Genomic DNA, 128,227 nt, shown 5'->3' on the forward strand with positions numbered 1-128,227 from the left:
ACTCCAAAACAAAGTAACTCCCCATTAACACCCATGTTAAAATGTCCAACTTCACAGCCAAAGTAAAAAAAAAAACAAACCACGCTACTTTCAACATTCATGACAACTGTACAGAGGATGAATTTTTATATAACTCACCTGTTTACATTTTACTAAGGCTTAAAGTTACACATATTTAAAGACGGGGCCACTTGAGTGACAAGCTGTCTGCCAGGCATCGCTACACTCTGTGAGTCAGATCCACCCTCCCCAGCTCTGTCCTCTCGTCCAAATATGGTCACTTCTGACTCCAAAAAACCAACATGGCGACAGCCGAAATGCTGAATTCAAAACACCAATCTGAAAACCATGGGGTAACATCATGATACCTACGTCCATTTAGGAAGCACAGCATAAGTTCAATCAGGGAAAGACTTTCTCTGTGCTCATTTATTTCCATCCCACTCCCACCACTTCCTCTAATCATCTGACTATGGGTGTTCACTCTTGTAGTTATCCAATCCAATTTCGTCACAATCTCTGTCAGCCAATCAGGATGCTACTGCAAAATTTTAAATCTGCTCTCACCACTGCTGCTGTCAGCCATCAGTTTAGGCAGAATTCTCACGCCCTCCTCCACCCCGTTCACCTCCAGATATTGTATCCAGAGTCCAGGACAAGCTCAACAAAGGCTCATTCCCCTACTCATCTAGATCATCAGCACTTCTCCATCTGCACCACCTCTACCACCACCAGTGTCTAGACCCCTAGACCCCCCTACTCGACCATGGATTCATCACCCTCCTTAAATCATCTCTACAAGGTCTAATCGCCAAAGACTTTCCACATTTTTATTCATATGTTCACATGGTAATATTGTTTTACCATAAACCGAGTCTCTTCTGATTGAATTACATACAGTTTATGGTCTGTTCCAAGAGTCGCATAATATGTCCATGAATTTAAAGTCTTAATGCCACAGCATACAATGATATTTTAGACAATCGTGTTCTTCCAACTTTGAGATAAAAGTTTTCCTGTTTCAGTGTAATAATGCTCTCTTGCACTAACCAGGTCCATAAAGAAATAGTTTTCTTAGTTTGGTGTGGAGGAACTTTACTGGCCTGAACAGAGCTCTGAACTAAACCCCATCCAACACCCTCAGGATGAACTGGAATGCCAACTGTGATTCAGGCCTTACTGGCCAACGTCAGTATTGGACCTCACTATTGCTCTTGTGGCTAAATGGGAGCAGATTCCTGCAGTCAGGTTCCAAAATGGAGTGAAAAGCCTGAAACCAGAAGAGTGGTTTCTGTAGCAGCAGATTAGTTGCAAAATCCTTGGATTCCTACCTAACAGCCACCATGTACAGAGTTGACGGGCCCATATTGCATGGCAACATGGACAATTTGGTAATACATTCATGACCAAATCCAGGCAGGATATGTCTGTCTCTGTGTACTTTGTACTCTCCAGTAAAGCCACACTTCCACACATATACTCTTTAATCATGCATGTGCAGGTTCAGTGAGGACCTCTTTGTTCCAGTAGCTTTCAGCTGCACACATTAGTTTTTTATTTATTTTTTTTATTTTAATTCAGTCCGTGGAGTGCTGCAGTGTGCCTGTAACCTGGTTTGAGTCATTGCTGCAGTTCACTAGGTTAAAGCATATCTGCACGTTTGTCAGTGATTGATGTTAGAAAGTGCAACGTGTCCCCAGGCAACTGACAGCTTTGTTTCGACAACGCATTGTGAGGCAAATCCAATCAATTTCCACGCCTCCCTAAACAACAGGCACAGTGAAAACAGCTGCTGTCTGCTCAACACGTCACATGACCACATGTTGACTTAACTTTCTTTCATCTTTCACACACTGCAATCAAAGAGGTTTCATGGAGTCTAATGAAACACAGATGGCAAACTCTTTTGATAATATAGATGAAAAAGCAACAAAATTAGCTTCTGTCTCACAAGTTATTGATTCTGTATAATTCAAAACAGGGACCATTTGTCATCGGAAAGGGCTTTAATTTCAGCAAATTCTGCACATGTGAGAAACGATCCTGTTGATTCAGGCCGCATATTTCCTGTGAGTTATTACATTAGCCATGCGTAAATAAATTGTGTAAACAGTTTCCTCAGCCGTGCAGACCAGGAAAGTCCATTTGTTTTCTAGAGCAAACCTTCATCTTCGCCATAATGACATTTCCAGTGCATCCTCCTCTTCCTCTCTCACTCATCTTACCTCTGCTATTTCCCTTGCAGTTATCTCGCTCATCATATGTTTACCTCTGCTGCTTGTTATTGCTCTGCAGACTGTGATTTACAGCTCCTTCTTGTCTCCTTTCCCCACAGAGCATCTAAAGGCCATATTCTGTAACACTGCTGCCACATGGAAACTGCATGAAAATGATTTTTTTAAGGAAGTCTGATACAATTTTTATCACTGATTTTTAGAGTCAAAACAATGCATTATGTATCAGGTATTTAAAGATATAGGCAGTGTCATTTCAGCCTTACTGGCCAAAAATTTCTTTATGAAGTGGACTGAAAGAACACTGGACTTCTATACCCTTCCTTGGCTCTGTTTTAAAGCTTTAGAAAATCTCTGTGACAGGAGACTTTGGCCAATCACAGGTCCCGTCAGAGAGAGGATGCTCCTATTGGCTGTTTTACAAATGCAGATGCAAATCCTTTTGGCGGAGAATCCTGCAGAGAAAGTTGCCAGCATTGATGACGACTGCCTAAGCTGCAAAGCAACAAAAACAGGAAGACGGACTTATCAAAATGAGAATCAAAAGATAGTTTGACAATAAACAAAATAAAACATGTCTCTATTGGCCATGCATTTCAAAGATGGAGAGAAAATGTTGCTTATAGTTTATGCCTCTGCTAATAGGCACCAAAGGCTCACGGTTCAAGCTTCGTATTCATTTTTATGTAGCTAACATTAGCTAGAGCCTCAAAGTGTGTCCTCCGCCTCACTCCCCGCTACCACATACCACCTCACCAGTAGCCAGCAGCAGTCCCAGAAATGGACCCCCCAATCAGCAGCTGCAGCAGCCAAATCCAGCCAGCGCAAACTCCTGCTCCAGAGGAATGAATGGCTCCAACGCCTCGCTGGGTCAGCAAACTTTCTGCTGCTGCCATTACACATTAGACTCGGCGAACACCAGCCTGCTGTGATACCCATGACCCATATGATATTGGGGGGTTTGCGATGGCCAAATTTGAGCCACTACAGCCACTGACCAAAAGTTTGTCCCCCAAGCTGCTGTCCGCTCTCCTCAAGGTGAAATAGTCTGTAGAGGTGGGGGCTGAGACGGAGTGACCATGGGGTAGCTGGCTAGCTTATCCTTGATTCATTTATGGTTTGATACACAGAGAGAGAAGGAGCAGAGTTAAGAGGGGTAGAGCTCACTTCTACAATAAAATACGATATAATAAATCAGTATATGGGAATCACTTACTGTATGAAGTATGTGCATATGCCCCTGGTCATCTGGTATGCACATATAAATTCATGGCCAGGTATGCAGTATATTCCAGTCGTTAAAAACGTGTGCACACACATACAGCTACAGTACATTTTAGTCTGCCTACAACACATTTCCAAGTGAACCTAAATCAGCACACAGGTCATATCTTAATCTACAGAGGTACAGAAAATCTTTCATTTTAAGTTCCAATGTGACTAATGAGGCCTTCAGAGGTAATTTGTTGGGAGAGGTCAATGTTAATGTTGCATCCTCTCTGGAACTTTTTATACCTTGCATCTTTATTTACTTATTCAAATTGTAGTTTAATGACATCTCTCGTGACTTCCAAATGTATTGTGAGCTACAGACGCTAATCAGTGTTGATAATAAATTGTAATGTCAACCACTTGATATGCTGATATATTCTTCAAATGCCCTGGGATAATAGATTGAGCCCTTGTGTGTTCTTGCCAAAGATCGCTTGAAAAGTTGCATTAATAACCAGCAGTAAATTTGGCTCATAACTTTGATAATGACCTTGCTCCCTGTCTCATCTCGCTCTCTATCTTACTAATTAAATATATAAAAATAATATTGCACCATCTCAGGTATAACAGGATCAGCATAATGCTAATCACTTCATTAACGCCAGAGTAATATGGTCTAATATGGTGTACCTGAATTATTAAGTCAAAAAAGGTGACGGCCTGGGGCGTTCATAAAAAGCGATCATAGGTTTATGATAAGGCAGAAAATAGAGGATTTGGATGACGGTATTTGTTGAATAAGCAAGTCATGTTGCAATCAGCCAAGTTGACAGCCTGACCTGAGGGTGGCACAAGAGGAAGGTTCATGGATTTTTATAAATGGAGATATTTCATTCTATTGGAAGCATAGATGTACTTAGACTTCATGATAAGCTATCAGTTTAATTTTGGTTTCTCTTGTGTGCAAATATAAATGTTGTGCTGATGTTGGTGACTTGATTCATGGTCATCTGATCTGTACTGTGTCAAGATATATGTTGCTATTAACTTCTGGAATCTGGAATGAGGTTATTTTTTTTTTGCTATTGTAATTCTTTTAAAGTCAGTACTCATGTACCTTGAATTTTTTTCTGACAACACTCTTAGAATTGAAGGCGCAAACTTGAACCTCGTAGGTTCTTTGGCTTGTCCTCATGGGAGGACATTTTTGGCTCCTGGCAGAACCTTTTAGAAAAGTTTCACCTGGAACCCTTTCAGAGGGTTCAACCTAGAACCCAAAATAAAGGGTTATACCTAGAACCATTTGTGAAAGGTTTAACTTAGACTCCTCTAAGAGAGATTCTACAGGGGTCATTCCATGAAACTGGTGGCTTTTTAACATTGAAAACCCAAAATTTAAATCTGATTGAATTGAATGACCACATGAATTTCCCAGGCGGCACGGTGGTGTGGTGGTTAGCACTCTTGCCTCACAGCAAGAGGGTTGCCGGTTCGATCCCGGGCGTGGGAGCCCTTCTGTGCGGAGTTTGCATGTTCCCCCCGTGTCAGCGTGGGTTCTCTCCGGGCACTCCGGCTTCCTCCCACAGTCCAAAGACATGCAGATTGGGGACTAGGTTAATTGGTAACTCTAAATTGTCCATAGGTGTGAATGTGAGCGTGAATGGTTGTTTGTTTCTATGTGTCAGCCCTGCGATAGTCTGGCAACCTGTCCAGGGTGTACCCTGTCAGCTGGGATAGGCTCCAGCCCCCCCCCGTGACTATGGAGTTAGATCAGTCTCATAATTAATAAATGCACACAGAAGGATTCACAAATGTATATTGGGATTTATATATAAATGTCTCTCAACACACAAATATTTTTCAGTGCACACACAAATATTTCTCATTCTATATAAATGTAAAAATAATCCACATATAAATTAATAAAGTTCACAAATGTATTTTTGATGCACACACAAATATAACTTGTTTTAAATATATATCACGGAAATCCACAAATATCTTTATTTAAAAACATTTGCAATTTTCATCAAAATCATATATGTATATTGTGACATTTATTCACGAACTGTCGAATCTGCATTTGCGAACCGCTCGCCATTTGTGAATTTCGCTGCATTTGTGTGTGAATCTTTTTGAGACTCCCCTGCCGTGTCTCGATCCACAACTGCATTTTTTTTAACAGGGAAGTATCTGTAGCCAATCAGATATCGCCCTCTTTTCAGCCACTCACAAGAACGTGCCCCACGTGGGGTGGACGATTTTCAGCCAATCATATGGACGTCGCACAGCACTATAAATGCCTCGCCACAGCCAAGGACAGGCCGTCGTTGAGCATGAACGTGGCGTCCGGCAGTGGTAATGCGGAAAGTGTAAGTGAAACATTATACAGGTTTACTTAGTTTTCCTAAGTTGTGAGGTTTGCTGGCATAGTTAGAAAATTGTACGAAATATATAGTTACGCGGTTTAAGTGTGTATCTAGCTTCATGAGCTAGCGAGCTATCATAGCATCAGCTAGCAGCGTATGCTACGGCTATGCTAGCGCTATGCTAACGTTCCGCATGCTAAAAAGGTTAAGTTAACATCTTGCAATTAAATTGAAGTTGTAGTAAATATAATGACTGTTTGACAGGGTCTGTCGGGCAGCAGCCGGACATTTGTCCAGCTGTTGGCCTGGCCTGGCATGCATGATTAAGTATGTTTTAGTTATGAATACTTGGGACATTATAGATGTGACATCATGGCTAGCTAACAAGTAAGCTATACAATGCTTACAGACAACCAAGGATCATTAACTGCCTAACATCAGCCATTATCTGATCCAAGTAACATTAGACCAGTATTACCCAAATTATTTTCTGGGACCCACCTTTTAAAAATGGCAAATCATTGTGAAGAGTTTCAATAGCCTGTATCTATAAACGATGAGATAGCCAAAATGAATGTTGTTCATCATTTTTACCATGATTCATAAATCATATGTTGGTTTTATGTAAATGGTATTGAAAACATATACACTTGTTAAGTGCTTTATGAGACATACATGATGAGAATACATGAATTTAGGCGAAATAAGACAGACTTGTTATTTTTATTTCATTGCACCAGTAAAACTATACACACAAAATACTCTATAGAGAGGTTAGAGGTTAGCGCTTCAGTAAATGAACATAGCAACTTACCTGGCCAATATACTTATGTCACATTAGTAGCAGAAAACTTAGCATTAATTAGTAATTAAAATTGCCTTCTTAGCTGGCAGCTAACACAAAGTCATTGTGCAATCCTTATTTGCTATGAGTCAGTTATTTATTTATTTTTTCCCCTAGGAATCACTGAAGCATGACATCCTTCAGAGATTGCACGACCGACTGCTACACATCTTGGAGATGCAGCCTCTTGACCTAGAAGGGTTACAGTTTGTTTGCCATCAGAATTTAGTTTTATTGCGTGCTCTGGGTGACATAGTGGATGTAGATATATACTGTCTGCACTTACAGATCTAAATACTGTTATCCAGCAGGAGAGAGAAATGAGCAGACATTTGTAATACTGGATTTCAAAAGGTTCGTGGGCGTCACGATTGACAACATCAGTAGAGACTCTTGCACATCTTATTGAACTTGAGCTGCCATCAAGATGCATAGCCAGACTCTCCAAGAGCAACTCTATTTAGGCGAATGGCTGAAAATAATCTATCAGCGTTTGCTTCATACAGTGGCTGCAGTGATGAATTAGATTTATTAATCACCAGAATTAAGAGCACAATGCCAGATGCTGGGAGCAGAGTGGTCAAAGGTGCTCTACTGGCACAGGGACACAAAGTGCAATGGGACAGAGTGCATGCATCCATGCATCGTGTGGACAGTGTTGGTGTGCTCTTCAGGATGACCCGCCTGGGATGTGTGGTGAGGAGGACATACACAGTTCCTTACCCGAAGTACATGGTGCACATTGACACTAATCACAAGCTCATCAGGTATGTTATGTCTGGTATCTATATTTGAACTGTTAATTTAAATTTTTTTTTATGTCTAGTTGTGTATCTGGTATTTTGTGTATTGTATCACATCAACCAGAATAATAGAATAATAATCACATTGAACTTTATCGATTGTATTGTGAGACCTATGCTATTACAGATTTTATATAGTGTGCTCAGCAGTTACTTCTTATCTTCTAATCTAGGTACAACTTCGTTATCTTTGGGGGGATCGACGGCTATTCAAGGAAGGTAAGACTCTTCCCTGTCAAGGATAAAGAACTGCAAATTGTTACCGAAGATCCCCATTTCAAGCAGGAGGATGTTTTTCTTTTTATATGCTTCAGTTTATTTTTTGTACAAACTGGTGGTGTTCCTTAGATATAAAATGTATTTTTGCTAAATTACATTTTGCTTCTTTTGTTTTCTCTCACTCAGCTGTATAACCTATTCTTATGGTCATTCCATATGAACCCACCTACAACTTGTCAATTAATGAGATTGATATTCATAAAAACATGAATTCACAAAGGTCTATTAAAATAAATGTGACTTTACAAAATCCTGTTGTTCTTCACCAAATAATTGTGTGTGTATGCTAAGTCTCACTAGTTGCTTATTTTTAGATTAGATTCATATGGTTATATGGTTCATATGGAATGACCATAAGAATAGGTTATACAGCTGAGTGAGAGAAAACAAAAGAAGCAAAATGTAATTTAGCAAAAATACATTTTATATCTAAGGAACACCACCAGTTTGTACAAAAAATAAACTGAAGCATATAAAAAGAAAAACATCCTCCTGCTTGAAATGGGGATCTTCGGTAACAATTTGCAGTTCTTTATCCTTGACAGGGAAGAGTCTTACCTTCCTTGAATAGCCGCGATCCCCAAAGATAACGGTTGTTGTACCTAGATTAGAAGATAAGAAGTAACTGCTGAGCACACTATATAAAATCTGTAATAGCATAGGTCTCACAATACAATCGATAAAGTTCAATGTGATTATTATTCTATTATTCTGGTTGATGTGATACAATACACAAAATACCAGATACACAACTAGACATAAAAAAAAATTTAAATTAACAGTTCAAATATAGATACCAGACATAACATACCTGATGAGCTTGTGATTAGTGTCAATGTGCACCATGTACTTCGGGTAAGGAACTGTGTATGTCCTCCTCACCACACATCCCAGGCGGGTCATCCTGAAGAGCACACCAACACTGTCCACACGATGCATGGATGCATGCACTCGGGTCCCATTGCACTTTGTGTCCCTGTGCCAGTAGAGCACCTTTGACCACTCTGCTCCCAGCATCTGGCATTGTGCTCTTAATTCTGGTGATTAATAAATCTAATTCATCATCACTGCAGCCACTGTATGAAGCAAACGCTGATAGATTATTTTCAGCCATTCGCCTAAATAGAGTTGCTCTTGACACACCGAGGAGTCTGGCTATGCATCTTGATGGCAGCTCAAGTTCAATAAGATGTGCAAGAGTCTCTACTGATGTTGTCAATCGTGGACGCCCACGAGAACCCTTTTGGAAATCCAGTATTACAAATGTCTGCTCATTCTCTCTCTCCTGCTGGATAACAGTATTTAGATCTGTAAGTGCAGACAGTATATCGTCTACATCCACTATGTCACCCAGAGCACGCAATAAAACTAAATTCTGATGGCAAACAAACTGTAACCCTTCTAGGTCAAGAGGCTGCATCTCCAAGATGTGTAGCAGTCGGTCGTGCAATCTCTGAAGGATGTCATGCTTCAGTGATTCCTAGGGGAAAAATAAATAAATAACTGACTCATAGCAAATAAGGATTGCACAATGACTTTGTGTTAGCTGCCAGCTAAGAAGGCAATTTTAATTACTAATTAATGCTAAGTTTTCTGCTACTAATGTGACATAAGTATATTGGCCAGGTAAGTTGCTATGTTCATTTACTGAAGCGCTAACCTCTAACCTCTCTATAGAGTATTTTTGTGTGTATAGTTTTACTGGTGCAATGAAATAAAAATAACAAGTCTGTCTTATTTCCGCCTAAATTCATGTATTCTCATCATGTATGTCTCATAAAGCACTTAACAAGTGTATATGTTTTCAATACCATTTACATAAAACCAACATATGATTTATGAATCATGGTAAAAATGATGAACAACATTCATTTTGGCTATCTCATCGCTTTATAGATACAGGCTATTGGGAAACTCTTCACAATGATTTGCCATTTTTAAAAGGTGGGTCCCCAGAAAATAATTTGGGTAATACTGGTCTAATGTTACTTGGATCAGATAATGGCTGATGTTAGGCAGTTAATGATCCTTGGTTGTCTGTAAGCATTGTATAGCTTACTTGTTAGCTAGCCATGATGTCACATCTATAATGTCCCAAGTATTCATAACTAAAACATACTTAATCATGCATGCCAGGCCAGGCCAACAGCTGGACAAATGTCCGGCTGCTGCCCGACAGACCCTGTCAAACAGTCATTATATTTACTACAACTTCAATTTAATTGCAAGATGTTAACTTAACCTTTTTAGCATGCGAACGTTAGCATAGCGCGCTAGCATAGCCCGTAGCATACGCTGCTAGCTGATGCTATGATAGCTCGCTAGCTCATGAAGCTAGATACACACTTAAACCGCGTAACTATATATTTCGTACAATTTTCTAACTATGCCAGCAAACCTCACAAGTTAGGAAAACTAAGTAAACCTGTATACTGTTTCACTTACACTTTCCGCATTACCACTGCCGGACGCCATGTTCATGTTCAACGACGGCCTGTTCTTGGCTGTGGCAGGCATTTATAGTGCTGTGCGAACGCGTCCATATGATTGGCTGAAAAGTACGTCCCACCCCCACGTGGGGCACGTTCTTGTGATTGGCTGAAAAGAGGGCGATATCTGATTGGCTACAGATACTTCCCTGTTAAAAAAAATGCATTTGTGGATCGAGACACGGCAGGGGAGTCTCAAAAAGATTCACACACAAATGCAGCGAAATTCACAAATGGCGAGCGGTTCGCAAATGCAGATTCGACAGTTCGTGAATAAATGTCACAATATACATATATGATTTTGATGAAAATTGCAAATGTTTTTAAATAAAGATATTTGTGGATTTCCGTGATATATATTTAAAACAAGTTATATTTGTGTGTGCATCAAAAATACATTTGTGAACTTTATTAATTTATATGTGGATTATTTTTACATTTATATAGAATGAGAAATATTTGTGTGTGCACTGAAAAATATTTGTGTGTTGAGAGACATTTATATATAAATCCCAATATACATTTGTGAATCCTTCTGTGTGCATTTATTAATTATGAGACTGATCTAACTCCATACGCGACCCTCAAGAGGATGAAGCGGTTAGAAGATGAATGAATGAATGAATGAATTTCCCACTTGTGGGATAATAAAGTTTACCTTGACCTTGACTTTGACCTTGATTAAATTGCTATTCTTTAAGTAGCTAGGGATTAAAGACAGTTTCAAGTTACAAGAAATTGTATTGTGCCACCTCAGGCTGTGGAATTGTTTTTAATGGTTTTAATGTTTTGATAGTTTTATCAAACCTGTTACTGATGAAAGTATTACTGCATCTAATATTCCTAATTATAAATTATATATATTAGATATTTATAATTATAAATGATAAATATTCCTAATCACATATATGAGCAGTATTTATTCCCTCTTTTCATTGAGATTATTTTCAGATGCAGATTTTTTTTTTTCTAATTTGATATTTTTTATTCAGATTATAAAGTTCACCCTATTTTGGCATGATGATCACAAGTCGAAAAGAAAAAAAGATAATTTTTTAGAAGAGAAATATTAAAAAATATAATATAGTCTAAATTATAATGGTAAGAGTTGAAAGTCTATTCTAATGGTAATTTTTTGCGTTTTTATAAAGTTTATGACAACAACAGGATTGATTGTCAGCCCTGTAACAGGGTGTAGTATATCAGAGATGAGAGAAACGTACTTGTCATTGAACTGTTGGGAATGGGGGGGTTCTTCAATGGTTCTGTGTATAACCTCGGCCCTTTTGGAACGCTTATTTGTACGTGTATGTTTATTTGTAAACACAGGCACACCTAAGCAATTTCCTTGTGCATATGTTAAAGCCTAATTGGCAATTAACTGGATTCTGATAATTATTTATTGAGCTTTCTGTTATTCTTTATTCAGGCCAACTTTTCCACAGATTACATATTGTTGTTAAACAGGCAAAATATGGCATATAAATCAACACAAAATTCACATTAAATCCAGGCAGCTCATTTGGATTGTCTATTGCCTGACTGTGTAATAAATCTGCAGCTATCACTCACTACACACGCTGCAACCGGCAGTGAGTAAGAGCTTGGCTTTTAGTGTTTTTATTGTGTTTTTATCGCTAAAACGAGCGGCCTGTTTGTGCTAATGTGTGTCTCTTAAACCACTGTAAAGTGCACGGTGCTGATCACCTAACCCAGAATCCTTATATACCAGGCAGTTACAGAGGATGGCTGGTTCCATCCTGCAAGATGGCTCCCACCCACTACATGGGGAATTTCAGCCCCTCCCATGAGGCGGCAGATACAAACTCCCAGCCTGCAAAACAAAGCGATATAAAGACAGCTTTGTCCCATTAGCCATTAGAGAGAGAAACAAAAACAAAAACTCACTCCACACTAAACTGAATTAATGACAGTACAGTATTTATTTATTTGGTATTGTTTTTAAATTCATATTTTGGGTATTATAATGGTTTTACATGCCCTTTTTGATCCTGCACTTTGATATGACGCACTGATGGCACTTTACCTTTTTACTGTTATTATGTTACTGTGTCTGACCCGTTTGTCTGTTTTGAGTGGATGAAGCCAAATCACTGAAACTGTGAACCAAATCTACCTTCGGATACAAATAAAGTTATCTTACCTTACCTACTGGCTGGCTACTCTGGTCAGGTAGAGTGAAGAACTCAGTGTTAGAAGCAAATGAACAAATATCTTGATTACACTTGCCAGGCTCTGTAGAATGGCCCCAAATTGAGATTTTCTTTTTTCTTTCCCAACCAGACCGAAGCAGCTGAGCCAAAAAGTTAATTCGAACATTGTGTTAAGCTCCCACCAGCACGGTCACACACTCAAGTTTCATCTGAGCTTCTGCTCTGAGGTTTCTATTCATCTGCCTTTGCTGGAGACTGAGGAAATAGGACACGTTCTTGTGTCTTTTCCTCTTGAAGTGATAATGGGCTTTGATACAAACAATAATGTTGACAGTACATGCGACACAATGTCCTCTATGATGGTTTAGCCAGAAACCACACAACTGGGCACCGTAACCGAGGCAACAGAGGATTCATGCTATTGTACCCTCAGGGTTTTGTTGTTCATCCTACATCACACTTTCATCAAAGGAGATTACAGAAATCACCTTTAAGCATGCAGCCATTTAGCCCACAAATAACCTACATGAAGAGATACTTTATTAAAGATATTTCATGTGTCAGCCAGCCATGACATACATTTACAAGCATGACATTCCAGATAAAATATCATGTTGCATAACATACTGAACATGATAATATAGTGTGCATTATGCTATGAGTGGAATACCAAAGTAAGTAGGAGGCATATCTCAACAAGGCCAGATTAATGCCAACAACACAAAAGCGATAAAAAGACAAAATTTTAATAATCACAGTGCTATTTCCTCTGTGAAATCATGTTTATTGTGACATTCAGTGTTCTCCTCCCATGATGGAAATAACAAAAGAATACAGGTGTTGTGTTGTTTACAAAATTAGCTGATTGCCAAGCGCCTCCACAAGAGAACATTAAATCACAGCGGTATCCATCACTAATGCATAGCTGAGCTGGTTGAGATGCCCAGAATCAATCACCTAAATGGGACCATGAAAGCATAGAGTGTGCTATTAAATGAGTTGTATCAGCAGCCAGGCTCACTGCTCACCTCGGAGTGTAATCAGTATCTCTGCCAGAAGGGAGAAAAAACAATTTAACATACATCTGTTCAATCGCTGAACTTTAACTAGTTTTCAAACTACTAGGTGTAGCAATATATCTTGCTTTTTTTATTACACTGGTTATAATGGCTGTATAATGGTAACTTTTCATTCCATTAACAATCTGATTACTCCACTGATAATCATAACAGCAGCCTAATCAAAATAACAGTGCCTCATAACTTGGATTTGGTGTATGTACTATGATCCACTGAAAAGGCCTTCTCCCGCCAAAGTCACTTGTAGGATAAGTCAGACTAACTGGACATTCGTCATTTGGATGGTGCAATTTGGAAACATTTTTCCACTCTCGCAAAATAAGTGCTTTCGTCGTGGATACATTTCAGAGGGCATAATCGTAAAACTCATGTCAGAGCTGTGGGGGGAAAGGTTGTTTTCCAGGGATTTGTTTACCTCAGCATGCTGGTAAACCACAAAGCAGCCGGCAGGTCAGATCAGGCAGGTAATAATTTGATCAGCCGGAGTCTTAAGCAGCTGTTCTACATGATGGCTTCCCCCAACAGCAAGGGAGGGGAGGATTATAGAGGGCACCAATGCACCAGTAGAATGTGTTTGTGCATGGATGTGTGTGTTTATTCTAGCTCTGGTTCCCTTTTTTCTTTCCCTTTTCATATTACAGCATGAGGCATGCATTTTCAGATCTATCCTTCTCTACAGTCCCCAAAGGGCTCAATTTCTTGGGGGGAATACATGGGTTAGAGTAGAGGAAAGGCCCATATTCAGTGATAATAACAGGACTCGTGGGTATGCTACATCAAGAATTTTAATGAAAACTGTGACACGCAGAGACAAATGGTGCATACGCCTGCTATAATTTTAAACTACAGCAGCCTTTACAAAAAAGAGAGACTTTAAACAGGCTCACCGTTTCATCCATTTCCAGTGTTATAATGAGCTAAGCCAAGCTAAGCTAATTGTGTCCACGCTCTAGCTTCATATCTAGAGAGTGGTGTCGACCTTCTCAACTAATTCATGGCAAGAAAGCAAATTAGCATATATTCCAATATGTCAAACGATTACTTTAAGGAAAGTCGCAGTCATCAAGTTAAAATATATTTTTTTCACAGAGCAATTTTGTGTGATTTTTACCCCCGGTGTTTGAAATGAATTATAGGAATTATACACACAACCACATGATTTTTTTTTTTTTTTTACCCTCCTGATCGTGTTCTCTGGGGCAGATGCCTTGGGGTCAGTTTTACCCTTTGGCCCCAGTTATTTCTGATAGTGGCTGCATGTACCACTAACAGTGTGCCAAGGCTAAAGCTTATGCTTGTTAACCCTGTTAAAACATTCAGCAGTTCAAGTCAGTTCGGGTATATATTCTGTTATAATTTGGGAGGAATTCACCGATGTTTACGCCTTTGACTGGCTTCTCCTCCATAACAATGGCAGCAGAGACTCATGGGTGTTGTAGTGTATTTGGTCCTTTATACCAAACTTGTGACAAAACATAATTTGTCAGATGAAGACGATAAACTAATTATAACCAGTGAGTATAACATGAACCTAGAGTAGTAATTTATCCAGGGCATGTGTTTCTATATGGAGGAACACTGAGTATTCCTTTAAAAGAAAACTTCCAAAGGGGAATTTTCCCTTCACAGCACTACAGTTTGATGTTCGCTTGTCATGAATCCAAGTTTTATACAAGACGCTTCACTGCAGCTGGTAATTTACTTTCACTCCTTTCCTCTGCTCTACAGAGGCAGATACTGGTGGTGGCAGTCGTGGGAGGTGACTCTGAGTTACTCACTGTATTCATGGGTCAGTGAGCATTTATGAGCAAAGGGTATACTATGTGTGTGTATGTGTGCGTGTGGTAGGAGATCAATCACAAGCAGTCAAGTAAAACAAAGTGTCCCCCTGTTGCGATGGAGCTGGGGTGATTGAATCTGACATGTTTTATTATCGAGTCACAGCACTTTGCTCTGCACTTCACCACCAATTAGGAGCATTCACCTTTTCAGTCTTGACCTCTACAGGACACATTTTCTCTCTCTGTGCACACTGATGAGATGTGAATCTGACCTGAACTGACCTGAATCCCCATACTGGAGCCTCAGGTCTGACACATCAGATTCCTGATACCAAGTTGTTAGCCCACATTGACCTTGGCCTCCAGACCTTCATTTCTCCAAACTAACGATCTTCTAGCAGCCTACAGCTGTCTACTGTACTGCAGGAGCTGTAGCCTGAACACAAGCCATTATCTTGATTCAGTTACATTATTATTGTCCCAGTGGGAAGTTAAGTAAAATAGGTCACACAAGCTTTATCCCAGGAAAGAACAGGACAACAAACTATGTAGAAAAAAATATTCCTACTCATTGATCAGAAAAAATAGAAGAAATAAATCTATACAGTCACCACAGTTTCAAGATGGGCATCAAAGATAATGTCTTCAATTCAGTATCTGACCAAATGTCTTCTCTCTTCTGTTGCTGAGATGACGCTGAATAATGTGTTTTTGCAGAACAATATTATTGCACAGTAAAGCTGACCTTTGACCCTTTAAATATAAAATGTCATCACTTCTTCATCTTATTCTATGAGACATTTGTTTGAAATTTTGTCGTAATTAACATGAATTCTTGAGTTATTACCAAAAACATGTTTTGAAAGGTCACAGTGACCTTTAACTATTGACCACCAAAATCTTATCAATTCAACCTTGAATCCAAGTGGACATTTGTGCCAAAATGTGAGGAAATTCCCTCAAGGCCTTAATGAGAAACCACATTCACAAGAATAAGACACACGCAAGGTCACAGTGACCTTGACCTTCAATCACCACAATCTAATCAATTCACCATTCAGTTCAGGAGGACATTTGTGCCAAATAAGAAAAAAAAAAAAATCTCCTTTTGGTGTTCTTGAGATATCACGAGAATGAGATGAATGTGAGGTCACAGTGACCTGATGTTTGACCTTTGTCACCATAATCTAATCAGTTCATCATTAAGTCCAGGATGATATTTGTGCAAAATCTGCAGATATCCCCTGAAGACCTTCATGAGATATTGTGTTCACAGGAATGAGCTGGATGTGAGGTCACAGTGACCTTGACATTTTATCTTTGATCATCATAATCTAATCAGTTCATTATTGAGTCCAGGAGCAGGTTTGTGTCACATTTGGAGAAGAAGAAGTTCTTGAGATATTGCAATCACAAGAATAGGACAGAAGTGAGGTCACAGTGACCTTGACATTTTATCTTTGATCATCATAATCTATTCAGTTCATTATTGAGTCCAGGAGCAGGTTTGTGTCACATTTGAAGAAGAAGAAGTTCTTGAGATATTGCGATCACAAGAATAGGACAGAAGTGAGGTCACAGTGACCTTGACATTTTATCTTTGATCATCATAATCTATTCAGTTCATTATTGAGTCCAGGAGCAGGTTTGTGTCACATTTGGAGAAGAAGAAGTTCTTGAGATATTGCGATCACAAGAATAGGACAGAAGTGAGGTCACAGTGACCTTTACATTGGAACTTTGACTATCAAGATCTAACAAAATCATTGCCAAGCCCAAATGGACGTTTGTCCCAAATCAATTCTTTCAAGCCACTCTTGAGATACTGCATTTACAAGAATGGGAGGTACGGATGTATGGATGGATGGACAGACAACCCAAAAAACATAGTGCCTCCAGCCACAGCTGTTGCCGGCGCGGAGGCATAGAAAAATTGCCCTCATGCCTTCTTGAACTTGGGAATGGTGCAGTATCCTGACAGTTACTCCTTCCCAGAGCCTTATCATCTATGCTATCCCACCTCCTTACCACCTTGTTCCATTTAAATATGTCCTGGCATAACATCTGAACATTTCTCTTTCCTACGGCCTTTTATTTTAGACCTTGGTTTTCCTTATTTGTCCACCAATCAACATCTTAAGTTTTCCAGCTCTCTGCACACCTGTCCCTTGTTCCTTCATTTAAGCCCCAGCAGATAAATACGAGCCACCTTTTTCTTTCCAGTTGCCTAATTGTTGCCTGATCTGCCATTGCGGACCAGTGACCTTGACAATTATTTGATAACTGCCTCCTACTTTTTCCTGAACAGATTTGTTTGCATTTTGGTAAAATAGTTTCCTGGTAAGGTAGTTTTTAATTTGCCGGGTTACTTTTCTCTATGTCTAATTGTACCTGAACTGTGACACAACAGTACACAACGTAATTATTCTGTGCGTAGTGACGGACCAAAGTCATGTTCAATTGTAGATTCAAATGTGCTAACTATTTAATTATTTTATGAACACAACAACTATTTACTGAAGCTGTCAACTTGGTTCTGGGAACTTGTGATGGGCAGTTGTTCCTTTTTGTTTGCATTTTATAGACAAAACAAAATACTGAATAATCAGTAAAAAACAATCATTACTTCCAATCCTACTTAAAAGTTAAAAACTAAACTTATTATAGCTGTCAGTTTTGTGCAGTAGTTATCCCTGCTTCACCACCTCCAGTGTTAATCAGTAGCCAGCCTTCAGAGTGCGATACTGCTCTAGGTCCAACTTAACGAGCTCATCGGGTCCAGGTCAAATCCATCTGGCTCTTCAGATAAAGATCGGTTCCAAGGATAATTGTCTTTAGTCGCCAGAAGTCATATCAATGGTTATTTTTACCCACCACCAGGGCCTCTACTCCACTGGGGGCTGAATTCATATGCTGCCTACTGCCTCATTAAGAGAAATTCACAAAGGGATCTAGTTGCCAAAGAATATCTCTGTATTTCTTCACTAATTTCTACCATCTAATCAGTAAAGATACAAAGAATCAAAGTGGCAGAGATGAATAGGTAAGTTGTCAGCCTTTAAATCATGCATATAATGTGAGTAAAGACATTGCTAAATTAATCAATGAAAATAAATCTTTTATTGATCATATAAAAACTGGTTCCATTGGAAACCTATTGCTCAGCCCACCCTGCTCATACATTAAGTTATCAGAGAAACAGAACTGATAGCTAACATCCAGTAGCCCTTCTAAGTACAAGTTATCTCATACCTCAGCCAGCGTAATCTGGATTCAGCACAAATGTAATCACAATGGCCTTTTGTTAAGCGATTGAGATCAAACACAAGTCTGCTTTCATACTGAGAGATTGAGTCTACATCTAGAAAGAAAAAAAAATCTACAACCCACGAGCATAGTCCTTTTGCAGCTCTTGGGGCATCTTCCTCATATTCTGCGCAGTGTCTATATTTGGTTTTATATAAGCTTCCAAGAGACAAAACATAACTCTTTTAAAGGCATAAATGTATAGGGTAGAGAGTAAATTTATTCCAGTAAAATAAATCTCATGGTGTTTGGACTACAGGTTGGCAAGGCAAAAGTTGTTGCCGCTATTATTATTGGACAAGTTTTCCTGGTTCCACAGCTCTGTAGGGAATGAATGGATTAGTGTACTGCTCCATCCTGTCCCTCGACTGTGCATCCAGAACTTCATCTGAAAATTTTCAGAGAAATCTGATTTATCTTTGAATACTTTTACAGCTGCACCTGGTTCTCTTCCTTCCTTGAGTGACATTATGGCTCTGTGGCACATTGCAAACAATGGCATCTGTCACAAGAAACTTCCAGGACTTCCTGTCTGATGTTCAGGAGCTGAGGTGCTTAATGTTTAATTAATGACAAGAGGCCTTTCTGTAAAAAGCAGGGGTTGTCTGCCATACGGCATCTGGAGAAAAACAAAGAGCGAGGGAAAAACCTGCAGCCTTGTCATCTTGATCTCTAGAGTCTCTTTGCCTCTATCTCATGCATCACTCCGCCATCCATCACTGCTCTTAGCACCATGTGTTCTTCTGGCTTTGTTTTCCTCTCCAGTTGATTTGGGCTTTGATGATGAAAACATAACTGTCCTCCTTTTTCAAATGTCATAAAACGTGTGAGCTGATGCATATGATTGTGTTTAGGAGTGGGTGTATTTATTTGTGTTTGTTGTTGAGGAGAGGTGACTGTGTGCATCCACACTTAAGCATAATGTGTGTAAATATGAATTCTTCGAGCTGCATGCACTTCTCGGCGCATATGGCGCTGAAGTAAACAAAAGCTAGCGGGCCATATGTCTTCCTGCAGGTGCTGCTCAGTGCCGAAGTGCCTGAAATCCTCCAGATGTCAGTTTAGTTCAGCTGATATTTATTCTCAACTTTGCATACTATCTCGCTTTGATTGGTTTCGAGTTTAACTCTGGGAGATAAAGTAACAGCATCAAGGGTGGGGTACTGAGATTTAAGGCCAAAACACACACCTGTACTTTAAAGAGTTCGTCAGTAATATCTGCCTTAATGTTGCCCTCTGTTTTTTACCAATCTAGACACATGTTTTTGTATCTCCTCAAGCACACTCCCACACAGGCCAAATGGCTCAGTACAATATATACACAGAGTTTTCTCAAGAGCCACACATGAATGATTCAAAACATGAATAAGCCCACCTGAAGCTCAGAACTACAGGTCGGTCTCGCTGCTACCTTTCCTATCAGAAGTTACTGAGTGTGCAGTTTTTACTCAAGTCTCTGCTTTCTTTGTGCAAAATAATCAACTTGACTGTTTAAAACTGCACATTGCCACAGTGACATCACCCATAGATTTGTGGACGGCCTTTTTTGAAGCCTCGAATTTGGCATTTTGGCAGTTGCCATCTTGGTTTGTTAAAGCCAGAAGTGACCATATTTGAATGAGAGGATGTGGATGTGGATCTGACTGCTAACACAAGGATACCGCTGTGATAGGGACCTGTCAATTACTATGTAGCCAGACCCTAAAACGTTGTTACGTTGTTGTTTATTTTACTGTAAATGGTGCAATAATTTACAAAATTAACGTCATGCTGTATTAAAAAAAGCAAAGAAAAGAGCAATTATGACATAAGTCATGAGGAAAATGTTTACTGAAATAACAAATCAAGTAAGAAGTAGGATCATTTTCTCATAGACTGCATACAATCAGACTTCCTTTTGCAACCAGTGGAATCGCCCCCTGCTGGCCAATAGAAAGAATGCATACCACATTGGTTTCACTTTTCAGATCAGACTTAACCCCTTGGGTCATTCTACAAAAACTGCCATAATGTCACTGCCATAATGTCAGTGAAAGCAACCCTACGGTCAGTCATCAGTCCTCATCTTGCTGGACCTGTTTCCAGCCTTTGATGCAGTTAAACTGCAAATCCTTCTGTTCATCCTTTCCTGACTGGTCATCTCTGATACAGCGCTATTTTGGTTGAAATCCTGCCTCATAGGGTGAGTGAATTGGTGCTTAGACCCCTTCTTTTCTCACTATAAACCTCCTTCAGTGCTATGCTGATGACACCCATCTCTACCTATCTATCATGCTGTATTGCCTTGCCACAAATCTCAATCTGTTTTGCTGATATTCCAAAACTTAATCTTACTGAACTCCTTGGTGGACCCATCAAACCCTTCTGTTCAGCACAACATGGTATGCAGCTGTGCATCTTCTTGCTCTCTTCAACTAAATCTGCAAGCAATCTGTGCATCGTGCCTAATGACAATTTTTTTTTTTTACTTAGCATGTTGCATCTGTCACTCTGTCAACAACATCAAGATAAGGTCTTATCTGACTAAGTATGCCAGTGGTCCTCTATCACCATGACTGCGGTTATACCCTTTGATAGGGCTCCCAGCATGCATAGTAAAACCTCTGCAAATGGTCTGAAACAAACAACCGTTGCATCTCATCTCAAATTAGTCAGGAACGACGACTAGTGCTACCTTCACTGTGAGGGAACTTGTGTGTAACTTGGGTGCTCCCTTGGTGGTGAAGTTACTTAACTCGATTAGCAGAATCCCTCTCTTGTCTTCAAAAGTCACCTGAAGATCTACTTTCCTCTGCTCCCATCACATGATGCAGTAATATAGGACAGAAATGTGTTTTTTGAGGCAGAGTGTGAACTATGAGGTTTAGGAAAATTACATGTAGTGCTGCTCTTTTTCCAGTGATTTCTTATCAAGTCTAAGTAACCCGTGTCTGTATCGGGCTGTCTGTTGGTACCCTTCCAAATCTGGTTACTGCACGTCAGGTATGGGTGGGTTTTCCACAGGACTATTTTGATTCCTCTGGATACATTGTAAAACTCTCTACATGCATATATGATATTGAGTTCTCACAAATACTAAAACTTTCTGTCTTAAAAAAAATCTGAACACCCGGTGGACTCTGTGATACTTCTTTTTTGTTTTGCCATGACTGCAGGTCCCCACTGCAATCAGTGGTACAGTAACTGCTTTGAATAAAAGCTGACTACAGCTGCCATCCATTTTTCAGGCAGGTCTTCAGGCAGTAGGTAGTTAAAGAAGAGGTAGACTTGTCAGAGGGCTGTCAAAGGCAGTTTTGCTCGTTCAAATGTTTGCCATGTCCATGACTGTGGGAAAAAAAGCAATTTGTAACATCAAAAGATTCTGTCCTTGTTCAGAGTGCGGCTTTGTTCATTACTGTCCGAATGCTGTTGAAATTAACACATCTGGTATGAATGTAAAGAGAAAAGCCACATGCTCTGATCAAAGGAAACTTCACACCCTTTGATAAAGTCAGAGCCAAACAATAAGGCAGACCTACACTCCTTTCACCAGTAGCTTAGTGACAGCCTTTTAAAACACACGCTTTGTTGGGGACCTTGATTTATAAAGAGCTACAGTTTACATATTTTGCAATTATGTAAAATCTATGTGGGTCAAAGAACTTCATTACTGCCATTTTTATTAGTGTTGACATCTGAGTGTAAAGGTAAGGGCCCCTGAGGTACCGTTTAATTCCAACATAACAGTGAATGGATCCACTTTCATGAAGAGGCAGGTAATACAAATGGACATGATCTACCAAAGAACAAAGAAAATTGCTCTTCACAGTCTTGTCATTAGTGGATTCCCTTCAGTTTTTTGGCTTCTGATCAATGTGTACAAGTCATGAGCTCTCTTTTTGGAGGGCTCATCCAAATTAAAAAGGAAACAGCATTTTTAACATGGGAAGACAAGTGCACAATATGCAACAAATTGGTTCTTTTTTAACACTATAAATTCACCAGAAAGCAGACAACAAAAGTAATTCACTAGAAATAGACATTAATAAAACAAAAGTCACAATGCTGTACATCATGATTCATGAACCTATCAGACATTTTCTCACAAAGTTTTGAGCACCACATCAGAAGATATTTCAAATGAACTTATACAAACACAACCCAACATGAGGGCACCAACAGCTTAGACTTTGCTCAGATGCACTAAAAGCAGCAACATCACTTATGACCCAATAAGTGTGTAGCTGAGTATTTATCTGCAAAGATCCTGCCTTCTGCCTTATTTTGATGTGTTTAGGACATTACTGGGCACAGAGTGCAGGCGAGGTCAGGACTTTATAAAAACATAGCAACAGGTGCCAGACCATTAGCAGCACGCATCCAAGAGGAAGCTAAGAAAATCGCTAGCCCAAAAAGCACAAATATAACAAATGACTATGAATCTGGGGTTAGCTTTTACTGGTGATATTAACTGATAATTCCTGCATAGTATACCTTTAAGATGAGGAAGAGATTAAGACTATTTGAAATTCCCCAAACCTACCAAGGCACAGGGTGTTCCAACAGAAAGAGAGATAATAGACCAGCAGCAAGAGTCATGCAGTAGGAAAAGTCTGTAAAATAATAAAAAAAAAAACAATGTTTATCATGGGAAAAGGGTCATTTTGCAGAGAATAACAAATAAAGTGGTTATTTTAATTAGATTTTGCACCACAAAAAGACAAAATGTCTTCTACTGTCTTGGGTATGCAAGCCCTTTATTTGAGAAGATGCTCTCTGACATGAGTTGAGCCTGTTATAGGAAGAAGACTAGCTTGGCTTAGTCTGGTGAATCCACAGAGACCAAGGCAAACAACTGCTGCTCTGGTTTTTAATCATGTAAATAATTACTTACTGTCACCACCTATAGCCAGTGCTCATGTGCCTTTGTGAACTCAGCATCAATTCATGAGAAATCATTGCAGGTGAAAACAACAGAATTGTTTTCATTTACCTTGGAGTAAATTACATAAATGCTGCATTCCAGAAGAGCAAAATGTCACTTTGTATGTAGCTTCATTCAGATTTTAAGTCACTTGCATAATATTTGCCTTGGAAATGGCACTCTATTGAAAAGGCCTCAACTGTGATAACTATAGATTTGAGTGTTAACATTCCCTAATCCCTCTGTAGCTTCACCACACACTTCGAAATTCAACACCTGTACTGCTTTTACTATCTGCCTCCAAGCCTTACTCATCTGCATCCTGCTGGGCTGTTTTACAACACAGCATTTCCCATTTTTCTTTCAGCTGAGACAGAAGAGCTTTCACTGAGGGATCACAACTTAGAGACATTTACATTTATATTTACAATCACATTTACATTTACACTGCACACATTTAGATGACGCCCTCACACTGAGTGAGTCATGATAAGTGAGAGATAGTGGACATGTGAATATTACTGAACATAGTTATGCTGCATGTAAACTTTTCGGTAAACTTTTAATTCATTGATATATTTCATGTTTATACTGTACAAATGTAAAACTCTTGCACACTTTGGGTCTCCAGTGACCTATAAACAAGAAAAACATGAGTAAACCAATGCTTTTTATCATCCTAATTAAATTCTGACAACAGAACATTGTTAAAAATAGTTTGCTGAATAGAGTTAATGAAATAAAATAGGCCCAAACCCACAGCAGATTATCCCTGTTACTGTGAGGCAACAGTGCTAGCCACTGTATCACCATGCCACCCTGGCTTGCAACCTGCTAATTAACTTTCCTGGTAATTCAGTTTCAGGATGGTGCGACTGCTTTTTTAGCCGCACTAGTGACGCTGTCGAGTTGAAATGGCAGAGAAGGAAAAAGTGATAAAGCGATAAATGTGACACCTGAACATCACATCAGCATTCAGAGCGCGAGCCTCCCTCGGGCCGCATTCATAAATATGTTATGAGCACGGCCTGCCGTTACTATACAGTCCGGCAGTAATGGATATTCAGGGTGAAGGGGGCTCTTGTGAGAGCAGCATGTAAAGGATGACTGGGCTGGAGTTAGTAACGCACCATTAACTGACTCCTCGGGATGCTCACAGACTGGGAGGGGAAGGAAACCCGGCCAGTCAGGAAATCAATATTGAGCACATCAGTATGTGAGTCAGTGAGAGAGGGGGAGGATGATGTTTGCCATATCAGGATCACTTTAACACAGAGTGCAATAAACACACAGGAATGATCTTGTAGATGCTTGTACTAAACAAGTTTGAGCGTGCATGCTGACAGAGGGTGCATAGAGAACAGAACCTTCCGTACTGCAGTCGAGCAGACCGGCTGTGTACGTGATGCCTGCAGTTCTATCAGTGCGGTTCAAACCTTCTCATATAGTTTTTCTATGACTTAGAGGCTCTGCAGCTGCATTTTAAATCCTGCAGCAGATATTTCTGATAAATAACAAGTACAACACAGTAAAATACAGATACCTGAAAAGGGAAGTAAGAGTGAATGTTTGTTTGGTAATGTTATGTGAAAAATAATAATTCAAATTTGTTCCTAAATTTAGCTAACAGCAATCTGAAGCTGAAGCAGATGTAGATTTAGTTACATTTTCACACAGGAACTGTGTTGACATTATTTCATTACCTTTGTGTTACAGAGTGACAGTGACAGGGATGTGACAGAGCTGCATCCAAGTACATTCTGTGTCACTTCATCTATTACTGAATAAGAAACTGCTGCTGTGCAATGGCAATGTTTACATTCTTTCATTTACATTATGGTAAAGAACGACAATCACCTTGAGGGCAGCATTAAAGATGGCCTTGCCAGAAGTGTGTTACCTGTCTTCACTATCAACAAGCTCCACCAGCATCAGAACCTTGACTGATCACCACTGGCCTCCATGTATCTCTGTAGCTACTGTAGCCACGACCTACACGTCAGTCAGGACCAGTTTCGTCAAAGAAAACTTCATTATCATTTGCAGTATTATATTTAGCAGCATGGCTCTGTTCTGGGGCCTCTTTGCCTTTCCTAGGCCAACGCAGAAAGCCTTTCCCACGCGCCTACGTGGAAAGCCTAAGGTGGAAAGAGCACACCCCTCCACCCATCCAAACGCCTACTTGGAAAACCTTAAAGCAAAGAGAGCACACCTCTCTGCCCTTCCACACGCCTACATGAAAAGCCTTAAGCGAGACAGAGCAGACCTCCTTGTCCTACCATGCGCCTACATGGAGAGGGAAAGAGGGATCTGAGCAGAGCAGCATCAATGACAAACAGAAATGACACTGATAAGTCAGACACATCATGAAAAGGAGGAGCTGGGGTGGAGGCAGGTTGCAAAGTGGCTTGCAGAGAAAGCAACAATAGTAGGCAGGCCAAAGTTGTTTAAACAGGGCGCCCTGAATCAGATTTGCCAATTGGTTGCATAGAAAGAAATCATGTGATCTATCAGCTGTCTCCCCTCCATCAATCAGCTGCTCCATCAGTAGACTGGGCTGTTTAAGATCAGCTGATGTAGCTGGGATGTGAGCTGAGCTTGACATCATGTCCTACCTGAGCTAATGCTCTCTTCAATTTTCAAGGTGTATATCCACTACAGTGTAGGCTCTTAAACTTTGTTGTAACCCTATAAATCCCTCCTAACAATGCAACAAAGACTCTGGTGGTGTTATCATGATAAGCGGACGTAATTTTCTCCTGAGTGCAGTCAGTTTCAGACTACCTTATTCAGGCGGAGTCAGATCATAGACTGTGTGAAAAGACGTTCAATGTGTCTCCACTTACTGCCACTGTATATAAATGGAGCCAAAGTATCCCAGATATGGAAGCTGCCATCTTGCACTGGTGACTTCATTTGAAGCTAGGGTATCAAGTTTGCCCCATGTATCTGTCCGATCAATCACAAGCAGCCCCACGGATCATGAGCACACCAACTGGAGCACATAGCTGTCAATCATGATGTCAAACCCCATTTTTTGGCATCAAATAACTAATTAAAACCAAACTTATAAGACAAATGAACATTTTGAGCACACAGCAGCATAATAAGACCTACCTAAAATGACAGAAAACATCTTTGGGAGAAAATGTATTTGACAAGTACTTTGATCACATAATTTGGCCCTTCCATCGGCTGACATAAAGGGGGCGGGGTTTATGACTCATATTGCAGCCAGCCACCAGGGGGCAATCGAGATGTTTGTGCTTCACTTTTAGAGAGCTGTGGTGTCGTCTATCAAAAAACAGGTGTGGTTTCTTGGTCCAATCCAGAGTTTGTGAAAATGTGTTTGTATTTAAAAACTTTCAGCCAAACAACTCTCAGACTTTGAATAGACTGCCAGTGTGAAGGTGCTCTAAAATGATATGTCACAGCCAAACGAAAAGGGTTATTTTCTGTTACGGTTGTTTCTCAAAGCTCTGAAATCTTCCTGTAATAAAATTGTTGAACTCCTTGAACATTTTTGCTCCCTCACAACATGTACAGTATAAACCAAATCTACCAAAAATTTAGAAATAATCTCAGTTTCATTTTGTATCATGGCAGATTTCTTAAAATTCCTTCAGCAATCACAATGTGGATATGTGTTTTTGATGAAATTGCTGAACTCCACTATCACCAGTCGACAGACCTCCACAGCTTGAGCCCCCTCGTCTCGTCTCTGTATTAGAGAAGCATATTCAGACTCCTAATTGGTTTTACTATCTCAGCAGCTCAGTAGTCTGTTAATGACATCCCAAACCTGTAGTGTGAAGACATCACAGAGCTCCTGGCATATGAGTGTCTTTATGAAGGAAAGTGCTGTTCTTGTGATGCACTGTAGGTGGTGGAGGGCAAAGTAAATGTGTTTGTGTTTGGAGTATGTGTGTGTATGTGTGAATGAGTGCGAGGCTGTCTGCTGTTTACGGCTGGGTTGTTTTGCTTAAGATTTTGTTTACACAAGCTGTTGCTCCCATGTGGCGTTTCTCCTTGTGTAAAAGCGTTCTGAAAACACACAATGTGTTAAAAGTGCTGCCAAATGAGCAAACACACACTGACAGCGTTTGTCTGTGGCGCCATTCAGCTGCAGGACTCAAACGGATAAAACAAAGCAGTTACGGCAGATGAGATGGACGCCTCATCCTCGCTTGGATCCATTTGGGTTTTGAGGGTGTGATATTTCTCATTCAGGGAGTTACTGGAGCTCTGAGGCAGATGAAAACCTTCAGTAAAAATAATGAATAAGAAATCCAAAATGTAATTTGGAGGAAAAATGGACTGATGTTTAAGCAAATGGTTTTGGTCTTTATAATTTGGGTTATTGCCATGTAAATTAATTGCCACTAACAGAGAGGCCTCCCAGGTTTTCAGTACAGTTTGACATGAATAAGATGTTACATAGATTGTCAATGTCATACAAGAGCAGCCACTCAGGGGAGCTTAATGAGAACATCAGAGAAATGAACCCAAGGCTGTGGACTGTGAAGAAATGATGCATTAAAATGGTCAGACGTCTCGTGGGTGCAGAGAGGAAAAGACAACTTTCTTTCAGCTCTCCGAGTAAAACAAGGACACTCTCCTTTAATCTTAAAACCCAGGCCTCACATCCTTCTTATCTGCAGCCATCCTCCCTGCATGAGTCGTCCCATACAGTCCTGCCATGTTGGAAAGAGCACTCAGCTCTTTTATTTTTTCAAAGTTTTCAAATTTTCTTTAGATCAAACTTTAATAGAATTTGGGGTGAGACTTCTGTGTTTCACAGGAGTTGAGGAAGTGTTACTTTTCCTCTTTGCATGTTTTAGTCCATTAATCACCCATGCAGGTATCATACACTGCCAACCATTTTCCAAAGCAAAAGTTTTGATGGTGTTTGATGGGTGATTAAATAATAAACATAGTGTGTTAGTAAGTTGTTGGGCCACTTTGAGCCTTCACAACAGCTTCAGTGCTTCTCGGCAAAGATGTAACAACTAGTTCAAAAAGTATTTCCTCATTTGATGTTGTGATGATGAATAGTGCTGCTCAGTAGTGGCAGAGTAAACAAAAGTGGCACTCAAGTAGGCCTAAAAGTATCACCGCTAGGGATGCGCCGATATGGATTTTTTCGACCGATACCGGTATCCAATAATTACCTGCTTCTCGTGGCTGATAACCGATATGATAACCCGCCCTTTTTTTGTGCAGCTGATCTCTATCATTCCTCATCAGCAAGGGTATAAATGGATGAAGGAGGAGTAGTCCTGGTGCCAGTGGGCCAGAAGGCTATGACAGTTGCGAGTCTCTAAGACGTGGGTAATAAGTAAGAGTTTGGCTAAGTGCAGTGATATTTGTTGGCTGTGTTTAATCTTTTCTTTTTTTGTGTGTCCCTGCTACAGGTGATCTGGTTCCCTTTTGGAGCTCGTTTTTCATTGATGGTCCTTTTTCCCATTTTCATTTTGAATAAACTTCCTTTAAACTGGCGATTTGTTTTAGGCTTGCCTTTTTCTTTTTTTGAAAGTTCCCTCCATTTCACTGTGTTACGCCTTCCTTCCCCTAGACCTCTGGCAGGGACGTAACATTTCACATTTTTGTTTTTCAAAGAGAAAAAGAAGTGTATAACCTGTAGTTTATGTAAATCTGACAGTAAGAAAGGCTAAGATGTAGTGAGAAAATATGATGATTTAATATTCCATAGCCTTGACTTAACCCATTGACAGTCACTATTGCTAACACAGCATGTAGCATCACATGGCGGTTATTAATACGTTTAACAACAGAGTCGAGCCTTTTAAAAGCTTGGTGTTGGATGTAAGCCACTGTTGCTAATTAGCTTGTGCTAACACTCTGGAGACAGTCCTTCAGCGCTGTGTCTAACCTGTTTAACAGCTGCAGGAAGTTTGTTGATCTGGTGGCGTGTTAGGAGGTCAGAGATCAGACCTTTGGCACAATCTTGTTGTCTTCTTCTGCAACTGTGGAAGACGTCCACACTGCGACATGTTTTGCCCGCTAGACAGCGTGCTGCAGTTTATTGGCGGCTCGCTAACCAGGTTTAAAGATACCACCACCCACTGTGTCAGGTGTGTAGATGCTGCCCTTGTTAAGCCAATGAAAGCACTCTGGCTTCGTATTATCGGTGCTATTTGTCGACTGTAATTTTGATTATCAGAATTGTAAAATGTCCCATTATCAGCAGATAATTAATCGGCCTGATGTATATTGTGCATCCCAAATTGCCACTTCACATTGACTCCAGTAGAAGTAATTGTGCTCATAAAAATATCTACCTAAGTAAGAGTAAAAAAAATCTTACTTTGACTACATCAATGTATTATATTCAATTAGGTCCTTAACTTCCAGGGCTGAAAAAATGCCAAAAACTGTAGTTCCTCATTTGAGGCTGTGTCCAAAAGTGAGTCAATCCCCATAAACCTCCATGTTAAAATGCCCAGCTTTACAGCAGAAATGAACATGTACACAGCATGCTATTAAATGGTTTGGGTCTAATTTCCTCATTCATGACAGCTGTACTGGAGGTATATTTTTTCATAACTCACCTGGTTAAATTTGCCCAAATATGGTCATTTTGGGTCCCTCCTGGATCCAGAAATCCAAGATGACGATGGCCAAAATGCCAGACTTAAGAGCCTAAACTGGGAGTTCACAAACTAATGGGAGATGTCAGTGCGACTACATCCATTATTTCCATACGTTCTATGGCAGGAGCGTGTATTGTGTCATCCACAGACACGTGTGCATACATGTGCGTTCTCATCTGCATGCATAAGACAAACAAAACAAACCTAGAGGTTAGAGCCCAGGCAAGAATTTAATCTGCTTAATCATGGCCATATCTTAGCTTAAGTTTAATTACCTTAACTGTGACCTTTACCTTACCTTAACATTTCTGTAGTTGCCATGTGAATATATCCTAGAAAGCAGACATATTGAGGTACATCTTGTGACTTTCAGCTCAAAATTGATGATGTTTACATCCACATCAGAAGAACGCTGCAGAAATGTAGCCCTTTATCATTGATTTTTATACTTCCCATTTTTATGGGACCATAAACTTAATTAATTTGTCATTTAAAATGGTGAATTTTAGATATTTTGCACTCTCACAGACAACAACAGACATTTCCTAACTGTTGCTCTGCCAGGTCGATACTGCTGCCATCCTCACTTCCTGTTTGTCTGGGGTGGGGGGGTTGTCTTCAGTCTGGTCGTCAGCCATGAATGATCAGTTTGATTCGGGTCATGTGACTCATTCAGACAGCCAAGCACATTTCGCGGTTTGGTTCGCTGCTTGCCTTGTCTGTGTGTTCAAGATCATTATCCTGCTGCTTTGGACTACAACTGAGGGACTGTATATAAAAATGCCCACAAGTCAGACACTGTTAATCCAATATGGATGTGAACAACTTAAAGGCAGCACTTTCACCCTGTAGCCATTGTATAATTTTATCCCCAACTTGCTGCAATACGGAGATAAAACAATAAAAAATTTATCACAGTCCTAAAACTTCACTGACTTCACTGTGCTGTAGCTTCCCTAAAGCTTCCTTAAATCTTGGAACAACAGTGTAAATGCAAACAACGGTTTGTATATGTGATGCCAACACACACATTCACACATAGTAAACTTGTTTGCAGTGTGTGATTGAGCACTGGCTTTTGACTTGCCATGACCTTCATATAACAGAATGTTATTGCCATGCAGCTCGTATGGAGCCCATGCTGGATGTTGGCAAGTCCTAAAGTAATGCTCTGCAGCCTGGACGGCCCCTGACAGCTTCTCTTAGACTAATTTATGTAAATAACTAGAGCTAAAATCCTCTATTTGAATATTGGCTTGAATAGTAACTTGCAGTCATTACAGTAATGTCATCCAGTATCTTCCAGTCTTATTTCACAGGAGCACATCCCACCTGTCTGTGAAAAGATGGAGGGAGAAGCTGGACAATAAATATTTCATGAGTTTCATTACTGCATATTTATAGTGTGTCTGCCACTCAGTAAATCTGTCTGAGTCTGTGCCGTGAAACAATCTTTAACCCAACAGCCACAAAGTCGAGCCGTGCAGCGCAGGCGAGGCCGAGTCATCTAATTTAACTGTCCTGCCAAGTGAAGCCAGCAGAGCCGTTACCGCCGGCAAAATGACAACAAGGGCAGAATCTTGTTAGCTGATCTACTGCAGTGTGAAGTTTGTCTTTGAAAGCATCAGGACACGATATGGCCAACAACAACAAAAAAGCAAATGAGGGGAATGAACTTGTAAACTCTGATGAGTTGTGTTTTTATTCATATTGCTGCTTTATGTGTGTAACTGCTCAGCGGGAGGGCGAGAAATGATACGGAAATCTAACAGTGTTGATTCAATATTTGTGGAAAATGCTTTTGTGAGCCCTGACTGGCTGTGCAAATCTGTTTTTTGGAAGGAAAAAATGAAAACCTCCTCTACACTACACAAAAAAATGAATCATCACAAAAGTTGTGTGAGCCAAAGCAATTATTCTATATGAGAAGACATTCAAGACAAGAACTAGATACTAAAAACTTTAGTTTAATTGATATGCAGTGATGGAGCAGATAAAAATGAAAGTCAAAATGTCCAATGAAGGTCATTTCACAACCCAGCAATACAGAAAACATTTCATTTGACTGTTAGTTCTATAGTTCTATATAAATGTAGACGGGGTTTTTCCAGAAACAATATCCTGATAACTGTATCCGCACATCTAATTCTGTTAAGTCTTTACTGGAACCGTTATCTACCAAAGAAATAGCCTCAGCATTGACTTCAAACTTCATATGCCTGGGATTTCATTCTGGTTTTGTCTTTTTGTTAGTTCCAAAATAAACATAAAACACAAGGATGGAAAGCCGACTGAGACTGCTGAAGCCCAATGACAATAAAATCTGAATAATTTAAACAAAAGAATCACTTAAGATGTGAGGAGGTTGGAGGTGAGCAGGCTACAAAGCCTGTACATTTTTAAAATGTAAAAAGAAGCAGTGAGCTCTTGATAACCAGCGCCGTTTGAATATAAAAAAAGGTACACACTTAAAGTTGTTGGGTGGATGAATAACATATGAGAAAATAGCCACATGCCGTGTCCTGTGACTCAGTTGGAACATTTTAAATTGCAAGGCTGGAGCCGAGGCCAGACATCACAGAAATCGTTATGATTGCCTTTGTTGGGCCTTAATTTAGGACACTTAATCATGGTCCTAGTCACTCAAATAATGCAACAAATTATAACCTGCAACCGGCGCTGTTCTTTTGGGACTCAAATTGCTCTCAGTACAAAGAACAAACCTGGACTCCAGTGTGCTGGCAATTTCCTTCTCCAGTTTTGCTAGTTCATACACTTTCTGAAGTTAAAGAAAAGTAGTGTTCTGATCGCAACACCTTCAGGTGTGCTCAGGAAATGAAGCTATCGCTGTCTGTGGAGACGGAATTGAACGGGTTCAAAATGTACTTTTTTGATCCCTAGTGTTTCAAACTGAGTGAGAATTGACCTGAAAGTTTCCTTAACAGAAGTCATGAAAAACATCTGAGAGAATCTGCTTAGAAAAACAGCGCCATCCCTCATGATAATGCCTCCACATTAGATCCACATTGTGAATGTCCCCAACCAACCTCTTCAGCATGCAATGAAGAGGGCTCATTAGTTTTGTTTTTTTCTTAATATTTAAAACACTTAATTAAGATTTTTTTTTTCTCAGGGTAAAAAAAGAAGGAGAAAAGTCTTATTACACCATACGCAGAATCACTCTAATCACTTTGAGGGACTCTGGTGCTTGATCAGTAGCTCATTTGTATTTTCTCTTCACTTTGTATCACATGAAGCATATTCTTAACTCTATTTACTACAAACTGTGAAGATTCAGTTTTCACATGGGAACATAAAAACCTCTTGCTCTTTTTTTACAAAAAAAAGTTTGATATTTTAGTTGGAAAACAGGAAAAATCTGCTCGCTGAATTTTATCATTATGCAGTTGATGCAAGAGTGATGTCTGTGGTTGATATTATTAAAAATGTATTTGCCTCTCTGAATCAGTCAACTCACTGTTATATCATCAAGGTTATTCCCAGCACTGGTAAAGAATTTCCCACTGGATGTTTGTGACTTTACTTTCACTTTATTTTATAGGTCTATAATCTACCAGTCATTTCCAAGACTATGTAATTTGGAAATCAAATGTTCTTAATTGAGACACTGTATTTCTAATACATGCAATGTTGGCATGACTTAATTTTGCTATGACCCACCAGATGTGCATTGGACAGCACTTTGTACCAATGATAGAGAAAATAGAGATTGGTCAGTTGGTACACTTCCAATTCATTAAGTCCAATTAACTGCCAGTGTAATTACTTTCAAGTCTTTTTACAGTTGGCTGTACTTAAAATATGCAAAATTTGTCAAAAGCACTATCCCACAATTCAGAAATACTGGATGGATAACTATTTGGGATTTACATGACGCTTTAATAATAATAACTAGTCCATACCCATTGAGTGCACAGTTGCCCACGTACAGTTTCACATGTACAGGTCATAGGAAATTGCAGATTAAATAGTCAACTGAACCCATTAAGAAGAGCAATGTATTCAGACAGAGTTTTTGTGAATTTGATAGTACGATTACTTTATTGAAAGTACAATAGTAGCATCGCCAATAGTGGGATAGTTAGTGGGCTAAAACTGTACATTAGTAGTTGAGGTAGCACGTTGAAAGGCAGATAGTTAAAGTGTTCATATGTTGTATTAACTTAAAAGTGGGGCGCACTGGTAGTTGACATGGGAAAGGTGTGGCTAGCCCTTGTTGCAGCGGTGGGGGTTGGAATCCAGCCTTCATTCTTTGCTGCATGTTTTCCTTGTTCTCTCTCTCCCATCCTTCCTGTCATGCTTCAGTGTCCTGTCAAATATAGGCAAAAAAAGAGGCATCCTGTTCTACATATCTACCAAGTTTAGTAAAAATCCATATGGCGGTTAGGCCTAGATAAGAAATGAGCTCTCTAGCGCCCCCATTTTGGGGGTCAATAATGGAGGGCTCCCCTCAGATTATGTGTGGTCACATGCCTACAAAGTTGCGTGGTGATGGGTGAAACCCTTGAGATGTTATACACCTTTATGTGATGAGCCACGCCCTCCGCAATATTCATTGCCTTATAGAAGCTCAGTTTTAGGAAGTTTTCCAACTTTTGCCAAGAGGGAACTTTAGATATTGCTCCCTAGATTATGTTCACCCAGTTTCATGCAGATCGCTCAAACTTCCTAGGAAGAGATCCATTTGAAGTGTTTTTCAAAAAATTCAAAATGGCAGAAAATCTATATAACTGGAAGTTATGGGTTCTTGAGGCAAATGTGTTCCTCATGAGGAGAGGCATCTCTGTGCAAAGTTTCATGTCTCTACGACATACGGGGCATGAGATATGCCCATTCAAAGTTTGCAATTTCAATCGGTTGCTATAGCGCCCCCCTTTGGCCAATTGATGTAATATTGCTTCATTGGCATCCTCCCATGACCCTCTACCACTGTGCCAAATTTCACATGGATTGACCAAGTCAGTGAGGAGAAAAACATGGAACAGACAGACACACACACACACACACACACACACACACACACACACACACACACATAGACGGACAGACAGACAGAGTTTTCGTCTTTATATAGTAAGATAATCATAAATAAATACTTCCTACTTGATGACCTAACACAACTATTCGGAAATTACAGTCCCGTAAAATAAAGCTTTACCAAATTATCCTTCACATCTGTCCTTGACCCCATGAACCTGTGATGATTTACATTAAGAAAGAAAAAATGGTTGGAAAATAACTGCCCAGACCTTCCCAGAAGCTTTCAATATGTCCAAAGATGATGATGTTTCTCAGTAAAACAATCTCATAGGTCCAAGGCCCCCCAGGAGACTAACCTACAACTTCTTTCGAAGCCTCACACAATCAACCCTTCTGACTTCCTAGAACTCATCTGGCCGACGTCATTGCTCGCCACCTTCCCTCCAGATGTTTTCTCTCTGTGCAGTATGTAGCTATCTGTGTGACGATGCAAGGCGCTGTCGGAAGATGTGACCCCAATACCTTCACCCCGGTCCCCAGCGAGCCCAGCCTGCCGCTGTGATGCTGCTGCAGCCATTATTTCCCATTAGTGTTTGACAGCGGGCCGTTTGTAGCAGCGAGACCCTGCAGAGAATCGGGTCAGCCACAGTGCCCCCCGTCCCTTTGTTGGCACGTGTGCTGTTCGACCTCGCATGGACCGTTCACAGGTGCAGATCTTTGTTGGAGGTTATCTGAAAATAAGGACAAACAAGCTAGAAACCTACATTTGCTGCAAAGAGGTTGCTTTGACTGAATGCAAAGTACAGAGTGCAGTTGATGCTATAGTAAAACCAAACAAAAGTAAATGTGTAAGCTTTAACACTGTTTTTCACTGGGGATAAAGAAGAGAGAGCGAGAGAAGACAAAAGAGATCAACAATAAATAACAAGACTAAACACACTAGCTGCTCTGTGAGGCTGCACTTATTCCCTCAGTGACAATGCTATGATGCTGATGTGTAGGAGGTATAATGTTTGGCATTGTAGCCATCATAGTTAAGTGCGTCTATTGAATGTGTGCTAATTACCACCAAACCCAAAAGCTTTGTTTCCACCAAGCAGCTTGGTTCAGTTCAGTTCAGTTCGATACACACTAGAAAGGTGATTTTTGTGTTTCTGTCGTCAGAAGTTTCGATTGATACCAATGCAACTGTTACATTCTGCCCCGCTTTTTTTTGGCCACTCATCTTTTGAGCTACAAACACTGCAGTCAAGGAACAATCGACAGTCTTGCTCTTCAAGGACTCAGCGCACAAACCATATATATAACCATAAATATCCCATTGATCAAGACAGAGACTGTAAACACTCCAGCCTCTTCTTTTTTGTTCTGAAAATGTCAGCATACAACACTGTTCTATAGACAATCAGTCAGGGCACAGATGTACCGCCGCATTGCCAAGAGGATATAAAGCGAGTGATGGACAAAGCAGTGATGCAGCTAACAACGCTATCTACATTTAAAAGTACGATCTGCAGTGGAAAAGCTAAACATGTAGGGTTTAGGTACATGTCCGTACTGCTTATATACTGATTCTGAGGATACTATACCGAAAGTGTTTGGTTGAAAGTACCAATGAGCCTCAAGGCTGTGTCATTATTCTCACATGTATTTGGTGATAAGTATTGGACAAATTCAAAGTTAACCTGATGATGGCACTGGATGGAAGATCAGGGGGTCACCAAAGTCGCTAGGATTCATCATCTAGATATTATGAACGTCTCTACCAAATTTGGTGCCAATCCTTAGTGCTACAGCATATAATAATATTTTCAACATGTTCTCATCCTAAGTCGTCACATCGCTGCTCTGTCAGTGGCCATTCACATCTACATATTACACACTAGGTATCCTCCGGGGTCTGCTGTTGATATTCAACAAAAGCACTAGGGCTGTACCCAAATATGTGGATATTTGAATATTCGTTTCTATGGGTACGTATTCGTTATGAAAATTTGGTATTCGATATACGTTTTTTAATTTACTTTCTTTTTTTTTTTTTTTACATATTTTTTTGGTGCTAAATGTAGTCCTTTTGTTGTTGGTAAATGTAGGTTATCAATAAAAATCAAAACTTTTAAACTGCATTGTTAAAAATATGAAAATAGTATAGCCTACCAGCTGAGCTTGTGTGCACGGCACGCTTGAGCGCATCCATCTGAGGCTGTGGATCAATGCCAAGTTTTACCACTTTATCACTATTCCTTCTAACTTGTAGCTGTTTTTTTTTTGTTTTCTTTTGAATTTAATATGAATTACGGAACCGTTTTTGTCAACGTTTGTTTCCCCCGTTTTGTACAATAAATTATTGTTTAAAGTTTCTACAAGTTTCTTTTACAGTGTGTGACACAAGTGTGTTTTGAAAACAACCGCAGACTGTCACCTGCGCAACGCATCAGTACCCTCGGATGCCATGACAGTAATAGATTATAGATTAATAGATTATAATAATAATGTCACAATATCTTTTACAGACCGTTTTAACAGACGATCACTGCTGCCTGACCCACAGGTCGATTTGCGGGTCCCGTGGGTTACGGGTCGACCCGCGCATCATTACTCAGCTCAGTCTATAAGGCTGTACACAACAGTAAGGCTATAGACATTATATTCTATTCAGGCCGGCAGAACCAGCAGCGCATTGCCTCTACAGTGCACGGCACTGCTGATTAACCATTTTATTGCAACACAGAGTGTCTGCCAGCAACCAGTTACTTGCAAAGGCTTCCTACAACTTGTTTCAATGGTTCCGATTTAATCAGAAGACAAATTCAACAGGATGACTAGCCAATGTGAAAATCAAAAGAAAGCATAGAATAATGTACTGAAGGAGACTGTTGTGCCATCACATTTTTTTGTGGTTTGAGAGCAAAGATCCGGTCGCCGCTGTGCAAAACTCCACAATACAATTAGGTCCGAAAACCCCCAGAGGAGTGCTTCGCAAGAAGTCTTTGAAAGGAGCCAAGCATGGTAACAGTCCGAGGTTTGTGGACCCATCACTACCTCTCCCACCCACCCTGTAGAGACCTCCCACCTGCTAATATTATGTCGTTACTGGCAGCGTTTCAACATGACGCCATCTGATGGTATATCATACCACCGCAACTGCTGACCTCCAATAGACGCTGCCCATCCGCACATCATACTGCCACGACAGGTGCTGTCTGGCTGACCGGTGGCGTATCATAACTTTGTGAAAGGTTACGTGCGGTTGCATTACAACCGCCCAGCAGTATATGATACCTCTGTGAAACGTGGCTTTTGGCGTCAGGTGTCTGATTCAGAAATCGCTGAAAAAGTGGTGGTCTCGTGGAAATAGAACATTTGCAGCTGGCATAAATAGTAAGAAATTCATATACATTTTTTAAGCACTTGGAGAGCCAGTCATTACTAAAGCATATGTCATGGTCAGAGTTATCACACTGAAATTTAAGGTGTGCTGATTAATTCAAGACTTCAGCTCATGCATTGAGTAACATGCAAGAAAACGTTTTACCTTAAAAGTTAAAGTTAATGTAGCCTTTGAAAGGTTCAATGAATTAAGTTTTTTCTTATGGCTGCTATCTGCAAACAAGTAAAGACGAAAAGGCAGCAAAACATCCATTCATTTTATAGTTATAGCTGACTAATGTATGTAAACTTGCCACCATAGGAAAACTCGTTACAGTCCGTTGTAGTCTGAGCAAGTGTTTCTAGCTCCACCTTTTAGTTTGGGATCATCGTGCTAGGAACCTCAACAGGGGAGTGATGAAAAAATGGTGTGGAATGACACCAAAGGAAAGACCAAAGAAACAAACAAAAAAAGTGTAGTTCTTGTGTGTAACAAACTGAATGGCCTACAACTTAATGGGCCTGCATGGTGGAAATGACGCTCCTCTAACTTTGTGTCAGCAGTCTGTGTTTGGTCCCTTCCTGTTTTATCATGTCAGTGCCCCCATGCTCTGCTCAATACAAACTCCAAAAAGAGAAGGTTTTACCATTTTGGTGTGGAAAAACTTGACAGGTCTGCACAGAGCTCTGACCTCAACCCCATCCAACACCTTTGGGATGAACTGGAACACTGACAACCAGCCTTGTACCCTGCAGGTGTCCACACACTTTAGGCCATGTAGTGTATCTGGCTGTGAGGTTAGTGTGAACTTCTACTTTTGCCCGGGTGGTAAGAGTAATATTTGGAAGGACAAACCCTCTCCAATGTGCTGTAATTAACATAAAGCAATTCATCTGTTGTCTTTACAGAGGGAAAAAAGGAGTGTTTGTTTGTCCTTCAGTGTACAAGACAATTGAGCTTAAAGCTAAGAGGACAACACTGTGTTTGGGCTCATGCCAATGAATCACACACACTCACACAGCCGGAACAGCAGAGCTAATCATGGTTGTTGCATCTGCACTGAGCCGTCTCATCTAATGAACAGATATGACGAGCACTTCTCTCATCTAATTCATCATCCACTGTCCTTGGCTTTTTTCCTTTCTTGTTGCTTCAGGCTGATTAGAAATAAAATGCAATTAGCAACAATTTTCTCTGACCCGATTTTATGAGCAATTTAAATTCAAGAGGCACACATTTACTGCACGCACAGGCTTCATTCATTTATGTAAGTGTGTATAATCACACACGCACATACACACACGCCAGCATCTGAGAGGCTCTGTCTTACATGTAAACACAATCCGAAAATAAATCTCCCACATTCTTACATATATTTTTCCTCACACACACACACACACACACACACACACACACACACACACTCCCCACATTTACGACTTTACGACCAAACTTGTGTTTCAGCCAACTTGTCATTACAAAGAGAGACAGCACAAAATCAACAGTGAACAACCCAGTAATCTCTCGTGTGGGGATCAAGGTGTGTAAAGAAGAGCTAAAGTAAAAGTGAGTTTATAAAAAAAAAAACAATATACAGTAAACAGTGTTAAGTGGGATTCATTCTCATGCGACAGATCCTACACCGTAGTCTATGCACGTCACCTACACTGTTGTGAGCATTTATACTTGTGCGGTGGTGTGTCTGTGTCACTCTGCAGTTACAACTCCAAAACACTGGTTAGCCTGCTGTAAAGTTTAGTTGATTCAAAACACACATTAAACAAGGCTTGATAGTGAAAATTCCAAACACAAGTTCACAAATTGGCTTCACGATAACTCGCAGCATTCACAGACAGAGCACTTTTCTTTATCTGGACACATTTTCCCCACAAATACAACATGCTAATGTTATTAGCACAAGCCTATGGCATTTTACATTGTATAAATTAGCCTAGCGACTGGCAATCTTCTCCTCTTCTCATATAAAACCAGAGACAACAGCAACATTTAACAAAGATAATGGTACACAGTTTTGCTCCATTACAACTCACAAGGTTCACTGACAAAACAACTGTCTTATATTTAACATGTTTTCCAAGCAAATACAACATGCTAATGTTATTAGCACAAGCCTATGGCATTTTACATTGGATAAAATAGCCTAGAGCGGAGATTTCCTCCACTCATATGAAGCCAGGATAAATCCCTGAAGGATAAATCACACACAAGAGTTAAAATACTATTATTGTGGAGGCTTTATTGTCTTCACAATTTATTGTTTCTTAGCCCCAAAAATAAACGCTTTGTTTCCACTGAGGGAAATCATCTCAGCTTACAAAAATAGACAGTTTTTCAGTTTCTGTGTGAGTGTATGGGTACAACGGTGTGTTTAATATTAAATTCATGGGTGAAAATGTATAGATGTGTATGTGTGTGTGTGTGTGTGTGTGTGTGTGTAGGTGTGTGTGTAGGTGTGGATGGATCTGTGACAGAACAAAGCTCAGCTCGGGTGTCCAACAGGTCATGTTGAGGTAGTACTAACAGGCTGTTGAAAATCACTGTGTCAGTTATCTATATTGCCACAAACATACAGTTTGAGTTGAGTGAGGGGCACATGTGGGACCAAACACTGACACTGTCCAATCACAAGACTGGATCAAGCTTCCCTCACAGTTAAGACTTTATCTTCTGGTGAATGTAAAAGTCATTCATAGCTAGCCCCTAAGGTGAAAAACTGTTCAGAAGCTTAATCGTCTTTCAAGGAGAAAATGGTGAAAAGACAAGAGGAGAAATATTCTCCAAACACTCAATGGCACTGAGTTCATGACTGGAAAAACTGTGCAGCAGTAATGACTTGGGCCTGTCGCAACCTTTCATCAGCAGAGGTCACACAAACAATTACAGCACTTTCACATTCTCATATTGTGAGGCAGTTCTTTTTTTTCCCTCGCCTTGCCAGCTCAACCGATCACACCTTTTAAAAGAATGCATCATGCCCCTTACTTGCTCAAAATTGCTCTGACAATTTTCCTGAATCACTCCTCAGCTAGGACTGCTCTAGTATTCTCAGAATGTTAGTGAATATGGCCTCAGGGCTGCTGCTCTGTGGCTGGCCTTGACCTTTGACCTTGTTGGAGAATAGAGAAGAGAATTCCCCTACGTGAAAGCTTAACATTTTGGCATTTCCTATCATGATGATTTGAAAACAGTTGTCAGATTCTGGACCTTAAACTGTGCACTGTTTGTCTGTAAAAGTCTGTAAAAGTGGTTAAATTCCAGCATCGAGAAAGAGAAAGAAGAAGACAAAATGTAGAAGAATAACAGATACAAACATGTCAGTGCCATGTCGTCAATAACTCAAAGGTCAAATATTAGTTTTACTGATACACACTGTAATTAGCTCCTTAAGAGGAAGGATTGGATTGGACATATTTTCTACATGAATACAGTCTTGGGTACAATACACTGACACAGGTAACGCTTCAAGACTGGAAGTTCTTTGTGCAAAGATGAGCTGAACTTTGACTTTGGTGTGGCTCTTCGAATATCCTGAATTTTGTGGCTCTTGGCCGAGGCTAAAAGATTATAACAGCGTCATAAATGTTTTTCTCTCCCCATTGTTCGTGACACTGACTTCACCCTTCCTGCCTTTTGTCACTGTTACTATCAGGTTGAACTGCGCCTACTTACTGCCACTTACTGAAGGAGGAGAGCTGATAAAGGGCGCAACACATTAACTCGCAAAAAATGTAACTTTTTTCCATTTGCACACTTTAGTAAAAGAGAGGGCAACAAGTGACTTCAATTTTTAATGGGAAAAAACTGCTTATATTTAAGTTACAGTTGCCACTACTGCCATGTCAGTTTTTCCTTTTTACACGGCGCTTCTGCAGTTTGTAATAACAGTGACACATCTACTACTCCAAATTCATGGTGATTTTTGAAACAATGGGATCTTGATATCAGAGGTAGGCAAAAGCAGGCTTCTCTTTTTTAACTATCGATTTTGTCGGCTGAACTAACAACTGCAGCTAACTAGCTAGTCCAGCTAACTCCATGAGCTGGTTGAAAACTCTGTATTCTGCTGACTAACATAACCCTGTTTGTCTGCTTAGCTTACATACGTACTTGGATAAGTGAGACAAAAGGCTCTGTCTTACACCTGGTGCAAAGCAGCACACAGCACAGCGCTTATGTCTCAGACCAACGCAGTTATTTTCTAGCACCCATGTTTTGTAAGTAGCAAATGTACTTACATCCATCTGTGTGTACAGGTCTTAAAATGAGGTGTGGTCCAGTGTATTGTTGGCCAATTGATATTTTGAGGCAGCAGAAAGCAACTGCACCACTGACTAAACAAAAGCCTGATCTAAAGTCAGAATGGCGGAGTATTTTTCTGCTATTGAAAGGGCACATTATTCAGATATATCATTGTGAAATGATTTATATGTATGAAATAAACATGATTTACAATACATTTTGATCTACTTTCATTTTCAAAAAGGCAGAAATGCTGCTTAACCCTCGTGTGACCCCTGGACATTTTTGTCCATTTCCAAAATTCAAAACTCCCTCACAGAGAGATTAAAGGTCACAGGGGGGTGATTTTTTGCATGGGGGTGTCATTCTGGGTGAAATTTCAAATTCTCAACTTTCAGCATGAAAATCCATTATTTGACCCTGTAATGCATTTTTATCCTATCCATGACCCTTCAAGTGGACAAAAATGTCCACTTTCTAGGAAGTGTCCAACAAAAGGTCACAGGGGGGTGATTTTTTGCATGGGGGTGTCATTCTGGGTTAAATTTCAAAATCCCAACTTTCAGCGTGAAAATCCATTATTTGAGCCTGTAACGCATTTTTATCCCGGCAACAATACAAATGGCTAAATGACAGGTGGACATTTTTGTCCACTTGAAGGGTCATGGATGGGATAAAAATGCATTACAGGTTCAAATAATGGATTTTCATGCTGATAGTTGGGATTTTCAAATTTAACCCAAAATTACACCCCCTTGACAAAAATCACCCCCCTTGTGACCTTTTGTTGGACTGTTTCTAGAAAATGGACATTTTTGTCCACTTGAAGGGTCATGGATGGGATAAAAATGCATTACAGGGTCAAATAATGGATTTTCATGCTGAAAGTTGGGATTTTCAGATTTAACCCAAAATGATCCCCCCTTGACAAAAATCACCCCCCTTGTGACCTTTTGTTGGACACTTTCTAGAAAATGGACATTTTTGTCCACTTGAAGGGTCATGGATGGGATAAAAATGCATTACAGGGTCAAATAATGGATTTTCATGCTGAAAGTTGGGATTTTGAAATTTCACCCAGAATGACACCCCCATGCAAAAAATCACCCCCCTGTGACCTTTTCTAGGACACTACAAAAGTTTCTAGAAAGTGGACATTTTTGTCCACTTGAAGGGTCATGGATGTAACTTTTTTGAAGGGGAACACAAGGGTTAAGAACTGGTAAGCTTTCTGTGTTTATCATAAATTCATTGTCTGAACCATAACATGTTAACTCTGCAGCCCTTTCAAATCAAAACTAAATATGAATTATGGTTTTGAAACAAGCACTTTGAATAGCATTAAGAAAAGTCTTTGCAATTCTGAAAAATAAAAATCACGTAGGAAAAAGCAAGCACTCTCAAAATAAATACGCTTGTAAGGTGCATGGCCAAAACAGTGAAAAAGGGAAAAACGCCAGCACTCTCTCTTTGAAACAAGCACTTTGAATAGCATTAAGAAAAGTCTTTGCAACTCTGAAAAATAAAACAGCTACTCATTATGACTGCTGTGAAATTAATGAATACATAACCTTTTGTCAACTCCGTCAGATCTTACCTCTGACATCCATTATGTATGCTATGAAGAAAACAAAACAAGGTTGAAAAGTGACTTTGATTTTGTAAAATATATTTTCCCAGCCTAATTGAAGAGTAAAAATCAAAGCCCCAAACAATAAGGTTCCATCTCAATTCTCTAGATAAAAAATGAACTACAGTTTTCAGTTTTGCTGCTTAAATGTCCCACAATATTTGCTGCAGCTACATTACTGCTCTTACTGCATTACTCTCAGCAGACAACTGCTCACGTCTCAAATTTGCTGAATCCACCAAGTAAATAGCAGTGCCAGCTTTTAGCATTCATCATCATTAACACACATAAAGGCAGGACATTTGAGTGACAGGTCACCCTTTGCTCATCCACAGCTCCATCCTCCTGTGGAAATATGATTACTTATGGCTCTAAATATCCAAGATGGGGACGACTGAAATGCCGAACTTGAGGCTTCAAAACGGCGATCCACAAACTAATGGGTGACATCACAGTAGCTACGTCCATTATTTTATACAGTCTATGGTCTGAATCAGTGACTCTTTTCAAATTTTATTTATATGCTGATTCTGTTGTGTACATATGCATTTAATTTCTATGGAAGGAGATTGAAAGCCTCTACAATTTTATTATTGTTGTTGTTGTTATTGTTGTTTTTACTTGTTGTTTTGCAGCTGATGCATCTTATTTATCCACTTATAGTCCATAAATTGTTTAAATACTGTAGAACTTTACTCAAATCAGCTTTTGTTTCTCAGCTTGTCTAAACATCTTACAGCTTCAGAGAACATTGACAACCTTTCTTTGTCTTTTGTTTTTTTGTAAGCACATCATCTCTTTAAAAAAATAAGATTCAGTGTGTTTTTGTTTGTGTGACGTCTTAAAATGTTTCTAGACAACAACCTCATCTACATTACAATGACCAAGATTCCTGGCACTTAGGACAGGTATACTGAAGAATATATTACTGTTTTCCCCACTCATTCAGAAGTCATGACACAGATATGTAATTATATTTTAAGTATTTATTAACTAACTAATTGTTAGATTAAATTTTGCCGAATTGGATCAAATAGGATTAGATTGAGTGTCAATTTAGAGTCTCCAATTAACCTGCATGTTTTTGGACTGTGGGAGGAAACCGGAGAACCCGGAGAAAACCCACGCTGACACGGGGGAGAGCATGCAAACTCCGCACAGAGAGGAACAGATGTTAGGCGCTCTCTGTGAGGCCACAGTGCTAACCACTGAGCCACCGTGCCACCCTCTACAACTATGAAGGTTTTTTTATGGCACAACTCATGACAGCTGACATTGATTTCCCACAGCTGTGTCAATACAGGGTACCATATCACATGCATACTCTGTACATTTCCTGTGAGAAATCCAGCCAGCAAGGTGTTGTGCTAGAAAACAACCTTCATAGTGTAATTCAGTCATCCTCGTTGGCAGGGATGCAGCAGCAGAAAGTCCTCTTGGTCCAGGCTAGGAACCGCTTGAAGCAGTTCCTCTTCCTCTTCTCCTTCTTCTTCTTCTTGGGCGCTGTGTGGTCTGAAAATCAAAAGGACATTAAATGTCTTGGATATCCTCAGTAAAACCAACAACAATTTCAAAGACCTTAACCATGCAAACTCAAGTGAAGGTGAGCATTATCTACCAGATGCCGTGGCAGCAAGTTCCTGTTCCACATCTTCCGTTGAAAGGGGAGTCGGCTCCACTGGTGGATTTTCAGAGACATTCTCCAGGAAATCCAACGGGCTAAACACATACAAACAGAGTTAATATAGTATTCCCTAATCTGCTCTAATGATGTCCTAACTTCTCCATTCTCTATCTGATGACTGACATGTTGAGAGGAAATCATCTCACCAAGATTCACTCTGCCCGCTGCCCTCGATCCCCCACAGGCGGCATTCAGGTGGTGCAGACTTCACCATTATAACACCTGGGGGTAATGTCTCTGAAGTAGATGCATGAAATCCATCAGGGGCACTCGAGCTGTGGAATAAATACACATGCAGTTAAACACACAGTTGACTAGGAACTCATCCATTATTTATCATTTAAAAAACAGACATGGCTGACATGAGGAATAGTCTTCATTCACCATCATAATTAGTTTAAAAAGCTACAATGAGGAAATTTTCTTACAAAGTTTTGGGCTCCAATTCCTCTTCCCCTTCCAATGTCAGAATATATGTTCTTGATGTAGGCCGGACATGTATAACACCCTGTGTTTCTGCAGGTGTTTCAGGTCTTTCACTTGTACTGATAAATGGAAACAGGTGCAGTTATTAACAGAACAGAAATTGAAAATTAATCTTATTAAATTTAGACCGGTCAAAATTCAAATTTAATCATTTCGAAACATAGCTCAGCAACCGTGACTTCAGAGGATGACTCAATTTTGTTCACCCTTCCAAAATGACAACAAAAAAAAGTGTAAGGAGGGATTTAACACCTGTACCTGTAAAATTAGCATGCCAAGCTAACTAGCTTACTACCTACAGTGGTGACAATGCTAGTTTTACTTGCAGAGTGAAAGAGAAGCATACCATTAGCTCATGAAATGATTTTGCAGAGTTTCAGATTGGAAAAAGTTCCATTCAGGACTGATACATGCACTTTGTTTGAGCCAGTCCAGGACGCTTCTATATGCGCGTTTATAAATCTACACTGATGCTCTACATTAAAATGGAAGAGCAGTTGTTTAGAGAAATAAAACGGTCTATTTCTGTATGAATTATCGAGCAATGAAGTTAAATTACTGTCACTAAACTTCGAGCACACCTCTCTGAGAGTGTGGTGCTCTGAATAACTGAATGGTACAGTGCTCTCAAAACAGATTGCACTTAGGTTACTGTAGATAGTCAGCTAGTTAGCCAGGCATGGAAACCTCATTGGGTTGTGTTACAGCAGATAAACTCTGTTTAAACTATTCTAAAAACTTTCACTTTTTTGTTTTTGAAAGGCAAAAAATACATTTAAAATACTACTAGACTGTACTGTTTGTATGCTGAATATTGTTCTTACTCTGACCATTTGTGGTGCTTTTTATGCTATCTACAAACTGAAATCTGCCTACTTAAAAAGTCCTTTCAGGATATAGCTTATTTGTAACTAGATATCTTAACAGAGGTCATATACATTTCTTATAACTCCAGTTTCAGATATCTAAAAGTGATAATAACATATACATAAATATATTAAATATCCCAAAATATAACATCTTAAAATTTTAAGTGCAATTCTGACAAAACAGAACCACACTGCAGATATCTTGAATATGAGTTTGGGCTTGTCATAATTTAATTGGAGATATCTGTTTAAGGTATCTTTATATAAATTCTCCATACTACTTAATAGTTCATTTGTACCAGTCAGAATTTAATTAGAGAATTCTTAAATTTGAACTAAAATGTAGCTACACATATTTCAAAATAATATTATGACTATGCATAAATGAACTGCAGATAATGTGAACCCTGTTAATGTGCTGATAAATCAGCTTGCCATGTCCCTATACAGTCTGATATCTGTACATAAAGCCGTAAAGTCCACAAAAGCGGACACTTACTCAAAGTTTTTGTGGAGGGTGCCCCTTGTGATAAAGGGGTGGGTGAGGACCTCAATGGGGGTAATCCTCTCATTGGGGTCGATCTGAAGCATTGCCTTCAGCAGGTCAATGCACTCCCTCTTCTCTTCAGCTCCCACCATGTTCAGGTTCTCCTGGGGCAACTAATGTAGGAAAAAAACACAGCAAATCCGAAGTAAAATTTCTGATTCATAAATAAAGAATTTGTTAAAGTCCATCTTTAGCAGCCACAGCACAATCTACATAAACATCTACCTCCTCCAAAATGTCCAGGCTGCTGAAATACAAGGGCTGGTATCGGCTGGGAACTGTGGTACTTTGCCAATACTCCTCAGGTGTCTGAAAAAAGGTTAAGTGTAATCACGGTAACTGATTAAATTGTGGAACATGTTGTAAAGTATAATCTTAACCAGGGAAGAGAATGTTCTGGATGAGATTACTCTTGGTTTGTCGTACCTTAAGTCTCCAGTGGCCGGAGGCGTCTGTTATGAAGTAATGCTGTGACTTGGTCGCAGCATCCAGTAGATGGTCTGGAGGTACACCCAGGAATGCCACTATCCATCGCATCTGGAGACAAAACACAGCGTCACAGATATGTTACAGTGTGGTACTTATCTCTTTATGAGAGGAAGCTTTTCTGTAGTCAAAATAATATGTATTATAAACTCTGTACATTGCATAGCATCTTAAAAGTAGAAATTACATCTGACAGTAATGCTGCTACAACAGCAAGCCAAATGTTGCTCCACGCAATATAGTATTACATAAAAGTTCAGGATTGGTTAGATCTTATGTCCACACCTACTAGGTGATGGACTGTTTTCCAGAGGTAATGGAATACTTAAGTTAAAAAACTGTCAAGCACTAAAAACCTTTAATAAAAAGTGTGAAAAGTTAGTTTCCAGTAGGGTTTAGCAAACATCACTGTGGCACCAAATCTGATGTAGTGTATCTCCACTAGTATAACAGGTTCAGTGTGAAAGATTTATAGGCATGTTGCGGTAAGGATGGCAGAACTAAAACTTTTCCAGTGTGTCAAGTGTGTAGGAAAACTACGGTGGCCGACATGGAAACGTGAAAACACAAACGAGCCAGTGTTTGATTTGTTCGTTCTGGCCTACTGCAGAAACAACATGACTGACTCTGTGGAAAAGGGACCTGCTCCATTTGTAGATATATTGTAAGCTCACAAAAACACAATTTTCTGAGATAAGTGACGCATTCCTGCTGATGGCATCATGCTATTTCATTTATCTACAGCTGGTGGTGGCAACGAGCCCAGAAAGGTCACACATACCCAGCAAAAGGCAGGGACGATGACTGCTTGCTAACAAACATGGATATAAACAATACAGGATTCTAAACATTAAAAAATAAGCTTGAGAAAGTTTTTCTAAAGCAGTAAATAATTCAACATGTTGGCTGAGCTTCAGCACACTGTCACACGTGTAACTGTATTTGGCTGTAAGAAAACTCCACAGGGTACTTTTGAAGATCTAGAGCCAATTATTTTTTAGATAAGAAAGTGAAGAGCACACCAATACAGCAGCATTAGATCTTTTAGGAAGAGAGATAAAAGGAAGCAGTCGGTGACTTACTACATCATAATCATCAATTCCCTGAAGAGCACATTAGCAAGCATCATGATTGACATCACAACACCTGCAGACCACATGTCTATCGCCTCTGAAAACGGAAGTCCGAGAAATATTTCCAGAGCTCTGCATATGAAACAAAGACAGACACAGAATGAGGAACATTTTCATATTTTAGCACAAATCTCCTACAAACTAGTAGAATCATGATTCATTTCTCACCTGAAGTGCTTTGTTTGAAGAGGTGCCCACTTCTCTGGGTCCTGCTCAGCCCACTCGGTTGGCACACCCAGTCCGAAGTCAATGAGCTTTACCCTGAGGGGCTGCTCTTCCCGATCCACCAGCATTATGTTGTCTATTTTTATATCTGTGTGGATCAGTCCAATGGACTTCAGGGTGTTTAATGCGATGGCCAGCTGCAAGAACAAAGATCGGTGAGGACAGTTAGAGAACAGTGCAACACTGACAGCTTTTGACTTGAGTGTTGTGTCTGATGCTAATGTATACACACCTGCTGGACTACACTCCTGATATCACATAACTCCATAGGAGTGAAGTTTCTGTGGTCAACAATGTAGTCCTTTAGAGTCATATCCAGCATCTCAAAAGCCAGAGCAACTCTGTTGTTTGTCAGTCTGAATGAGTCAATGAACTTGACAATGTTGAACTCCTCCAGTTTCATCTCCTTGAAGACGTTCAGTATCGTCATCTGGAGATAACAAAATGCATGAGTTTGATGCGTAGTTGTTGACACAAAGCTGACACATTAACAAGTGATAAAGGCAGGGAAGCCATTTTTGAAATTTAAACAAAAACAAAATAAATGCTAATGAATTAAGGGACCTACTTCACTGTGGTAGTCGCAGCCGTATTTCATTATCTTTACTGCAACGGTCTCATTGGTGTCCTTTTTGAAACACTGCACCACCTGTCCAAAGCCTCCCTCTCCCAGACTTTGCAGCAGTTCATAGTTGCTGGGGAACATGTTGGGGTGGAGGGTGAAATCAGATGGACTGGATATTGCACCCACAGGCCGTTCCATAATGAACTGGTATTCCTAAAGAGAGAGAAGGACAGGTCATCATCTCATGTTAAACAGCTCAGTGTTAAGGCTCATTTATGCTCAATGACAGATACATATACAGACACAGACAGAGCTTTCTCTCTGCTGCTCAACTCTGCTTTAATTTCACCCATATTTGTGCACATTTTTTGAAAGCTTATGGACACAAACAAAACAGAGCAGTACCACTGGAAATCGCGGGTGCAGTGTAGAGTATTTCAAACAAGATACATCCATAGGACACGACAAAGACATTTTAAAAATGGCAGAACTAAAAGAATCAGAACTTCAGTTAAAACCGAATTGTCTTTCCACATGTCACAATGTATTTATGGCCTCACAGACCAAGTCTGTCTACAATGCTGCCTCTGTGAAAAGGTACATTACTACGACTACGAAAAAGAGTTGTGTTTACATTTTCAGAATCGATATGTATCAATGAATCGATATCTTTAACACACTAGTTTGGATTTCATGTAATCTCTGGCAAAGTGAAATCCCAGCTGGCCACCAACATTGTTTGACACGGATATTTGTTTAAATTTGTGTTATGACTTTGGGTGAACAAAATTTAATGTCAGCCAACATCAATTTGACATTTTACTGATGTGATGATGACGTTGATATTGTCTTTATTTTTTAGGTTGTGTTGTTAAGGAACCAAAATCAAATGTCTTCATAGCATCTCATGCCAACACCATTTTGACATAGAATAACAACATTTAGTTGTAAAATATGGAGAACAAACCCAAAACATCTGCAAAATGTCATCATGTCCACACAGTGTGAAAATCTAACATCATTAGACATTAAAAATATTGTTAACCAGATTTTCATCCCAACCAAAATGTAGTCTCTGTCCACCATAAGAGTTAAGTGTCTTTACATGAGGGAGAAACAAACAGTGACTTACCTGTATTGTCAAAGACTTTCTGAGTCCGTCGAATTTGTTGAGTCAGTCGATGACTTGCTATGTCCAGAAGTTGATCTGAGTGAGACTCAACACTCCTGATCTGGTAGAAAGACCATGTACTTACTAACTTTCACATTAGTTCTGAGTTCCATGCTGAGTTCCATGCTCTAGAATTCCTTTGTGTAAAATTCTGGTGTTCCATCATGGTTCCAAATATGCAAATGAGTTACTCTGAACCAAAATAACTCAAACCTTATGAAAAAAGTCATAGTATGAGTGTATATAATATGTATATGTTTATTTTCTTGATTATTTGTTGAATTAATGATGTTAAATTGTTGTACAGAGTCTGCCATATCTTTGACCCCTTTTTAATGTCATCAGAAGGTCATGCTGATCATGTGACCGCCTACAGCTGACTCTGATTACCTATTTAACAATGAACTGAGCTGACCGAACATTTTGCCCTTGCCCTGACAAAGGCCTTTTGGGCTGAAACGCGTTGGCATGTTTTTATTAGATTAGCCATGTATTAATAAAGGCTTTTTAATCATCACCCTCCTGAGTGCCTCAGATCTCTTCGTATAAATGCAAATGAGTTACTCTGAACCAAAATAACTCAAAATTTATAGAAAAAGTTTTATTCTCTTATTCAGTATACTCAAATACATATTGTTTGTCAAAACAGACTTGGTTTAGAGCCATCACAAATCATTTCTGCTTTGTCTCAGTGGTTGCACAATGCACAAATCATAAACACTGGCGTGAGAGCGAGAACAAATCATGTCCTCCCCAAACAACCCCTTAAAATTATAACTTATAAAGACAATAATTCTGTTTCTGGGAAACATTATTTTTACATGATTTATATGAAATAAATATGATTTATAAAATATTTTCTTTCATATTCTTTCATATGTATACTTTGTGTGTGTGTGTGTGTGTGTGTGTGTGTGGTGTTTTTTTTTGTTTTTTTTTCTGAAAGTGTTGGCCCTTTAACGATGTGTCCCAGATTTTTGTCAACTCCATCAGATTTCTAGAAAAACATCATTTAATCGGGCATAAAAAGGACTTTGCTAACTAGTTAGCTATCCTAAGGATTCCTGTATCACTTCCTGGTTTTTAAAAAGGTAGGTATGCTGCCCCAGTACTGGTAAGCTTTCTATTTTTTCTATTTTCATAAAGTCATTAAATAATATTGATATCGGGTGTGTCTCAAACATAACAGGTCACCCCCAGTAGTCCTCTTAAATCAAAACTAAATAAAAATGATGGATTAAAAGGAGTATTTTGATTAGCATTCAGAGAACTCTGAGCAGCTTTGAAAAATAAAATGGCTACTCACTACAACTGCTGTGAACTTGATGTTTCTATAATTTTTTGTCAACTCCGTAAGATGTTAACTCTGTCAGATCTTACCACTCATTATGTATGCCTATGCTATTAAGAAAAATAATCACTGGGAGGTTGGCCCATTACAATGTTTAAAGTCCCCCCTCCGTTGTATTTTGGCATTGTCATGATATTTAATATTTTTCTGAGTCATGTCCTGACAAAGTTGTTTGGCCACACTGTTGCTAAAATGGGACAATTATGTATGACAATAGTGGAATCTGCAAGTCAGCCTCTAAGATAGCGCAGGTGCACTGTTACAAACATCATAATCATCATTGTAAGCTAGCCATTCAGCTCTTCTTGTATTTTCCCATAGTTGTAGCATGATAGGGTTAGTTAAACCTCTTTGTGTAGTTTTGTCATCCATCTTAGTTTAGCATGTTGTTTATTTTCATAATGGCATTTGTAGCCTGTGTGCAGTGAAAGGCTGCAATCAGCACAGTAATTTCCACAAAATCCCACCAGCAGAAATAACACAACACACTGATCGTCTCTCCCACTTGCTCTTTTCTTTACTGTCTCCCACAGGGCACTGCAGGATGAACAGACATGTTATCAAGGTCCACCATCGTCTAGAAATGCAGGACGTGTGGGAAGTTTGCACCATCCACCAGCATCAGCCTCTTACAGGTCCGCACCTTGGGAAGTGCACAATTCTCGGTCAAAGGGTCAAAAAGTCCTGTTACAGGAACAAAAAAATAGAAAGAATCACAGTGCTGCCCAGTGCAGAGTCGCTGCAGCAAGCTGAGGTGAGAGTGGCCGATGCTGGTGGATCGTGAACCTTCAGAATGTCTCTGTTACGCTTATTGTTGTCTCATTTGTGCTCTGACGAACAGTAAATTATTAAAATGAGTTTTCAAAACTACTGTAGCCAAAAAAATTACAGTATATTTTGCACATTTTCACTGTAATTTTTCTATTCAATTTTTATGTTATTGACTTATTGTATGTTTTTTGTGTGCTCCAAACACCAAGGCAAATTCCTTGAGTGAAAACCTACTTGGTAATAAACTGCTACAACCATCAGGCAAGTAACTAGCACTTCCTGCATTAGCTCAATGGTAATGCATAATGGGAATTACTATTTAGGCGCTAACAGAAATGTGCATTGTAATTGTGTTAATATAATCTTAACAAACATCCATTTTACTTGACCTGCTTAACATCAAACAACATGTGTGCTCATACTTATAGGCGAATGTTTTGTATGCTCTGTGAAAATGAGCTAAACGCTGCTGACTTCACAATGCTAACTCAATATTAGTACTGTAATTATTCTTGTCCCATCTGTTCCCATTGACTTTTTTCCCTGTCCCGTCCCAGTCATGTGATGAATGGTGAAACTGACTCCCATCCTGTGGGAATCTCTCTTAAAACCTGTGACCCACAGGATCCCCAAAAAATGTCAGCCTCTACTTCCAACCTGGCACCCATCTCTTTTAGAAGTGATTCCTTTAATTCCTCATGGAGATATTACAAAAGTTCTTCCACTTCTCAATCACTTAACATCACCATGGATCACTCAACATTACTACAGACTTGCCTTTAAGCAGGTACCAGGTGAGAAAACACCCTTTACTCTGAGCTATAATGACTCCACCATTTCAATTTAAACACCTCTTCCTCTCAAATGGTCCCTTTCAATTAAAACTCCTGCTCCTCCGAGCACTGATTCTCTCATGAATTAGTCAGAATTGTATTACTGCGTGTGCTCATGTCAAAGCAGAGTTGGACATGGTTACTAGTTTCCAACATAAAAAAAAAAGATTTTTGATATTTAGAGGTATCACTATTTGTCCCTGACACAAAGAATCAGGGTGAGCCTGGTAACATATTACACAGCAGAGTTTAAATGGTGACTCACTCAGAAGTCACTGAAATCCAGCGCTCAGGCAGTGACACCAACAAAAAAAGTTGTCCTTTAACGTGATATGCGGCTGGTTGCCGGTTAGTTTAACGACACACAGTGGTGTCAGGGAGCAATGCGGCAGAACAAGGACGAATGTTTTGGTGGCAAAAGTAGGATTTGACTGGGTGGGAGGGGTGTTGGATGGGTCTAACAAGCACCGACTTCCACCCAAGAGAGCGGTGGTCGCGTTCTGTAAGATTCTAACCCTAACCCAATTGTAACCCCCCTAACCCCCTAACCCCTAACCCTTGCCTGAACCTAACCACATGCTTTTGTTGTCTTGACCTAACTATGGGCTCTAGTTTCACAGACCGCGCGAGGCAGAGGCGCAGCGCACCTGCGCTTCGCCAACTGGGTGTGGCCAGGTGGATTTTACAAGTTTGGCACACCGTGCGCCTGGCGCAGCTACTCCTCTTTCCCACCTCCGTCCCTCCTACCTGTGCAAATCGGAAAGAGGGAGGAGAGAAGGCGTGGAGTGGGTTTTACACACATCACACCAATCAAATGAGCCCCTCTCCTCGCCCTTAAATGCGCCGCGCGAAGGCGTAATGAGAGTTTACTCAATTTGCCATGACAGAAGAGAGCAGCAGCGTCAGATGGCCAAACTCCTCCCAGGAGGAAACTGATGTTTTGGTCTGGGAGGTCCAAGCTCACAGTGTCCGAATATACAGAACTGCGAGCAGACCTCCATGGGCTGATGATGCAAAGGTAGCCTGGGAGGAGGTCACCACAATTGTAAATCAGTGTTGCGTTTCCCTTGTGCGCACGCGCTCTCTCTTTCTCTCTCACAGTCTCACTCTGTTTCTTTTCTTCTGACTTTTCTAAGATGACAGATGCTGAATATATACTCCCTATCTGATGCTGTGGCTGTTTGTGGTTGGCTGAGAGGGATGTGAACTCATTAGTTTGCAGCTCTGTTAATCAAATCAGGTTGGGTTTCCATTATGCGCAGGGCTGCCCCTGACCAAAATGGGGCCCTAAGTGAAATTTTATTTGGAGGCCCCCATGCCAAATGTATCATAGGTACAAAATGACCGTACAACAACTTGCCATTTAACTTGACAACCTTTATTGGCAATAACAAATGTACTGTAGATACAGTAGTTTGTCTGTATGAGTCAAATAAAATAAAAAATTAAAATAAATAAATATTAAATAAAAATAACTTCAAACTGAAATAAATAAATAAACAAATCCGAGTCACAAATAGCCATCAATTACTCATCAAAAGAAAGTAACTTCCACCACCTCAATCCCCCACCCTTGATTAAACACTGAAAATAAAATAAAAGAGGGAGACATTCTTTTCTATTTTCATCTTATTTAGCTTTATTTAGCTCCTGAGGCTCTTTTGGACGACATGTCGACAACTCTTCACCTGCTGCAGCTCTGCAAGTGCCTGCCAGCGCACCCCTCTTATTGTTCAGATGTCGAGTGCTGTCAATCATTGCAGCGACACATGGGCGGTCAGATCTCTTCTCTCCTTCCTCGAGCTGATTTTACGCACGCCTCACGGTAGCGCATGTGCGCATCCATTGTGCATATGTGCAAATGCATCCCCTCTCACAAAATGTGGCCCCCCATGGAAGATGAGGCCCTACGCACAGCGCGTGTTCTGCGTTTAGGGAGGGGCGGCCCTGATTACGCGTGCCAAACGTGCCAAACGGTGCCAATCCCCTTTGATCTGACATCAGATGTGACGGGACAGTCAATATAGAGACACATTTATGTGCTGATTGCAGATAGTTGCATTGAATAGTGGTTTTTGTGGGTATTTATTGCATCGTTAATGTGCCTGACATTCTGGAAACCTGCCTGTGAGGTTTTGGTGACGTGTGCACACTGTCTGCTCGTCAGCCAAACTTTTAGCGCACCTTCGGCGAAGCCTTTTGCCGCAAAACTGTCACTGCACCAAGCTGGATCTGTCGACACCTCCCCCTGCTGCGCCGCCACACCCATCTCAGCACACCTTGGTCTGCCAAACTACCAAACTGAGCGCGCCTCGGGTTGCGCTGCTCGAAACTAGCTCTGCGCAGGGTTCGCCACCCTGCACCATCCTGCGCCACCCTGCACTGCGCCGGGAAACTAGAGCCCTATGTGTTTTTGTTGCCTAGACCTAACCATGTGCTTTTGTTGCCTAAACCTAACCATGTGTTTTTGTTGCCTAGACCTAACCATGTGCTTTTGTTGCCTAAACCTAACCACATACCGTTGTTGCCTAAATCTAACTACATGTTTTTGTTGCCTAAACCTAACTATGTACTTTTGTTGCCTAAACCTAACCACATACCGTTGTTGCCTAAATCTAACTACATGTTTTTGTTGCCTAAACCTAATCATGTGCTTTTGGTGCCTAAACCTAACTACGTGCGTTTGTTGTTCAAGGAAAAAAAAAGTCAGTTTGCGGTGTTGTACCGACGTAGTGCGTTTATTTTGAAAGAGGCTGAATGTAACATTACATTTCCTGTGAAAACAGAAGTGTATCTTGAAAGTAGAGAACTCGACATGGTGTCACAGAACGTCAACAACCAAGGCACCCAGGGTACCTTGCACGTCGTATGTGGAAAGTTGCATGACCAAACATTAATATGTGACAAGGTTGTAGTGAGAATGTGTTGCACAGGGACAAGTTTTTTTATGAGTTGCAACTCTTTTCATCCAGGTATCACCGGACTGGCTCGAGTCTAGCCAACACCCATCCCCTCCCCTCTGGCATTCCCACTGGCACTTACACACATATCATACACACACACACACACACACACACACACACACACACACACGTCCTTTTTAGCCTGATCAATTTGTTTAGTTTACCTCGATGACACACAGGGCCTGCTAGAAATATCCTATCCTTAAAAATCCCCGCCCCCCCACCCCTCCTTAAACGTCTGCTTTGGCTCAGCATGATGAATGATCGCTCGGACCAATCAATTCTATTTAGATAAGCTTGCCTCCAGAGAGGACAGGAAAGGAAAGAAGGATAGATTTTTTGAGTTATTCAACACAGAAGCCCAAGGTTATTGTTATTTGGGCTGCTCTCCAACCTGATATTTCTCAGGTAGGTCAGACTATAGCACCTTGGAAAATGTATTCCAGGAAATTAAACTCTGGGAAAGTAATGTAAGTATCCAGCAGCGGTGTACAGGATGAGCTTATTGTCAGTGCATCATTTACTCACAAATGTGAAAAATGCGACAACGTTTTTAGTGACTTTTAGTGCGTGAACTAGATAGTTGGTTGTTTTGACGTTAACATGTATGTAAAGGACTCTGGTAGTGTACATGAATAAAGCTAACTCCATGTGACTCTGGAATAGAAGTGGGTTCTTAGTATCAGAATAAATGTTTCTGGTTGAGAAGAAAAACAAGATACATTTTAAAAAGGATGCGATTTAAATGCGATGCTTTAACATGTCTCAGTTTTGTTGACATTGCAGACTCATTCTGGGTGGACAACCACTGTTCAAACCCACAAAACGTTATAGAGTGCTGCAGGAAAGAGTCCTGAGACCCCAAAATTTGTTAGCATTTTTGCACTCCGGGTTCCCTCGTCTCAAAGTCAAGGTATTTTTGAAATTACGTAAATTTGTTAACTCAGGGCAACGTCTCAACCACACCTCTCATTACCTGCCAAGCCCACTTATACCTGGTCAACCCATCCTGCTCTGTTTGTCTCAGATTTCTCGACCCACCCTCCCTTCATCCATCATCCTCCCTACCTCATCCCTACCAACATTCCTTCATCCTCTCTTCCCTTCTCCTCTCATCTCCCCACACTGAGTCTCCCTCTGCCCGATCTCCAGTACATCCTCCCTGACCAACCTAACAGAAGACATCCCTCTGCCACCAGTCACCAGTCCTCAACAACTGTCACCTCCAGAATTAAAATTAAACATTTAAATGACATATTGTTGCATCGTCCTTGCTAGTGAATGAGTTTTTTGTTAGGTGCCTGAAATAAGGTCTAACGTTAACACAAGATATTGTCACGTTTTGTTCTACGACAAAACACATGCCAGTAAATATCTCAGTCGTGAATTTTAAAGCTTGTACATCATGTGTGTTAAAGAAGCTGGTTGCTAACAAGTGGCTAAATAAGACGACAGAAAGTCATGTACTGCACTGTGGTGCAGTTATTTATAGCCCAACATTAGCTTTTTACTTCTGGCGATTGCATTTCCACTTCAGAAATCATTAAAGTGGTGTGTATTTGTGAAGTGTATTTTGCTCAACAAAATCTGATGGGAAAATCCCAGTGGATTTTGTCAAGGGAACCAGGCTGATGTTAACTTAATGAATGTCAATCCTGCAGCAGTCTATTGTAAATGCTGAGAAATGTCCCAAAGTTTCTATGTATATCTTAAATATATCAAGTTGAGCAAAGCACAACAGCATAAATTAAGTGGAAAGAATATATATTTATATGGGAGAAAGCTCAGCATGGATGATTTTGCTTTTTCATTCTGTAATTTTTTTCAAACTTGTCATTTCCTTTTCAGTTTTATTTTCATGCTTTTTGTTTCTTTATCTCAGAACTGAGTAATGGACTTTGGATCAACTGTGCTGTGTTAAAAACCCTATTTAAATGATGTTGAGTTATGCAGTGATATAAATTCTCCTGTATTACACTGTATTTTCTAGCTACACCAGATGTTCGTCGAAGGTTACTGAAAAAAAGCACACATTAAACGAGTACAACTGCAGATTTTCAGACTTGACTCAGAACTTCAGCAAAGAAAGACACTGATATCTGGGACTAAAAGCGACACTTCAGCTCTCACCTGTCTCTTTAACAATGATATCAAGTGTTCATCCACAGTAGTAACTGTGCAAAATGACGATCCAGGAGTGTTTTAAGTGGTGAATGCACAAAATGCAATGGCTGAGATAAAGAAGTGATGTTTTACCCAACAGCTCCACCAAGTGGCTCACTTGCAGTGTTACCTGGAGGGGAAGAAGTAGCCACCAGACAAAGATCTGCATGTTTTTCATTGTATGTATTCAATTATTGTCAATTACAGGATGTAAACTTTTGCTATCGGTCCCTGAGAATGACCTCTTCAGTATCACTTTTGAATATCTAAACACCTTTAATCACAGAGCAACCAAATAGAACGATACAGCAAAGTACAAAACAGTGGTTACTCAAAAACTTTTTGTTCAAGCATAGTTATCACAGCTGAGTCACAGTTTACACACCGTACATGACACATTTTCTTATATATCCCCCTGAGACACAGTAAAGAAGTTTTTTTCTAAAAGCTCCTGTAACAACAGATACAAATTGTCATATGATTTTGAGAATGACTGGTTTGTCCTTTACTTGAAGAGCTTTACAAACATTTTTATATTTCATTTCATTTTAATATTTTAATGGAACAACCTTAACTAATTTAACTTTTTATGCTGCGTCATCCCATATGGAGAAACTGCTGCACTGTACCCAGTGTATGGACATTCTGTGTGTTTATGTAAATCTATACACAAAACAATAAATTACAAACTTCAAATGAGCCGCTATCTATGTTCCGATTCACAAATGCCGCAGTAAATACAGAGAGAAAATGCTGCATCACCTTCATCATAAAAAATGATGGTCCCTGACTTTTCCAAGCATGCACACATCAAAATATGATAGATTACACCTGCATATTTATGAGCATAATTTCAGACATTTTCCATCACAGCAGACATGTTTTGAAACTCTAATGTAAAAATAATCATGTTTATATTTCAGTGCTGCCTCTGAGAGGTATAAGTAGATGGAAGCCTGGTGTCTACTGTACATTTTTGAAAATTCCCTCAAACATCTTGCTTTTGGGGGTTTTAAAAAATATGTTTACTTCTGTCATTGAAATATTCACTCTGAAGCAAAAGCAAACCTGTAATTAAACTGCTCTCCAGACTAACAAAGACCCAAATAAAGAGATACGGAGATGGCAATCAAGTCTGTGAAGTGACATGTTTTTGACGCATTATTTGTTGTTGAATTCTCGCTGTGTGTGTGTCAGATGACTGACAGGACGCAGTGACATGCAAACAATCGACACAATGAAATTAGGATATTTCATTACATTTTGTTCTGTGCGAGCTGACTAACTGTCAATGCCAATGGCAGCAAAGGGCGTCTTCTGTGGGAGGGAAATGAGCTCTTTTCTACCTGCTGCTACCCTAACTGTGTGCAGAGACACCCACAGAATGGGAAGTTAAGGGAATCCCACCACACAAACATGAAAATTAAAGTATATCTAAGACATTTGATCAGATGTATAGTGCTAATTTTACACCTCTCTTAGACACTATAAAATGTGAGGTTGACCGCTGGGCGTCCCTCCCGCTGTCGTGGCTTGGTAGGGTTGCACTCATCAAAATGAATGCCTTACCAAGGCTTTTGTATCCACTCCAAATGGTACCCATTATTCTTTCAAATAAGGTGGTTAAGATCCTTGAAGGTTGGCTGAGTTCATTTATTTGGAATAAAAGTTAGCAAAATTACAGTTACCAAAGGCTGCTGGAGGTTTAGATCTTCCAAATGTAAGGTGGTATCAGGTGGCTGCACACTTAAGGTTCGTGGCTGAATGGCTGAAGGAAGATCAGTCTTCTACATGGCTAGATATAGAAGCTGCCCAATGTAGTTGTCCACTCCAAAATCTGTTATTTCTCATAGATCCTGCCTTAGCAAAAAAACTGTGAACAAACCCAATCGTCCTAAACACGCTAAGTGCATGGAAATTCGCAAGATCTATGGAGAGTCGAACCAAGTTAACATCACCCCGCACCTTAACTCAAGGGAACCCTGATGTCCCCCCAGGTGTTGAGGACCCTGTGTTTAGGCTATGGCGAGATGGTGGCATAACAACATTAGGAGATTTATTTAACGGCTCTGCCTTGATGTCTTTCACTCAGTTACAGCAAAAATATGTCTTCACAGGCCTCACTTTCTTTAGTTTTGTGCAGGTGGGACACAGTCAATGACTGCATCTTATCTTGAACATAGTCATAACGGGACTGCCTTGTCTGCACATGTAACTGAGGGATACCTAACCAATTAACTTACTAGTTCATTTTATTTACTTATTTATTTCTGTATACTCTCTCTGTCCACCTGTAAAATGTGTATGACGCATAACCTGTCACATGAAACTTTTGTTTCCTAGTATTATGTCCTATTGTGAAATGTCTGAGCTGCCCTGTTCATGTTTTTGTTTGTTCGTTTGACGTAATATGTAAAAAACAAATAAAAATATATTTTAAAAAAAAGTATATCTAAGACAAGTGAAAATAGATCTCTGAGCTTTGTGTTGTATTTTTGCAATTTTATATGATTGAGGATTTGTTGCCAAATGGCTTTTTGATTCCTGAGAGCACATCCTTCAGCATCACCAGTTAAGCACACGTCGGCGCATGTGTATAGTGTTTATAATGTGGCAGATGGGAGCAATAGCTTAAAAGTGAGGGTACTGTAAATTTGATGAAAGTCTAGTAAAATGTATTCACTGCATGGAGATACATTCATGCCAGAAGGAGAAAGAACATGATTCAGCAGATCCAGTATTTTGACTGCCACAGATGTAGTCATAGGGCCCTATTCAAACACATGGTCTAAAGTGCATGGCACAAGTGCCTTTAGGTTGTATTCAGCTACACTTCACCAGTTAAACAACACATAATCTGGGTGCAAAGTAAGACGCAAGGGGCAATCGTAATCTTAGTTTGGGGTATAAAGTGAATATAATCAGAGTGTCATCTGCCTTTCTCTTAAAAACACAGGTGCACCTACACCTTGGGCTTTGCTTTTTACATGGTGGTTTCGGCAAATTAGAGAAGCAAGCAGTTTTCTGTTGACAGTTATGCAGTAAGAACAGTAATGTCACTACAGCAAACACTGAGGGACATTTAAGCTGCAAAACTAAAAACTATAGTTATAAACTTGAAATATAAAACAGTGCTAAACTTTTAGCTGAATAATCAATAAGGTTCTGCACAGTATTGCAGCAAAATACTCCACCTAATCTGACTTTAGAGCAGGTTTTTGTTGGTCAGTGGCATCATCACTTTCTACTGCTTCAAAATAGCAATGCATCAACAACCTACTCACCTGTGGGCACACAGATGCACAAGTACATTTACCACTTGTGGGCACTGGCCTTGAAAATGACAACTGCATCAGTCTAAAACTAGCAATGGCTGTTGCGCTGCATTGTGCAACGCTTTACGCCAGGTGTAAGATAGGGCCCAAAATGTCCAAGATCATCTGAAACTAGGATGAACATCTCAAGGAAAAACAGTTGGAAAACTGCCAGAATCCAATTTGTACTCAAAGATTTGGACCCAGGATTTGATAAGAATAAGAATCAATAAGCAGTAACACAATGGCTACAATCTGAATGATAACCAACCCCACAATTTTTTAATGTTTTTTAATCTCTTAGCACTTGCAATTAGATGCCTCACACTTCAGACGATGTGTTTCTTCTGCTGGGTGTCAGACTGAGACTACACGTTGCTCTCATAGGACACACTTGTCCGTGAGCCCGGCACATTGAGGCACATCTCAGCCTCTGTATCCTCACTATCCACCTTCTCAGAAACTGTATGGACTGAAACTTTGACATCAGCACCGCCTCCATCGTTCCTACCACTTGACAGCAGAGCCTGACGCACCTCCTCCCCCTCCTCCTTCTCTCCACTTTTGCCAGCGGAGGGAGGGCCTATGGCTGGTCTGTTCACAGACACTGATGTCCCAGCCTGCTCTGCAGCGTGAGACCCCGGCTTCCCTGTCTCCACGACCTCCTCCGCGAATGTGCGGCAGTTTAAGATGAGCGGTGGCAGGGGGACGCTCCGAGCCAGATCCTCCATGTGACGAGCAAACTCCATGGTCTTGTACTGCGTGACCTTGGCGAGCTCCACCGTCTTGGCCGACGTGACAATTGGAATGCGCTTGGCGACCTCAAACGCCTTCTGCAGCTTTTCTGCGCCCTCAGTGCGGAAGAACTCATTGATGGCTCTCTCGGTCTTCTTGAGGTGGCTGCTGACCATGCAAAGCCGCGCCACGTTGAGGATCATGGTGATGGTGAAGGCCACCAAGCAGACGATGACGTAGTAAAGGCCCAAGCCACTGTCGGTGTGGGCTACACGAAGAGTGACGGTGTAGTTTTTGTTCCCACCGCTGCCACCGGAGGCGACGCAGGTGTAGCTGCCACGGTCCTCGAAGGAGACCATAGTGATGTTCAGGGTGCCCTCCTCCTGAATCTGCCACTTCTCACCTGAAGTTAAAACACAGAAGAATATTGTAATCATTGACTCTAACAAGCACTTTGTAATGCAGCATCAGAAACACCGACACTGGCTCTCATGTAATTTAATTTTAACGTAATGTAAGTTGGATCAAATTAGCGCCCCAAACACTTCCTGATAAGATAAAATCAGTTTATGTATCAGATTCAACAAACAACAACATTATTATGTTACTGTTTTAGCATTGACTCACAAACTGCTTCTGCACTGTGGTGTCAGAGTTACCAACAAGAGGTATTATGATGATAATGGGCTCAAGGCTGTATAGGAACTGATGAATTATGTGTAAATAATTGAGGAGTAGCAATGCCAGAATTTTGATAACTGAACAATGGATTAAATGCCTGATTGTGTACAACATGCTATTCGAATTGTATTAAATAACCTCTCATGAATGAAATAGCATTTTGGCATTAGTATAGTATGGATAACTTTTTGACTATTGTTACATTTGATGACAAACCTTAGTTAACTTTTTGGTCTGTAGATCTTGTTTTCTCTACAAACACTTGTCTTGTTGTGTTGTATTGTTTTGCACTGCACTTTACTGATTATGTACTGTTTTGTTCTGTTGGAAATGGTTTCTTTTCTTCTGTACGATCGATTGGTCTGTGTAGTTATTTACAAGCCTAATTTCACTGTACAATCCTCAGTTTGCAGTTTTGGTTTACTTATTTGGTTTTATTTGACATTATATGAATGCCTATATTAAATCATAAACATCTACAAATCAAGAATTTGTTTTTCTTCCCCCAAGGCCATCAGCACACTAAATAAAACATAAAAATCAAATAATGTTTACTACTGCTGTTCTGCCATCTACTAAGCACTTTGCTGCACTTTAAATACTTTTACATTCATTTATTTATTGCATTTTTATCACTCACTGAATGTCCTCTGTCTTGTGTTTTTATGTTCTGTGTTGCAATGCGTCACTGGAGTGTCACAACTAATTTCAATGTATTCCTATGCAATGACATTAAAGGCTTTCTAGACTTTTTCTAGAATGACACAATTAGGTCCAACTCATTGCAATTGTGGTCCTCGATGCAAAGAGATCTATGTCTAGGTGATGGCGAAAAGACATACACATCAACGTTAAAACTGCACTTCATTCCATATGACCTTTGCTATAGCAGAATTTGTATTACTGGATTTTTCTGGACGTACTCCACATGAAAATATAGTCATTTAAATGCTTTTGAAATCACATGTATAAGTAACCTAGATGTGTTAAAATCTGTCTCTTTCAACCAAATTTAGAAATGTTTTAACCCGGGCAGCTAGATGTATTTTTACTTGAAATTCACTACATTGATGCCTGCTGATTGTTTAGACGTGTGTGTTTGACAAACTAGGGTTTTTGACTGTGTCCATGTTTCAATACACCTGTTTAAGAAAAATGCATCTTCAGGGAAGGTATAGCGTCTTGATACTCACACTACAGTGAAAGCACTCCGATTAAATGCGATCTTGATAATAACATCGAGTTGCAGTATTACTTTTTTAAATATACAACAACTATGTAGCACAAAAGGAACTCAAAGTTGTTCACAAACTTCCTCTCAGCACCCCATTCCCTCCTCCAACTTGTTTCCTTACCCAGCAGAGGTCCTTTAGAGTTGTACCACTTAATGTCATCGTGGCTTCCGGTCACGTTACACTCAATCAGTGTGCTGGATCCTTCCTTCGCCACAATGTTACTGCTCGAGGGGACGCTGGCAAGCCGCACGGAGGACATGGTCTCTGTCTCTGTCCCATTCTGAGCCCCGTCTGCTGTCCAGCCACTGAGCAGCAGGACAGTGAGAAGCAGGAGTGACAGGTGGTGTCTCTGAGATGATAACATGTCAGAAGGAGTTACAGCTTCAGCTCACATTTAGACGGGACAAACCTGCAAAACAGGAAGAGTCAACAGTGATGGCTCAGGCAGCAACACAGGATTGCAAACACTTTTTTAGTGTCTTCACATAGTCCTGTCCTTATTTAATAAATCTTCAGTATTTTAACATAAACTCGTTAACCCTCAAGACATAACACTGTCGTGGATTCATTTTTAACTAAATATAGAAACTGAAATTTAAACCCCACTCTCAATTCGGATGCTCAAGGCCAACACTTTACTTGATATATTAGAACAGTGCTTTGTCTTCTATGTTTTTCTTATCACTATATTGATTGTTTTGCTTCCCCAGTCATATATTCTTAATTACTGTAATATACCTTATTAGTTACGTGGGCTTTAATGCATGCAATTTCATTAGCTTAATTTGTTTCTAATGTGATAAGGTTAATTTGATTGGTTCTGCTGACTTTTCACTGCCTCATAAATCACTGGTCAACATTGTTATCCTTTTAAAATAAACCAAAACGAAGAAGAAGGAGAAATTAAGATAATGAAGATGAGAGTTAGAGTCAGACATGATCTCCAGGGAGCACATGGAGATGCTTATGAAACTGCATTAAACAGTACATTGATGTGGTCTTTTAATTAGGCTAATTTACAGACTGTGAGTTTCTTTGTTTATATTTGGCGACATAGTGATACTACAGGAGATCTGAATTAAAAATATTGGTGTATCAAGAAACATTTTACCAGAGGGAGCACACACATTTCACGCCAAATTCATCCAAACACACAGCCCAGAAGAGATGCCCACCTGCTGCTCGGACAGCGACCAAAACAACAAATCCTCGACCGACATGAACGTCCAACAGTTTTGTTCCTGATGTATGTTCGAAGATATTCCTTTTAGTCCTGTTTTAATCTGTTAAAAGGCCTTGATGCACAAGTGTTCAAGCAAAACAGGTGCAACCTGACCGGTCCGTGCACTTCCTGGTTCAGGTGTGAGAGAGTGGGCGTGGCTTGTTTTCAATTCTTCAGTGCAGGGAGGTGATGATGGGAAAGATTTGACATGCTGGGTAAATAATGCTGAATTAAACATAGCTTTTACTATAATGATCATAATAATAATAATAATAATAATAATAATAATATATTTTAATCTAATATTGTCAACCAGTATGTTCCTTTTTTTAAATTTACACCCAGATAAACATATTTAGTATATTGCATGATATAAAACACTTTTCAGCCATTTGTGTCTTTATTTCATTGGTTACACACAAAACATGTTGGACTGATTTTTTACATTTGACATTTTATGAAGCACATAGATTACACAAACAATAACTACAAATAAAAGACTTCTCTTCAAATTTGAAATAGTAATTTAGTTTTGCAGGCTACATATTGATAAAAATAAGATTCACAAGACAAAATGCACTGACTCCATGTATAACCTTGGACATATTTTACTCGGCACTGGTCGCTGAATAAAGCTGTGAAAATGCATTGTATGTTATTGTTAAATAGTATGTGTTCTTTTAACAATGCTCATTTTATTTTAACTCGTTAATTGTGTTTGTAAGGGGAAAAAATGATATTTTTTTTCGAACAAACAACAAATAAATATTAATGTATTCTGTTTTTGAGAACCAAAGCTAGTTTTTCAAAGCAATATTTTTTAGCGGAAGTTTACATTATTTTATTTTGACCGTTCCGGAAGTATTGTTTAGATTTTCATGCGTCAAGTTCCCTCGCGGAAGAGAGACCAGTAGTACAGCAGCTTATCCTTCAAAATAAAATCGTAACAGTTGTCACCGCTGAAACAAGTCAAATAATATCTATTAAAAATGTGCACCAAACTTTTCAGAAGTCTCTAATTACCTAACAAACAATTTATTCCACTTAAACGCATTCTTTGTTTTACAGTGTTTTTTTTTAAACCTTAATGTTCTAAAAGGTACTTTTATTTTGAAGTTACGTACCGGAACCTTTGTTCCTCAGTGTGGCTAACTGTTGGACCTGCTTAGTGAAAACAATATGTGACGTGGCTAACCCTGTGGACAAAAAGAACAAGTAAACCTAAAGCATTAAATTGTTTACTGGAAAACTAAAAGGAGCTTAACGCTTAGGAAAACACGGGCAGTCCGAAATAAAGAAGACAAACCTTTCGTGTTGGTGAGTTTGGCTAGGAAACTGTTAGCAGGCTAGGGTAACGTTAACTGCTAGCATCAAGACTTTGACAGGAGAAAGGTGAGTATGTTGCAAAAGTATAACGGTGTATATTGTTTTTCTGGCTTATTAATACGTTGGTAACTATATAAACAGCTTGTATCGATAAACAAAAATAAAAAAGCTGACGCAACTTCAGTCATAGTAACGTTAAGGCATGAATAGCAATTCAACTAATAATGCTAACGTTATGGTAATTTCGCTTTAAATATATGACTAACAGATGTGAGTGCAATGTTAATGTAATGTTTATCACAAGCCAGTACCTGTTACTGATACGTATGTTAGCTGTTGGCTTCAAGAATTTGTGCTTCCATGCACAAATATAGTTTACTGTATTTGGATGTATAGTCCACACAGTATAGCAGACTGGACTTTAGACTAGCACTGCCTCCAGCTGCACAGATAACCAACAGCTGATGAGTTAGCTGCTGTTCCCTGGGTGTTACTGAGGTGCATTGTGGGAAATGCATGACACCACTGTTTGGATGAAACACTTTACTACAAAGTAACTCCTGGAATAAGTGCATTTAATATCACAGTGATTGGGTCTAACAGCGAGGAATGACTGATTTTTTCCTTATTGGACACTTCAGCTGTCTCTGTGTTTATTAAGTCATGTGTTACAAAACCCTTGTCACATCAAAACCAAACTGATCCAGTGCTCTCGATTTCACTTTGAAGGCATGTACTAAAACATCAAGATGTCAGACAGGGAAGCTACAGCAGCAGAGGGTCCAGAGGTGGAGCCAGAGTTTCAGGATGCCTCTCCTGCAGAAACACCCGACAGCTCCTCAGCGAGCACACCTGACAATTCGACTGACGTGGCTCCCACAAGGAAAGCCAGGAGGAGACCGGACGTCAAACCTGCAGATGAAGTTGAGGAGGCACCGAAAGTAGAGGAGCAGCCAGCAAAGTCACCAGTAAGATCGTTATTGTTTGTACTAGACAATAAAAAGGGAACATTACTTCAGCAGGAATGCCTTTCTGATTGTTTGAGAGCATATGGCTGTAAAAAGACAAACACTGGACAACATTTTCACAGCCTGGCTGTAATTTTTCTCGTGGTGTTCATCATAATACACTTTTGGTAACAGTAATATAAAGCTATCATTGAAAGTATTCCCACTTTATTAAGGAAAGTCTGGCATGGCAGATTAGGGAATCCCACACCCCAAATACTACTGTAGTTAAAAAAAAAGATCTGTCTGGTCATCTAATGACCTCCTGGCCTTACACTTAATAGTACCCTGTGTTGTGTAAATATTCAGGTGTTCAAGCAGATGTATGTTTGCAAGTGTTCTGCACTAGTGATAACCCACCTCTTGTGCTGAATTCTCCATTAAAAAGGTCACACTGACTTTTTGTGCACAGAAGAAACTGATTTTTTCTTTCTATTTCTGCAACTCATTCACTCTGTTTCTTGCTTTCTCTCTGTCTTTTCCCTCCTCCCTCTTCCATCCTTATCCTCTATCTCCTCATGTCCTCTCTCTCAGGCACCGAGTGAGTCCACCGTGTCTCAGGGTGGTTGGGGATACTGGGGCAGCTGGGGAAAATCGATCTTATCCACAGCAACAGCTACTGTGGCCACTGTGGGTAAGTATAGACCGCTGAAATCACCCAATCTTTTTGTATGACTATTGTTTGTATGACTCTTTTTTAAGTCAACCACTTGGGGAACTTTCCTAAAAAGCTTTGTCTTGTCTTGGTTCTATCTCCTCATTTGAAGACCTGAAACACATTTCTAAGACATATAAATTTTATCAATTTCGAGGTAAATGTAGTTGTGTGTATGCAGGCATGTGTATAGGTTTATGTTGTTAATTGTATTTGAACTAAAGTGATCACGGAATAGTCCAGGAAATCGAAAGACAAAAACTTAAAACACATTTTCTATCATTGTGTATTAATTGTTGTAATACACTGTTTCACATTACTGTTATTTGAAACATCCTCTGTACTATACATGCTGTTTATCTCTTCTGTCCATCCAGGCCAAGGGCTCACTCAGGTGATAGAGAAAGCAGAGACGTCACTAGGAATCCCCAGTCCGACTGAACTCTCTGCGCAAGTTGAGGAAGAGCAGAAGGAGCGAAGTAAGGCTTTACTGTATGTTGTGTCTTGTGTGACAAAGGCACAACACTGGATAAGCTGGTCCAATTCTCATGAATCTACCTCTCTTGTACACAGGGATGTATAAATATGAGTCAAATTATCACATATTTACTTCATATCCTGTTAGCCCTTTTGTCACGGTATGTATTGTGTTTGTTCGTCTCCTGTAGGTGAATCCATCAGTGAGACGGACAAAGAGGCCAGAGATGGATCAGCGGCAGCGGTGGGAAGTGCAATGGGAATGCTGACATCGCTCACGAGTGTTGTCCAGAGCACAGTAAGCAGAAACGTACTCTGTGTTTTGTTTGTGTTTTTTAAAAGGAGGAAAGAGAAGTTTACGTTTTTAAGCGCATCTCAAACATCCAGTTTTTAATGATAAAGTATATAGAGTAAATGTGAGCATGCCTCTGTGCTAAATCCAGTTTTTGTCATTTCTGTGTTTTAGAAATAAACAAAGGATTACATTTTCCTGAGCTGTTTGGTCTGTAAAACCTTTTCCAAACCTTTCAGACAACTCATATGTCCTTGTCATCACAGGGGAAAACGGTGATTACGGGCGGCCTAGATGCTCTGGAGTTCATCGGGAAAAAGACGATGGATGTGATAGCAGAAGGCGATCCGGGCTTTAAGAAGACCAAAGGACTGATGATCAGGAACTCCACTTTGTCTCAGGTTGGCAGGCCAGGGCCAAATATGTAAATGAGGAGGTCATTTTCAAAGTGTCCAATATTAATTTTTATGATGGACTGGAATATTTAAAGCCTAAATTTGACCTTCAGCAACTCTAAAAAATGAGAGATCAGACTTCATACTGTTTCAACTTTTTCTATGTGTTAGCTGGCTCACACTAGTTTTACTCCTGATTGTCTGACAGGCAACTGATGTTTTGTCCCCTTTCTTTCAAACTGTCATCTCTCTCTGTCTCGCAGGTGTTGAGGGAGGCGAAGGAGCGAGAGGAGCTGCAGACGGCAGAAACAGAGACTTCAGACTCCGAGAAGAAGGTGGTGGCTCATTACGGGATGCTGTTTGATGAATTTCAGGGTCTGTCGCACCTCGAGGCGCTGGAGATTCTGTCTCGAGAGAGTGAGTCTAAGGTACGGTTAGACTTTTATTCCGAAATATTTCACCTACTGCAGCCAAATAGGCATGCTGAGACATTGTTTTTAGCTCTCATGATTTAATGGGATCTGGTAAAAGCCTCAAATATAACTGTTTGTGTTTTCTTTTCTTTCTTTTTTCCTTTTCTCATGCGTGTGTGCTGTAGGTGAAGTCAGTGCTGACCACTCTATCAGGAGACGAGCTGGTTCAGCTCAGACAGGAGTTGGATCTCATTAAGGACGCTTTCTCTCTTGTGGAGTTTGATGATGAGGAAGTTGATGAGAAGAAAGGTAACATCACTGTTAAACGTTTATTAAAAATAGCAGCAGTGCAAGAGGAAAGCAGCAACATATACACCTGACTTGATGTAACACATGAAATGATTGATTGTACATTTCTATTTCCAGATGAAGATGGCTCAGAGTTTGAGAAGGAGTTAACGGAGGCTCTGGAGGGGCTCAGTGTCAGCGCCACAGCTGACAAGCTCAGCAAGGTACCAGCTTGGATCAGATTCCTGTTCAGTTTTTGTTTAATGAATTTATTTGGCTGTAATTTGTAGTGTTTTATTACAAATTGCTACAAATATTGAATAAAACAGTTTAATTAAAATCTCATTGATACAATCTAGTTGAAAAATATACAGCATATATTCAAGCACCGGAGGTAGTATAAATTACACTGATGTTGTTTGGTACAGTTCCTGTTTTTACTGTGGTCAACTGGTGGTTTACAAACCTGAGCAATCTCATGTGAACAGAGCTGTGATTATGTTAATACCATGGTCTCTCTACTCTCCAACAGGCCTGTAAGAACACCTGCAGCCAGATCACTGACATGTCCAAACCAGAGCAGGAAGAGGAAGAGAGTGAGGACGCCGTAAAGAAAACAGTCTCTGTAGAGGTATGCTGATATCATCAATATTTAATATTACAAAAAAGGACATAATTTGAGGTTTCTCTCAGACCCACAGGTTAAGCTAATTGTTTTATGACAAGGCTTGGGAGTGTGCTGATTCTAGCCAGTCCAAAGTTACTTTTAAATTGTTGAGAGATTATAAAACTGTAGATGAAACTAGATCTGCAATGATAAGTCACCTAATGGATTATTCATTTGAAAGAAAATAAATGTCAGCTATTTTGGTTATTAATCCTTTAAGTCATTTTTAAGGCAAATCTGCCCAAAAAAAATACATTTTCAGATTCTCAAATGTGGAACATTGCTCTGTCATTGGTCTTACATTTTAGTAAATTTATATTTTGTTGGTTTGGAAATGTTGGTGTGACAAAACAAGACATTCAATGAATTCACTTTAGGCTCCAGGGTATTGAGACAGATTATCTACAGATTAATCGATAGCCAACATAATCAATAGTTGCAGTCCTAGAAGCTACACTCACTGTTATGGTTGCAGTCCTGTTTAGGCAAAAGTGTAGTCATTATTTTTTTAGTTAATTGTTAATCTGTATCAAGAACTTGTGAAAATGAAACAGTTCCTCAGAGCCCAAGGTGATATCCTCAAATTGCTTATTTTGTCTGACCAACTGTCCCAAACCCAAAATATTAAGTTTGCAATTATGTAAAACAGAGAAAAGCAACAAATCCCCAGGAAGCAGAAAATGTTTGTCATTTTTATTTGATACATGAGGTAAAAAAATGAATTGGTTAATTAATTTGTTATCAGAAAGGTTGACTAATCGATTAATCATTTTACACACATGAGGTGATGCTAACTAGCAAACAGAGTTTGCAATACCTCTTAGAATTCAGTGGGTCTCACAATAAAGGTGGGATGTTCTTTTGTCTGAGCATCCTGATGTATTTGGAACAAGTTAAACTAACTCAAATGACTAAACTGATTAAAATTCAATATTTTTTTGAGAAAGAGAAACATTTCAATGTACTGCTGGATGTTTTGTAGTATGTATCATTTTCAGTCCTCACAGTTTCCTCTGTATCTGGTTTATGGGCCATTCAGCTGTGTGTGTGTGTGTTTGTGTGTGTGTGTGTGTGTGTGTGTGTGTGTGTGTGTGTGTGTGTGTGTGTTAAATTATTTCAGGATGTTCATGCTGCAGCCATCAGGAGTCTGGCAGAGCTGACGGCACGATCCATTGAGCTTTTCCACAAACTGGCTGAGATGATCCTGTTCTCCAACGGCAGCACGGAGGCCAGCGCCCTGTCACAGTAAGATGACATGGACTCTCTGTTAGGAGACTCTGCAGGAGCTCAGCTGTAGATCTATAATCTGTACTTTAATTGAGCATTTTTGTCTGTCCTCAGGTTAACGGTTGTCCTGTGTAAGGAAATCTCACTGCTTTCCAAGAAGTTCACCTCCTGCTTAACAACAGCAGGGGTAAGCTTAAACTAACTCTCTGTGTATCAAAGAGTTTGGGATCATTGAGGATTTTCATCATCATTATCATGTAATTTTGAACCATTGAAGTAATTAATGTTATTTTTGTTTGTATGGTTAGTTTGGAGGTGCATTATGGGAAGTGTAGGAACTAGTGTTTTCGGAGTTTGACCCATACTAGGGAGTAAAGTCAGCCACTCGGCCTCTGCTGCTTCATTTTTTAAAATTCCATTTTTTAGTCTGTATTCCACAAATTTATAAAGTGCAGTTTTTACTGTTTTTCAGCCTGGTGTTGCATTTTCTCAGAATAAACATCCTGTTTTAACACTCAGTCGTGGTGATGTCTGCAGTTAAGACAGCAAGAGTGAGGCAATATGACATTTATCAAGTTACAGCCGTTTACATCATCTGAATTAGTTTGATTTAGCGTTCAAAGAGACGCCTTTTATCGTCTTAAACTCGCGTCATCCCTCTGTTTGTTTCCACCCACGTTTTTCTGATCTGCTGAAAATGTCAAACCCCAAACTGTCAGAACTCTAATTTGTGCTGCTCTTTGTACCTTCAGCGTTTTCATTTTCCACTCTACTTCTCTCAGCTTTGACACATAATCACTGCTGCGGCGGCTTCATCTGAGAGCTGATTGTAATTTGATCTAAACGTTGTGTTTTACAGTCAAACGAGAAGGGGGATGTCCTCAACCCGCTGATAACAGGAGTCTTTTTAGAGGTTTGTGTCATTGCACTACAGCTCTCATCACACACAGTGTCATTAAGTCACACTAATGCAGTTTTATCTTTATCCATATCATTGCCTGCATAGTGGGTCAGTTTTACTTTACAATGCAAACACAGTATCACAGCATTTGCTTTATTATACGTGTAGTCGTCTTTTTGGACATGTGAGGATGTTCCACAGTTGCACATGTTAGTAATTTCACCTCTATTTGATTTGACATGTTTTACCGAGGGTAAACTCTTGGACCTTAAATCTTTATACACATCTGTGTTGCTCTGTAATCGGCAGACAACATTACTTATTTTAGCTCTGAAGGCTACACATAACTCTATATTTTATTGTCACTGTCTCCTGATTACATGAGATGAATGTCATAAAATTCCCAATTCTATGGATATTTAGATTCCAGAAATAAAAACCTATTGGCGTCCTTGTTGATGCTGCGTCAGATAATTATGAAACCTCAATTTATATAGTCATTTATAGTTAGTTAGGCAATAATTGAATCATAAAATCTTATTTTAAGTTATAAACAACAACAAAAGGACTGAGATTATCCCACCTGTTTCCAATACAAATGAACAGATTGAAAGAATATTGTTTAATTAAGTTTCACTTTCTTTATACAAATGCAGCGATCTGTGTGCTGCTGTCTTGTAAAAGATATCAACAAATTTCTTCTTCTATGAAAGTCATTTAATATTTAGAGTTAACTGTGCTGGGAACAAATTAGGGCTGGGCGATATGGACAAAAATTCAAACTCGGTAGTTACAGGCTGACTGGCAATACATGATATATATCTTGGTATTTTCTATGAAACGACAAAACATTTGTCTTTTGCAGGACACATTTTCCCCACTAATACAACATGCTAACGTCTTTAGCACAAGCCTATGGCATTTTACATTGTATAAATTAGCCTAGCGGCTAGTGTACTTTTCCTCTACTCATATGAAGCCAGGGACAACAGCAACATTTAACAAAGTAATGTTACAAAATCTGGCTCCATTACAACTCACAAGGTTCACTGACCAAACAACTATCTTTTACTAAACATGTTTTCCAAACAAATACAACATGCTAACATTATTAGCACAAGTCTATGGCATTTTATATTGTATAGATTAGCCGAATGGATAGCGAAGATTTCCTCTGCTCATATGAAGCCAGGATAAATCACACACAAGATTTAAAATGCTATTTTGTGTGGAGGCTGTATTGTCTGCACTATTTATTGTTTCTTACTTGTGAAATTAAAGTAAATAAAAGCCTACAAAAACAGACGGGAGGTTTGTGTCGCTGCAACATGTAGTTACATTTCTGGGGAGGTGCATGTCAGGCTACGCATCTAAAAGGTGTTGCTGTCGTCTAAATTTATATCTTGCTTCAAAAAGTCGTTATATCGCCCAGCACTAGAACAAACAGAATTATCCCACATCATTGGTAGGAATGATTCTCCTTAAAGAAAAAAGAGTCTTAATAATATCATATTTTGCAGTTGGATTGTCTGTATTTGTGTCATGGGGCTTTACAGGCACGTTTCAGAGTGATATTAAAACACTGTGTGTCTCATGTTATGGATTCTCTCTCCTCGTAGGCATCCAACAGTGCATCTTACATCCAAGATGCTTTCCAGCTGCTGATGCCCATACTGGAGATCTCCCACATCCAGAGGAAAGCTGAATCCACAGAGCAGTGACCAACTGACGTCAGCTCTGCTCTCCATCGCTGCCATGACGCTGGGACTGTGTCACAGCAGAGAACTGACACATCTATAGAACTTGTTCGTTGAAAAATCATCTACGTCGGCTCTTACTGCGTCTGTTTACAGCTCAGGACAAAAATCAGTTTCAAGTGTGTTTTTGTCAAACAGTGTTAACCTTTTTTTTTTTTTTTTTTTTGATTAGCTGGTTTAATTGTAAAGCACAGTAGATGGACTCATTGCAATGTGGAGGAGGTCTGGATCTACCAGCTGAGGGAAACAAATGCCTTTCTGTTAAACGGAGCAACTTATTGTTCTTCCTTGTACACTGACATGTACACTATTTCTTTCTGACAGCACTATATTAAAAGATATAAATTACACCTCAGAGAACACTTAAATAAAGACATAGGATGGGAAGTCCAGTGGTAGTTTGTTAAAAAGAAAGGTGTGTCTCATAATAAATAGTAAGATATATTGATAATGTATTTTTCTCATTACTGCACAGAGAATAGTTTGGACTTTATTTTCTATGCATATCTCTCTAAAGCTCTGGTTCCTGGAACAGTCGGAGCTGAGTGTTTTTGTGACCAACTGCTATAATTAGTTTACAGTATTGTAGATCTAATGATGCCTGTTTGTTTAATAACATACTTGCAATTTGATTCTGTAGCTTTATTGTATACAACAATATCAGCTTTAATTCAGTATTTTCTGTCACTTGGAAAATACAAGGCATCCTTATATGTTTCAGTAGCTGCCATGGATGTGTAAAGATGCTGATGGCTCCACATATTCAACTCCCTGGTTGGCTTTATTTTGCTCTTCAGCCATCCCCACAATTGAGGACTTAAGATTTTAGTTGGATTTGAGTCAAACAACTAATTACTGTTTCACTGCTGAGACTCAAGTGTCAGGTTTTGACCTGGTGGAATTGTAGAAGGAAAATAAATTAATGAGACTGTAACAGACAGGACTTGTTTGGCCACACAGCATTTATTTTTTTATAATTAGGCTTAAATGACTTGCAGCAGTCTCACAGTCCCTGATGTGTCTCTCTGTTTTCTCTCTATTGACCACTCTTGGAAATAATCACACGTGCTGTTAGAGAAATATGCATCAACACTATTACAAGATTCCTCTTTATTGTCATCAGAGTCATTATTCATGGAACTTCAACGTAACTTCAGGTGTTTATGCATCAACAGAGGAGCTTCTATCTGCCATGACAGTTGTGATTGTCTTTGAGCCAACGACCTTCAGTTTTATGATGCTGAAGCGCTGACAGCTGTGTGTTGTGGGCATGTGAAGTGATATATTTTCGAGCAATATACTGTACTCTCTATCAGATGTTTGAGATGGTTTTCAAATAAAGACGCTTTCATACAGGCGCAATCTGGGATTTGTGTATGTGAGTGAAAGTTACAGATTTAGACGACTAGTTTTAGTGTGTATTAAAGGACGTGTGTTTTGATCCATGAAGGTTGTGGGGACAGATACCTTGTGTACTTTTGGTCTGTGTGTGGTTTCCTGGTTTGGTCCCATTATATTTACACTATATTTTAGTGTGTGCTTTTAACTTTGTGAGAACAGTTTGGGAAAGGCTCTGTCCTGTTTTAACATGACAACAGACTCCCCAGTCTCCATCCAACAGCAACTGTAAGCCAGGTCTTAACATCCAACATCAGTGCTGGGCCAAAATCTGGTTGTGGAGGTTGTTTTAGCAGCAGATTAATACCCGTGGTTTTTTAATGACACATCCAACATGACATTTAGGTGCAACGTTCATATGTCAACATACTGCTTGGGTACATTACACTGATATTGAGGTTCCTCTCTGGTTGTTTTTCAACCCACAGACTTTATTGTTGACAGTTTGCATCAGAGGAAATAGTTAAAGTAGCAATATAAAAGGGGTGCATAAAAAACTTAATTTTATTTGCAAACTTAACTTGTAACACATTTAAATACTAAATATGATTAAAATGAACCTTGAGAGGATTATACCATTCTATTATTGGACTTATACTACTGATACATTAATACGCAAATGGCATTTTACTGTTGTCAAAGTGGAGACAATTTTATACACTGTTTAATGTTAAATCTGTAACAATGCATGCCATTTTGTACTTATGATATAGTTTTGAATATAAAATCTTATGCAAATTTTATTTCTTAAATGTAGGGAAATAAAAAGAAAAGTTTTTTTGAATTGTACTTTGAGTAGAAGCATAAAGTAGTATGAAATTGGCACGCTAAAGTGAAGTAAAAGCACATCATGCACAGCACTTTTGCATCCCATCACAAGACTATTCAGGGTAAATGTTTATTTATTTTATTTTTTATGTATTGAAACAATGCAGTTGAGTTTCATGCCATTTCCACGTGTTGAGCAGTTTTTTTTTATTCCACGTCGTTACATTTCCAACACTGTAGGTGGCGGTGTGACCATTTAGCGTCTAAGTGCCATCCGCCATTACACACAAAGAAGGAGAAGTAAGAGGAAGAGAAAGCGAAGAAGAACAACAGAGGCGCTAAGAGCTAGCTTGTCAGGTTACGTCGATGAAATTCTGAGGTAAACCTATTTTTTTATACATTTTATACTTTCTACAGTAACACTCTGACATGTTTACAGTGCGTGGAGCTGCTCTGACGTGTAGAGAAGCGAAAAAGCAGAGTTGTTTCATTTATTGTTTCCCCCGGTGTTGTTAGCTTTCTCGATAACGCGAGGATTAGCTTGTAAACGTTAGCCGCTCATGCTAAGCACTCAGCTCGTCCCCTCGTTGCAACGCCGTTACTTAGTATATCAGTATTATTTCACACTGTGCAGTTACTAAAGCCTTCCGAGATATTAAACACCATTGTGCCTTTCCTAAGAGTTTTAGTGAAAATGAATGTCTGCCAGTTTTGGTGTCGTTTTGTTAGATATCTGTTAGCTTAATAATATAAACAACACAACTAACGTTAGCTAACTTAAGGTTAATTTAATTTTGTGTCATGGCAACACAAAGGCAGTTCATTTATTCCCAAGAATGTATATTCCCAAGAAATTTTACTGATATTATCTTGTCTTTGCAGTCATGAAGTAAAATACCATTTAATCAAATAACGTTAGTGCCTAAATATTAAAGCCACTCTTATTAAAACTCGACACAATTTTATAGTCGCGCAAACTCAAGTCTCCACAATAACTATAAAGTTGAATCCAGTCCTCACCAGTACATTAAAAAAACAAACAAACAAACTTAAAAAAAAATCTAACAATACAGCGTTTTTCATGGTAGGTCTTATTGGAGGGCTGCTGTATCAGACTGCATTAGTTTTACCCTACGTGTACCTAAACTGGCAGCAAAGTTTAGTACACCATTAAAGATGCAGTCGTGCAACTGGCGATTCATTTAGCTCACAAACCCCATCAAAATAAATAACATTTTGTGTAGCACAGCTTTAATTCTACAGTTTTAAACAAAAGTTTAAAGGTCCCATATTTTGCGAATTTTCTTGTATTTGGGGTATCTACTTGAACATGTTTACATGCTTCAGTTTTCAGGAAACACATAATTTATCTCATACGGCCTGCCTGAATATACCTGTATTCTCCCACTGCCTGAAACAGTGTTTTAGCTCTTTTCCGAAAGAGCCCAGTTGGCTTCAGTTGATCAGCATTTCTGGGTCTTCCACATCTGCATCCTCTGCATCTTTGCATCATCATTGCAACTGTGGAATGACTGCAACGCCATTTTCTATCTTCATGTAGTATAGTTGTGACATCACAACTTCACGAAAGTCCTAACAGCCCGTTAAAAGGCACCCTTTCTGCATAAGGCTTGTGTGCATTTCTCTGTGGACTGAGTGGTTTGATACTTTAACAGTATATAGCTCCTATACCTGCTATGATAAAACAACATAGAGGTCAGATTTGTGACTACATAGAAGATCCTTAAACATCTAATATTCATTTAAAAGGTGTAAGCAGTGCAACTTTGCATCTTTACTCTTAAAAAAAACTTGAAAGACATCGCAAGGAGATGCACAAGGTTGTAATGGACATTGGTTGTAATGTTTTACACTGTTGATTTATGAGTAATTGATTAACTAATATATGTTCAACTTTCATGTGTCAATTTGTGTGCATCACTCTCAATTATAATAGCATTAGTGATACTAACAATAATCTTTGTCCTTGTTTATCTGATGTTATCCTAACAGCAGTGTTGCAGTGTGATTGAAGTGTATTCACCAACTCCTTCTTTTCATTCTCTTCTAGAGTTGTTTCTTCATCACACTGCCTCCCCTTTACCCCTTCACAAGCGCTGCAGGATTGTTGGGTTTCGGCTCTCTTCCTCACCTGCCAACATGCCAGCCGCACTTACAGATTCCAGTCAGATAATCTGTGAAGTCTGGGCGAGCAATGTCGAGGAAGAAATGAGGAAGATACGGCAGATTATTCAAAGCTACAATTACATTGCCATGGTAAGAGACGGGCAGTTTTGAGAGGAGTTGCTTCCTTATCTTTTTGAGTCATGTTGTGTAGAGGAAGAAAGTGAGAAAGAAGGAAAGAAAGAAAGAAGTGAAGACTTTATGACTCAAAGACATGCAATGAGAAATCTTCAGGCTTTTGTTGTTTTTAATGTGCAGCATTGTTTTTGTAGTTGTAGTTATATGTTGTTTTCTAAAGCCTTTTGCATTAGTGATGCATGACTGAGTGGGGATTAACCCTAACACTTTTGAACATTACTCTTAGAAACCTATCCTGTTGGTAGATTTCATTCATTAAATAATTTATTTTTTTAACAAGAAAATGTTCAGTCTTTATTTTGAATAGTAAACAAGTAAAAGCCTAAATTCAAATTTTAAATCAATTTTGAAGCAGAAAGACTTACATTTGAGGGACTCTGCTTCTTAATCAGCAGCTTGTATGCCTCGTGTTGCATTTTTTTGTAAAACCTCAGTGTATTTCTCATCCGTAAAAACCTAGGTAACTCTACGACATTGGTCAGACAGGTTAAGGCAAAGTAGGAACAAAAAAAAGTTGCATAACATAACTGCAGTTCACTCCAGAGTAGTGATAATCACATACTGAGAAATAACAGTGAAGGGTGGTCTTTTAATGTATTTATTTATTTTTCATCAGGACACAGAATTCCCCGGAGTGGTCGTCCGGCCAATCGGGGAGTTTCGAAGCACAGTAGACTACCAGTACCAGCTGCTGAGGTGTAACGTGGACCTCCTGAAAATCATCCAGCTCGGCCTCACATTCATGAACGAGGATGGAGACTATCCTCCTGGCACGACGACGTGGCAGTTCAACTTCAAATTCAACCTCACGTAAGTGGGCCGTCTTCTAGCATTTTGTGATCTAGTCTATCATTACCAAAAGATTCATCAGCTTATGACTAAGTTTGATGATGACACTTACTGAATGTCTTTTTCTGTGGCTCCTCACAGAGAAGACATGTACTCACAGGACTCCATAGACCTGCTCCAGAACTCAGGCCTTCAGTTTAAAAAACACGAAGAAGAGGGAATCGACACACTCTACTTCGCTGAGCTCCTCATGACGTCTGGTCTGGTGTTGTGTGAAAACGTCAAATGGCTGTCCTTCCACAGGTCAGTTGTATGTTCTGATTTGAGCTTTTGCATTTTGGTCCCAGTTCAGAGGACTGTGAATCCTGCAGTTACTTTAACAATGACTTCAACTTTGAGCCATGTTGACTGCTTATTAGTTTTAACCCAGTAACATCAGTGTGATCCAGTCCGTCCTGATCCAAATCCCCCTGTTCTGTATTTCTTAGCGGGTACGACTTTGGCTACCTAGTGAAGCTCCTGACAGACGCACGGCTCCCTGAGGAGGAACACGACTTCTTTCAGATCCTCAACCTCTTCTTCCCAGCAATCTACGATGTCAAGTACTTGATGAAGAGCTGCAAGAACCTAAAGGTATTATAGACTGGATACACATATACAGGGGGTAGACAGAGATGAGATTGTTGTTCTACACTTGTACATGGACACTGAGTCTGTCAAATCTTGTCAGTCTTGACTTATGTCTTATGTGTGTTTGTGCAGGGAGGGCTACAGGAAGTAGCAGACCAGCTGGAGCTCAAGAGGATCGGGCGGCAGCATCAGGCTGGATCAGACTCACTTCTCACGGGCATGGCTTTCTTCAGGATGAAAGAGGTACAGTCACACAAATATCCAGAGGTTTAGATGTATTTGATCTGCAGGATGAGCAGCTTCTGTCCGTTTTCAGGCAATGTTTCTCCCAACTTTGATTACCAGAAAATTTTTAACCGCTGATGACTATCAGACGACTTTGTTTACTGTTAACTGTGCTGAAAGATGCCCTCTGGAAGGATTTATTTACAGTGACTATATTTACAGATATCAGGCGGGATCATGACATTTTTTTTCTCCTGCTTCTTACAGATCAGTTTATTCATTCTATTTTTGCCCTGCGCATTATCAGGCTATCCTGTCATACTCCTCGCTATACTGCTTCTCATAGAAAACTGATGGGAACAAGCTGCTCATAACTCACTTCACACTTTGAGGGTGTGTTTCAGCAGCTGGTTTCATCTTATTGAAATCTGTTTTGTTTTCTTCAGCTTTTCTTCGAAGACAACATTGACGACGCAAAGTATTGTGGGAGATTGTACGGCCTGGGCTCGGGCTCCACCCAACCTCAGAACGGCATCTCCAGCTCGGGCCAGGAGGAGACGAACAACAAGCACTGACTGAGCGCTCAGAACCTTCAAGTGGAACACGCACTTGTTTTAAAACCCGACCAGCAGATTTCACCTCTGATCTCCCTCAACACACGATCCCTGAACGAGACTTAACTCAGTGTTTCTTTAAATTTTTCCTCCTGAGTGACTGTAAAACGGACTCACGGTGACATTGGATCCTTCACTGGCTCAGTTGTTTCTTTTTAGTCGTTTTTACTGAGTACATGGCCATATTTTCAAAACACTTTTTTAAAAATCTGTTTTTGTTTTACAGCATTATAGTGACACCCTTCTTTAACAGCATGGGACCAGCTCCTGTATCATACCATGACTTCAGACCAAACTTTGCCAAAAACAGTCAGATTCCTTAGTTCAGACTCTCCTTCTCATCAGCCGGACTCATCTCTTGTTGCAGGGATTTCATTTTTTAAGTTAATGTTGGAAGGGCCTGTAAATTAAAATGTATAATTTTGATGAAAATAAAAATGTTTTAGCTCTTTTCCACTTTCAAACTTTTAACAGTGGGCGTCAAAGTGTATAACTGTGCTTGGTTATGCATGTGTTTCATTGGGCAAACTACTGTCGTTCTGTACATTCAGCCACCAAACCAAACTGTCCACCGTCAGGTTTACAGATGTTGTGGTCACTGTTGTTTTTACATTCTACATTGTTTTAAACAGTTGTATATTAAATTGTTTTGTATTTTCAATGTAAATGTTAAGTATTTGATCTTTTTCTTTTTTTTACCAGCCACACACTGACACACAAACATTTGTTCGAAAGGGTTCATTTCAGGTCATTGGAAATTGCAATTTCTCATGTTAAAAAATTCTGAAAGAATTACAGTAATCAGTTAGGCAGCTGATTAAAAAAAATAACTTTTTTTTTGGTTTATTAACAAATTATCAAGCAAAAATGCCAAATATTCTGTTTACAGCTTTGCAAATGTGAGGATTTTTTTTAATTGAATATGTTTTGAAAAGCTGGTCAAAAACACTCCCAAATTTTCCAGAGTCCAAGGCCAAAATTTTAAAAACCAATATTTCAAAACCCAAAAATATCCAAATTAAAATGACTTAAGATGTCAGGAAAAAGCAGCAACTTTTCACGAGAGGCTGGAAGAAGAATATTTGGCATTTTTTTCTTGATAAATGATAAACAGTTTAAATAGTTTGAACAGTTAGAGTATGTCCTTTTAAATAATGCAGACTGTGTTAAACAGCCCAAAACTGTCAAATTACAAACTTCCTCCAGCTCCAGGACGCACAGCTCTCACTTTGTGTCCCCCAGGCTGCAGACTCAAACAGAATCACGATGTCTAAACATCACTTTGTAATTAAATGTTTTTTTATTCAACAAGTAGCTGTACAGTGGAAGTGCTTCGTTCAGTCAACTAATGAAAAATTCAGGTGAGGAATCGCTGTGAGGCTTTGAGGACAGAGGGCGTCGTTCCATATTTGCGGAGCAGATCTTTGGCCTTTTGTTGGAGGGACTCGGAGACGGACTGTGAGGACTTGCTGAGGTGCAGCAGAACCAGGCAGCATTCAACAACGTCTGGGTGAGGATACATCTGAGAGGGAACAGACAAGGATGGCATTTTAAACCAGCAGAGATGATCTGGTGAAATCTGGATGTGGACAGCTAAATGTGATTTCCAGACATGAATGCAGCCTCAGATGTTGAATACATGTGAAGTCGCTCCCTCCCCTCTAACCTCACACTGTACAGAAGGTGTTGTGTGGAGAGTTGTACCTTGATTGTGTCGGGCAGGTCAGCCAGCTTTTTCTGGTGTTCTGACATCTTGGCAGACAAAGACAGCAGAGTCTCCTGGTCGTCAGGTCTGAGGGAGAGAAAATACAGATGCTTAAATGGACAATCATCAAACTGTTCAGTATAAGACAACTACAGGAAACTATGACTAATGAATAAATCATCAATCGAGCAGCTAAAACACCTGAAATCTTATAAGTTTGCCATTATTGAGCACCACTTCCCACCACTAAAGGTGATACAAAAGTATTGTAGTATACAATGTCATGAAAAATATAAAGAAGTAACAGTATATTACATCATAAAAATGTAATAAAATCATGCAAAAGTCATAGTATAGTATGCAAAAAAAAGGTATGTCATAAAATTAATTTTTAAAAAAAAAAAGCCCTAGTGCAATATCACAAAAAAAAAAAAAAAATCATACTACAGTAACAAAAAAAACCAAACAAAAAACAATGGCAGAGTGGTATGCCAAGTCACAAAAATGTTAAGAAAAAAGTAATAGTGTAGTAGTCAAACTAAACTTATGTTAGTTATCATAATATCAAAAAAGTATAAAATTTAATGATTTAGTATGGGATAAAAATATAATTAAAAAAAAGCCATAGTATAGTAGGACACAAATATGTCACACAGTGTTAAAAAAAATGTATCTGAAAGAAAAAAAATGTAATATTGTATATAGTATGGCAAGAAATGCCATGCAAAAGTCATAGTATAGTAAAAAAAAAAATAAATTAAAAAAAAAAAATCACACTATGGTGTGCCATAAAAATAATGTCACAGAAAATGTAAAAAAAAAAGTCTAAGTATAGCATTCCATAAAATGTGATACAAATATTGTAGTATACAATATCATAAAAATATATAGTTATAGTATGTTACAAAATGTAATTAAATCATGAAAAGTCATGGTTTAGTATGCCCCTAAAAAACATGTTATGTCATAAAAAATGTAAAAACAAACAAAAAAAAATCCATAGTACAGTATGTTATAAAAATAATAATATGACAGTAACAAAAAATGTCACAGTAAAGTAGTATGCCATAAAAATGTAGTGAAAAATGCTACAGTAAGCTATGTCATAAAATAAAATATATCCATTGTAGTATAGTATGGCATAAAAATGTCATTAAACAAGTCATGTATAGTATGACAAAAATTAACACAAAAAAGTAGTAGTAAGTACTAGTAGTAGCAATAGTGTGGCATTAAAAAAATATATATAGTATGTCACTGAAAATGTGAAAAAACCTCATAGTATAGTACACCGTCAGAATGTTGAACACCTGATTGTATAGTATGCAAACAAAAATTATAGTATGTCCTAAGAAATCATATGAAGTGTCCCAAAAAGGTGACAAAAAAGGCATCACAAACTGAAGAACAACAACAAATCAGTCAATCATCATCAATAACTAATAACAAAGCCCTCACCGCTGGCCAGCATCAGCAGACCCCTGGCTGTCTGATGACTCTCTGGTGGTGGAGGTCTGCGTGGGCCCGTCTGCCTCTTTGTCCCCAGAGTCCAGCTGCCCTCCCTGGTTTCTGCTGTGCTTCAGCACCATGGCTGCCAGCCGCTCCTGGATCTCGCTTATTGACCTCTGAGTGGCCTGATAGGCAGTGTGATGCTCAGACAGAAGCAGGGACACGTCAAAGCCCAGTTTATCACACCTCCTGGTCTCCGGGCTGACTCTCTCCTCTGACTCTGATACAGCGCCGTTCACGACTGTATCTTTCACCTCGTCTCCAGGACTGGAGTCAGCCGCTGTGAGAGAACATCTGCTCTGCATCTGGATGGAGTTGCTCCACCAGTGTTGGTACAGATGGTAGTAAAGGACGAAAGCCTGTAGACTGGTGGTGGCAGCTTTGGGTTCTTCTTCTGTAGGATGAAGTGTTTTGGGGTGTTTCCTGGAGCAAACACTGACGTCACCTGATGAAAGAGAAAGAGAAAATATAGATGGTGGTGAGACAGCTCAGAAAATCAAATGAATACATTATGGCTGAACTAATAATGATTTCCATGAATGTAATTATTAATCTAATCAATTAATCTAGCACTCAGTTTATATGTAGTTGTGTGCTACTTACAGAGCATTTGTGGGGACAAATTTAATTCTGGGATCTAAATGACGTTATGACCAGTCACCACAGGGTGTCGCCAAATCACCCAAAACAGACGCTTGAGACTTGATGGCTTAAATACACAGTATAATTTGCACTCCAACATCTTACATCTAAATGACATGCCGCCATGTTACGCCAAATTCTGTTTCTCATTAATGCCAAAAAGCTTATTTAAGAATTAAATGATGGAACATCCATGCTTCGCCAAATTGATAAATGACTGATTGACAGACGTACCGTCAGGGAACAGCAGCCTGCAGAGCTCTGCAGAGACACAGAAGTGTCCGGCATCTCTGAGCCAGGCCACCGCCTGCCACAACTCCTTTATCAGCTGTCCATCATCGTCCAATAACCAGCTTAACAGAGCGCGGGTCAGATGGAGGGATGAGTACAGCTGAACCTGAGGACGATTGACACAAAGACATGGCTTACTTCCTCTCTGCTCGTGTATAAGACTTCTTGTAAATATTGATACAGGTTTTATTTGCTCTTTTTAACCAACGTACATCTAAAAAAAAAAGTCAAAAGCAGTGTGAGGACTCTTCACCTGTCTGAGAGGAATGTTGGTGGAGGGCGTCGGACTCTCCACAGACTTCAGCTCCTGCAGCAGAGCTCCGACGCTGCGGTGTCCTTCTGACTTTTGTGAAACACCAAACTGCTCCTCCCACACGTCTCTCACTTTGTCCTGGAGGCAGACGTGACGCTCACCTGTCGACGCCCAGGGGTGAGTGGAGACGCAGGGCTGGGTTACATCTTCAGAGTCTGCCAGCAACACAGCCAGCAGCTCAGCGACACAGAGGTGCAGCCTGTGGGCCTGCAGAGGGTCCAAACAATTCTTTATGTCGATGATGATTTCACATAGCAAAGATCTTTTTCATGCCTTCAATCAAAAAAGGTCATATTTGCCCATTTTGCTCACTTTTTGCTTTTACTGAAATTAACTGTTGTCTTCACAATTTGGGAAGAAATTGTGCATGATTTTATGAAGCCAAGGACAATTTTTAAGGCATCACAAAGCTTTTAGCTTGTCTGAGGTTGTATCAAAGCACCAAAGAGTGTGGTTCCTTTCTCAAATTCACCAAGTAAAGTTAAAAATCAACATTATTTGTTCTGCAGAAATGTTTTCCACCAGGTTTGTGTCACTGACCAGCAGACTCTCCTGTGAGCTCAGGACCTCCTGGGCTCCGACCCAGTCCTGAGCAGCAGCCAGGTCTTTAGCGCACCGCAGCGCCAGCGACTGAGCCAGAGCGACCTCTCCTGAGATTCTCGCGAGAGTGGCCGCTGTTCTCAGTGAAGGGACGTCGCTCTTTCTGGCGATGACTTTAGCAGCGTCGAAACTGGCACCTGCAGCCAGGTAACTAAGAGATGAGGTAAAACAAATAGTTTAAATATTGTTTTTGCAACAGAGATTTAAACTCATAAAAACCAGTTTAACCACAAGAGCAGGACAAAAAGAGGAGATAATTCTCACCATTTAGCAGCTGCAGAGAAATGTCCGTCCTTCTCCAGCACAGCGCCCCAGCTGGTGTACAGCTCCTTCAGGATGGGATCGTCTGCTGGCAGCCTGGCTTTGACCAGAGCTATGGCCTCCCTGACACAAAACACACACAGATCTCTTCTGTCAGTATATGAACAAAACTTTACTCGGAGAAACTGAATTTGCTAAGGAAACGATAATTGTTCACTGGAAACTAAATGATTAAAAAGTGAACCTGTAAAGCTTGTGAGAGCGGAGCAGGTCGACGGCCTCGTACAGCTTGTTGACTGACAGCAGGTGGGACGCTGCCTTCAGGTACTGCTCCTGCAGACACAGCTGCTTGACGAAGGCCTCCACTGTCCGGCTCCACACCTCGTACCCGGCTGGAGGAGGACACACACATGTAGTATTGTAATAACATCTGGAAGTCTAACATTGTATCTCAGGTAAGTTAGTTTATCTTATGATGTAAGTTACATTCCTAACCTTTCATGCTTTTGCCTGGTAGGGATGGTCATACTGCATGTTCACTAAAGTTTATCTTAGTGGCTCTGATGTGTTACATGTTACTAGTTACATAGTTATTTAAGAAAACTGTAAACACTAGTGAGAAATCTGCATACCAGAGGATCAGAATGTCAGCTAAATGTCAATATTAAAAGAGGTGTATTATGCTTTTCGTTATTTCATGTCATCAGTGTTTCCACTAGGTTTTTCCAGCAGCAGTGATGAAGTGCCTGAATGCTATTTTGTACCGCTCTTAGATATTTTGGGCATCCACTGACACCAGACGGCTTTGACAGATATTTGCCACAGTTGTTTGAATCCATATTGTGACTCTAACATTGCTTGTGACAATCCATGACCGTTAACAAGTAAAATGGACACTACGTAAAAACCAAATAGTTAAGAGATTTTTGAGCAATAACATCAAAACAAAAAATACTGCAATTGCCCCTGGTCTCCCCTGATTAACCCTGCATTTTAAGAAACTTAAATCATAGGGAAAGGCAGATGAGAGAGAGCTGGTATACATAAAGGTGCCATGTTGTTTATATGCGCACAATACAGGACGAAACAAAGCTAAAAGTAAACACTGTCAGAAAACAAGGGAGTGTATCGCAGCCTCTACAGAAGTGGTGTGTGTGTGTCGGACTAGGAAAGAGAGACAGTGTGAGCTGGGCGTCAGGTTTGCAGTAAACCATGAATGTTCAATGTGTGCTACAGCTTGAACCTCCAGACCAGCAAAGTTTTTTAGCAGCACATACACAAATTGCATTGTGTGTTTTGTGTCATCTGATCAGCTCGTCTATTCGTCCTCCAAACTATTTAGTTAAGCGCTAAAACAGAGCTTTCAGACAGACAGTAACAGGAAAATCAAGTGTGTTTTTTAACAGTAAACCATGTCAACATGTTCCAGCAGAAACCCAAAATACAAGTATGAAGTCTTACCCATGGGAGCGACGGAGAGCAGGTGGTCATTCAGCTCTCCTTTCTCTGTGGCGAGCTGCAGCGCCCCCTCCAGGTCTCCGCTCCACAGCCGCAGGTACACTATGGAGTCGTAGTGACCCGCCTCCACGTGACCCTCCTCTGAGGAACAAGACACAGCACAACTACTGACTTCACTGGCACAACATCTGAGATCTTCACTCCATTTAAAGCTTATTCCAAGAGCTGAAACCAGCTGGATATTCCAACCCTTGAAGTGAACACTGATTTATATCAGGAGCACACAGTGTTTAGATTTAGCAGTGACTCTGTTCATCATAAGCATTTTCAGAGTATCCAAAGGTGTCAGATGTAAGCCTGAGCTCACTTGGTCCTGTGTTAGTCGCAGAGTGGACATACAACACATGCTGAGAAAAACAACATACCCTCTGCCTCAAACATGCAGTACAGAGCCTGTCTGTCAGAGAACAGGCCCAGATGGATGTGCTCTCCCTGGCCGGGGACACAGCCTGCAGGGGGAGCTGGAAACCACACAAAGTTTAGTAAATCGCTGTCTTTCTCAGACTCTGCAAACCAATAAACTGAGCCACTATTCTCCACAGCAGACTCAGTCTCACCATTGCTGTATTTGACAGAGGCCAGAGTGATGCAGTCCTGCAGCAGGTCCTCTTTGGGCCGATGGTCCATGGAGGTGCTGACGGGCAGCATGGAGCGAGCCTTCTTCTTCTTCAGCAAGTTAAAGTCTGGAGACAAACACCCAAAAAAATGACACAAATCCAAGTATACAGCCAATTTCAATTAAATTCAGCTGAGGTTGTTTTTAGAATTAAAGAACACACCTGGTTTGTCTTTGCTTTTTGTGGCAGTCAAGGATTTTCTTTGCACCTCAAAAGTGGCTGAAACAAAATTTCAGAATTAGGTTGGCTATACATTCAAATGGCCCCAACAATCTCACTGCTTTTCAAATCTGTAACAACTACTCTTACATGATGGAGGTACAGGACTGTTTGTTGAGCTGACGTCATCTTCTTCATCTTCACCAGACAGCTCCTGTCCCTTCGCTGCATTCTCTCCTCCTGTAACTGGCCCTCCGTTCATCTCCAGCGGTGCAGCTCCGGCTCCAGACGCTGTCTTGTTCTTCTTCTTCTGCTTAGGATTGGCTTTCTTCTTCTCCCTCAGGTCGACCATCTTTTTCCCTGAGCAGATAAGCGTGTGAATGTTACAGTCTGCCATCAAAAGACAGGAAGAGAACGTTTCTTTAACCCACTGTTGATCGTTCTGGGTGTTTCGAGACAGATGTTTACCTTTAGGTGGCTTTGTGAACTCTTGTTTGGAGACTCTCCACTCCTGCAGGGTGAAGTCCTTCCCTCCGGTCCAGATCACATCTGGATCGACAGGCGACCAGTCCACACACAGCAGATAACCAAGGTGACCCCTGTAATTAGACAGGGCCTCCTCCTGCAGTACGTCCCACACCTGAGCAGAGTGAAAACAGAAAACAAAGATCCACTTATTAAATCCAAACCCCTTAAAAAGGAGCATGTCGTGTACAGATTCAAGATGTTCTACAATTTTGAGCCAGACCGTAGCTCATCTGGCAGGAATATTATGGTTGTATACACATGAAGCTGGCCTGGTACTGACCTGGGCTGTACCGTCATATGAGACGGTGACCAGCCGAGCTTCGTGGTGTGGACTCCAGGCCATGCCGGTGATTTTATTAGTGTGACCACCCAGCCTGCGATACGGCTCCGTCAACACCACAGGGCTTTCTGGAGGATTCTCTGCGCAAAAAGGAAAACACCAAACTCTTAAAATATTACAAGATGAGATGTTAGTTGAAACTGTGCTTTAGAGAACAGTGTAAGCTCTCACAAATAATTCAAGGCGGACTTATAATAATACAATGTGTCTGAGGTCCCCACCCACCTAAGATGGAGCGGAGATCGTGCACAAAGACCATGGCATTGCTGGAGCCCGATGCCAGGAGGCAGTGCAGCTCTGGCGGGGAGCTGTGGTCGTGATGCCACCGTAACGTGTTGATGATCTTGTGGTGCTGCTGGATGCTGCACAGCAGCTTCAGACTGGGAGCTTCATACACATCGATACACCTGCAGCAGAGAGACCAGAATCACAAGTGACTGCATTTCTAAGACAACATACTACGACAATTTGAAGCAGCTGACACCTGTTAATGAAGGACAGCATCATAAACACATTTGAGCACAGGCAAAAAAACAGCTTGATGAATTTGACATATTTTAGAGAACTTGATTGGTTTCAATCAGCTGATAAGGTTTCTCCTCCCTAATACAAATTCGGCACAGTGAGAATTTAAACTATTGAACTGTGTAGCCGACTAATCTGCAGCAACTGCGTGATGCAGACGGACTGAATATCTGTCTGGTTTAGGACGTTTAAGTGCTGAGATGAGTCATTGTGACATCCAATCATGAACTCAGAGTGTGACCTAGTTATGTGACTACAACAGTCCACAGAAACAAATCCATTATTCTGTAGCCCAAAGACTACGCACTGTAAGCAGACAGCTGGGCCCTCACAGGACCCCACAGGCTGATGGTGTATGATAGGACGCGTCAGGCCCCGGCCGTTCACTCACCCGTCCTCGTTGCCGATGGCAACCACTTTCCCATCTGGCTTCCAGCTGAGGTCGGTGTGCGGAGACAGCTTGTGCTGTTGGGAAACAGAGCGCACCTTCATAACCTATTCAAATCACCTCCATTTACATTCAGTGGAAAACATGAAACAAAGTGTCGCAGCCAGGAGCGCCAGCCACGATATCTGCTGGATTAAAGCTCTGACACAGAACCTGAGTTTGTTACGTGTGTCTGTCTGGTTTTACTGTGGCTGACAGGTGCTCCTGGTTCACTACAGGGTCTCTGAAGTCTGTGCATTGACGTAAAAGGACACAGAGGAGTGAAAGGTGCTCAGATAAAGGAAAGCAAAAATACTGACACAAATTAATTTCTCTTGATATATAATGATCGTTTCACTGCTCACTGCAGTGTCAGCATGCATAACAAGAGCTCAGTGGTGAATTTCTGAGAAGGTAGCAGCTCCTTGTTTATTAAGAACGTAACCTCCACAGGGTTTTGAACAAACCTGGAGGGTGTGTTCAAAACTTTACTTCTTTACTTATGTGGTACAACATTATCAGATGAGCACATCTAATAACATGCTGTGTGATTTGGCAGAAACCCACATTGAAAAAGCATGTACTTAAACATGTCAACAGATTGCAGGTTAAATTTGCCCAGACAATTATGTCACCATCACATCAACATCCCTCCCACCTTGATGTTGTTGGTCTCTCTGATCAGCTTGTCAATGTCTGACGCCTCTCCACTCAGCTTAGAGGGATCATGCTGCAGGATGATGCCTTCGCCGGCACAGCTGTACAGACTGTAGGAAGGTTTTCCTCCTGCTGCACCTGAACACCACACACAAAAGCAGACACAGGTTTCAGGTTGACTGTCTGCTATCGACAAACAATGAGTTCTAAAAACCTTTTGGTTCAGCAGCTGATACGAGTTTAGTATGTTGGTGATGAAATTAATTAAACGGTGTGTAGATAAAACTGTTTTTAAGAGCTGGATTTCATTACACTGCATTTCAGTGATGAGTTTTGGTGTTCCACTGCGGCCTGAATGTCAAATGAGTTTTTAAAAAGCGTGTGTAGTTCATTCGAAACACTACGTACACACAAAAAAATGATAACACAAACCGGAATTATTCATTTCGCTGCAGAACTTGTGCAGCTGTGTGTGTGCAGTTATTCGTTATAGTGGTTGACTACAGTAGGTGTTGTTTTTTTTTTTTAATAGTTTCTTCTAAATTCATGTCGTTCAGTGTGTTTCAGCCTGGTTCATATACAAGTTGAAGATATACTCTAGGCACCCTGCATGCTACAAGAAGCACTTACTATTTAAATATAAAGAACAAGTGCGACAGACAACAGTCTTGACATATCCCGAGATGGAGGAAGCAGCTGGATCTAGCGTTTTCTGTACACCTATTGAAAGTCAACCTGACAATCTGAACCAATGAGATGACAGAACTCCAGCACAAACATGAAGCGAGCTGAGTCGGTGTCAAGGCTGCAGCTAAACAAAAGAATTCCCTCTTTTTGTCGTTTAGGAGCCATCAGCGGTTTGTTGGCACGGCTACAATCACGTTTATGGCTTTGAAGGCGAGCGACTGATACGCTAATCAAAATGTCATCTGCCGACAGCTGGTAAAATTGACTTCCTACGTCTTGATTTCCCAAGGAGCAGCTGAAGAGGGGGGAGGTGAGCAGTCAGTGTTTTCTCAGCTCATTCAATTACAGAGTCAATTACAAAAGGGTGTGCAGAGATGTTTGGGCTTTTTCGCTGACTCGCTGTTTTTTTGGCGTCCCACTGCCTGTGTTTTTTGCTGGGTCAGAGCGTTCAGAGGAAACAGCAGCAGTTGCTAAGAGTTCATTAGGAACTTACCAAATGACATTGGGGGGACTTGGGGTCCCCAGGCCAGTGTGTACACTGTTTTTCGGTGATAGGAGCTCGATATCTGCGGAGGCCTGGGAAGAGATGAAGCAGAACAAATGCCCAGTCAGGAATACATGACATAGATAGTTGCAGGAAAATGGGACTCACGGGCCTCGAGAGATTATGAGATGAATCCATAAGGCCCCCTTCTTTTTTTGGCAGGGGTCCCTGTGTGGTTAAACTTCCTAACTTTCAGAAAAGTCTCCACATCACAACACTCATTCCTTTTTGCAGTTAAAAGTCATGCCCAAAGTCTTAAAGGTGTCCTGTGGAGTTGTATTGTAGACAAAAGTAAGGTTTATTCTGCACTGTGTATATGCTTGATTCCTTCTTCATAAAACATTTGCACAGCAATTTTATTTGAAGAGCTGAAACAGTGCATTGTTTAAAACCATGTTTACGTGCTAGAGGTCTTCCTACCTGCTTGTGTTGGCACATTGCTACACTGACGCCAACTGTCAATCAGTGGAATAGTATGAAAGTGATGACGAGTGTGAACCACGCAAAAACTTATTGGGTACAGATATTTTTTTGCTTAGACACATAATTTGCAGAGCAGCTCTCAACATTGTAGCAGGAACAAAACAAAAAGCTATTTCATTTCAGTTGGACATTAAAGGAGAACTTCACCCCCTATATGAACATTTGTACATCAGTTACTCACCCTGTGTTGAGTTTAATTCCTGACGAAAACTTTATTTTTCTCACATACCTTCACGGTGAACGAAGAATCCGAAAATAGAGAAAGCTCTTGATAAGCTAAAGTCATAGGGGTCTGTGTTTAACAACAGCTAAACTATATCAAAACATCCGTTTGCAAAGTCTCACAAAACTCATGCAGTATAATCCACATCTCATTCATCCAGACGTGCTCAGTAATTCCAAAACAGTCAGGAACTTAACAGAAAGTCAAAACTTACCTTTGCTCTCTTCAAAGCCAGACTCCATTCACAAAAACAGTGATTTTATCTCACTGAATACAGGAGCTGCTGATCTACCACTGCCTGAATCGGTAGTTTGTTTGCATAATTGTTTGACTTTGGTGAATCCGAAATAACCCTTTAAAACACCAAGTTACACAATAACGCAAACAAACTAACCGATCGAAGCAGCAGTAGACCAGCAGCTCCTGTGTTCAGTGACGTTAAATTAGTGTTTTTGTCAATGGAGTCTGGCATTACAGAGAGCATAGATAAGTTTCCCTTTCCTTTGAGTTCTCTGCCAGAAAGAGACGTCTCTTTAGGAAGTCCTGAGCACATGACTGGATAAATGAGACTTGGATTATACTGCACATGTTTAAACATGACTTTTTGGATTCTTTGTTCACCAGAGGCATGTGAGAAAAACAAATCTTGGGTATGAAACTTAAGTAGAGGTGTGTGTGTGTGTGTGTGTGTGGACTGGTGTGACAAAGTGTTGGAAATGTACGTAACTAGGGAGACTACAACCACTAAAAAAAAAAAAATCAAAATAATGATCTCACCTGTTTGAGAAGACATCGTAGATACCAACTTTACCATCGTCAGTTCCAAAAGACAAGGCTCCTTCTTTTTGTGGGTGCCACGCCAGCTGCAGGAAAAAAAAAAGTTTCTTAATACACTTAATCTTATCTTGGAGTCATCTAAGACATTCTGAAATGAGTAACGGCTGTCGATAATGGAAGACACTTGATGCAAAACAAACCACTGAAGTCTAACTTAATCATATTAATCCTCTCCGCGAAACAGGTGTGTCGGGTTGATATTAGCTCTTCATTAGATGCCTGATATCATTCAGCTTTGTCATCAACCTCAGACATGATGAGAGTTTGAAGATCACAGTGAAAAATTAAAGGATGTTTAAAACCGATAAATTAAAGTCTGAATCACAGCAAGTTTACAAATGTCCCTTTTGAATTCTACGGCTGCGAGCGGCTGATAGGAGTGTGTCTGCTCTTATCAGCAGCCCAGTGGAGCATTTTTTTCATAAGTAGATATTTAGATAGTAGAAAAAATGTCACTGTTTTATTTCTTTTTGTCACTGCTCTTACAGCAATATATAACAGAAGATTCCAGACCCTAGCGTACAGATTATGTGACATACAGCTACTAATTCTGCATCGTACAGGCAGCTAATATTCTCAGTATCTTCTCTGTATCTTCTGTTTTATCAACTACAAATAAAAATATTACACCAAAATAATTAGACTAAATGTGTGGTTACATCCTGTACAACAACCCTGATAAAAAAATAAATAAAACATGGGTAAGGCTTTAAACTAAAACTTTAACCAAACATCTTACCGCTGTGACCTTGGACTTGATTCCCTGCCAGAAGGACCTGGTGTCATATTGGTTCTGGGTGGTGAGTGTGTTCCACACTCGGATCATGTTGTCACCAACGCCCAGAGCCAAACACCCCACGCCCACAGGGGAGAAGGTCAGGGCGTAGACAAAACCGCCCAGAGTGGGCAGAGTCCAGCAGCAGTCCATAGAGGCCAGGTCCCAGCATTTAATCTGGAAAATAAAAAGGCTAGTCAGGGCTCTTCACAAATACAGCACTCCTCCAATAAGTCAGCTAACAAAGTCCTCCCTGCACCAAGATGAACCTGCTTTCAATCAATCTATCCGAGTCCCAAAAATCTCTGAACACAAGGTAACCGAAACTCCAATAAACTAGTTTTTCCTAAAGCAAAAGAAAAGTTTGTCACGTGCAGGACCAAAGAAGGCGACCCACCTCTCTGTCCATGGAGGTGCTGATGAGCAGCTCTCTGTCGTCCTGCAGGTGAACTGAACTTGTGTTGAAGATGATCCTGTTGTGGTTCTGACCCTCTGACGATGTCCCAAACAGAGTCCACCTCTGCTTTCCTGACCTGGTCAAGTCCCACATCACCAGCTCACCACTGGGGATGCGCACACACACACACACACACACACACACAGAAGTATGTCAAGCATGCTTATACTAATTGAAGCATTTGAGGAAAAATAGTGTCTCTGTAGAGTATGGATGTTTTTGTCTATCGCTTGGTCCTTTTTACTGCACTATGAGTGAGTTTGTTGTCCCTAGATTAGTAGGCAATGATACATATTAATTTCTGTGCACAGCAAATTAAGAGATCCCAGTTTTAAAGTCTCTGCAATGTGATTACTGAAAATAACTAAAACCAGAAGCTGCTGTCAAGGCTGGAAAGTCATTAATTACAGGTGTCATAAGACGTGTGTGCACCTGAAGCAGCTGGACACAAGTTGTGTCGGCCGTCCCTTCGGCCAGTGGACGTGGAGCCACAGTCTCTCTTTGACCCCGGGGTCGACTGCAGAGCCTCTTTTCTTCAGATACGGCAGCTTCAGGGTCATCACACCTGCAGGGGGCCGGAGATGAGAGGATAACACAAGTTCATCGAGTTCTATCTCTCTTCAAGGACATCAGCAGCGTGAGTTCTCTACTCTTTTTAATTTGTATGATTCTATTTTATTAAGATCTTTTAAGCCTTTTTCATCTCCAGTTTTACCAGTGGTCTTATTTTGAATTATTTTGAAATTTGAATTAAATAGAAATTTGAGCCTAAAACACATTCAGAAGCCAGAATTCTTTTTCCTTTACACTGACAGGATGAAAAATCAATGTAGTTTTTTCTTTTCTTTTTTATCATAAATGAATAATTCGATACACTTCCAATATGTTACGGAGCCTCTTAACACACTACAGATACCATACAATGGCTTTTTCACTGTGGCACATAATCAGGAAGAAATAATGAACAAGCACAAAACTCTGGCTATTTGCAGCTTCAAACCAAACATCTATCTTAAAACAATGATGCTGGTCGAACCTCAGCTGAAGCTTTTACCTTTTCCTCTCGCTGAGCTCCAGATCCTTATCGTCTGGTCTTTGCTTCCAGATGCCAGATAGCCTCCCTTCTCATCTCCTGCAGACACTCCACTGATTGCTATATCATGGAAAAAATAATACACGTGCACTTTTTACATCACAAGCCACTACAACATTTTTTCCTGTCAAATATGTGGTTCTTTGTACAGGATTTCCAAACACAGCAGATATTGCAGTGAAAAATGTTGCTTGCACAAAACCAAGGTATGTTTTTTTTAAATGACTGCACACTGCTACCTTCACTGTCCTCAGGTCTGCTGTAGAGTGCATCCTCGCTGGCCAGCGGTGACCACGCCAGCGAGTGGATCTCGTCGTCGTGCCCACGGAGACGATGCATCACCTCGCCTTTCTTACTCACATCAATTAGCACAATCATCCCGTCTTTGTACCTAAGACAGAATAATCACAGCACTGTCACAACTACTGAGATTTACATTTAATCTGACTAAACTTTAGAAAATACTTTCTACTTTCACCATATATGTTTTATGGATTCGAGAATTTTCTTCTTTTTTTGCAATTTAGGGCTTCAGAGTTTGGACTCTTCTTACCCCACAGCCACAGAGCTCCAGCTGTGAGGAGAGCACGTGAGGCAGAAGATGGTCCTGGGCTCCGGGAAGAAGCTGGTGGTGTCTCCTGTGTTGAACCAGTGACAGACCACAATGCCCTTCTCATCCCCCGACACCACCAGGTTTTTATCCACTGGAGACCAGTGCACCGCTGCGACGGGGCTCTGTGTGAGAGGGAAAAATGACTGTAGTGACATCCTCTTTATGCTGTGTGCCAAATTGACTTTACCCGTCAGGCTCCAATGGAAAGTTTTAGTTTCTTATGAGAGTCAAACTGCTTTTTCCAGGGCTTTTATACCTTCACAGGGAATCAAATGGAAGCAAACATTTTTAGCATGGAAATTTTAACATCTACAAACACCCTAATAATGTCCACCTAATGTTCGTAACATAGTCTGAGAACATTGTTGTACTGGCTGAACATTAACTGAAAGAGGACATGATTAATTATCAAGACAAAAAAAAGAGATGAAAGTACTCTTTTGCCTCACTGAATTGATTTGCAGTATATCTGGTTGTTTTAGGCTTCATTCAGGTTACACCAACTATCTGCTTAGACAGAAATTCAGACCTATCAGGGGCCTTAATCTGTTCTCAAAGAGGGTAGCCTAACCATCCTGTCAGTGTGTGGCTTTTATTCTTCAGATCAAACCTTCCTAACCTTGACAACTGTTATAAAAATGCCCTCAAGAGAGCCACTGAATCATTTTAGAGGAGAGGCTTGGGAGCCAACTGTAGAAATCATCGCTGTTTGTCCCCCTGCGCAGTAAAAACTGTCCTCCACATTCTGTTCAGCTTTCTCTCTCCAGACTGGGTCAGGATCCCACTCTCGCCATGACAGAATATAAATGTGAAACCAAAATGTGTGACAGTGTAGCTGACAGGATTATCTATCTGCTTCATCAGTTCTAAAAAAAATCTGAGAATGCTGCCTTCTGCTGCTGGTGCAGGGCTGACTGCAGCCTGCAGGGAGCGCTAGAGCATCAGGAAAATGTGCTGTTTCAGGTGCAATGACTCAACACAACAGGAAAGTTGACTCTCACCTGGTGAGCTGCATGCTCCCTTAGAAGAACCTTATTGTCTGAATCCCAGAAGCGAACACTCCCATCAGTGGAGGAGCTGACACAGACATGACTCTGCCCTGCATGCTGGCAGAAGGAAAAGCCTGACACCAAGTCTCTGTGGCCGACAAGCTCACCTGCAAAACACAGAGCGTTGGGTATGAGAGTCTTATCATGAAGAAAAGATAGAAAAGGCCACAAAATACCAAAACTGAGAAAGAAGACTGTGATGCCTCTGCTTGGGCAAATAGCAAGAAGAAGTTTGGGAAGATGGTTTGAGATCTGAATTACACAGCCAAACTAGATAGATAGATAGACAGATAGATAGATAGATAGATAGATAGATAGATAGATAGAAACAAATAATTGAGAAAATAACGGCAGTCCTAGCTGCATCTAATGAGTGCTTCCATTATCGATCCAAAGTCTGACAAAATAACCCTGATGATGTCATTGCCATGTCATCAGGGTTAGTTAGGTTTGAGATTTTGACTTCAAATTTATAACAGAAAACCTGCCTTACAAAAGATGCTATGGAGCTGCATTATGGGAGTTGTAGGATTCAGTGTTTTTGGAGGGTCATTCATAAAAGCCAAGATGAACTTGACTTGAACTTCAACTCTGCTTTGATTTGAGCACTGTTTTAAAATCTGTCTGTCGCAGATCCCCACACTTAATGAAAGTACAATACTAAATCACTGGTATATGTGTTTTATTGATTAATTAATTCCTCTAAAAATAGGGAGAAAAGCCTGTCAATATTCCCCAGTGTCCAAGATGATGTCTTTAAATTCCCCGTTTTGTCTGACCAACAGCCTAAAATCTCAAGCTATCCTGTCTTTTGTGAAGCTGAGACGAGCAAATATTTTTGGTTGATAAATTACTTGAAAAATTAATCAATTACCAAATTGTAATATCAATTAATCTGCTGATCACTTCATGAAGTGCTCAGTAAATCAGTTCAATAAAGAGTGTTACTTTAACATGTATAGATCCACGTCAGATATACTTGTTGGGCTTTTCTGTGATTAACTAACTGCTTAATCAACTAATAATGTCAGCACTAGACTGCTCATGTTACCAGTCCAGCTAGATTATCAGATATCTGTTTCTCTTTCAGTGCACAGCTCCAGGAGCTGCAATCATCACACCTGAGGTGATCTCATCACCTTCATTTAGACAAAAACATGCGTGTGACATACGATGCAGTCTTCCAGAGGCTGAAGGATAAGCATCAGAGTGACCCCTGTGTGTATGTGATGACAGCGGACTCACCTACGACCCTGCAGGAGGATGCAGACACATCAATCAAATAGATGGTGTTTTTGGCTCCGACGCCCAGCAAACCGCTGCTGTTGACGTCACTGCAGCGGGAGCAGTACCAGTTGGGAGAGGCGGGGAGCGACCTCTCGTGCATGGCGCCTCGGACTGTTTAAAGTTTACAAATTATCTAATAAAGTCTAACAAAGCACAAACAAACTTCTCACATGTTACCTGCACTGTCGTAGCGACTACACTACCGGCCGTACGGCTAGCGTGGTGTCGTAAATCCTGCCGGTACCGAGTACGGAATCTTAAATGGGTCAAACTATGTCGAGTTTGCTTTCTCAAAATGCAATTGCGCTTTTTTACCATTAATTTTATTTTATTTTTTACAAAACTGCTAAGCCGACTTAAAATAGTAATGCTTTGCTAAAAAAGGTCGTATAAGCAGTCAAGACGACAAATGTCGCTGTTAACACTGTAAACATTACTACCGTAAAGCGAACACGGTAGCGTCGTAAAAAAGCAACATGGCGGCTGCAATGACAGGACGTGGTGAGAGATTCGCAGCCTAATTTTCCACAAATTACCCATGTTACTACATTTATTGTGTCTGCTGACGATATTTTAACCTTGTCGTATTTGTTTTCAGGTATGGCTTTTATTAGGAATATATCCGGAGTGTTACACTCAAGGTACGTACATCGACATTAGTGTAGCATCATGGCTAACGTTACCTAGCTATCACAGTCTCTGCAGAAGGACAAATGTCTGTGGACTGCTTTAACGGGCTAATCAATCACATCACCGTGAAAACCACCTAGCGTTAATTGAAATTCAAAGTAAATAATTTTGGCAAGTGACGCTATGAAATACAGAACCTCAGTGTGACTTTGCTGTAAATGTCAGTTTCTGACTGTTTTTGTCTGAGACATGTCACGCAGGCAGAATAATGTATGTCTATGTAACTAGTGACTATTTTTCTTACCCATGTAATGCTAACTTTCTTTATCCTCCTGACTGTAACGTCAAAACATGCATTTATTAATCATTACAGAGGATTCAACTTCAATATCAGAAAGGTTGCTGTGGCCATTCTCTCTAAAAACATTTTAACCTACCTTAATGACCACAGTCACTGTTTTTTGTTTCTTTTCTTTTCTTATAACGCTCAGTTCACAGTGTCAGTAGCATTACGCATATACATATGTCAGTGTAACCTGCCACATTACAAACAAACTTTACTGTATTACAATATATGTTCATAACCAAAGTAAGCCGCACTGATGCCAGTCTTATTTGAGGTTCAGATTTTTAGTCCACTAGATAAAGTTTGCTGTAATAATAATAATGACCTAAGTAAGATAACCAGACTGAAAACCTTATTTAATCAGTTAAAATAGATGTTGACAAAGTTTTCCTTAAGGTGCATAATTTGCAGCAAAAAAGATAATATCTCACAACATATTGCGCTATATGTTATCGCAATACTCAGCGTAACGCCAAACATTAAGGTTAACAATAATTTCGTGTGATATCATAGGGCCTCTGGTGTTTCCCACCGTAGAGATATTTTTTGTGGAGACAGGAGGCAAAATTTCGAGTCTTCATTGCAAAGGGGGAAAAATGTTTTTGAAGTAAAATGTTTTGATGGACTGACACTTGTAGCATAGCCAGAGGGCAGAACTTATAGTCAATATATGAGCAGGTTGAGATAAGTCGCATGTGATTGTACCTGTTGTACAGTACTTCAGCTGATGGGAGGGGAGGACTGTTATTTTGGATGAGCTGATGAAAGTGTGCCACAATTTTTGTGTGTTTGGTGTCTGTGCTGGTACGACACACATATAATTAAATATCCTTTTCCACTTTCTGAAATGTCTCCCCAGGTTACAGGTTCTGGGTGTCAGTCCTCAGCAGCTCTCATGTCTCCACACCAGCTCTTCGCTGGAAGCAAAGAACTGGGAGAGAAAGAACAAGAAGATGTATCCACCTCAGCTACCAGATGAACCTCGCAGACCAGCAGTAAGTCTTTCTGTCTATGGAGTGCAGAGTGAAAGGATGGCGTGGTCTGGTGTCACTTGAAGGAAATAGGTGGATAAAAGGACATAACAATTTCAGAGTGTAGAACTTAGGCATTACTTTGGATTGCTATCCACAAAGTCATGTACCTGCGTATGTGTATATGTTCCATATCCCTTAAAGGGTGCAGAAGTTGTCTGTTGTCTAAAACCTTTGTGTTTTTCTTCCTCTTCAGGAGATCCACCACAGCAGAAGGCAAATTAAATACAGCAAAGACAAGATGTGGTACCTGGCCAAAATGGTGAGACCCACAGCAGGAAATTTCTTTATCAATATCATATCTTCAAGCAAAGTCAAGTAATCATATCTGTGCACTTTAGTAAGTCAGCTTGTAACAATCAGTTGTTTCAAACAGGCGTTGACAGAGATGTGTATTGATGACAGTCAGCTAAGAGAATATTTAGAGATTTGGGGTAAATAGCAGGGTGATGAATCTACTCTTGTCAGTTAGCAGAATATTTCATTCTGTGTTCAGGGTTGACTTAAGCATGGAGCTGCAGTGAAAAGAAAGTAACACCTTTCTGTCCTTTGTGGAAACAGTAATTTTGTTCTTTCATCTCACCGTTTGTTCTTCTCACAGATCCGAGGGATGAGCATTGATCAGGCCATTGCACAGCTGGAGTTCAACGACAAGAAAGGGGCAAAGATAATGAAAGAGGTTCGAAGCTGCATGTTCAGTCTTCCTTATGTTGGCCTGTGTGTGTGTGTGTGTGTGTTTGATAAAATTAGACACAGTAGTCACAAATAAATGTTAATCAAATTCCTTCATGACTTAAATGTTTTCATCTCTGGCATTGTTGTTGAGTTGTTGTGTATTAATGCATTATTTTGACACCACACCTATGCAATAGATGTGTATTAATAAAAGTCACATTTTTGTGTGTTTGTTTACGCAGGTTCTTGAGGAAGCTCAGGAGATGGCAGTCAGAAATTACAATGTAGAGTACAAATCCAACTTGTATGTAGGTAAGTGTCTGCATCACTGGTGGGTTTTACTGCGTATACAGCTGCATGTTATTAACACAACAAAACTCAGCTGGATGGCTAACACCTGGGCCACTCTGCCTGCGTGTGCAGAGCATGTGCGTCACAGAACCTCTTGCTATTTATTTCGGAGCCCATGTTAGCAGCACAGATTTTCTGTGGCTCTGCTGTAGCTCATCTTAAGTCTCCCCCATTTTTTTCCCTGTGACGTGCGTGGTTTGTAGCCAAAAATAGACAATAAAAATGATCTGTTGATAGTCATATTAACATCAAACCAGCAACATTATACCTTTTATGATAGTTTCACGACAGTCTATATTTGTAGAATATGTCAGAGACATGAAAAAACAAAAAAAAAAGACATCCTCCTTCCAGTCAACACTTCCTCTTTCAGTTTCAAATTATAAGCCCTCTAACATTTCTGTAGATAAAATCCCTTAAAGGGAAATTTCGGTTTATTTCAACCTGTCTCCTATCGTCCTAAATTCGCTTCAAGTGACTAGTGACATAAAAATAATAGTTAGCATGTTAGCCATTAGCCTAGATACAGCCGGGGTGCATAGTAGCATCAGACCTGTTAAAACGTAAGTGAACGGGCAACCTTCAAGTGCAAAGTTAGTCCACTAAACAAGCTTTTTTTCCACAAAGACCGCCTCATATCGTTAGGATAAATGTCAGAGAACATATAGAAAACGACATGTAAACGTGTTGTCTTACCTTACCGGTGTGGTGCCATGTTTGTTTACCATTTAACTCTGCTTTCCAAAGCGCGGCTGAAATACAGTATATCTCGCCAGCTCTAGATAAAGCCCAGCTGGATACTAACGTTACTCCAGGTGGAGGTGTCTTGTCCTCGGTCACATCCAGACCTTGAAAATAAGGCTGCAACCGGTCCCATTCCTTGCAACAGAGGCATTCCTCTTCTGTGGGCACTGGGGCACAGCATTCACAGGTACACCACCAATCTCCAGAGCTACGCAGCCTTGCAGCAGCCATTCCTCCTCTCTCATCCTCTAACGTTCAGGCTACTGTCCGGTTCTGAGACGGTATGAGATCGCTGCTTGTTCTCGCGATATTTCGGCCGCGATTTGGCAAGCAGAGCTAAATGGTAAACAAACACGGCAGCACAAGGTAAGGTAAGGTAAGACAACACGTCTACATGTCGTTTTCTATACGTTCTCTGACATTTATCCTAACGATATGAGGCGGCCTTTGTGGAAAAAAAGCTTGTTTAGTGGACTAACTTTGCACTTGAAGGTTGCCCTTTCACTTATGTTTTAACAGGTCTGACGCTACTATGCGCCCCGGCTGTATCTAGGCTAACGGCTAACATGCTAACTATTATTTTTATGTCACTAGTCACTTGACACGAATTTAGGACGATAGGAGACAGGTTGAAATAAACCGAAATTTCCCTTTAATTTGTTACCACAAGGCTTTTATTGTAACTATTGATGGCTTTATTAAAGGCAAACTTAATGTAGATAGATAGGGCTGGGCGGAAGCAGCGCTGTCTGTGTGAACACCACACGAGGCGGTAAGGTAGCGGTCACACGCAGGTAGACAGTGTGGCCCGAGCTTAAGTATTAAAAACAAGCAGCATCTGTTGTTTAAATTTTGGTTTTATGGTTTTAATTAACATGGTCAGTGATAAAATTATAGTTCAACAAGACATTTGGACTGAAAAGCAACATCATATTATCCCATTTAGTGACATCTGGGATAACATCTCAGCGTTATTTGTTTTTTTATTGAGAAGCCTATGTGACATCCTCACAAGAAACACAGACATCAGGACAAGACTGAGCACATACCATTGTCAGTGGAGGTAATAACAATTTGACATTTTAAATAATCAGTGTGTTTTGGCATAAAGTTACATATTTGAGGATACAGTACTTATTTAAATACTTAACCTTGCAAATGAAAATCTTTTACTTCCCAAAACTTCTCACAAATCTTATTAGTGTTCTCAAGCTGTCAGCCATCACGCCAAGAGCAATTTTCAGTAAAAAAAATCTGGATGGGGAAAATGACCTTCAGTAGGGGGGAGAAGGTAATGAATCCTTTTTTTTTAAAAGGCAGTATGTTTCTTTTGAGTTCAGATGGTGCGCACAGTGAGTAATTTATGTGGAGTTGCAGACGTTATTACAGATAAGCCTGAACTCAGGACAGTTGTTGTTATTTTGACCTGTTTTCATTCAAAGGCACCTCTACAAATTAAATGAGTTATTCTGTACCTTATCTCTTTCTCTCTCTCCCTCTCTCTCTCTCTCACTCTTTATCTCATCCCCCCTTTCATCACACACACCATCCCCTGCTGCTCCTCTCCTGCAGCTGAGTCCTACTCAGGCAAAGGGAGGTACTTGAAGCGGATCCGTTACCATGGCCGCGGGATGTTTGGCATCATGGACAAAGTTTACTGTCACTATTTTGTCAAGCTGGTGGAGGGCCCGCCGCCCAAAACGGAGGAGAAGACGAGCTTTGATCAGGCCAAAGAGTACGTTGAGGGCCTCAAGAACCGAACCATCATCCACAGTCTGTAGACAACCTGATAGGACAATATTTCACATGTACCTTTTATTGTATGTCTGCGTGTGTGTGTGTGTGTGTGTGTGAGAGAGTGTGAAAGTGAATGTGTCATTTGACATTTGTAAATAAACAAACGATAAATTGCTTATGAGATGTTAAAGTGTTGCTCATTTTTGGTGTTTTCATTGTCTCATTATATCTTGAAATAATACAGACTGGGGCCAGTGATGTCGTTTAAAATAAAGTGGTGACTACTTCAGAAAGATATCATTAAGTTATCATATCTAACATAGATATTACACCGAGTAAATTCACCTCTGTTGGTTTTTAATCTATGCCTCACATATAGTCACACAGCTGGCGTTAGCCTCATGTCCTTAATGTCCTCAGCACAGTCTCTGGAAGATTGTAGAATTCAGTAAAATACCTGCAGGTACACAGCTTCTGCTCTTGAGTTGATAAGCCCTGGGATGCATTGAACAGAATCCTGTCCAATCAGGCAAATAGATACTTTCTGCTTTGGTCAGCATTCGCATGGTTAGTCTGTCTGTGCTGGTTCCCAGAAGTTGCATGGGTATTGAAATGAACTATTTAAATATTAAAGAATGCAGAGGGAAAATAACCTGAAGGCTACAATTGTAATTTTATCCAAACACGGGTTTTATTTATCTTTGGTCAACTAAGATCAGATAAAAGTTTGTTTAACCTGAGGGAAGTTCCTGTGCAGCACTCGCAATACAAAGTGGGAAGAGAACAAATATAAAACAGTGAGGTGCAAAATATACAACACATAGAACAGTATTGATGTGAAGAGTAATGAAGATCTGAAGGGGTTGCATATAGATACATATAAACAGTGTCAGATCTGAGGTGTAAGTGTATATGATCAGCACAGAAACTATGTGATGGGTCTAACAGCATTTATAACTGGTGTTACAGAATATTAGCTTTTATCTTTTATCATTTTGTCTTTTTACTTGGCTGTAAAGTTAGTGTCCCTTGTTATGTTAGGGCACCTATTACAAAAAGGGGACATTTTATGTCTACAAATAAAATGGGGAGGTCTGTAACTGCACGCCTTCGCCAGTTAAACAAAATGGGTCCAAACTGTGCTGTTGATCTGCCCATCAAACTTGTAAGAATTACACTTAAGAATGTCCCGAAGAGCCAAGTTATGAGTGAAAAAGTTCTTCACTGAGAGTTAGTAACAAGACACATTATCAAGTGATTTACACAGCACAGCATGATTTATTAAATTTGTGCTAAAAGCAGCCATAGCCAGTTAGAAATAAGAATTCACCTTACATCTGCTGCATTGTTCATTCCTCAATTTAATTTAATTTAATTTAATCCTAATTTATTTTATTTTATTTATTGAGTAATAATTGTTAACATCTCTGGTGGAATTTAACAAATAGAATTAATTTTAGTATATGTGTAATTCAAATATATAAAGATAGGGAGGAAAGGATTGTAAAACTGCCGGAAACTAAAAGAAAACCATGCGAGCTGGAGCAGGGAAGACAGTCTGCTGCTGGTAGATAGGTAGCCTACAGTACATCACAGAAAAAAGGATAATAAGGGGAATTTAATACCACATCAACAGGTGCAGACAGTCACTGCAGCTTTATTCTTTTTGTTTGCACCGCTGCCAATGTGCAGTCGGAGATAACAGTTTTTCAAGAAAGCAGCCGCTGCAAACGTTAAGCTAAACACACCCCAATTCTGAATTGGCTGTATTGACAAATGTTGTATTGTGCAGTCATTCCTAAATATGTCTCAGACAGTGTGTGCTGTGCACCTCTGCCTCTATGTACATGGCACAATTCCATAAACAGCTGTTAAAAGTTTGTGAATAGGTGTAAGTGAGGGTTTTTACTCTTTGAGTTAATTGCTAGATTTCACTTTTTCACTACTTCTTCTGAAACACCAAGCAGGCACAGGCGAGGAAAAGATCCCGCTGCACCTCGGGAAAATATTAGTGTTTTTATGCCACATGGCCACACAAAAATACAGTCTTCTGTGTGTGTGTGTGTGTGTGTGTGCCATAGTGTCACAGCTCCACTGTGATGGGTCTGGTAGTTGTAGTTAGGGTGACAGCAGTCATCACAACTCGTCCCAGGAGTACAAACCTGTCAGCTTCACTGTTCTTCATCCCTTCACTTGGACCGCTGCTCTGTGAGGAACTGGCCTGCAGACGTCTTCAGAGCTGCCTCAGTGCCTTTATGAAACACAGGAAACAAAAAGCTGGAAGTGACTGGCTTCACTAGGTCTGATGAAAGAGGGACAACTTTATGTTTTTAAAATGAAATGTCATTGTTGACAGCAGGCCGCTTTAAAAACACTTTTTTTGTGAATGTAAAATAAGAAGCAACTGTTCAGCTTCACATCACGTAACCTTTTAATGTTTGTCTTTATCAGAGGACAGACGTACATTTCTGATTTATTAAGTTTGTTGCTTTTGCAGTGTGCCTTTTTGTTGTCCTTGCTTTTTTCTCCAAAATTCCTGCAGGATGTAATTATGTTCGCTAAATGTGGTGTCTTTCATGTCCTTGTCTATTTATATGCATTCTCTTTCAAATTTCTCATTATTGTCTGCTATTCTGCTAATAAATTAAATTTAGAGGCAGAGGAGATATGAAAAAATACTCTTTGGAAATTTGTATTTTCTAAAGGTCACAGTGTCTCAGTGCTGCCGAGGCCCGGAGCTTTGCTTTCTGCTGTTCCTAATTGGCCTTTAGTTTCCTGTTCCTGATGTGAGTGATCCAGCTCGTGTATCTGCCTGTCACCACGTCCCTCCAAAGCCCTTGTCAGCTCTGAGAAGCTTTGAGTGTATTTCCAAATAAAATGCCATCTGCTGGCCCCAATTTCAGCAGACAAGTGCCCTCAATCTCAGGTTGGAGGCCGGCTGGGTCCCAAAAGCACAAAGCAGCAGCGACTTCTGAAAAGAGCAAAAGGCTTCATCTTCTTCCTCTCCACCAGACTTTCACTAACGGACTGCCTCTCCTTTACTCCTAATATCTCTCCACCTCTCTGAACACAAATACAAACACTGAGGAATATTAATTATGAACGATTTATTAAAACATTCACAGAGTTGTTGCCCTCCACTGGAGCCTGACTGATATTGAATTTTTGAGGCTAATACCATAGTGGATAACTTAGGGATTAAAAAAAAAAAAAGCGTCCACAATTAAAAAAAAAAATAAAAAAAATAAAAAAAAACTGTTACTTCTTTCTGGTGCATAACAATTAATTATCGAAAGTAAATCTTTGCATCTCTGTACGGAAATTACTTATTTATCAATTGAAATATAAATCCATACTAATACCTCTGTGATAAGCTAATATTCACTTATTCAATAATATTCACTTATTATTAATATTCAGCTAATATTGGGACGACATGCTATACTATGACTTTTTTTCATGATTTGGGACGACATGCTATACTATGACTTTTTTTCATGATTTGGGACGACATGCTATACTATGACTTTTTTTTCATGATTTTGGACGACATGCTATACAATGACTTTTTTTTTCATGATTTGGGACGACAGACTATACTATGACTTTTTTTCATGATTTGGGACAACATGCTATACTATGACTTTTTTTCATGATTTGGGAAAACATGCTATACTATGACGTTTTTCATGATTTGGGATGACATACTATAATATGACTTTTTTTCATGATTTGGGACGACATGCTATACTATGACTTTTTTTATATCATTCTGGACGACATGCTATACTATGACTTTTTTTCATGATTTGGGACGACATGCTATACTATGACTTTTTTTCATGATTTGGGACGACATGCTATACTATGACTTTTTTTATATCATTTTGGACGACATGCTATACTATGACTTTTTTTCATGATTTGGGACAACATGCTATACTATGACTTTTTTTCATGATTTGGGAAAACATGCTATACTATGACTTTTTTTCATGATTTGGGACGACATGCTATACTATGACTTTTTTTCATGATTTTGGACGACATGCTATACAATGACTTTTTTTTCATGATTTGGGACGACAGACTATACTATGACTTTTTTTCATGATTTGGGACGACATGCTATACTATGACTTTTTTTCATGATTTGGGAAAACATGCTATACTATGACATTTTTCATGATTTGGGACGACATACTATAATATGACTTTTTTTCATGATTTGGGACGACATGCTATACTATGACTTTTTTTCATGATTTTGGACGACATGCTATACAATGACTTTTTTTTCATGATTTGGGACGACAGACTATACTATGACTTTTTTTCATGATTTGGGACGACATGCTATACTATGACTTTTTTCATGATTTGGGATGACATACTATACTATGACTTTTTTTCATGATTTGGGAAAACATGCTATACTATGACGTTTTTCATGATTTGGGACGACATACTATAATATGACTTTTTTTCATGATTTGGGACGACATGCTATACTATGACGTTTTTCATGATTTGGGACGACATACTATACTATGACTTTTTTTCATGATTTGGGAAAACATGCTATACTATGACGTTTTTCATGATTTGGGACGACATACTATAATATGACTTTTTTCATGATTTGGGACGACATGCTATACTATGACTTTTTTTATATCATTTTGGACGACATGCTATACTATGACTTTTTTTCATGATTTGGGACGACATACTATACTATGACTTTTTTTCATGATTTGGGAAAACATGCTATACTATGACGTTTTTCATGATTTGGGACGACATACTATAATATGACTTTTTTTCATGATTTGGGACGACATGCTATACTATGACTTTTTTTCATGATTATGGAGGACATGCCATACTATGACATTTTTTCTTGATTTGGGACGACATGCTATACTGTGACTTTTTTTCATGATTTGAAAACGACATGCTATACTATGACTTTTTTTTCATGGTTTTGGACAACATACTATATTATGACATTTTTTCATGATTTGGGACGACATGCTATACTAAATGTATATAGCTGCTGTTGAGGTGGAGGAACAACCTTTCCCAAAAATCTATGGATGATTGGTTAGTGTCGCTTTAAATACACTGAGACTAATTGGATAATTGAAGTCAGTTAAATGAGCAATGATGCATTCAAGAGCATTGAGAAAAGTGCTCTTACCTCAGAAAACAACCACTCTGACTTTTGTTTTCCAGAAACCTTTGTTTGCTCCAATTGTAATCATGTAAAGACAGACAGACAGACAGACAGACACACACACACACACACACACACACACTGATTCAACTTGTGTAATGTCTATACCAATTAGTCGGCACTGTACAGATGACTGCCTCTGCCCGGCGGCTATGGATGCACAGATTCACAGTGAGATTGAAGTGAAAAATGTTTGGCAAAGCTTCGGCCAATAAACCTGAGAGGCTCGTGGTCCATCTGGGCTTTCTGTCAGACAAGAGCATGTTTCTGTGAATCGTGCTGGTGAAGCAGCAATACTGCTGATTAATGGATGTGGAGATATTGTGTGGTGTGTGTGTGTGTGTGTGTGTGTGTGTGTGTGTGTGTGTTTGTGTGCATAAGAGAGGGTGAACAATGCCTTGATAGAATGTGTAGTTTATCCTTGGCCTATACTTTATTGGTGACTTTTCATGAAATCACCTTAGTGGGTTGCACAGCTCAAGCAAGTGTCAGGTCTACTTACAGATTTCCATACTAGACAGAAAGTAATAGAGGACAATGGTTGCCTAGATTGGTAAGGAAAAGACATCCAAAAACCCAAACTGTAGAGAATGCATTTGCAAATGGGCAGCACAAATGTAAAGTATATCATTTGCGGTCAAGGAGTAAAAATTTGCAATAACACTGGTAAAATGTATGGGCCGATTATCACAGCCAGAACGCAGAGTTAAAAGTGCTATATTTAACAAAGATAGTTGATTGTGAGCCTCAACACAGACAGACCATACTAAGTTAATAACTGCACAAATGGACAATAATGTTTCTGTATATAGGGTGTAACGGAGCAACAATTGTTCTAAATCATTTGAAGAACCTCGAAGTTTGAGTTTTTTACAGTTTGATCCTCTCTGGGGGGTTTTTGGACAAAAATACCTGATGCCTCAAATTCGGCATTTGCACCATCTTGGATTTTTAAAGCCAGAAGTGACCATATTTGGACGAGAGGGTGAGCTGTGGGTGAATCTGACTCGTAGAATGTGGTGACAACACACTCAAAGTGACCACGCCTTTAAGTACGCATAGCTTTAAGTCTTAAAATAAAACTGGTGAGTTATATAAAAATTCACCCGCCACACAGTTGACATGACTGCAACACTCTCTCATACCTTAACAACTCAAAAACGACTTACATAATTGGCCCCAAAACTGTATTTTACCCTTCTAACCATCACAGTTTTAAACATGTTCTGAACATCATGAAATGGCTGCAGTTCCGCTCCAAAACCGCACGGTTAGGTTTAGGCAACAACAGTACATGGTTAGTTTTGGGAAAAACATCACAGGGTGTCTGTTGCTTAGTGGATAGAGCAGGTGCTCCATGTATAAAAGGCTCCATCCTTACTGCAGCGGCTGGGGTCTGATTCCAGCCTGCAGCCCTTTGCTGTGTGTCATCCCCTTTCTCTCTCCCCCATTCATGCTACACTGTCCTATCCATTAAAGGCAAAACTGTCCAAAAAATAATCAATAATCTTAAACAAAAAAAAAAAAAGAATGGAAAATATCACGGTATAACATAAAGTGCTGAATGTCACATGACATATACATCACATTCAGTAAGTCCCAGTAGTCACTGGCATAGTATGCTACACATACTAACATACTAGGCTATATTGTTATCAAAAGAAGTCAGTGTTGATGTCAAGACACAACCAGTCTCTGGGGTAAAAGTCCTGTGTTTGTTGTTTGACCCATCCACCTTCCCTCCCACCAAACGTTGTCCCTTCTGTGCAGAGTTTCCATGTTCTCCCCATGTCGGTGTGGGTTCTTCTACAGTCCAAAGACATGCAGGTTAATTGGTAACTCTAAATTGCCCGTAGGTGTAAATGTGAGCATGAAGGGTTTTCTGTGTCTATGTGTCAGCCCTGTGATAGTCTCGGGTTGTACCCCGCCTCTCGCCCAATGTCAGCTGGGATAGGCTCCAGCCCTCCTGTGACCCCTATTAGGATAAGCAATTACAGAAAAGGAATGAATCAACGCCTCTTCCTCCTGCTCCTGTAATAATTACTACGGCCACTACAGGGTGCCACCTTAAAATAAATATCAGTACGGTTTGTAACACCCTGCTTGCACCATCAAAAAATGCGTGGTCATATTTTCGGTAAGAGCTGACTGCATGAATAAGCAAATAAGCTACAACAAAACAAAACAAGGCTATGCCCATATCTATTTCTGCTGTATACTTGGACATTTTGTCAATGCGGATACTCCCTCTTGGAGCCAGCCTCAAGTGGCCATTCGAGGAACTACAGTTTTTGGCATTTCAGCACTGACTTCATTTTTTCAGCCCTCCAGGATGCAGCTTGGTTACTATGCATGCTAAATAGCAGCAACATCCTTAATTCAATTCTGATGAGGACCTATGTTACCCATGTGTCCTGCCTGTATTCTACTGCCCGTACTTTTTAACTACACACTGCTGATTTATGCCTTTTATTATTCTATTTCTTTTCTTATCCTGACTGTTCAATGTATTGAGCCTGTTTTTATTTTATGTTACTGTATTTTATTATTATCACTATCATTCTCAATTTCTATTTTCCTTTTTAATTGACTGTTTTTATTGCTTTAAATTGTGTCTTGTTGCTTTTAATGTCTCTGTAAAGCACTTTGAATTACCTTTTGTTGAATTGTGCTATACAAATAAACTTGCCTTGCCTTGCCTTGCCTTGCCTGTCTCTCCACACCATCAGCTCTCCAATAAATACTAAAATGACAAAAAGGTGGTGATTAAAAAAGAAAAATGACTACTTACATAACCACCACACACAAAGCCTACAAACAAGTAAGTACAAGTGCAAATACATGCAGAACTAACAGTCTGTTTTCTGAATCCAAATGTCTTTCGTCAGGAGTCACCTGTGTGGTAAAACATTTATTTTCCTTATTGTGGATTTCATGAGAAGTCACGTAAATAATTGATCAAAAATGAGAAACTAAGCCTCGATCCTCTCTGCTGCCCCCCACCGCCCCTCCACAGGGAAGCTATGGTGGAGTTCAGTGGTTACATGAAGTGAATTATGTATCATCTCATTCCAAGCATGAGCTCATCAAGCAGCGAGACATGAAAACGTGCGAGCAGCACTGGGAATTAACTGGAGGAAAGATTCAAATAGTCTGGACTTTATTATTCATGACGGGTGAAATTGTGCATTGAAAACAATCTGTACACATGCGTATGCGCCACACAGCCTGGGCCGCCACACACACACACACACACACACACACACACACACACACCTGGATGAAAAGAATGGGATGTCATGATGCTCCCTTTAATTTGTTTTTAATGTCGGTTGTCGGTCAACGTGCCGGGGCGGCCCAGCAGAGGCTCAGATTGAGAAACAAATAGAAATCAGAAGCCAGTTGTGTGGGGAGCGCCTCGGGGTTTTATTCATTTCCTTTTAACTTTCCCATTTTTTTCCTCTCACTCTCCCTGTCTCTCTGGGGTGGTGTGTTGAGAACGACAGTCACAAAATGGTGTTAGCTCCCAAATGAAATCTTCGGCGCAAACACCACAGAGCAGGCTGCCTGCTGGCCGCCGTGGATGCTTTGCCCTTGAGAAACAAATCCAGACACAAAACACTTTGTTAGCTCTCTGGACAGCCTCCAATGAAGCCACATTCACCTCTTTTTCCCCTGAAAAAACCTCACAGTCTTTATCTCTCTGACAGGGGCGCATCTGTTCTTAAAAGAAAGGAAGAAAGTAGCAGAAACAAAAGTACTTAACCTTTTGTCTGTTCTTGTTGCAGTTCAATATTTCGGTTGTTTGTTTTTGGAAATAACAACTTTTTTGATCCTCAAATGCCTCATCAAACGTAACAACACACACTCCACCTAAACTTTTTTAATCTTTTAATGGACTGATTATGTGACAATAGGCCCCTGGGCACAGACATGCAAAAGGCCCCACCAACCTCCCACACATAGCAGCAGGACACACAAGCCCTTTTGAAACAGGAATTTTGCAGATTTGCAGGAAAGCCCAATCAGTTGTTGCCTACTTTTGTTTATACAGAATGCACCTTTTTCGGGGCAATGGGGGGCGTGAGCAAGTAACAAAACGTGTAGCTCAGTGTGTGACATATACAGTGACGTGGGAGGGAAGCCGTGGCTAGTCAGTCCTTCTGCAATTCTCTTCACCATCCCCGTCATCTGACGGTTAATGGCCTCTTCGTTTGCGAGGACAAGGAGGGCGCGCTATTCCTTGTCTCCCCAGTTGCTCATCTTTACAGTGTCTGTCAGGTTTGTGTTTCCCTCTTGCTACTAGCTGCTCGCTAATTCCTGCTGTCAGCTGTTTCCTGTTTATCCACCGCCAGTGGGTCGCACGTGCAGCGTCATCAACAGCTCCTCCCACAAGTCTTCAACAGCTCCTCCCGTTGTGGAAGGCCACTTCATTCTGTTTAAACTAAAAGGGTTCCGCCAATATGTCTACCCTACGAGGTGGAAAATTGGGCATCTCGGATCAACTCACCAATCCGGCTCTGTGTGGCTAAATGCTTGCAGCTTGCCGGCAAAACGGCCCAACATTCGTGGAAAATCTGGCAGTGTTAAAGGGGCTATAGACTTTGTGCTGGCTTTGCCTCTTTTTGGTGTTGTTTTCTGTCTCTTTGTAGTTGTTAGCATCTTTTAATGACTTTGTATCTCTCTGTGGTCTTTTAGTGTGACTTTGTGGCTGTTTTGTGTCACTTTACGGTAATTTTGTGTCTCTTAGGGGTATATTTGTGTCTTTTTTTTTTGGTCATTTTGTTTATCTTTGAAGTCATTTTGTGTCCCTGTGATGTATAGTTGTGTCTTTTTGGTTGTTTTATGTCTCTTTGTAGTTCATTTGCATGTCTTTGTTGTCATTTTGTGTATTTTCCTGGTTGATATGTGTTAATTTGAGTGACATTTTGCAGGTGAAGGCCAGGGGGCCGTTTACACTATAGGCTCCTGGGACCATGCCCTGATGGCTTGTTCAGTAATCCATCCATGCTTTTAAATTTCTGGAGTATCAAAGGCTTGAAAGGTGGCTGTGAAAGGCTTAGACTTCGCCCCATGTTGATAGTGCCTGTGATCAAAGTATTCCAATAGTTTTTTGCAGCAGAAATAAACTTCTTAAACCACCACTGCAGCATAAGCCACTTCTCCATATCCATTTTCTGCCACTTATCTTAGTCGCAGTAGCCAAAAGGTTTCAGTATGTTTCAAACACAAAGTTGTGTTTATATCTGCTCCCAATGAGCACATTTGATGACGGCCTAAAAGCCTGTCATAGAAAGGGGTGAAACATAGTGATAATGGCACACACTTTTGGATGGTCTCTCCTTAAAGGCCTTCATGATGTTGTACACACAAAAATAAATATAAAAATAGCTTGAGAAAGACATTCGAAGTTTGCCCACTTTTTTCTTTTTTTAATCTCAGCAGTCCTGGCCAAACGCTGCATTTCAGATTGCCTGTTTTCTTACAGTTACAAAAAACCTATGAACACAGACCCCCAATTCCAGTGTTGAAAATGGTGTTTCAGCAGGCACTTTCTTTTCAGCATACTTAGGCTTTAAGCAAGACATTTTTCTCCCCGGCCACATCCTCGAGCTCCTCCTGGGAATAACTCATCTGGGCTTTCTGTCAGATAAAAGACAGAAATGGCCCGGGCAGCAACATTTGGGGACTCCAGTGGCCAAATACAATCTCCTCAGTGGCGTTCCGGGTCTTCCCCCGTGGTCTCCTTGTTGGATTTGTCCAGAATACCCTCTCAGCGTTCTGCTTCTTTTTGCTCCTCACGTGCTCCCTAATGCTGAGCTTAGACACCCTGCAAAGGAAACTTATCTGCGGCTGCTTGTGTCTGCAGTCTAATACTTTGGGTGAACCCATGCATTATGGGCAGCAACAGTGATTGCTTCATCAGAATATCGCAGCTTGACAGTGCATGCTGCGTTCTGTAATTTTGAGTCACTCTCTCCCAGTCTAACCTGCTCACTTTTTTCACACTCCATGTTTCTTCTGCTCTCCAGGCTAGAAACATGTATATTTACCAAAGGAAGATGACACTGAAATGCTTTTTCCTTGTCACCAGAGCTGGAGAGGCCTTGTGGGTCTAGCAGAGCAGCAGGCCTGCTCCAAAGCATGGGTGCAGCTCCAATGGGTGCTGCTGAGTAGCACTAACTGACTACACTAATGGACTTCCCTGCAGAGAGGAAGCAAAAGAAAAATATGGCATTATAGGTGCACAAACTCAAATGAAGCTTAGAGAGGAGACATTACTGAGAGCATGAGAATTACAATGACGAAGCTTTATTGATTACTGCTGGCAAATGAATCCAGCAAGTAAAAGGATTGAGGTGTTGCAGCCAGATGTTAAGTGTCATTTCGGGTAAAAATTTTGCTAATGGGGGAGACTGAGGTGATAAAAATGCAATCCACCAGCCCTTCTGGCCCCACACACTCAAGATTCATACATAATAAAAGATAACACATGATATTCAGATTGGAAAACATTCATTTTACCGATGATTATTTTCATATTGTGAGTAATTTCCATGAATTCACCATGGTTTTCATGACCCACCACAGATTAAATGCATGGTGATATGAGTATCCCTGCATTTAAGCTGCACTGGGTGTCACTGTTGCATCACATCTGAATCCTCCCGATCCACAGCCTCAACAGCAGCAGCAGCAGCAGCTTAAACCCCGAGCGTCACGTTTCACAGGACACACAGGACGGTTTCCCTTAACATGCCTGCAGGCTCCTCCAACGGATCACATCCCACATGAAACCAGAGACACAGAAACCAATCTGGCACAATCCTGCTGGGTATGTGCACTGCATGTCTTTCGATTCATCAAGATGAATTTCAATATTTCAATCTGTCACGCATGCTGCAGCGCTCCGCTCACAGCCGTGCAGTGTGGGGACGATGTGCAGCAGGCTGAGGAAAAAAAAAAAAAAAGAAAAAGTACTATTAAAGACTGTTACAGTAAAATTGACTTTCTGTAACTCTGATACTGTGCGTGTGCATTCCAATATTTCATTACAGCTGTACAATAGTTAATCAAATGTCCAGGCACACAGCCCTGAATGACAAGCACCACTGCATTTGCATTGACGCCAAACCCCCACACAGACTCCTCTCCACACAAATCCATCTGAAGCTGAATCAAAGTGCATTTTGCAGAGTGACTCAAAAATAAGACAAACAAACAAGTCTGAAGTAGTTGTCCCACTTCACCTCCACCAAATTCCTTCTGTTATGGAGCAGCGAAGTGGAATTTTCATCAACACACAACACAATACACTATGTTGTATAATGTCAGTTATTCCTTAGCAACAGTAAGTTGAAAGACAGAAGCTGTGTCCCTCATTTACTATTTACTACTCACTACACAGTGTGGCAGATGGCAAAATACTCGCACACCGCTTATCTTTTTATTGACCTGTTTTCTTCTGCCTGCGCATGCATGATGGTAGTTGGCTCGTGTTTAGTGACCATTAGTTGTACTCATTGTACTTTTTACATTACAGTTCAGGATCATTTGAGACAACTTTCACTCTTCTTCCTCTGGCAAGGCTGCTGTCATCTCTCATCTCATGAACATAAAGCTAAAGTGTTATTTTACACCCAACCACTTGTTCTGCTGCTGGGCAAACATTCACACCTCAGCATCATCCACAATCAGCTTCAGGGGGACAGTTGAAGGTGCATCTACTGAACAAACAGTATTCTTGTCTTCAGTTGAGAGTAGGTTGCAGACAACATGTCAGAAAGAGAGAAAAGGATGGCAAAAAAAACAAGGTGTCAAACCAGGGATGATAAATCTTGGGGGCTAGAAAATGAAGCCAATGTTGAAGTGGCAGAAACTGTAGTTCCTTGAATGGCCACCTGAGGCTGGCTCCAAAAGTGAGTCAATACAAACAGACACAGATGTTAAAATGCCAAACTTTACAGCAGAAATGTTGCAGAAACATGCTTAGCCTACTGACACTTGACACCAAAAGCCACTTTTCACGGCAGTATGATACACGGCCGGGTGGTGGCCAGACCTCACCTTTCGCAGTGTTATGATGTGCCACCAGTCAGCTAGATGGCACCTGTTGCAGCTGTATGATACGCCACTGGGCAGCATCAGGTTGAAACACTGCCGTTAATGTAAGGAGTTGGAAAGTCCCTTTAGGAAGGGTGGTGTATGTGTCCACATCGGACTTTCACCCAGAAGGCTGGTGTTTGCTTCCTGTATGACTGTAGAGCCAAACCATGATGGTTTTTTTTGTCTTTGTTTTTGTTTTTTTGTTTTTTACTTAAACCTAACTATGTGCTTTTGTTGACATCCTGGCATTAGTAGCGGGGTCCTTGCTACATCAGCAGCAGGTGCAGAAGGATACCTAGCGCGTAATATGTAGACGTGAAAGGCCACTGAGAAAACAGCAATATGTAACAACTTCACATGAGATGTGTTGAGCCTACAACCTGGTACAGAAACAGTTTTGATATCTATAGCTAATTTCAACATTATGGAGGTGAGATTTTATAACTCACCTGTTTAAATTTTCATCAAGGTTTAAGTCTACACATATTTAAGGGCGGGGCCAGTGACAGGCTGCCTTTGAGGGATCAACACAGTCTATGAGTTAGATCCATCCCTCGCTCCACCACAGCTCTACCCTCTCGACCAAATATGTTCACTTCTGGCTCCGTAAATCCAAGATGGGAATCCAAAATGCCTTGAGGCTTCAGAACTGGAGTTCACAAACCAATGAGTGACATCACAGTGTCTACGTCCATTATTGTTGCAGTCTATGATCAATAGGTCTCCAGAGCGGGTTGGTCTCAACCCACTGGCCAGAATGAATGTTGGTAACATTTGTACATTATTATGTAGTGCATATGTTGAAACTTTACAGTTCTACAATGCTGTGGTTACGGGGTGGTTATGTTTAGGAATATGTGTTTTGGCTTAATGTACTTGGTTTTGGTGGCATAATCCTGTCTGGGAATGCCTCCGGTGTCTCACTGAAAAACACCTGCTTTCTTTGGCAAATTTGGCAATTGAAATAGCGTCAGTGTGTCACTAAAAAAACAATCCCCTCTTCTGTTGGTTGTTGGTCTCGAACAGAGGTCTGCAGGTTGGCAGCTGTCTTGCCTAGGTGTCATGCCATCTACCAACCCTCATCCAGATGACAAAGTCAGCTCAAAGACATGTAATCAGAACTACATCATTCTAGATCTTCGGGCTAAAGTGTTTAGGAAATTATGCTGATAAATAAAACTTTATTTGAGAAATACATGTGTGATGATTTATTTACTTTTATGCCAACCATACCTTGTTTGAGAAAGTATGACCATGGCAACAAGAAATCCTTTGACACAGCCTTCACAAACATTACAATTCCACGTTATTCTCAGTCCCACTTTCTCTGAAGTCAGTAGCTAAATGTTAAGCATAAAGGGACAGAGCATAAAACTCTCACTGAAATCCACTTTAATGGGATAATTTCAGTGACAGCGAGTATTTAAAGGCACCTGCTGTGATCAAAATGTAATAAAAGACCAGGTCAAATCAGACAGAACAAATAGGTTCAGAGAGTTTAGCTGAAACAAGTAACCTTTTAGCTGTAATATAAAATTTGAAGGGTGATAAGCCTGTCACAGCTGTGTGGTTATGTTAAAACTATGCAGCCCCTCCAGCCAGCCAGTCAGAGATGAATATTCTTAGTGGTCATAAATCGTGGTCATGAATCAGTCCACCAGAATTCAGATCAGCTCTTTAAACGTGATCTATACAGTCTGTGTGTGAGCTAATTCTGTCCTGAAATTCACTCGGTATTTACAGCGCTGTTAGTGTGGCAGCTGCACTCTCTCTGTCACTTGAATTAGGGCCAAAGTCAGAGGAGCTCACGTTTGTTTCTCGCTGTTGCCGCGGGGAAAGTCACCTGATGGCCGACGACGCTGGAGATCAGAGGCTCTCTGGTCATAAAACAGCCCATAAACACAGAAACAATCAAGAGAGGACCAGGCGTGTGTGTGTGTGTGTGTGTGTGTGTGTGTGTGTGCGCGTGTGTGTGCTGTGTGCAGAGAACATACTGAATGTTAGTATGGCTTTGTGTGTGAGTGTGAAGGCCAGGTGGAACATAATTGCCCACCTCCCTGCCTGAAACTCACGAAAGCTAAATGTTAACTCTGAGCCAAACCTTCTTTATTAACAAGGAACATTGCACCTCTATCCAGTTAATGAAATATTGATTTGGAAATTGTATTGTAAGACGACGGAAGGCTTTTAAAGCGCTTAGTGCCTTTGCTCAGAGCCAACTTCATCAATTATTATTTTTTAATGGTATTATTTGAAAACGCTCCTAAAGCAGAGAGCAGTTTTCCCCGCGCTTGGTGTGCACTGTGTCCGTGATTAGCATCATATTTCCGTACCGAGGGAACTCGGGTCCCCGAATGGCTGCATGTTTTTTTAATGAAAGATGTTGGCATCAAACTGAGTTTCATAATGGCGACGACAGTGGGACGTTGCTGATTTAATGATGTGTTTGTTCCTATTCCAGTCGAGCTGTTGAAAGAGAAATGAAAAAAGAAGGGAATTAGTCATCACATTTCCAAATGTAGTTCACAATCAGCAACTCAGTATAATGGGATTGTGTGTCTCTGGTGTCCGAGCTGGGCCAATTTTGAGGACCTCATGAATCAAAAATGACAAAAATTTGAATGTGTCTGCACTGTATCCATCTGTACAGTACAGATAAGAAACTAATCCAAACCAAATGGAAACCACTTGGTGGCTGAATTTGGTTATTTTGGTATCAGTGTTGAACAGCAGACTTTGGTGGACCTCATGACTCAAACTGCGAGATAAACCTAACCAACACTGCAGCAGATAAAAAGCCAAAAACCTTTTCGGCAAAAATAAACACATTTTGGTTCAGGACTGCACTAAAAACACCAATCCTATTCACCTCTGCGGTGCTGGGGCTCGTCACATACAAACTATAGTAGGTCATTTCACTGAACAGAAACATTTTTACTTATATTAAATCCAGCAGCAATATTTTACTATAAAAACTCGCCATGTAGACCTTTAAGCATCTGATTTATCACACGCAAACACCACAGAAATGGCACTGCACAAATACCCACCTTGATGGGCACCTGCAAGCATGGATTAAGTATTTATGTTCTAATCCACTAAGATATTTGCTGGATTAAATCAGCCTTGTGGCCTGTGTTGATGAGAGATCTGAGGATGAACCCTCTCCTTCGCCGCCCTGATGTGCTGCTGTGATGATGCCTGCCTCTTGCAGCTACTCTGGGTGATCAAACAAGGCTTTACTGAAAGTGTGAAAACATTCAATTTGGGCCCTATAAAGCAAAACTTAATGTCCACTGTGGTGGAGACTTGTTTTTGACTACCCTGCAGTATAGAACATTGCAACATTAAGACATGAAATGTTGCAGACATCATTTCAAACAGTAACTAACATGAAGACAAGAATTAAATTCAGTGTTTACACAACAACAAAATATTACTTAGATGTGAACTACAGCATCTAATCTAGAAATATATCTGAAGTAGCAGTAATAATATATAAAAATGGGTAAAAGATAGCAGTACAGCAGTAGTTCGATGTGTTTGAACTCAGCAACAGAATTACCCCAGTGCCTACACTCACATCTCGTCCCTATTGTGTTGTCATTTCTTGGAGTATTGTCAAATGCTTCATAATCTTTACAATCTCAGCTAAAAGGTTATGTAAGTCAATAAACTAAAATGACTGAATAAAGTGTTGAAGTTGCTCATACACTCATTGTTAAGACATTTTGAGATTCATCATTCATTTCTCTACATGACATGACATGACATGACATGACATGACATGACATGACATCATCAGCGTGACAATGAGATGACATGGAAGACAGGAGCCTAAAGTGCAGGTCAGACCAAAGATTCTCGACAAGAGTTGAAACAGGCAACTACTTGCAATGTGGCATTCTGCAATGTTCTAAAAACCTGTCAGTTCACACCAATGCAACTACATGAGACGGTGTATCATCCCTATGCAACTCTCTGTGCTTCCGTTCTGATTTCCAGCTTTTCAGGTTTATTTTTTGGCTAAAAATAATTTGTATCCTCCTAAAATATGAATGAGGATAGGCTAGTGATTGGCTGTTGAGACAGGTGACATGCTTTATGTTCTCCAAACCAGCCCCCGGTGATTTGACCAGCAGAGTTACAGGTGACACCATCAGCTGGTTTGAGTTGAGCTCAGATCAGCCAGTTCACAACTTTTCTCCGCAGCGCTCTAAAATGATTTCGTCTTGTTGCGAATCATTGGTTTGAACTGGGCTTTAGGTTTTTGCTGCGAACAGACTAAATGTTCTAATACCGGCACCACCATATGTCGTCACCATGTTTGCATCACATGTTAAAGTAATGATATGATGACGGGAAAGACAGAGGCCTTAGCGTTCTGCAGCAAAAACAATAAATGCTCTAAAGGCTAAAGTATACTTGCTGCACCAAACACGTGTGTGCAGTTTTCGTGCACGTTTGGCTGCCACTCGTATTTTGCGGCCGTTTGGTGCGTAGACAACACACTTTGCTGCGAGGTAGCATGACGCATACGCGAGATGCAATATTAACATGAACACTAGAGGCGCTCGTGCGAAGTATACCTAGAGACTGTGAACGTGAGGTCGGAGGTGGACTGGTGAAAAGGATATAGTGGAATGAAAGATGTAGGAGCAAGGTAGACCCAGAAGATGGCGGTAATGCAGCGTAACAGATGCCAACCGCCGTAAAACTCCAAAGAAGAAGAATTCCCTGTGCTTTTCCTCATTGATTGCTCGCATGGGTAAAACAAGGGAAACAAACTCCCCATGTGATTGGTTAAGGGGCCGCACATGCCATCTCCGATGGAGGCAGAGACAACGCCTTTTCCTCTGACAAGATCTTAACAGCAATAAAATTATGATCTCCTCTTCATCAAGAGTGTCCATGTTTGTGTTTATCCAGAAATACACTGTCACCGCCTTCTTCGCTTTTCGCGACCTCTGAGTGCTGCGGTCTGCCCCTAGTGGAGACCACCAGTATCAGGCGTTTTGGCTGCATCGACGAATGTCCATGCTGTAGCAAGTATACACACAGGTGCAGCACACTGTGTACGTGTACGTTTGGTCACGCAGCAAGTATACTTCTTGCTAAACTATTGTGGTTTTTATTTTAGACTGACTTATACAGGATCATGAAAATCTTCCACGGCATTCTGGGGGGCAAATTTGCATTTTGTAGGATAGTGAAGGAATGACCCACTTTACTCTGCCTCTAATTGGCTAACTCTGACATTCTCACCCTAACCCTAACCTATCTCATTCCTCTTGCCTAAACCTAACCAATCCAACCAACAAAGGCACAGAGATCTGAAGGATGTCCATTTAAAACACTTTGGGCCTTATGAAGTTGTTCAGGTGTTAACAAACCATTGCTTACTACACATGTACGTTGGATAACCATTAGCTTGTTTTTGTAGTCGTGTTTCTGGCAACCTGACAAATGTAGGTCCAATATTTCTAATCAGCTCCTGAGGGAAATATCTGACTCTTTAGCAGCTAAGCTCTTCAATATGTTTACCGGCTGATCACTGACTTTTATGTCAGCCAAAAATCAAGATTTTGGAATAGATGTAGGAAACTCCCTAAAAGCAATTTCTCCCATGCAGTGACAAATTAGTTATGGAGAAACAGGCCCAATCTCACCAAGTGGCATTTATTTTTAATTTCTCTTGGTATTTAAGGTGGCAATGGCCTAATCTCTCTGTCACCAGTATTTTTCTAAATTATGGCTAAATTTTGAGTGTCAACTGGGCGGCTTTCCATTCATTGGCTGCGCTTTAGCAACTCTGGGCCGCAGTGTGTGGATTAGCAGGAGGTCATCATGGTTTATTACACACAGTCTATCAGAGCCGTTTCCATCCGGCCGACCTGTAACACACGTCCAGACTAATCAGCACCGTGGACAGCGCCCCTCGCACTTCGCTCAGCTCGACCACGGCTTCACTCGATTGAAATGCACAACGTTATTCACGCTCCAGTGCACTTGGTCAGGCCTTTGTTTTCGCTTCATGCCCCAGCAGCCCTCCACCATTTATTTACCATCGCAATACGAGCTTTAACCTAATTTCATCCACACAAAGCAGGTCTTGTCTTTGCTGTGACACTCAACATCCTAAAGACAGGATCAGAAACAGCAGCCAGCAAACACTGTGACACTGAAGACAGTGCTGATGTTAGTCTGCACCAACGCTGGAAACCTTTTTTCAACACAGCACCAAAGGAAGTCATGACACGTTTTGTGGCCAACACGTTTTCTTTGTAAAATCTGGACCTAAATGTCTTTCTGGCATCAGTTCAGAACATTGCAAGCTGTTTTGATGAACATTTTTCATATGTACTTATCTTGGTACATGTTGAACTTTCCACATGATGTATGATCCCTCAGGTGACATTTAAGGCACCTAAGGTTTCACTATGTTGCACTGGCTCTCAGTGGTCAGGGGTGTTTTCTCATAGGTTTCATTCATCAGTCTTCCTGAAAAGCGGAAGTGTGTTCCTGGAATTGTATATCCACTATTTAATAAAGTATCTGTAACTTTACTGGAGATTACCGTTTGACAAACACTCTTCATGAAACAAGAAAAAGGATTGTTTTGTTAGCATTCAAAAAACAGCCAGCATGGCTGAGACACATTGTGTTGTACTAATGGCTAGCTTATATAGCTTTCACTGTGTACCAGTGTCTGTGAACATAATTTGATTAGTCTTATGGCGGAGCTATAATTACAATCTCTCTCTTTCTTTTTTCCACATAATGTTTCTGAGACCAACGTCTAACCATGCAATCATAAATCATATATTTTTTATTTGATTTTCGTCCTTTTCTTCCTTGTTTGGTATAAAAATAAACTTGCAGAGACTTCAAACTGACTTGAAAGGTATAATCTATCACATCAAGTTACAGGCTTCTATAGCGCAGTTGGAACTGTGACTGAGAAAGAATCTGGGTACTTTTTCCACTTTGCTGCTGTTGTGGGTGGCGAGGGAATTAGTGAGACAGCTGCAAAATTCCCTCTAATCCCAACAGCCTTCTCCAACTCTGCAGGCTACCTGTGCGCTCACCTACAGGACCACCACCGATGTACCGGATGTACACGAGGGGCCCGATGCAGGACCAGATGTTGTTGTTGTGTTGCTGCTGCAGAGTCACTCACATTTCCATTAATCATTATCCCAACACCTCTCCTCCACTCCTCTTAAACAATCCAACATATGGGCTGCCTTGTCTGCCACTGTGCCCACAACAAATGCAGCGCCTGGCCCGCGGTTCATCAAGGTCCCACATGATGAAACAGCCCGAGCCGCTGATCTCCCTCTAATTTAATGATAACTATCACCTGTTCTCCGAGCGCGGCGCCGCACTCTAGATGGCGTGTGAGTAATTGGCCTGTGCCTTTTGCTTGATTAATTTGATTGCTACATTTTTCACTGTCCCCTCTCTGGTGATTGCTCTGGCACTACAGGTGCTGGGTTTCATTAATTACGTCCTTAATTGGTTTGGAAATGTTGCAGGCAAGTTTGTTTTGGGGGAAGGTTGTGGTTTGTTGCGAACGGCAAAACATCTCAGCATGTTTCTCCCACTTAAAAAGATAAATGAACCTCATCTTTTTTAGCAGATTGTGGCGAAGATTCCAGGAGGCATCGAAACTCAAGGACAACAAGCTGCTGTTGAATGTAAGATGGAGAAGTCTGGGAACTAATTTGCATTCTGTCCATGCTTCTCCTGCATGACGTGTTTGATGTATCATCTAAAAACTAAAATATGACTCCACAATAACAGAAAGTTGGCACGTTAAGACCACAGGAGTTTACCTGCCCACTGAGGATGCTTTCAGTGGTGTTCAGCTGTTGCTGACTGAAACTTCAGCATGTTTTCCATAAGTCACAGAGATAAAATACACAACTGTGTGTTCAGGTTGATCTTGTGACATTAACTACAAATAACTTTTGTATAAATGTCTCTTTTTTTGAGATGTTGTTTTTGGTCTAACATAACTTTTGTTCTTGACAAGGACACAAGTTTTGACTATTTGATCATCACATTAAGACACAAATAGTTAACACAAATTAAAGTTTAGAGCCCTTCATTCGCTCGTGTGTCCCTGCTCATCTCTCAGCTAAAATTTGTCATATAATGCATCATCTGGCAGATTTTTGATTGCTCAAACCACAGATTGTACTGATGCATTTCATATGCTTGCCACCACACACACAGAAGCCCACCAAATACTTTCGGTATGGTACCTTTTGAACAAGAAGTTTGTGTTTA

At 40.3% G+C, this 128,227-nt stretch overlaps 6 protein-coding genes across 10 annotated transcripts; 3 read left to right on the plus strand and 3 right to left on the minus strand.

Moving 5' to 3' along the window:
- Window positions 1–45,741: 45,741 nt before the first annotated feature.
- LOC125897841 (homeodomain-interacting protein kinase 2-like) lies at window positions 45,742–51,639 on the minus strand. The gene is made up of 11 exons (XM_049591297.1): window positions 51,604–51,639; window positions 50,347–50,556; window positions 50,011–50,208; window positions 49,722–49,915; window positions 49,562–49,625; window positions 48,361–48,471; window positions 48,160–48,243; window positions 47,887–48,047; window positions 46,179–46,307; window positions 45,967–46,067; window positions 45,742–45,860 (listed from the first exon to the last, which is right to left on the minus strand). Exons 1-11 carry the CDS (start codon window positions 51,637–51,639, stop codon window positions 45,742–45,744), a joined length of 1,407 nt encoding a protein of 468 aa, XP_049447254.1.
- Window positions 51,640–59,763: 8,124 nt separating this feature from the next.
- On the minus strand, window positions 59,764–68,831 carry LOC125898253 (microfibrillar-associated protein 3-like). Of its 3 annotated transcripts, none has more exons than XM_049592010.1 (3): window positions 68,420–68,831; window positions 65,681–65,969; window positions 59,764–64,047 (listed from the first exon to the last, which is right to left on the minus strand). In XM_049592010.1, exons 2-3 carry the CDS (start codon window positions 65,922–65,924, stop codon window positions 63,278–63,280), a joined length of 1,014 nt encoding a protein of 337 aa, XP_049447967.1. In that variant the 5' UTR covers window positions 65,925–65,969; window positions 68,420–68,831; the 3' UTR covers window positions 59,764–63,277. The 3 variants fall into 3 exon arrangements, with proteins under 3 accessions (XP_049447967.1, XP_049447966.1, XP_049447968.1); XM_049592009.1 differs by lacking the exon at window positions 68,420–68,831 and adding an exon at window positions 66,736–66,908 and having other exon boundaries at window positions 65,681–65,909; XM_049592011.1 differs by lacking the exon at window positions 68,420–68,831 and adding an exon at window positions 66,736–66,874.
- fam114a2 (family with sequence similarity 114 member A2) lies at window positions 67,937–77,549 on the plus strand. Of its 2 annotated transcripts, none has more exons than XM_049592007.1 (14): window positions 67,937–68,174; window positions 68,838–69,076; window positions 69,650–69,749; window positions 70,148–70,249; window positions 70,439–70,545; window positions 70,806–70,940; window positions 71,198–71,362; window positions 71,533–71,656; window positions 71,774–71,859; window positions 72,168–72,266; window positions 73,423–73,547; window positions 73,644–73,716; window positions 74,389–74,442; window positions 76,050–77,549. In XM_049592007.1, the coding sequence occupies exons 2-14, from the start codon at window positions 68,858–68,860 to the stop codon at window positions 76,149–76,151; spliced, it is 1,491 nt and encodes a 496-aa protein (XP_049447964.1). In that variant the 5' UTR covers window positions 67,937–68,174; window positions 68,838–68,857; the 3' UTR covers window positions 76,152–77,549. The 2 variants fall into 2 exon arrangements, with proteins under 2 accessions (XP_049447964.1, XP_049447965.1); XM_049592008.1 differs by having other exon boundaries at window positions 67,937–68,099.
- A 1,080-nt stretch (window positions 77,550–78,629) lies between these two features.
- Window positions 78,630–83,600, plus strand: cnot8 (CCR4-NOT transcription complex, subunit 8). Its single transcript, XM_049592284.1, has 7 exons — window positions 78,630–78,732; window positions 80,425–80,630; window positions 81,292–81,485; window positions 81,606–81,767; window positions 81,953–82,097; window positions 82,227–82,337; window positions 82,766–83,600. The coding sequence occupies exons 2-7, from the start codon at window positions 80,514–80,516 to the stop codon at window positions 82,892–82,894; spliced, it is 858 nt and encodes a 285-aa protein (XP_049448241.1). The 5' UTR covers window positions 78,630–78,732; window positions 80,425–80,513; the 3' UTR covers window positions 82,895–83,600.
- Window positions 83,601–83,674: 74 nt separating this feature from the next.
- Window positions 83,675–101,275, minus strand: gemin5 (gem (nuclear organelle) associated protein 5). 2 transcript variants are annotated; one of them, XM_049592283.1, is made up of 28 exons: window positions 101,032–101,275; window positions 99,739–99,893; window positions 98,678–98,859; window positions 98,364–98,515; window positions 98,086–98,184; window positions 97,464–97,596; window positions 96,972–97,137; window positions 96,548–96,751; window positions 95,740–95,825; window positions 94,206–94,288; window positions 93,027–93,163; window positions 92,333–92,406; window positions 91,642–91,823; window positions 91,357–91,496; window positions 91,017–91,188; window positions 90,699–90,908; window positions 90,552–90,608; window positions 90,330–90,455; window positions 90,138–90,233; window positions 89,716–89,853; window positions 88,499–88,646; window positions 88,258–88,377; window positions 87,934–88,144; window positions 87,334–87,600; window positions 87,024–87,186; window positions 86,097–86,592; window positions 84,638–84,725; window positions 83,675–84,455 (listed from the first exon to the last, which is right to left on the minus strand). In XM_049592283.1, exons 1-28 carry the CDS (start codon window positions 101,171–101,173, stop codon window positions 84,291–84,293), a joined length of 4,392 nt encoding a protein of 1,463 aa, XP_049448240.1. In that variant the 5' UTR covers window positions 101,174–101,275; the 3' UTR covers window positions 83,675–84,290. The 2 variants fall into 2 exon arrangements, with proteins under 2 accessions (XP_049448240.1, XP_049448239.1); XM_049592282.1 differs by having other exon boundaries at window positions 96,539–96,751.
- A 232-nt stretch (window positions 101,276–101,507) lies between these two features.
- On the plus strand, window positions 101,508–106,763 carry mrpl22 (mitochondrial ribosomal protein L22). Its single transcript, XM_049591982.1, has 7 exons — window positions 101,508–101,574; window positions 101,672–101,714; window positions 102,909–103,044; window positions 103,277–103,342; window positions 103,682–103,759; window positions 103,998–104,067; window positions 106,423–106,763. Exons 1-7 carry the CDS (start codon window positions 101,550–101,552, stop codon window positions 106,629–106,631), a joined length of 627 nt encoding a protein of 208 aa, XP_049447939.1. The 5' UTR covers window positions 101,508–101,549; the 3' UTR covers window positions 106,632–106,763.
- The last annotated feature ends 21,464 nt before the right edge of the window (window positions 106,764–128,227 follow it).

Source organism: Epinephelus fuscoguttatus, linkage group LG12 (genome assembly GCF_011397635.1).
Source record: "Epinephelus fuscoguttatus linkage group LG12, E.fuscoguttatus.final_Chr_v1".
Lineage (NCBI taxonomy): Eukaryota > Metazoa > Chordata > Actinopteri > Perciformes > Serranidae > Epinephelus > Epinephelus fuscoguttatus.

Bases quoted from the DNA above. Each gene is read 5' to 3' on its own strand.
- LOC125898253 (XM_049592009.1), bottom strand. From the start codon at position 66,780: ATGTCGGTCGAGGATTTGTTGTTTTGGTCGCTGTCCGAGCAGCAG. The intron at 65,910-66,735 runs GTGGGCATCTCT...TTATCATCTCAG, and splicing joins GGTCGCTGTCCGAGCAGCAG to AGACACCACCTGTCACTCCT. The intron at 64,048-65,680 runs GTAAGGAAACAA...TTTTAACTTCAG, and splicing joins CTCTAAAGGACCTCTGCTGG to GTGAGAAGTGGCAGATTCAG.
- LOC125897841 (XM_049591297.1), bottom strand. From the start codon at position 51,639: ATGGAACTCAGCATGGAACTCAGAACTAATGTGAAA. The intron at 50,209-50,346 runs GTAGGTCCCTTA...TGTTATCTCCAG, and splicing joins GCTGCGACTACCACAGTGAA to ATGACGATACTGAACGTCTT. The intron at 48,472-49,561 runs GTGATGTCAATC...TTTTGTCTCCAG, and splicing joins ACATGTGGTCTGCAGGTGTT to ATGCGATGGATAGTGGCATT.
- mrpl22 (XM_049591982.1), top strand. From the start codon at position 101,550: ATGGCGGCTGCAATGACAGGACGTG. The intron at 101,575-101,671 runs GTGAGAGATTCG...ATTTGTTTTCAG, and splicing joins GGCTGCAATGACAGGACGTG to GTATGGCTTTTATTAGGAAT. The intron at 103,343-103,681 runs GTGAGACCCACA...TTCTTCTCACAG, and splicing joins TGTGGTACCTGGCCAAAATG to ATCCGAGGGATGAGCATTGA.
- gemin5 (XM_049592282.1), bottom strand. From the start codon at position 101,173: ATGCACGAGAGGTCGCTCCCCGCCTCTCCCAACTGGTACTGCTCCCGC. The intron at 94,289-95,739 runs GTGAGATCATTA...ATCTCTTCCCAG, and splicing joins TACGATGTCTTCTCAAACAG to GCCTCCGCAGATATCGAGCT. The intron at 88,378-88,498 runs GTTCACTTTTTA...GTTTTGTGTCAG, and splicing joins CGCTCTCACAAGCTTTACAG to GGAGGCCATAGCTCTGGTCA.
- cnot8 (XM_049592284.1), top strand. From the start codon at position 80,514: ATGCCAGCCGCACTTACAGATTCCAGTCAGATAATCTGTGAAGTCTGG. The intron at 80,631-81,291 runs GTAAGAGACGGG...ATTTTTCATCAG, and splicing joins GCTACAATTACATTGCCATG to GACACAGAATTCCCCGGAGT. The intron at 82,338-82,765 runs GTACAGTCACAC...TGTTTTCTTCAG, and splicing joins CTTTCTTCAGGATGAAAGAG to CTTTTCTTCGAAGACAACAT.
- fam114a2 (XM_049592007.1), top strand. From the start codon at position 68,858: ATGTCAGACAGGGAAGCTACAGCAGCAGAGGGTCCAGAGGTGGAGCCA. The intron at 69,077-69,649 runs GTAAGATCGTTA...CCTCTCTCTCAG, and splicing joins AGCAGCCAGCAAAGTCACCA to GCACCGAGTGAGTCCACCGT. The intron at 70,250-70,438 runs GTAAGGCTTTAC...CGTCTCCTGTAG, and splicing joins GGAAGAGCAGAAGGAGCGAA to GTGAATCCATCAGTGAGACG.